The following is a 144,179-nucleotide window of genomic DNA, read 5'->3' on the forward strand; positions in this document are numbered from 1 at the left end:
TTTCCACTTCCTTTAAACAAACACCTGCCCAATAACCAACACAAAGCAGTATTAGATCTCAACCTTCCTTGTGCATAAGTACATCTTTCAACCTGACCTAATCAATGCTGAAAGCTAGGAAAACATAGGTCTCTGAGAAGACAGTGCGTGATCCTCACACGGAATCAGCTCGGGCTCGCTCAGGCGGGATGGCTGCACTGCGGAGTGACTTAGAGTTGGGCTCTGGGGTCGGACCAGCCCTGGCTCTTGCCTGGTTTTCCAGCAGGGTGACATTGAGCAACCCCTAGTCTGTGTAAGTCTCTGTCCTCATCTTTAAAATGGGGATAATGAAGTTTACCACAAACGTGAGTTGTTTTCACGTATAGAAAAACAAATGCTAGCATATTTTTACTCTAATTAGAGAACACTAAAATCACTTAGGTTGGAAAATTTCAGTTCTGATTAAGATAGAGTAGATGCTCTGTATTGTCTTTTTCACTGATTTCAACTAAAAGTCCTGAACACAATGTACAAAGACTCTTAAAAGTATGTAATAGCAAGTCAACTGGGGAAGAGAGTACAAAGCTCAAAGCAGCAGCTCTGGGAGGTGAGTTTCTTCCCTCCCATATTTCCTGGCTTAGATTTTGGGGCAGCCTGAATCTTGAAACTGTGAAATGGAAAAAACTGGAAGAAAAATCCTGTCTCTTGGGCTAGAGGGTTGGGAAAGGAGCCAATGGAAAAGAGCGATGTTACCCCTCTAAGCGCTATGTTAGGCATGCCCAAGGAAGTAGCATTCCCGTGGCCATGGCAACAGCAGCAACAGAGAAGGTGGCATCAGGTACAGCAGCTCCAGCAATTGGGCACTGTTTTTCTACTTTTCCCTGAGGTACACCCAGTTTCAGGAAGTTCATTATTGTGCATGGATGCTAAAACCATGGTCTTCCAGGCAAAGCTATGAAAAGCAGCCCATAGGAGTCAGAGAATGTGTGTGTGTGTGTGTGGGGGGGGGTTCACAGAGAAAGGTTAGCTGGAGAAAGGGATTCTTTCAATCTGTACATAAAGTGTTGGGCTCATCATGAACAATGATGCATAGAACTGGATCATAAGCAACATACTAAGGCATTGGGAACAAGCAGGATAGACCTTCACCCAGGTCTCAGACTGAGAGCCCTGGAGGTTGGAAGCACAGGGTAGGCCAGGTAGTACAGAAGGGCTGTGACAACTAAATTGACACTGTAACTATAGCCTTCAGGTGGGTCAGGAGTGTGGTCTGAACCTAACTTGGTTGACTGCCTACTAGAGCAAGCAAGCAAACAAACAAACAAACAAACAAACAGAAAATCAGTACTCCCTAGAAAACAACAGAACAAAGCATCTCATAGTATAATAAGAAAACATCAAGGATATGATCCCAAATTACTCAATATACAAAGAACCAGAAAAATATAACAACCTTTAAGGGGAAAAATAATTACCATATGAAAACTCCAAAATGACCCAAAGGTGGAAATTACCAGACAAAGCTTTTAACATACCTCTTATAATAACGATTCATGAAGTAAGAGTGAACACTGTTGAAATAAATGGAAAGATGGACACTTTCAGCAAAGAAAGAGAAGGTATACCAAAGATTTCCAGCAAAGAAATAGAAGATATACCAAAGAATCAAAGGGAACATTTTTTAACTGATAGATACAATAACAGAAATAAAAAGTCCACTGGAAGACTTGAAAAGCAAAATGGAGATGAGAAAGAAAAGGGTCAATGAGCTTGAAGGCAGATCAATAAAAATTATCCAATCTGGAAAGCAGAGAAAAAAAAAGGTTTAATAATAAAAAAAAAAAAAAAACAGAGCCTCAAACAACATCACAAGTTTTTATATCAGTGTCATTGCAGTTCAGGAAGGAGAGGAGAGAAAAACTGGTACAGAAATATATTTGAAAAAATAATGGATGATAATTTACCAAATTTGGTAAAGGATATATATATATATATTTGTAAATATAAGAAGTTTAGCAAACTTCAACTAGGATAAACTCAAAGAAAACCATGCTCTGACTCATCTTAAAGAACGGAAAACAAAACAAAGCAAAATATCTTGAAACAGAGAAAAACACTACATTACAGAGAAGGGACCAATGATTCAAATAATGGCAGATTTTTTATCGGAAACCACGGAGGCAAAACAAAAAACAAAAAGAAGGTGGAATAACGTTTTTAAAGTGTTGAAAGAAAAATACTGTCAATGCAGATTTCCATACCCAGTGAGAATGCCACTAAGTTTAGTCCTGTGATCAGCTTTGATATTTTAAAATATATTTTCTGCACCAAATGCCCCAACCATGTGCTAGTTTAGTGCTCAGTATGACTGATTCCAGGAAGATAAAGACTCAACTTCTGCCTTCAAGAAACTACACTGATGTCCAGGGAAAGGTGGAAATGTGAGCGATTATGTGCTATGTTGACATTGAAGTTAAGGACGGAGTCTATCTAGGATATACCGGAGACACAAAGGAAAACGCAGTTGTCTCTATTGAGGTAAAAAGAGGGAACTAGGTACAGTTTCAAGAGGAGATTGTGTGTGTCTTGAATATTCCAAGGTATATCCCACTGGGTAGAGAAGCGAATGCAGTAGACACTCCAGTAATAAGCAGAAATAGAAACACAACCTGCACCGGTTTACTGGTATAGTTGAGTAACTAACATTTTTAGTTATTATATCACATGCACCCCAATTTCCAACTGCCAGACCCTACAGTGCATCATTTGAGGGCTGGATCCAATTCTTCCTGCACACAGAGCTCTCTGATAATCCTGGGGAACTGATTAGTGCTCCTTGAGCCACTTTCAACCGATGACTGATTACTGATGAATAAATACCCCAGTCCCACATCTCTTGGATCAGTTAACTCTGAAGCATGTTTGCCACCGGGACTCAGATTTGCTAGGTGGACTTCAGTTCTGTTTTCCCGCTGTGGCTAACTTGCTTGATAATGTGCATGTTACTGATTTTCATCCCTTGCTTCTCCTACTTTACCATCACCTGACTTGTGTTTTGAGGGATCACGTCTCAAAACACTTCACCTTGTTCTTTGGTTTCACAGTCTGCTTCGGAGAAAACTCAAACTAAAATAGTTTCACAGATTAGGTGTCAGAGAATGTGGGGGGATTCACATATCTTTATAAAGAGAATGTTATAGGATGTAGTCACTATGACTTTTCATAGGTAGATGGAGATGTCTTCCTTTGAGCGTAAGTGAAGAGAAATCCCAGGACCTTATTTTATACAAAGCAAAGCAGTTCTCTTTATTTCAATAAGCCTATATGGAGAAAAGTCTACCGGCGAGATCCCAAAATCAGATGTTGTGAAAGATACAAGCGTGAATAAGATTGCACTGGAACTTCCTGCCAACTACAAGAAAGGAAACCTATTACCTTTTTAAATTTCAATGAACAATCCCTAGTTTTATGAAGAGTTTTCAGAGAGAGCAAATGCATGGCGCCTGGCTCTACATTCGTTCAGATTAAGTGGAAAGTAGGGAGCTGTTTTCTGAAACAAATATTTTTCAGAAAGAAGAAAACGCAGGACGGGAATTCTAAAGAGAGCTGGGAACTGGGGGTACAGATGCTAGGAGAGTGCGTGTGTGCTGAGGAAGATGGTGTGGAGAGAGAAAAAGGAAAGGACGCAGGGTGGAAGGGGGATATCCACACTCCGAGGAAGCAGTCAAGAGGAAACACCGGGACAGTCCGAGGGGTGGGAGGGCTCCACTGAAGCCATAGGTTTCCAAACGGCAAGGAGGACGAAGGATGGCAATGGGCTAGGAGGCCGTTCTCATAATGAGTCATTTCCAAAGGAATAGCTTCTTAGTTTCCTTGCGAGGCAGTGACCTCCACTTGCCCATCTATCTATCCAAATTAGAAACTTCCCTCAAGGCGTTACTTTTTCCATGAAGTTTCCCGACTATTCCGTTCTTCATTGATCCCTTATTCCTTAAGGTTCCTGTAGTATGATGGGAGGGCGAGTGCATTCAGAGAGTGTATGCACGTCCCCACGCTCAGTGTGTGCGTACACCTCCCCGCGCTCGGCCTGCGCGTACACGTCCCCGCGCTCGGCCTGCGCGTACACGTCCCCGCTCTCGGCCTGCGCGTACACCTCCCCGCGCTCGGCCTGCGCGTACACCTCCCCGCGCTCGGCCTGTGCGTACACGTCTTGGCACTCGGCCTGTGCATATACATCCCCGCGTTTAGCCTGTGTACATGTCCCTGCATTGCACCGGGCTGGGGCCTCATGAGCCTCCCCAGCTGGCTGGAAGCAAGAGGACAGCTCCGCCTTCCGCCACCAGCAGCCCAGCCACTGGGAAGCTGAAGACCCCAGCTGTGCCTTCTCCGCCAGGCAGTCAGCGGGACTTCCAAACAGAAGTCAGATCTCAGGACAACCTGCTTCACACCTGTAAAGGCTTTCCATTACTCGATGGTTTCCATGCGGAACAAGAGTCCTGGCTCTCGGCCTCCAACATCGGTGCAGCCTGGTGGCCCACCCCTTGGCCTTCCTGTCCCTCCTCTCCATCGCCTGCGCCCTCGGCATCCGTCACTTTCTTCCTCAGGGCCTCACGCTTCCCATTCCTTTGGCTTTAAGTACCCAGAGCCCACACAGCTTCCTCTTCCTACCCCCCCCCCCCCGACCCCCCCCCCAGAGCCCCCCCTAGCAAGGCCTCCCCGACCACCGTGCACACCCTTCACCCACTACAGCATCGTCACCCTGTCTCCGTCAGGGCGCCTGTCAGTGCTGAGATTTGTTTGTTGTGGTGGTTGTTGCTCACTCTCTCCAGCTCTCTGTGAGGAGGAGCCCTGTCTGCTCACAGCTCTGCCCCGGGCACTGGGAGAGGTCCGGGCACTGGGAGAGGTCCCGGCACTTGGCAGGTGTTCACCACTACTCCGGGCTGGCCAGCGGACTCGGCTTCTCAGAAAGGCTTCTGTGCCTGGCCCTTCTGTTGTCACTCCCTCAGCCAGGCCCTCCTGCTACGCTGGTCTAAGTCGGGCTCCCTGTTATGGTCGGTCTTTCAGAAAACCCTGTCATTTCCTTCAAAGCAGTTTCACACAGTTTTTACATTCGTATGTATTCATGTTTATTTTCTCCCCGGAGGACTGTAAGTTGGAGCAGGGCAAAGACTGAACACCGCAGAGACCTCGAGATACACAGCGGGTCCTCGAATAACATTCATTTTTTTCAAGGTCATTTCATTATGATGTTGACTAAATGCCATAGGAACTTAATTCTTGTTTATATCAATTAGCCTCTGGTAAAATTCATTTCATTATACTATGTTTTGCTCCAAGTCATAGAACCTATTGATGATGTGAAGTGAGGACTGACCGTCTGTCTGTTGGCCACCCTGTGTTCCCTGTGCCTGGCCCACAGTACCTGTTCACTTCTTCTGTACTGAATGAGAATGAACATAATCTGAGTTCCTCCCAGGTGCAGCCAAAGAGTGGGATACTTTTTAAAAATATAGCCGAGGAAAGGCTGATAGATACTTCTCCTTGGGGAAAATTTAGAGATCCGCTGGAAGGTGATGTTATATTTTGTAAGAAGGCCATCGAACCCGCTCCGACCTAGAGGAAGACGTCTGACTCCTTGTTTCCCACAGGACAGTTTGACAAGGGGGCTGGACCTAGCTCTTCCCGAGCTGGAGGAGATGTCCTGGTGTGGCTCTCCCAGGTGGAAGGAGAAAAGGCAGCCGGCTGGGTTATTCCTGGGTAGGGCACCCACCGGCCACCGCACCATCGGGAGGAGGGGCGGCCCCAGGGGTCGCGGCCGGGTGGGTCTGGGCACCTGAGATCTGGCTGTTTTCTCCTTCTGCCCAGTCGTATTGGTGCGGGGTTGTATAGGAGTTGGGTGGTTCTCCTGTGAGAAGCTCAAGCTGCTGAAAGGAAAACAAGAACAAGAGTGGACAACTTACCTTGTTCCCACCAAACAGCCGACTCCGATGGTGGGAAAGGCATTCACTAGTGGCAAGTTCTCTAGAGTGGGCTCGAGAGCTGGCCTCACAAGCTGGCTGGGACCTAGCCCCCACTCGGTCAAAAGCTGTGTTCCTTGTTCTCTCTGGAAAACGGGCTATTAATACTCCTCTCTTATTTACAGGGTGGGAAGAAAGACTGGCATGGGAGTCAGGTGACCCGCGTTCTAATCCTGAATCACCGCCAGCGAGCCACGTGGCCTTTAGCAAAGCAACATACTTCTCTGGACTTCAAGTTCTTTATGTTTAAAAGGAAGGGGCTGGCACACGATCCTGGAATCTGAAACAACTGCACCCTCAGGCTCTCTATTGAGTGCACCCCTCCTACGGTGGGCGAGACACAGGGCAGCTCCACCGCCCCTTCTCCGTACCAGCAGGATCCCTTCTCTGATGTGCTGAGCCCGGTCCCCTAACTGCAGCTCCAGCTCCTCCACCTGCCGCCTCAGGGCCTGGCGCAAGGTTTGCAGCTGCTCGGCCTCCTTCCTGCAGGTAAGTAACAGAAAATCAGATTTCACAGTCGCTGCCACCTGAGGGCCGTCTTCCGCTCTTCCTCTCAAGATGCAGATCACTCCTCTGATATTTCTTTTTTTTTTTTTTTCATTTTTCTGAAGCTGGAAACAGGGAGAGACAGTCAAGACAGACTCCCACATGCACCCGACCGGGATCCACCCGGCACGCCCACCAGGGGCGACGCTCTGCCCAGCAGGGGGCGATGCTCTGACCCTCCAGGGGGTCGCTCTGCCGCGACCAGAGCCACTCTAGCGCCTGGGGCAGAGGCCAAGGAGCCATCCCCAGCGCCCGGGCCATCTTTGCTCCAATGGAGCCTTGGCTGCGGGAGGGGAAGAGAGAGACAGAGAGGGAAAGCGCGGCGGAGGGGTGGAGAAACAAATGGGCGCTTCTCCTGTGTGCCCTGGCCGGGAATCGAACCCGGGTCCTCCGCACGCTAGGCCGACGCTCTACCGCTGAGCCAACTGGCCAGGGCTCCTCTGATATTTCTTACAAGAGAACGTCACCTTCTTTATCTGTGGCAGATGCAGGCATAGGGATATTATTACTAGAGTGGGTTTTCTTCTTTTTAAACAACTCCACGGCAGAATAATCTGCGTACCATGGCGTTTACCCATGTTAAAGAGTACAAGTCAGTGATTTTTAGTCAATTCGCTGAGCTGTGGAACCATCTCCATCCGGAATCCGACACACTTCCAGCCTCCCAATAAGAACCTTTGTGATCTTTTATAGTTAATCCTTAGTCCCACCCACAACTTCAGGCCACTACTTAATCTACTTTTGGATCAGACAGTTTTAATCTATGTGAAAATTATGCAGATTTTCAAAACTCTTAATAAGCCCCGACATTTGCATTCACACGAGCTCATTTGCATTGATTAAAGATGTCCAGGCCCCTCTTCCTGGATGCTGCCCGCCTTCTGACCTCAAAGAGCCCTGGCCTTCAAGAGTAAGTGTCGCTAGCTAGCCAGCGGCTCTCGGACTCCCACTGAGACGGCAAGAACCAGAACACGAAGGCCAAGTTCTCTGCAGCCCCGCTCCCAGTGAGCATCCGTCCTGCCCCTCGGGTGTGTGGGCTGGTACTGGCTCTTGTGACTCCCTTAGATAATTACCTTTCCTCTTCTGACATGTCCCTGGTAAAGAGCGCCTGCTGTCCTGAGAGGTGCTGTTCGATTTCCTCTAAATGCTCCCGGAAACTCCGGCACAGCGTCTTCATGGCCTCCATCTTGTGGACTGTGCACTGGGAACAATCAGAAAGAGCTCAGGGGGAAGTCCTTCCAGTTCACTGCCTGAGTTCCCAGGGGCGGAGCCTGCCGTCCCACCTGGGTTCACCCCCTGCCCTACTGCTAATGTGTGGGAGGAGAAGAGGGAAGGTCCAGCCTCGGGCTTCTCTGAGCAGCTCGAGGCCGCACGTGGCTGGGACAGGAGGGTAGATGATGCTGGATGGGCCTTGGGGACATTATGTCCTGGAGACGGGAAGGCGGCCTGGAGGACTAGGGGACGTAGGGATGGGAGACTGTAGATAGAGGAGAGGTGGGGGAGGGCCAGAGTGCAGGCTTGTGTTTATTTTTTTCATTTTTCCGAAATTAGAAATGGGGAGGCAGTCAGACAGACTCCCGCATACGCCCGACCGGGATCCACCCGGCACACCCACCAGGGGGTGATGCTCTGCCTCTCTGGAGCGTCGCTCTGTTGCATCCAGAGCCATTCTAGCGCCTGAGGCAGAGGCCACAGAGCCACGCTCAGTGCCCAGGCCAACTTTGCTCCAATGGAGCCTCGGCTGTGGGAGGGGAAGAGAGAGACAGAGAGGAAGGAGAGAGAGAGGGGTGGAGAAGCAGATGGGCGCTTCTCCTGTGTGCCCTGGCCGGGAATCAAACCCGGGACTCCTGCACACCAGGCCGACACTCTACCGCTGAGCCAAACAGCCAGGGCCAGGCTTGTGTTTAGAAAAGTTGAGTCTACCTTGATCAGCTTTGGTGCTGAGTACTGCCTCGCTCTGAATCTCAACAGCATTGAACACATCTGTCCAGATGGTCATGTTTAGAGGGAGTCTTCTAAGAATATATTTTTATTAGTCTTCAGTTGGCTTAACCACCGTGGCTGGTGGTTGAAGCCTGAGGATCATTTCCAGCGAACAAGGCCTTCCACAGCGGGCAGGACAGACAGGCATCCCGGCCCTCTGTGAACTGGAAACTAGTATCGGACTATCCTCCCGGTCCTGATCCTCGTGGCTCCTGGTGGGGGGATCATTCCTTACATCTTGCTTTCTCTGAATGCCTGTGCTTTTGCCTCCGTCTCGTTAATGGTCTTCTCCTGCAGCCACCACGCCCAGGCCATTTGTCAGCCACTCTGCTGCTGACTTGCTGAGGTCTTGTGTTCCAGCCCATGGTGGCCCGTGCTCTGAATGGATCCGTAATCCGAAACCCCAGCATCCCCATTCATCTGACTCGGAGCCAAATGCTCTCTCTGCCTGGCCCATGGATTTCGACCCTCCTTCCTGATCAGTACGGCAGAAGCTGCTAGTTTCCTAGTCACTGTCTTTTTCCCCTTTATCCTTATTAGCCATGTCCCATATCTTAGGGCAGTGGTCCCCAACCATTTTTGGGCCACGGACCGGTTTAATGTCAGAAAATATTTTCACAGACCGGCCTTTAGGGTGGGATGGATAAATGTATCACGTGACCGAGACAAGCGTCAAGACTGAGTCTTAGATGGATGTAACAGAAGTAATCTGGTCATTTTTTAAAAATAAAACATTGTTCAGACTTAAATATAAATAAAACAGAAATAATGTAAGTTATTTATTCTTTCTGTGTGGACCGGTACCAAATGGCCCACGGACTAGTACTGGTCCGCGGCCCGGGGGTTGGGGACCACTGTCTTAGGGGCAGCAATGCATCTAAGTAAAAAACTACATTTCCCAGCACCCCTTGCATGTAGTCTAGCAATAAGATGGAAGTGGAGAGCATGAAGCTGGGCTTCTGGGAAGCTCTTTGAAGGAAACTGATTTCTCAGGCGGGCCTCTTATAATAACTCTCTTCTTCCTTCCATGGAAACCAATCCTACAGCCATGTTAATTCCTCTCAACCCTGCTTCTATGGAATCCCAGACTTCTTACCCTTCTCAAAACCACATGACCAAGGTCCTGGCAGCCTGATGGCTCCTTTTTCCCCCCACCAAATTGTCATAAAATAGAAATATTTTCCTAAAAATGATGGTTTTATATTGAAAACTCTCCACCATTTTGCTTGGAGAGTTTTGTTTTGATGATATCTTTTAATTTTTATATCAAATAACATATCTTGTACAGCAAAACTCTCTGGTTCCTTTTGCTTTAGTGTGAATGCATTTCAGTTGGTTAGAAGAGTGTTTGAGGCATTACTGGTGTTCGCAAGAGTGTCTGAAAGGTGACAACAATTATGGCTTTTTTATACCAGAGAAGGTCTTAGAGACCAGGGAGGACTTCTTTTAGAGAGAAAGTGTTGTGACAGAATGTTCAACTTGTCCAAGGTCATAAAATGACAGATTTCAAACTCATCTCCCAGCTCATTTCTTTTTTTCTGAGTCCCAGCAGGGACCATGGGGTGGCTGGTCACATAGAGAAATTACTTGTCCCTTAGGAGTGACCTGATGAGTGGTCCTTGTAGATTCCTGTCAGGCGACCATGTTTTATGGACAGTGAGGCCAGGGACATGGAAATGTGGTGCTCAAGAAGGCTGAAGACTGTAGTCATTGAATTTTAAGTTTCATCTAGTCACTTTAGGTTTTGTGATTGGAAGGTATGGGGGCTGGGGATACATAGCCTATGGCTCCCTGCGAGGGGAATGACAAGGAAAATTCTGAAACACTGCCATCTTCTGGTCATTTGGAAACGCTAAAATACATTTCCGCTCTAGAATGAGTATTGAAGGAGTTTCAGCAAAAAGGAAGCTCGAAGCAAAAACAAAAAAAGGGGGGGGGGGGTAGGGGGCCTGTTTTGAATTCTTTTTTGCAATATAAGAACTTGGTTATAACCCAATACAGTATAATGCAAGGTTTTCTCTACTAACTCAAGCCCAGTAAAACAACTTCAATAGTAAGAGCAACACTACCCAAAAAAGAAAAAATAAACTTTTGAATTGGCTTGTATTACATTTTAAAGCATGTATGGTTTTCTTTCTTTCTTTTTTTTTTTAAAAAAGAAAAAACCTAAATCATAAACATTATAAAATAATTTTCTAATATACAAAAATCTAACTTCTGATACAACTGTTTTCTGGAAAATTTTTAAAAAATTAACAAGTCCCTGTGAAGAATTCATTTATATATAAGAATTTAATTATATCAGTAAACCACTATATATATCGGTAACCCTCAAGACCACAATAATGGCAGGTACTTGTCAGGTGTTTCTCTGCACTGTCACATACTGCCAGGTAAGGCAATGAGGTGGGGACATTTTTCTGAGTTTTTAACCTAAGATGCTGTTAATTTCAACATCTGCTTGGCACTCCCATTGCCATGTAAGAGACGGCATCTGTTTCTGCCTGTAATCTTCACTTGGTCCAAGACCCATTTTCTAGCTAATCTGTTCATTGATCGTGAATTCTTCCACCCCAGCCAGCACCTAGCATCTTAGAGCCGTTCTCCTCCAGGACACCGTTCAGGCCGTACAAACCTAACTGCTCACGGCAGATGCTTTTTCTCTTCGCCCTTGACTTTGCTCTTGAGTTGACTGAAGTAGCCTCTTCTCATAGGTGAACGAAATACCTTATTTCCACTTGCTTTTCTGTGTGTGTGTACACCTGCACTGGAGTACAAATACGCATGTGTATGTGTGTTTTGATTGTTTCCTTTGAGTGTCTGTTTGTGGTTCCTTGGATTTAAATAAAGAGAAACTACTTGTCGTCTAGTAAAACCCAATGCAGTATGCATTCCAGCAGGTGTATAATGCAAATCAATTTGATATAAAAGTACCATTTTGGGGGGTATAATTTCAAGTTCTAAGAGGAGAGAAGGCTAAGTCAATGTGAGACAAGGTATTAGGAGACATGGGATGTGATACATACACTCATCTAAACTGTTCATTGAAAACCTATACACAGGTCTGAAGTGGGCCACAGAACCCCGGTATTTTCTGCAGAAATCAGGAGGAATGTCTATTTCCAGAGGCCAGATCTCTCCACACCGCTGGGGCTACTCAGACCTAGGCTCACAGAGAGATTGTCTGGCCTGTGCAAGGTTACACAGCCAAGTGGATTTAAGATAGAGAATCGGTCAGTTAGACTGAACTGAAGTGAGGTTCAGATGCATTCACGTTTATAACCTTACATATGGATTTATGTGAAGTTCTACAGCTGTCTGTAAAATGGGAATTAATACTAAAATTTGCCCTCCTTAATTCACAAGGTAATGGGAAGTATCAAATAAGAAGAAATATGTGAGAAAATACCATAAACCATAGAGCACTCTGCCAACACTACTCGTGATTTGCAAAGGGAAGGTATGGCCCGCGAGCTTGCACTCAGAAACGAAGGCCAGCCATCATTCCCGAGGGGTGCGATGTCGCCTCATCTGCCTCCCCTCCCCGTCTTTGCAGAGGCAAAGACTTACGGAGCACAGCTCCCTCACCGCAGCGTCCTGGAGGACTTTCATGGTCTTCATGAACTGGGCTTCCAGAAGACTATGGGAGCACGGGCCATGCCTACAGGCTGAGGGCATAGGGCTTTGTCTCTCCAAGTGCCGGTGGGGCTGGTGACGGCAGCAGTCACAGCAGCAGGCAGGCACGGCACAGTAGATGTCACCTGGGCAGACACTGGGGCAGCCTGTGTCTAGAGGGACAGGTTTGGCGAGCGGCCAGGCCTTGTTACTTGGAGCTGAACAGCGATGCCAGGACCTGGGCTCACATAAATAAGTTTGAACAGAAACATCATTGAACTGTCTGGATTCTGTCCCCAGAACTGGTTCTGTTGTGATAGCAGGGTCGCCCACAGTGCATTCTAAGGTTGTTCTTCTAGAATAAGTCCCCAAGGCCACAGCACTCTGAGCAGCTGACACCAGCTTGGAGGTCACATGGTTTGTCACAGACCCGGAGCTAACAGCATCTGCATCAGCATTTGAAGGGAGGGCTCCTGTCTCAGCTTCTGCCCGATGTGGTACTGGACCCAAAGCACCACACCCAGGCTTTGCTTGAGGAGCAGTACATCCAGCTGGCTTATCCGGGTGGGGAACGGACTTTGCAGGTGTTTGCAGAAGGTCAGCTGTGTAGGACGCGATTTCACTGGGCTGGGGGACAGGCTGTGGTGGACTTTCTCGAGTCAGCAAGATGCCAGGACAGAGTTTACTGCCTTGCACTCCTCGTGGGGCCTCAGAGTCAACACGAAGGAACTTGTCATGAGCATGATCCGTTCCAGGTGGCCTTTGAGACTCACAGTGGTGGCTTTGCATGTATACTTCCCCAGCTCCCTCAGGCCTCAGAAACCTACTCTTCCCTTCTCTGATGTGGGTCACCCCAAACCCCAGAGGATGATCACATCTGCAGGCAATCGTGTTGCCGCTGGCCTCATGTTGAGTTTGGGGTCCGGGCAGGGGCTGCCCCAGATGGCTGTCTTTGCTTGGGTGTTCTCCCCCGGTGGGAGCCTTGTCCGGGGCCATATCTGAGGTCAACAGTTCTGGTTGTCCCTCTATGGCCTGGAGCTGAGACTCTTTCTCCACCACAGATGTTGAGGACTTTTCTTCTACGGCGCTCCAGTCTTGACTTGAAAAAGATGTGCTCACCAGGGTCTTGGAATCAGACTCGTCTGACTCTTGCTGGCTGTCCTGGGCTGACCCGAGGTGTTGGCTCGGACCTGTTGGCTTTCTACATCCATTCCCAGCAGGACTCTGGCTTCCGGGCAAGGCGGGCATCTGTGGAAGGAACCAGGATAAGGCAAAGGGGTCAGGAAGAGGTGGGGAGGCACTAGGGTTTAAGAAGTGCTTTCTTTCTGTCCTTCTCGTTACCATTGACTTAGGAGTCAGGAGCTAAGGGTTACGGACTCGGGTTCACATCAGTTTACTGGGGCCTTCTTTCTATGAGGCTCAGCTTCTTCGTTTAGTAAAATCAAAAGGCAGTAAAAGGGAAAGGAGCTGAGCATCCCGGCACCTTGTTTTCTGTCCCCGGCCCCCCAGGTGCCTGTGGCCTGTGTCTTCTTAGCACTGGCTGCCCTTCCCGGTGGTGGCAGCACACTTTGAAGTTATATTTCCTTCGCTCCCCGTCCAGCCCCTCAGAGGCCTGCTACCTGCAGGGGGGGTGGCTCTGGCGGCTCCTCCAGGAACCCGCTGCTGTCAGACTGGCAGCTGTTGGCCCTGGTCACTGTGGCGCCTGTGGAACGAACAGAGAGGCCAGGGTGAGTGAAGCGAGGAAGGCTGACAAGACTGGGCCTCCGTGTGCCCGACATGCTCGCTGCCTAGAAGTGTAAACGAGCGAGACAAGACCAAGGATTCTGTCCTCGATGTCAGAAGGTCCGTGTAAAACTATGTCACTGGTTTGCTAGCACAAGGAATCAAGCATGAAACCACCACACCTTAGGAAGGAGGATGAGGAACCAGCACACCTTAGAGCTAAATAAACAATGTGATCCTGAAGTATTAATACATCTTGACTCCGGGGAAGGAAACCCAGAAGGAAATGCATATGCCTCAAATGTCATGCCGACAAAACAATAAAACCCCGGCTTCTACATCTGTGTGCATATATGTTGCAGTGAACTGAAGAGTGGTGTCCCTCAATCCCCCAAAGTCACATGCTGAAATTCTAACCCCCAATGTGATAGTATCAGGAGGTGGGACCTTTGGGAAGTTATCTGGTAACGAGGTCGGAGCTCTTATTAATGGGATTCGTGCCCTTATAAAGGAGACCCCAGAGAGCTCCCTCGCCCCTCCCACCGTGTGCAGGAAAGGAGCATCTATGAATCAGAGTGGGTTCTCCCCAGACACCAAATCTTCTGGCGCCTTGATCTCGGACTTCTAGCCTCCAGAAAACTGTGAGAAATAAAATTTCTGTTGTTTATAAACCACCTAATATATGGTATACTGCTATAGCAGCCCCAATGGTTTAAGGTGTATGTGTGTGTGTGTGTGTGTGTGTGTGTGTGTGTCTGTGTGTGTGTATGCATTTTCTTTTGACTTAAATGTTGAATAGGGACCCCTTACGAGCCTCATCTGGACTTGATTTATGGGACTGAAAGTTCATGCTCATGTTTTAGAACATTGCTCTTGTCATTTTGAGAGCCTGGAAGAGGCAGAGAAAGAACAATGTTCCATGTGACCCATGGGCAGGTAACAATGGTGAGCGTGAGCATCTTGAAATTCTAACTCTGCCCAGCGTCTTATGTAAATATCAGGTGATAGGAGTGGGGGCGGGGGAAATGGGTGGTTGCTAGGCAGTCACTCTGCTAAAGGTTAAATTGTAGGATCTTTTTTCTCTTCTTTAATGGGAGATGCTTCTAGCTACGCTACAGTATGGGCTAGACTAGGCCATCTCTTCTTCCCAGAAGGAGAAGCTTTATTTGTCCTGCAAGAAAAGACTGAGTGTGGGTCAGGAAGTGGGTTACATGGAAAAAGCTGATTGTTGGCAGGTGTGGTGCTTGGATATCTTGTACCCAAGTGAGCAGCGGGGAATCTCCGTGGCTGGAACAGCTGGCTGCTCCACAGGAGTTCAAGGGGGAAAACAATCACTCCAGCCTCTGCACTGGTGTCCTAGGTCCAACCTTCGCTAACAGGGCTGGGGCGCCCCATCTCCTTGGAAAACTGCCTCCCACCAGCTGTCTGCCCAGGCGTCCGAGCAAAGGCAGCTGGCAAAGACATGGTTCCAGAGGTGGTCTACCAGCCCACATCCCAACTGCCTCACCCCGAGGTCAGCGTAAACTGAAAGAAGCTTGGGTTTGTAGAATTAAAACTTAGAGACTCTATATTCATGAATTCATTTCAAATAAGATGAAAGGCTAACAATCGGGGGATATAATGGCTGAATCCTAGAGAGATGAAGGAGATTTGAGCTAGGTTTGAAGAAACAATGTCTTTGATGTAGCTGTTACTTCTTTTTTTGTAATTAAGGGCAAAATGTAAAAAATATTTACTAGTCACAGACCTAAATAAGACCACTCCTTCTGACAAGTTGGAATAATAAAAACTAGATTTCCCTCCCACCTGAAACAACTAAAAACTGGACAAAGTATATAAAAATATGGTTTTAAGGAAAAAAAAACACATCAGGTCACTACAGATAACAGTCCCTGAAAGGCAGGAACGAATGGTGTGAACCCTACGATCACCCAGCTTTCTGCCATGAGAGAACTCATCGCCTATGCTGTAGGGAGAGTGGACCCAGGCAGAACCTGGCAGGCTCCCGGGTTGAGGAGACAGAACTGTGAGTCTGGAGAGATGGAGCCAGCTAGAGTTCACAGACTTGGGTGGGAGAGAGGAGAGAGCTTCACAAAGAACCCTGGACAGTGCCTCCTGAGTATTTCAGCCGAGCACTGATCAGCTCGTGCATATGAGAAAACTCAGAAGGCTGTGAAAATGAAAAGGAGCATTGGAAAGGATTAGAAGATGCAAGGCCCAGCACTCCCCTCCATGCCTGGAACAGTGCATGCGCCCACCAGCCAGACTCCAAAGCCTCGTAACTCACAGGGCTTTGGCAGGACAGAGTCCTCAGATGGGTCTCGCCTCAGGAGTGAGGAATTATTAGCCCTCAAATGAGCATTTCCCCACCTAACAGATCTTAAAATCAAGACCTGAAAGGATCAAACTGTTTCCAAATAACTCAACTGTGTCTCAGACCTAAGCTGAAGAATGGTTGTAGAATACAGTCATATCTAGCACCCACAAGGTAAAAGCCACAATAGCCGGCTTCTAATGAAAAATACTAGGCATGCAATGAAGCAGGAAAATATGATCCACAACAAGAAGAAAAATAAAAATCAATCAACTGAAACTGACCTAGAACTGACACAGAGGAGAGAATTAGCAAACACGAACACTAAAACACCCTATGGTCCATATGCACAAGAAACTAGACGAAAGATTAAATATGTTAAGTAGCGATCGCAAGATATTAAAATATACCCAAATTGAAGTTCTAGAGATGAAAACTACAACATCTCGGGTAAACTTTATACGGGGTGGGATTAACAGCATTTTAGAGATTGCAGAAGAAAAGATGACTAAAATTGAAGACATAGCTATAGAAACAATTCCAAATAAAAGACAGAGATTAAAAATATAACAGTTAAAAATAATCAAATGAGCACCAGTGGGCCTGGGACAATCCCAAGCAGCCAAGTACATAAGTAACTGGAATGTCCCAAAGAGGAGGGAGCCTACTGGATGAGATGTTTCAGAGAAACGTCTGCTTTTAGATGTTGAGCCAACCTCAAACACAAGAAATGTGAAGAAAACTGTAACAAGGCACATCAAAATAAAACTGCCCAACACCAATGATCAAGAGACAAAAATCTTAAAATAAGCCAGAGAACAAAAGACACCTGACACAGAAGAAATGGAAATAAGGAAGGCAGCAGACTTCTCATTAGAATAATTCAAGTAAGAAGACAGTGGAGTGACCTCTTTAAAGCACTGAAAGAAAAAGAAAACTGTGTGGGTGCAGCTTAAAGATTCATTATCTAAATCTTTTAAAAGATAATTGACCATTTAAATAAAAAAAAAAAGGCAGCATGGGGTTTATAGCAAAGACCTAGACTACTAAATTAAACATGTTATAAAATTGATGCATTTGTATGAAAGGAGCTGCCTGTGAAATTTTCCTTTAACTGTGATACGCACTCTTTACCCAGTCTTTAACCCTTAGTCATAGAATACTTGTTTTACTTGCTGTCAAAGCAACAGTGTGTATTTATTATAGACGATTATGTAACGATTTGTACAACGTTGTATAGTATTTAACATTCCACTGCTCTTGTCGCAATTAACTCAGCCAATATTAAAACTCTTCATATCTTTTTAGAGTTAGGAAAAAAAAAATCACCTTTTCCTATTCATATCAACCGTGGGTACAAAATAAATGATGATAATGATGAACACCTTTTCAAAGCTCAACGCAGAATTTCAAATATATCAGAACAAAAAAAGGGCTCTAGACACTTCGGCCTGTTACCCCTCAACTGAATATTTCTACAGAGTGGGCAGCCCGCCCTCAAGACTCTTCCACACAAAGCTCCCCTTGGGTATTTCAGGATCACCCCACAGCCCGTGTCTGCTCAGTCCCCAGAGACCCCTCTGCAGTCAACAGAGCATGTGGACAGAAGAGAGCAAGACAGCACTGACCTCCACCCCTACTGCCCATCGCCAGGATACATGAACAACAGGGGACCCAGACATATTCAACAGGATGCTTGAACCTTGCTGGAGGATGGACCAGACAGACTTTGGAACTTCTTGCTCTTTCTCTACGGTATGGTGCGAGGTTTGCACCATGAGCTGTGAAGGAGTCCTGGTCCATCATCATTCTTTAAACTTCCCAGATGATCTCTACACTTTGGAATAAAGGCTCCATGGAAAAAGTTCCCATTCTTACAACTGCTGTTCCCATTCTTACAACTCGAGGATGAAATGATATATTAGAGCACTAGAACAACATTAGATGTTAGAGCCCATTTGTCTACATGCTGGCTGGTCTATATCATCTGGTCCAAAGGCAAATAAACTAACCCAAAACGTAAAGGGTCTCTTAAAGGTGGAAAGAGTCCTTGCCTCTAGAAGGAGGAGATTTATTTTATAATTGCACTTGTGTAAAGCACAAATGCAAAAACAAATAAACAAAAATAACCCCTGGAACTCATTGAAGGGAATTTATGGAAACAATCTGATTTTGAGAGCCTCTCTTGATGGTGAGATCTAACGTTGAAACTGGGCATAGTTCTCTCAGGAGTAGAGACTTATTTATCTTCCGTTTTAGGAGTCAAATGCACACATTTGAATCACCTCTAGAAAGTCACCAAGCAATATGAGGGCCAATTTACTGGTGGTTTAGTTTCTTCAAGAGGCCAAACCTCTTTCCCGCCTGTAAACCACCTGCCCGGCAACTAGACCATACGCATCCCTAAATGGGGTTTGCAAATTCCAAATCTTCTCTTAGGGTTGTAGGAATGAAATGGTACAAAGGATGAGGAACCACCTGGCCCAGCAGGGCTGAGATACATGATTAAACAGACAAATACAAACATGCATCATTCATCACTCCCACTCCTTCACACCCGACATGTAACGGGAGGGAGCACATGACTTGAGGGGAGATGATACGACATCTGGCAAGAGTAATGCGAGTGGGACCAGCACCCCTTCTCCCCCCAGGCCAACCCAACCCAGTTCCTGAAACTAGCCCGAGACTGGGAGAGGTGTACAAGCCTCATCACCTCCAATGGGGTTTTCCCTGGACACTTCCTATGCCCAGGGAGCCGTGGCTCTTCCTTACTCCACTACCTTATGCCCGTCCTTCCCCGCTAGCTCGAACTTATTATTCAAACCCTCCACTACCGGCTGGATCCTGTTCCAAAGCACCACCAGCACCTGCATCCGTCTGTCTTGCCCCTTAACCTGCTGGCTCCCCTACACTGCCAAAGCTGGAGGGAGGGGGCTAACTCCTCCGCAGTGTGAATTACTGAGATCCAGTGAGACTTCATAGCTGAGTCGTTTAGATTAGAAAACTGGAGCCAGATCTGCTGGGTTCAGATTCGGAAGCTCCTACTTACTAGCTGGGCGGTCTTGGGCATGCCACTATGTTCTCTGAGTCTATTTCCTCACAGGGAAATGAATGAATGTGGTAATAATATATATTTTAGTTGTGGGGGTTGTGATAAGGATGATATCCAATAATACACTCATGAAGATTTATGCATATGTAAAAAATGATATAATTATACACATAAATTTTTGCTGTGGAGCATTGTCTTAATATAATCTATCAGACCTCAACCACTATATTAGTACCATTAAATTTCATTACTGAGTATAATTATTAGTATTAATATATATATATATTAGCGATTACCTTTTCTAGCACAGGACTCTTCCATAGTGTTAAATTTTACCCTCCCTAAATTGGTGGACCCTATCTGGGAAGGACCCGGGCACCTTTTGAAACATTCCTGCCTGGGAGGAGGCAGATGCCTCAGGCACTTTGTCCGAACAATCACAAGGTGGCAGCCTTACACCGACCACAGCTCAGAGGCGCCAGGGTCCAGCCCTGTCTCTTGGACGGCTAAGTCTTGTCTGAGCTGGGTTAGTAATAAAAGCTTCCGAATCCTGCCTGCGTGGCAAGGTTTACACTGAACTGAATCTGGGTCCCTAGAGGCTCAGAGGGAAAAGAATCTATGGGATTAGGGTATAAATAAATGAGGGCAGGGAGAATGGAATAGGAGAATGACCCTCTCTTTCTATGCATTTCAATCCGGGACATTTTTCTTGGTGCACATGTCTCTGCGTGTGTTTTATAAAATAATAACCATAGCACACACAGTCCATGTTCTACTCCATTTCACGTAATATATGGTGAATTTTTCTTTATAAACATTTCTTTAATTTGCTAGTATGTGTGTGTGTGTGAGCACATGGAACTTTTTTTAGATTTTTGTATCATGATTGTGCTTCTTTGGAAAAGAATAACTGGGTTCTCTCTTTTCTGCCTGGCTCTCGAACAGATTGGGAAGCTGAGTAAGCCTCACTTCCTTAAACTTTTACCAGAACTCCGCCCCAGAACCACTGGCCATGGTATATCTTCAAGGATAAAACTATGTGACAACTTTTAATTTCTTCAAGGTGTTGATATTTCAGGGTTCCTACTTGTTAATAGTGACACTTTTAAAAATGTATTTTCTAATGTCATCAGTCAAGTAATTCATTTATTTTCATCTTATATTCCCTAAAAAAAAAGAGAGAGAGAGAAAAGTCTATGTCTGTGCCTCTTGTCATAGCTTTGGGTTTATTTCATGCATTTTTATATGTACTTACTTTTTTTGGATTTTTATTCTGGCAGTAATTTTGTCATTCCTGTTTTCTTTTTGGTTGCATTAGCACACTTTCTGGTAACATTTCCCATTCATTTTGCTTTTCATTTTTCCTTGAATCTTTATTTTAAATGTGCATAATGTTTTAAAATAATCTTTTAGTCTTTTGCTTTGCTGGATGCCTTTACTCCATCTATAACCATTTTCATGAAACATGCCTTTGGCTTCGTTGCTTTTCATTGTATGCTATCTATTTTTGTAACTGGTGGATGTAGTTAATATGAGGCATCCTGATGGAAACCCTCCTTCTTGGTCTGAAAACGGGCATCACTGCAGGTCTATGACGGTCCCGTCTGCCGATCTGGGATTCAGCCTCACAATATTCAATCAGTTCCACATTACTAATGGCTAATATTGATCATTGATAACTGGGACACAGCTTACGGCATACACTTGCTGCTCTACTGCTGTATTAATAATGACCACAACTTTGCATATAAGCAGACCTGAATTTTGAACTCTGTCATAAAAAGAGCTATCTCAGAGACTTAGATAAGGATTAAAGAAAAGAATGTAAAAAAACACTTAGCATAGTGCCTGGTCTCAATATTTGGCAGTATATTGAATATAATTAATTTATGATGTTTATTCTTTTGCTAAGCAGACTATATTTTTAGATTGCATTTCCCCGAAGGCATAGAGTATGAGTTAAGCAAAGAAAAATACCTCGTAGACAGAGACAACAGTTTGGTGGTTACCAGAAGGAAAGGGGGTGGGGGAGGAAGGAGAGGATGAAGGTGGATAAATGGTGATGGAAGGAGACATGACAATATACAGGTGATGTGTTGTAGAATTGTACACCTAAAACCTGTATAATTTTATCAACCAATGTCACCCCCATATATTCAATAAAATTTTTTTTAAATAAAATAAAATAAATTAATTAGTGGTAACTTTAAAAAAATTTAAACATATTTCAAATGGCAATTATCCTCAAGAACTAAACAATAGCTTCTGCCTCCCCCCCCCATGAATCAGTATTTGTTGACAATTTTCTTTTCCTTTCCATTCAGTTTTCTATGGTGTGGTCTAGAATTTTAGATCCAGAATATTGTTACTAAGTTATTTCTCCATGTCTCTTCTCCTTTAGGAATTTTTATTGTATCTGTAGGATGCCTGTATAATGTACAATTCCTGAGATGTTGCCAGCCGGCCCTCTTCAACACCACATCCTCATTCAGTAGGCTGGTGTACGTCACTGGCATTTCTTTCTTGGGAAAGAAAGTGTGAGCGCTCTCCCGCCGGAGCCTCTGCTTCTCTGAAATGTTGCTTCACATGAATACGACAACCAGAAAGGGTATAAAATCATTGCGTTGCCCAGTTTATGCTTTCAAATGCAACCGGTGTGTCCCCACTATCTGCTGGCATCTAATTTACAGAGGAGGTTTGTTGAGAGGTAAACGAGAGTAAGGGATCTTCCCTATTGGTTCCATGGTCTGACTATTGTGCTTTAAAAATACATTGTTCACACGACTTCCTCTGGTATCGGTTCAATACCATTTTCTTAAAAATCGTCTTATGGACACACTACCTTAACAAACTGAAGGGGATACTTTGGAGGAAAATATTGAGAGGGAGTGACTTAGCGAGATCTCTCCCTGCCCCCACCCTCCCCAGGAGCTACGCTACTGCCCATTAGAAGCTTTTCCACAGGGCCTGGAGGGAGTGCCATAAAGTGGTCAGGCGTTTGGTCACGTAGAATCACGGGATGAGGCAAATTACAGTTTTAATCCAATTAAGTATTTCTGAGACAGAACATTTCTAGGACTCTGCAAAGACTGATTCTCCTTTGTCTACACAGAGGCATGGATTAGATATATTATTGAGACAAAAAAAGGGGGGGGCACAGATCCTGTGTTTAATAGCCAACCTGCATTCATTGTACTGGAAGAATGTAATGACAAATTTTCACTTAGACCCAGTGCCGATCTCACATTTAAAAATAGAAAAGTTTCTAGCACACAATGAACAATGTACCCATCACCATTTGAGACAACAGGTGGGTTACAAATTGTGTAATACCAATTTCTTTGAAGCTTTTAATGTCTGTGCTGATGCAACTACAGTCATTCTAGAGACAACCCGTCCAAATGTTTTTTCTCCTGTGAAGCTGTCGGGGAGCAAGCGTTTTTCTTGCCTGAGTTAGCTGGTTGATTGTCAGGTGACCATGTCAAATGCTCAGATAGCAAGAGGCAGGAGAAGTCCTTTCGTGGGACAGTTGATTTCATCAATACAGTAATCCAGGATGGAAAAGGAAAAAAAAAGTACTTGGAGTCTCTAAGCTGGAGAACTATGTATGATTTTCACCAAGAATCAGGATCCTGGCCCTGGCCGGTTGGCTCAGTGGTAGGGCGTCTCCCCAGCGTGTGGAAGTCTCAGGTTCGATCCCTAGTCAGGACACACAGGAGAAGTCCCCATCTGCTTCTCCACCCCTCCCCCTCTCCTTCCTCTCTGTCTCTCTCTTTCCTCCTGCAGCCGAGGCTCCATTGGAGCAAAGTTGGCCCGGGTGCTGAGGATGGCTCTGTGGCCTCTGCTTCAGGTGCTCGAATGGCTCCGGTTGCAGCAGATAATGCCCCAGGTGGGCAGAGCATTGCCCCCTGGTGGGCATGCCGCTGCCCCCTCCCCGCCCCACTTCTCACTTTGGAAAAAAAAAAAAAAAAAAAAAAAAAAAAAAAAAGAAGAAAAAAGGAAGAATCAGGCTCCCGGTTTTCATCTGGCTGCATTCCAGGGCCAGTGGGGGCTCGAGGCCGCACCAGGGACGGGGGACTCTCAGGGAGGACGTTGTGTGGGTTGCTCTCCTTTGCCCCTCCTCGCCACCCTTGTCCCCACTCCAGCCACTGTCTGCCCTGTCTGTGCCCCAGGCTTCCATGTGCGCTCAGTCCGCAGGCGGTGCCAGCAGGAGGAGGAGCCTGCCAGCAGGAGGAGGAGCCTGCCAGCAGAAGGAGGAGCCTGCCATCAGGAGGAGGAGCCTGCCAGCAGAAGGAGGAGCCTGCCAGCAGGAGGAGGAGCCTGCCAGCAGGAGGAGGAGCCTGCCAGCAGAAGCCAGAGCCCGGGGTACTTACTCGCCACCGCCTCCTTCAGGGGACTTTCCAGCTTGAAAACAGGTGCGTGACTGCACAGTAAGAGCTCCCAGTGAAGCGTTTCTCTTCTAAGGCTTCCACTCTATCAGGCTCCAGGAACACGAGTCCTCCCTCTGTTTTTTCAAACTAATGAGTGGTCATGTCTCTCTACTCCAGCTAGCCTTAGGCTGCTTCTCCATCTCCTATTAACTCTTATAATCCAGCCCGCCTCAGTAAACAATTCCTTCTCAAAAGTCTTTTCAGCTGACCAGGTGGTGGTGCAGTGGATAGAGCGTCGGACTGGGATGCGGAAGACCCAGGTTCGAGACCCCGAGATCGCCAGCTTGAGCGAGGGCTCATCTAGTTGAGCCCAATGTTGCTGGCTCAAGCAAGGGGTTACTTGGTCTGCTGAAGGCCCGCAGTCAAGGCACATTAAAAAAAAAAGTCTTTTCAGGTAAACCCTTTCAATATGTATCTCCTTCCTGCCTGAGTGCTGGACCCGCCCGCCCCCAGGACAGTCAACCAGTCTGTTCCAGATGCCTTCCTGTGGCCAGCCTAGTTCTCACCGAGCATTGTATCCTTTCATTTTATTTGATTGCTCTGCTTTTTAATAATAAAAAAAAAGGAGGTCTGTGTAACCTCAGTGCACTTTAGCTTGGAAGAAAGATGGACAGAGGGCCAGGCACTGCCCTCCATAACTGTTACATTGGATCACTTTCACTTCTTGGTCCTATTCATTGTAATGATTCTCTAATACTTTCAGCCCCTCCCCCCTCACCGTGACTGATAATTTCTTACAGTTTCCAAGTCATTTTAAATTCTGGGCCCTGGCCGGTTGGCTCAGCAGTAGAGCGTCGGCCTGGCGTGCGGGGGACCCGGGTTCCATTCCCAGCCAGGGCACATAGGAGAAGCGCCCATTTGCTTCTCCACCCCCCCTCCTTCCTCTCTGTCTCTCTCTTCCCCTCCCGCAGCCAGGGCTCCATTGGAGTAAAGATGGCCCGGGCGCTGGGGATGGCTCCTTGGCCTCTGCCCCAGGCGCTAGAGTGGCTCTGGTTGCGGCAGAGCGATGCCCCGGAGGGGCAGAGCATCGCCCCCTGGTGGGCAGAGCGTGGCCCCTGGTGGGCGTGCCGGGTGGATCCCGGTCGGGCGCATGTGGGAGTCTGTCTGACTGTCTCTCCCCGTTTCCAGCTTCAGAAAAATACAAAAAAAAAAAAAAAAATTCTGACAAAAATTCTTTTCTATGTATTGCCATTTGGTCATATAACAGCAACCATTTACTGACTGGCTGCCCTGCGCCCGACAGTGGATGTACAATGGGGAGAACTGACAGACACAGCCCAGCATTTGATGAGCTTGTCTGCGGACAGAGCCACAGATTAAGTGTAAAATATGTGATAGATCAAAATCCTAAGAATGCCCTTTCGTTTAATGCGATGACAGTGGAAAACACCCCAGAACATCTTCCCCAACATATTTGTTTTAGAAACACATAATTCACAAGGTATGCCTTCTAAGCAACCAAATAAAATAAAATAATCTTAAAACAGATGATTAGCCACTCTCTCAAAAGAAGCTTGCTATATTTATATATTCATTCTACAAACACTTGTCTATAGAGTGCTTACTGCGTGTTAGACAATGTGCTAGATGCTGAGAAAGACTATGTCGCTTCTCTCCCGAAGCGCAGGCTAACGTTCTGAGAATAAACTCTGAGAGTGTCATTAGCCCTTACGAGGAGTAAAATTGCCTTTATAACGAGAGTCTTTGGGCACACCTGAAACTAAGTCCCTTGATCCGGGGCTCCAGCAGCCCTGGTCCCTCGAGAGCAGGGGTTCTCAACCTGTGGGTCGCGACCCTGGCGGGGGTCGAATGACCAAAACACAGGGGTCGCCTAAAGCCATCGGAAAATACATAATGCATATATTACAGTTATGAAGTAGCCACCAAAATTATTTTTTGGTTTGGGGTCACCGCAACATGAGGAACTGTATTGCGGGGTCACGGCATTAGAAAGGTTGAGAACCACTGCTCTAGAGCAAGGCTTCATGGACAGGTGCAAACTGTTTGGAGTCAAATGCTCAAAGCCATTCAGAAGAGAAATACTGAATGAGTAGTACAGGCAAAAACAATCAAGTCAAACACGTATATCTATCTTTGCGACATTCGTGATAGCAAAGGGAAGCATGAAAACAGGAAAAGGACAATCATGGATCTATGGACAGTAAAATGCAAACAAAAATATATTAGGAATATTTTATTTCTACCATGCAGCACCAGATTACTGATGGCAACTTAGAATGTTATCAATGGCAATGCTCACAACATAAGGTCATACCTCCAAACTAAGACCATGATTTGTGGTCATTAGATGGCCTATAGCAAGCTGACTTTCAAAAGGAGTTCTCTATAGTTGGCCTAATTTCAAACAAGCAATGTTAATATCTGTAGTCACACAAAATACACTCCATCGCTGTAATGTGATTTTCTGATTCTTTTTTCTGGACTTTGCTCTTGCAGAAGGGAAACCGGAAGAAACATGCACAGGAACAGATTTTTGAGGCTGAATTCCTTTTTTCTTGGTAGAACATGTTTTTGCCAAGTTTACAACCCACTTGAACTTCTGTCTGTTCTTTGATTTTTTTGTAATCAACTTGGGCTCCTTTTAACATGGGGAAAATCACAGAGTTGCCATAGATAAAGAAGTCTTGACAAAGTTTTGAGAAGATATTTACCATCCCCAAATAGCTGTCCGAAGACTTTCTAATTAACATTCAGTGGCACGGAATCCGATACACGGTGTTTTTATTTTAGGAGAGATCATTTTATTTTGATTAAGCATGTATAACCTAACCCTACAAAGCAAAAGATTTTTTCAAAGACATCCTAAGAAAAGCTTACCCTAATTTTTATCTGTTTAAAGAATATGCTTTATTTAACACCTACTTGATCATCTGTTTCCTCCCCATATGCGTTTTTGAGTGTTTGCTGAACATTAGACAATAAGGTGAAGTCTGGAGGCTTGACCCTCCTCACAGTGGTGCCCAGAAGCAGCTGGTTAAAAAAGAAAGAAGGCCACTCAGAATCTAAGCAACAGGGGGTCTGAGGAAGAGAAGAGAGAACTAGACTAAACCACCACGAGGAGAACCACACCATGTATCAAACCACGTAGGTTAAAATCCTCCCTCTTATAAACGGAGTACCCAGGTTTGGAAAGGCAAAAAGCAGACAGGAGTTTTGGAAGTCTGACAATTAGTTGAAAGACAAGCTAATGTTTTATGCTGACAACATATGCATTTTAGAAGCCTTTCGGGGCTTTTCTTTTTTCTTTTTTTTCTTTTATCTCATTCACTTTTGCATCATCCTTGTGCTGTTTCTTGTTTGGGGCACAAAGGAAATCAGAAAAAAAAAGCCACTGAAAATGATTCCCCCAGCTACCTGGGGAGGCGACCCTGTGATGTAAGGTGGCAGCGATTCTCGAAGCTCAGATACCGGATCGTGTGGACGGAACCAACGAGACGAGACGATGAAGAAACTGGTTATCCCGGTGGGTGGAAGGATGTGTTGTAAAGCTATTATATTACCTCCTTCTCTCTGTGGTACACCTCTCCACTCCCCTCCTGATTCTCCTTGAGAACACTTCCTAAGAAATCACTTGAACACAAACTTTTCCCCCACGGTCCGCTCCTGGGAACCCAATCTAAGACAAAGGACAGAGCTGATTCACAACCGAACTCTAGAACCGGCATGTTAAAATAAATCTAATTTTTGAAAGCAAAAGGCTCCAATATATAAAGCATTCATCACCAGGGCTAACCATAAGTATGATAAATGGAAAAACAATAAATTAACCATAATTTATATTTAAAAAAGATTTTAAAAGCCACAATTAAAAATCATGATCAATTCAAGACAAGGTTATGAATATTGATAACAAACCATAATTCCTGAAAACCTCAAGAATTCCAACAATGCATATTTACATGTAAAGCAGGCATCTTGTAACAGCGTCAAAGCTTTGTATATCAGTCGAGCCTCTGAACAGAAAACTGAATTAGAATTCTCAGTAAATCTTAGCATACTGCTTGTATTAGTCCTTAATTAGTCACTTAATGTGTTACTAGTAATGATCTTGATCATATCCGAAAATTAAAGTCTATGTAATTACACATAACTTTGCTCATAAGAATCAAATAAAAAATTTCCATTTTTAAAAATCAGTTAAGGTCTCATCCTGCTTAAGAGAGTAATAAGAATAATACATGGATAATTATTAAGCATGTCTTCCTATCTTTTCCATAGAAATGAGAGAAGAGAGTCTGCTAATGACTTTCAAGATGAATTCGCAGTAATAACAATAGTCCTAATAGCTACCACTTACTTCTAGCCATTATTGTTTTTCATGTTCTGTACATGCTTCTAGATTTTACAACTTCCAAGTTGGGCAGATTTTAAAATGCCCATGATGAAAATGGAAACATTGAGGTTCATGGGCCTCAAATAACTTCCTGTAGGTCATATAAATAATACATGTGACCTGACCTTATACTCACGCCTTTTCCATTAAAGCACACATATGAAATCTTTGTGTTTGTTTTTTTGGGGTTTTTTTTGTATTTTTCTGAAGCTGGAAATGAGGAGAGACAGTCAGACAGACTCCCGCATGCGCCCGACCGGGATCCACCCGGCACGCCCACCAGGGGCAATGCTCTGCCCACCAGGGGGCGATGCTCTGCCCCTCCGGGGCGTTGCTTTGCCGCGACCAGAGCCACTCCAGCGCCTGGGGCAGAGGCCAAGGAACCATCCCCAGCGCCCAGGCCATCCTTGCTCCAATGGAGCCTTGGCTGCAGGAGGGGAAGAGAGAGACAGAGAGGAAGGAGGGGGGCGGGGTGGAGAAGCAAATGGGCGCTTCTCCTATGTGCCCTGGCCGGGAATCGAACCTGGGTCCCCCGCATGCAAGGCCGACGCTCTACCGCTGAGCCAACCGGCCAGGGCTGTGTTTTTTTTTAAAGTCAGTCCTATATCCACATCCAAGGAGAGATGAGAGTACATTGACAGTATGTGTTTAATGAACCTATTTTCACTTTTTTTTTTTTTTTTCATTTTTCTGAAGCTGGAAACAGGGAGAGACAGTCAAACAGACTCCCGCATGCGCCCGACCGGGATCCACCCGGCACGCCCACCATGGGGCGAAGCTCTGCCCACCAGGGGGCGATGCTTTGCCCATCCTGCCATCCTGGGCGTCACCATGTTGCGACCAGAGCCACTCTAGCGCCTGAGGCAGAGGCCACAGAGCCATCCCCAGCGCCCGGGCCATCTTTGCTCCAATGGAGCCTCGGCTGCGGGAGGGGAAGAGAGAGACAGAGAGGAAAGCGCGGCGAAGGGGTGGAGAAGCAAATGGGCGCTTCTCCTGTGTGCCCTGGCCGGGAATCGAACCCGGGTCCTCCGCACGCTAGGCTGACGCTCTACCGCTGTTCACTTTGTTTTCTAAGGGCTAAATTCTGGATTGCGAGAATTTTTTTACAGTTTTGCTGATCAATACATACCTTCTAGAAGCCACCCTTATTCTCCTTAAGAAAATATAAAATTAACCTTAGCTAAGTTACATTCTCAAGCCGAAAGCTTATAGCTTAAAAAGAAATAGCCACTTAATCCCTTGGCTGACGGTGATGGAAAACATCGGCCATGGACCAAAGGATGTTCCAGGATCCCTTGTGATCTGAAAGTTTCAATGAAGCTGCTGAGTCAAGAGTTTTTAAAAAATAAGCAATGACCTTTCTAAAATCAGATAGAAAAGGTGCTCAATACTGTTGTCTCAGAAAACCTTAATTATCCAAATATAATAGCTCTCTGTGCCAGGATGTTCTATGCTCCATTATCCCACCTTATCTTTTTATAAGAAATAAACCATTATACTTATATTCAATTGGTTGTCAGTAAGATTACTAAAAATAGTTTTTATCAACACATGGTGCTGGGACAAATACATATTCACATGTACAAATAAAGTTGGACCTCCTACCTCACACAGTTTATAAAAATTAACTCAAATGGTGAACATGTTAAGGACACTACTCTTTTATAGATTCTTGCTGTACTGGCCAAGAGTTTGTTTAAAGGCTTTAATCAGTGTAAAAAAAAAATAGAAGACTGGATAAAGAAGATGTGGCACATATACACCATGGTATACTATTCAGCCATAAGAAATGATGACATCAGATCACTTACAACAAAAGGGTAGGATCTTGATAACATTATATGGAGTGAAATAAGTAAATCAGAAAAAAACAAGAACTGCAGGATTCCACACATAGGTGGGACATAAAAACGAGAATAAGAGACATGGACAAGAGTGTGGTGGTTACAGGGGGCGGGGGGAGGGAAGGAGGGAGAAAGGGAGGGGGTGGGGGAGGGGCACAAAGAAAACTAGATAGAAGGTGACGGAGGACAATCTGACTTTGGGTGATGGGTATGCAACATAATTGAATGACAAAATAACCTGGACATGTTTTCTTTGAATATATGCACCCTGATATATGTACCCTGATTTATTGATGTCACCCCATTAAAATAAAAATTTATTTATAAAAAAAATTAACTCAAATGGATTGTAAACAATTTTGTAAGAGCTAAAGTTTAAATCTCTTGGAAGTAAACACAGGAGTAAATGTTGGTGGCCTTGTGTTATCCAATGGTTTCTAGATATGACACTAAGAGCATGAGCAACAAGAGAAAAATACAGACTTTGGAGTACATCCAAATTTAAAACTGAGTTTCAAATGATGCCACCAGAAAATAAAATGACAGCCCACCAACTAGGAGAACATATTTGAAAATTACGCCTGTGATGAGAAGCTTTTATGAAAAGTATGCAAATAACACAACTAAACAACAAGAAGATAAAGAACCCAATTTAAAAATTGTCAAATAATTTAAAAACATTTCTCCAAACAAGTGAAATAAATGGCTAGTAAAACCCTGAAAAGATGCTCAGCATCATTAGTCATTGGGAAAATGGAAACAAGATACTGCTAGGATGGCTAAAATAAAAAAGACAGATAATAACAAGTGTTGGCAAAGATGAGGAGAATTGGAACCCTCATGCATTGCTGGTAAGATGATAAAATGGTTTAGCTGCTTTGCAAAACAATTTGACAGTTGCTCAAAATGTTAAACAGAGAGCTACCATATGACCCAGCAATCCCACTCCTAAGTGTACACCCAAGACGAATAAGAATGTATGTCTGCACAAAAACTTACACGTAAGTGTTCAAAAGCAGCATTGTTCATGATAGCCAACATGCGGAAACTACTCAAACACTTATCAGCTAATGAATGGATTGATAAAATGTGGTATAGCCATAGATTAAAATACTCATCAATAAAAAGGAATAAAGTACTGGTAGATGCTACAACATGGATGAATCTTAAAATTATGAGAGTGAGAGAAGCCAGTTACAGAAGGCCACACACTGTCCAATTCCATTTATATAAAATGTCAAGACTAAAAAGTAGATTAGCAATCGCCATAGGCTAGGGAAGGAGCATCGGGATTAAAGAAATGATGCTAATGGGAACAGGATTTATTTTTGAGGTAATGGAAATCTAAAATGAGTGATAATGGTCACATAACTGTGAATAAAATAAAACCCACTGAATACTACACATTGAAAGGGGGAATTTTATAGTATATAAATTACATATCAATAGAGTTGTTATGAAAATAATGAAAGGGTGAACAAAAGTGTGCATAGGGAGGGGGTGGGAGGGGACGAAGCATTTAGTTTTAAGAGCTAGAAAGCATCAGAAGACAGTAACTGACTTAGCCAGAGAAAGCCGAATCACACACAATAACACTGAGAACTAGTTCTATTTATAACTCAGAAATAGCAAAAGATTCAAGACCCTTCCCACAACCAATGACTTCTAGAACTGGAGGTATAAGTGGACGTAAAAATAACAGGGATTGCATGGGAGCTGTTGGAGAAGTTAGACCCTAGATTTCCGTCCTCCCAAGCCCACAATATTGACTGGGTACCCACATGCACCCCAGAAAAATAATGGAAGCTTACTCAATGGATCTGGGAATACAGAGGATCCTTGAATCTAGCATTCACTGACCTTTTTCTGATGGTATAATGACCATATTATAAACATATATACATTAAATACAGAATGCCAAAACTTCTAAGCTCTTCTTGACTAGGTTCCCAGATTTCTGATTGCCTGATTGTTATTCTAGGCAGGAAATTAGAAAAATATTCTCTGCGGACCCTGACCAGTCCAAGAGAGATGATCTAAATATATCAATACGAGGGTTCCTCCCAAAATTGTCTATCCTACATCTACATACAGTTAAGCTCAAATTCAAAAAATTTCCTCTGCACATTCAGAACTTTGAGTAAACTTAAAAAGAATGTCTTTCACTCTTTTAAAAAAATTTTGTTTATTGATTTTTAGAAAGAGGAAGGAATAGAAAGAGAAGCATCGATTTGTTGTTCCACTTCTTTATGCATTCATTGGTTGATTTTTGTATGTGCCCTGACTGGGAATTGAACTTGAAACCTTAGTGTATCAGGATAAGACTCCAACCAACTGAGCTACCCAGCTAGAGCCTGTCTTTCATTCTTAATTATAAACACAATTTATAACACGAAAGATAGAGACCACAATAAGCCGTTGGAAAAAATCAACCAGAATGAGATAAGGACCTATGTGGTGAGAAAGACACTTCCCAGATAACCTATCCCTGCACAGACACAAACTATCATTGAGATCTTCCAAGAGACAAGAGAAAGCATTGCAGCTGCAAAGCAAAAATAGGATGCTACAAGGAAAAAGGCATTATGACAACATAAACCTCATATAAGTTAAATATGTAAAAACAGGAATGAATTCTATAGATATGTGGGAAAATAACACACAAAAAGTATTCCAAAAATCAGAGCTTAAAAATAAAGAAACAAAAAAATGAAAGAGCAAATTTGAGAAAATCAGAGCATCTGTTCATTAGTGCCAATATACACATTATAGAATTTCCGGAAAGAGAAAACCAACTAACTAATAATTTAGATCCGAAGGGCATGAATTTGTGATTGCCCGGGATCCTGACAATAGACAGAGATAGGCCAACACATATCATTATAGAATTTCAGAATAGTAGCGACAATGAGATAAATCTTTAAACTTCTGAAGGGAGAGAAAAATAAAACAGGGTTCACTGTGGCTTCAGACTCCTCAACAGTGTAACCTTGAAAGCAAGACCACGGAGCAAGGTCTGCAGAATTCTGAAGGAAGTGAAGATAAGATCTGAGGTTGAATCAACATACTAATCAGTGTGAGGGCAGGATAGAGACATTTTCAGATACACAAGGTCTTTAAAAAGTTACCCCTCTCTGCCTGACCAGGCGGTGGTGCAGTGGATAGAGTGTCGGAGTGGGATGCGGAAGGACCCAGGTTCAAGACCCCGAGGTCGCCAGCTTGAGTGTGGGCTCATCTGGTTTGAGCAAAAGCTCACTGGCTTGAGCCCAAGGTTGCTGGCTTAAGCAAGGGGTTACTCAGTCTGCTGAATGCCCGCGGTCAAAGGCATATATGAGAAAGCAATCCATGAACAGCTAAGGTGTTGCAACGCGCAACGAAAAACTAATGATTGATGCTTCTCAATTCTCCATTCCTGTCTGTCTGTCCCGTCCCTGTCTATCCCTCTCTCTGACTCTCTCTCTCTGTTTCTGTAAAAAAAAAAAAAAAAAAGTTACCCCTCTGCACACTTCTTAAGCAGCTACGGAAGATAGCTCTCCGTCAAAGTGAAGGCAGTGATGAAAGATATTGGAGTGTGCATGCCAGGATCTTCTCTGCTAGGAGATCACAATCTTTTCACTTTACAGTTAACAAAAAGCAGATACTTGTGTTTGAAGTAGTCTTAGTGCTCAGGAGGCAAGAATCTAGACTGTTAATGTTTTCTATTGATAGGGACAATAATGATACCACAATAACAGAAACAAAACTGTCTGTAGACCAATTCTACATATTTTTAAAAGAAAGTCATTTAATGAAAACAGCATATCTAAAGCTCATATATCACGCTCTATTTTATGAAAGAAATTTGAAATTGTATTGGTTAAAGCATCAGACTCTGATCAAGGTTAAACCTGTGCGAATGCCATGCAGGTGGGCAAATTGCACATGCTGAAGGAAACAGACCATGTCAGATACCATCGTGGATGTCTGTGTGGGCACCAGCAGCAGACCAGAGTTGGCAGCAGAAGAAACCAATCAAAATCTCAGCTGCTCTGGCTCGGAGCCCCTCTCTAACCTCTTTGCCCAGGAAGAAGAACCAGCCTCACCTCTGGCTCCAACTTTCCCAGGAAAGGCTAGGAGGGGGAAATGCCAACTCCCTCTCCAAAGCCAGAAGAACAGCCAGAATAAGGTCTTCGGGGCGGGAGGACCTTAAGAGTCCCAGCCTCTTCCAATATCAGTATCCTCGTTCGTTCAACCTTTCCTAGACCCTTACACCTACGCCTGCCATACAGAAGGGTGTCTGCTACGCAGGACAGGAACTGTCAACTCCCTTCTAACAGATCCTGAAAAAGAGAGGGGAAGGTGTGTGCTTCCCCTGGCTCTGCCCCAAACCCTTGATCTTCACATTATTGTCCTACTACCTGAGACTTTTGGCAAAACACAAATAACTTAATTAATGGCCTAATTTCTTAATGTGATATTCACCTTGAATGGTTTTCTACCAGCCATTGGCCAGTGTTAAAGGGAACTCGGAAGAGGTGCGGGAGTGGTGAGGCTGAGTTGGGGTAAGAATCAGAGGATCAAAGATGAGATAAGGAGCACCTGAAATGTATCTATCTACCTACCTTTCCTTCTTCTTTGGTGGCTTCTGTCACCTACCCTGGCCACACCTGCCTTTAAGCTCAAAAAGGCCTGGGAGAGATGGATTTTCCAATCTCCTTCTAAAACAACCTCTCAGGCCAAAACAAAATGAAGGGATCTTGGTTTCATGTGAGACAAAGGATCCTTTGCAAAAACTCCAAACACATCTCTTGTTAAACAAAAAAATTAATTTTTATAAGGGTCATAAAAAAGCATACTCCTGTTATTTTCATATTTAAGCATAGTTCTGTGGTTTTTTTTTTTAAATAACAATAATAATTGTTGTTGTCATTATTATTACTCCTAAATTTAAATCAACTCAACCCCTAGTGAAATCATTCATTTTGGTTTGCTCTCTTTTTTGATGTGGACAATTTCAACTGTATTAATACACTTTAATTTTAATATTCTCTTTAAAATACAGCAGGGTTTTTTTTTTCCTTCTGCTGAATCTATTTCTATTTACATATGTGAATTTGGGCAGTCTCTTGACTATTCTAACATAACATCATTAAATTTTTTGCTAGGGCAATAGAGGAGTCTGTGAGAAAGAATAAAATCTTTGGGCTCAGACAGATCAGTCACTCAATAGCTAGATTACCTTGATCTAGTAACTTAACCAATCTGACCCTCAGCTCCCATCTGTAAAATGGGAGTAAAAATCTACTTATTCCTATGGTGGTTTCGAGGATAAATTAAGAATATAAAGTAGCTTGTGTAGTTAGTGCCTGGCACCCAGAATTCTCAGTCCAGGTCTAGTCTCATTGCTTAAACACATTCCCCGTGCCCACCCCTCTGTGGACCTGGTGCCAACCCCTAGTCGAGAGATGGCTCCAAAGAGGTATGCAAAGAATCCTTCAAGGAGGGAACTCTTTAGTTAGGGACATATAGTTTTTGGGTTTTTTTTTTCTGTATTTTTCTGAAGCCGGAAACGGGGAGAGACAGTCAGACAGACTCCTGCATGCGCCCGACCGGGATCCACCCGGCACGCCCACCAGGGGTGACGCTCTGCCCACCAGGGGGCGATGCTCTGCCCCTCTGAGGCATCGCTCTGCCGTGACCAGAGCCACTCCAGCGCCTGGGGCAGAGGCCAAGGAGCCATCCCCAGCGCCCGGGCCATCTTTGCTCCAATGGAGCCTCGGCTGCGGGAGGGGAAGAGAGAGACAGAGAGGAAGGAGAGGGGGAGGGGGGGAGAAGCAGATGGGCGCCTCTCCTGTGTGCCCTGGCCGGGAATCGAACCCGGGACTTCCGCACGCCAGGCCGACGCTCTACCACTGAGCCAACCGGCCAGGGCCAGGGACATATGTTTTGTAACAGCTAATTATCATTCAAGGCAAGTTGTGTTAAAGCCTATGGCAAAGGCCTATCAAAATGTAATGGGATCACCAAAGGAGGAGTTAGGGGAACAGGGTCCTTGGAGGAGATGACAGAAGAGGTAATAGAACTGAGACCTGGAAGGATGGATGACTTTGGCATGCGGAATGGAGAGCAGCACCGGGAGCGTCGTAGTGACAGAGATGCAAAAGTGAGGAGTGTTGGGGGCGCCGGGCACCCCTATCCATGCAGAGTTCAGGCTGCGGGGGGGGGGGGGGATCAGGATGGACCGAGGCCCCAATGGCAAAGACCTTGAGTTCAAGCCTAAGGAGATTCATATTCATATAGAGACAATTTAGAGAAATATTTTTTTAAGAAAATATTATGAATGAACATTACCGCATCCTTACGGGATAAAAGCTCCCAAACAAGCGTAGGGGCTTGAAGCTCTAGGACTTAGCCTCAAGCAACTGCCCCTTCCATCTGATAGTGGATAGTACCCGGCTTCACGCTATTGGAACATACTCAGTCAATTAAAAGAAGTACCGATTGCCGGCTGCAAAACATCCCCACGGTGCCAAAATGTCTGTGGAGTGGGTGGGGAGAGGGAGGGAAGGTGTGATAATTAAAAGAATTGCTACTTGCGATGTCACAGGAGCCAACGTGTTAACTCCGCGTGCTGGGAAGGCAGAGTGCTCCCAGCTGCCACGGGGAGGGAGGGTGTGCTTTGATCCCTGGCACCACTCGTTGGGACAAGATGAATCACAAATGTGTTAATAGTGAGGTTCCATGTCATAATGTGCCAGATGGAGGTGGTTACATCGCTGATTGATTGCCTCCTGGCCAAGGCAGGGGTTTTCCAGAAGGCGAATGTCTCCAAATTGGCATTGGCGCTCTAGGGATGAGCAGGTCTTTATTTTGGTCAACACGGACCTGACATTCTCGACTTTATGAAGTGTGGCTCTAGCCCCAAGACCCAGGCAGCCAGAAACAGCGGGCGGACAGGGAAGCTGTGATGAGCAGGTGATAGATGGAAGAAACAGAGCTCCCCGGCCTGAGTGTGGCTGTTCACCCATCTCTGGAGGCCCCGGAAATAAAGGGGTCACGTGGGGGTGAGGAAGTGCGGTAGAACCTCGCCTGTGAACATATTAAATAACTAGAGAGGGAGAGAAAGAAAGGAAAAGGAGAGAAAGAGCAGAAAGGAAATGCTTCCCCGCTTCAGACACCAAGTCCCCGCAGCAGATGAGTCCTGACGCCACAGGCTGAGGCCACCGGGCAGAACCACAGAGTGGAGCATTGCGCGGTGACCTTCCCGCCTGTTCCGTTCCACTCGGCTCAGCCGCCCTACCCACCCAGCCCTTTGTTGCAGTCGTCTCTTTCCCTCCCCAGTGCAAGCTTCCGACTCTAAACTGCCAACGACAAGGGCAATAACTGTGGCGTCCTACTGGGAGCTACCGCAGCCTCTGGTGCCGGCGCGGGGTCCTAGTACAGGACAGTGAATAAAGCTTCATTACAGAACAATGGAGTTAGCTGCCAGAGCCTACAGATTTGAATAAACAACAAATAAGCAACATCTGCTCCAGCATATGTGTATGGTAAAAAAAAAAAAAAAGTCACAAAATAAAAGAATTTGTAAATGCCAAAAGCAACCCTAAACTGCCAGTGCTACTGCGGAGTGAATTTTTAATTGCACATGCAAAGAGGCAGGCTGTGGGTATTAGTCTCACATATGTCTTGTTGCTGCCAACCTGGGAGTATAGATGAATTTAATTAAATAAGGATTATCCCTTCTCCCCAGTACAATTACTTATTTATAACAATGATAAAATTGCCTAATAAAAAAAAATTGTAGTATTTCAAAACCAGCCTAGAAAACACCCTGGTTTCTGTGTAAGTTGTTCAGGGCTATTTGAGTTTGAGTGTCTCTCTTTGCCTACTGCCAAAGAAGAAGAAGAAAAAAAAAACCCACAAAAAACAAACAACAACCCTTATCATAAAGCCTGCCGCAGTTAAACAGCCAGGGACGGCATTATGGAGAAATATAAAGATGACACAGAGCAGCCTGGGAATTGGCTTTCATGGGCTGTGCAGAAAATTAAGCAATTGGACTCAAATTGAGCCCAGGCAACTGAGCCAAGGGACAGGGCCGCTGAGACTTGTGTTCTGCCGGGCGTCCTGGTCCTAAGCTATCCGGCAAACAGGCAGTCAAGAGCGACCAGTCCCTCTCACTTTGGCTCGCCCTCTTCTCCACGTGCTAATTCCCTGAAAGCAAGTGACACTTCCCAAACCGAACAACAAAAGAGATGGGCGCAAAGGCCCGTCTTCTTGGTGCCAGTGCAGTCCAGCTGTACCCAAGGGAGCCACCCATTTCATCAGGGAGGCCAGTGGCCCTAACCCAAGTGTGAAACCGGAGATGGCCGCGTCTATTCATGGGCAGGAAGTTACTACAGAAATCAGGAGCTTCTGAGTCTCATGATCTAAGTTTGTTTCGTTTTTTGAGCAATTTTGTGGTTTTAATAGCTTTTCTGTCCTAGAAGTCAAGGCCAGCGCTTATGACCAGGGGCATTCTCTCAAGGTGGGTTCAGAAGGCCACCGGAGCAGATAATCACAGTTCCTCCATAGGAGCCCCGGAGAAGTGTCACGGACCAAGAATAGTAATAGCATGGGGCAGAGGTAGAGAAAATAAAGGAGGAAGAGACCAGAGACTGCGGACTTTGCTTAAGAAAGGAGAAGGGGCCATTTTTTATGTTCTTCTAAATTAGTATACCACTCCCTTTGAAATAATGGAGAAAGAGAAGAGAGAGAGAGAGAGAGAGAGAGAGAGAGAGAATAAATAAAATCAGTTCAGCAGTAGCTGATGAGGAAGAATACCACCAGGAGATGGGATATAAAGGTATGTCTTCAAAGTTACCTTTTCCAAATCTGCTTTGGAGCAAAAACCCTATTAACAAAGTCTTAATAATTTAGTTGTCACTACATCCCCAAATACACTCAAACTGCAAAAATTACCAATTAGGTTTATCTTTGTCAAATGATTGTTCTGTTGGACAAATAAGAAAACAGAGACAATCAAAAGAAAGAAAAATCAGATATAATTCTATCATCTAGAAACTGCCATTGTTGACATTGATCTCTCTCTCTCTCTCTTTTAATCAATTAATTGATCTAGATTTTTGTGGAGGGTAAGGGTTAGAAACTTGTTTTAAATTTTTACAATATAAAAAGTATAAAGGAGAAGGAAAATAATATTAGCTGTAACTCATCACCATGAGATGGTCACCAAACTAATAACTGAAGCTTCTCTCATATGCAATTTTATGTGTATTATACAGATTATATATGCAATTTTGAGTCTAAGTGAATGATCTTATTTTTCTGTAGGAACATACATTTTATTTTATGACTTGTTTTTATTTCTTAACTCTAAGTTTTTAACCACTGTGGCAGAAAATACCAGTTGTGTTCCCATTTTTTATTTTAATGACCACATAATATTCCAATTTACATAGCATTATTTATTTTAACACTCCTCTATATTGGGTATTTTGGCTAGCTAGTTTATACACCTCTGTAATTGCCTTAGGATAACTTTCTAGAGGGTATACATAGGTCAGAAAGTAAGCACATATGCAAGGTTTCTGATGCCCATTATTAGAAAACAATGTGTATCCTTCTCAACATTAGAGACTCTCATCTTTTAAACCTCCATCAATTTAATAACTTGTCTTAGTATAATTTAAACTTGTATTTTTTGTTGAATTTATTGGGGTGACATTGGTTAATAAAATTGTATAGGTTTCAGGTATACACTTTCTTTTTTTTTTTGTATTTTTCTGAAGCTAGAAACCGGGAGAGACAGTCAGACAGACTCCCGCATGCGCCCGACCGGGATACACCCGCATGCCCACCAGGGGGCGATGCTCTGCCCACCAGGGGGCGATGCAACGGGGCGTCGCTCTGCCGGGACCAGAGCCATCCCCAGCGCCCGGGCAATCTTTGCTCCAGTGGAGCCTTGGCTGCGGGAGGGGAAGAGAGAGACAGAGAGGAAGGAGAGGGGGAGGGGTGGAGAAGCAGATGGGCGCCTCTCCTGTGTGCCCTGGCTGGGAATCGAACCCGGGACTTCTACACGCCAGGCCGACGCTCTACCACTGAGCCAACCGGCCAGGGCCCAGGTATACACTTTTATCATATAACATCTATTTTGTATTGTATGTTCATCAACTCAAGTCAAGTCTCTTTCCATCACCATTTCTTCCTCCTTTACCCGTCCCTCCCTCCCCCACCCCCTTTCCTCTGGTAATCATCAAACTGTTGTCGACCAGTAACTTTGTATTTCTTAGATTACTACTGAGGTTGAAAATTGCTTCATTTACATTATCTTATTGAGGAAAATTCCTACTTATAACTTGGTTTATTCCTAAACTTTCTCACATTGGGAGATATTTCAAAACACATAAAAAGTATAGAAAATAGCACAAGAAATATCTATTCCTTGTAACCACCTACCAGCTCTAGTAAAATGTAACATTTTACTGTACTTCAGATTTTTTTTAATCCTCCCAGAATTAATCAGGATCCTGAATTTGTGTTAATATTTTCCCTTGCATATTTCTGTGCTTTTACTTTGTATATGCATTACTAATATATAAATGTTGCTAAAGTTACTATATATTTTATATATTATGTGAATGTAAACTGTGTTTACACTCACCTTTATTTGTGATATATTTGACTGCATTTAAACCACCATTATTTTACTGAAAAATTTTGCATCTATATTTGTAAGCGCAATTTATCAATTTTATGACCTATTTTAGTCATATTTAATGTCAAGTTTTTAAAAAAACTAAATGGAACTGGAAATATTTTACAAATGTTTACATTATCTGGAAGACTTATAGAGAAGAGCAATTATCTCTTGAAAAGGTTTTAAAATTTGGTCACATAACAATTTATCATAGTTGCTACTGCTTATTGTTGTTCATAGAGGAAGTTTTTGATAAAGTAAATTTTTGTTTGTTTCTTTCCCTGTGGTGTTAATTTGATTACTTTTTATGTTATTTTGTTAACTTTTGGTTTTTAATATATATAAATACATAAATATTGGTAATATACCAATATGAAATTTGGTAACATAAATATAGTTTTTTCTAAAATGTCGTCCATATGAATTATCTCTGGCTTTAATCACATTCGTTGTACTGGTGTTCCTTTATCATTTAAAAATGGATTTTGAATATTATATAATTTATTTTCTATATCAGTGGTTACATGGCTTTTTTCTAATTTTTTTTTTTTGTATTTTTTTTTTTCTGAAGCTGGAAACGGGGAGAGACAGACAGACTCCCGCATGCGCCCGACCGGGATCCACCCGGCATGCCCACCAGGGGGCGACGCTCTGCCCACCAGGGGGCGATGCTCTGCCCCTCCGGGGCGTCGCTCTGCCGTGACCAGAGCCACTCTAGCGCCTGGGGCAGAGGCCAAGGAGCCATCCCCAGCGCCCGGGCCATCTTTGCTCCAATGGAGCCTTGGCTGCGGGAGGGGAAGAGAGAGACAGAGAGGAAGGAGGGGGCGGTGGAGAAGCAAATGGGCGCCTCTCCTATGTGCCCTGGCCGGGAATCGAACCCTGTTCCCCTGCACGCCAGGCCGACACTCTACCGCTGAGCCAACTGGCCAGGGACGGCTTTTTTCTAATTTTATTTAAATTATTTAATTTTGTACTCACTTTTACTTTTATTGACAGCTTTTATTCTTACACACACACAAAAAATCAGATCTAGTCCTTAGATTTTACTTATCAAATCATGTTTTCTACTTCCCATATAATTAATTTTCATTTATTTACTGATCTTTATCTTCTAATTATATTTATTATATTGTTTTAATGATTATTTCTTGAGTCAGATACTTAGTTTATTGGGTTTTTTCTTGTTTGAAAATAAAAGCAATTAATACTATGAATTTGCCTCAGATAACTGCTTCTGTTCCAATTCTTTAATTTTAAGTGTAATGTTTATTATTATTTAAATGATCCTCATTTATAGTTTTAACAGCATTTTCTGCACCTCAAGGACTTGGTCCTCAAGTCCTAGATGATATTTTGTTTTGTTTGGAGGACAGTATTGCTTATATTTTTATTATTGAATTTAAATATTAGTGTACTTATATCTGTGGCAAAGTGGTCCATACATTATGTATAAGAGACAGTGTGTGTGTAAGAAATCAATGAAATAATCTTTGCATTTAAAAATTGTTAGATATTTTAATAAACATTTCAAGAACACTGGCAAAGAATACGTATTTCAGTATTCCTCTATTAAGTTCATAGTATCAATTATAATATTCATATTTTTTTCTACCACCTTTTATTATTTCCTGTTTAACTTGTAAAAGAAGACAGGAATATTAAATTGTTCCAATTTGGGAGGAAGAGGTTGGTCAAAGGGTACAAAGTTGCATTTATGGAGTATGAGTCAATCTAGAGATACAAAGTACAGCATAATGACTATAGTTAATAATACTGTATTAAATACTGAAAATTTGCTAAGAGAGAGGTTAGGTTCACCCATCACATACACAAAATGGTAATGATGTGATGAGACAATATGTTAATTAGCTTGGTTATAGTATATATTATTTCACTGCATATATGTACATTAAATCATCATCATATTGTGCACCTTAAATATATATTTTTATTTTTTAAAAAGTTTAAAAAATTAAACAACAAAAGGAGCACAACAGTTTGGACTAGTTAGTACAGGGAATGGAGGAGTAAATTAACAAGAACACAATCTTCCATTTTTATCATGTTAATTTCCTATAGTACTGCCAGAAGATTTTGCTAAGTAGTGTTATGAAAATAACATATGCACATGGTAACAAAAGAAAAGTAAGAGATGACAATTAATTTAAAATATTTTAGTTTCCCTTCTGTTAAGGTACAACCATTAACGATTCTTTGTATATTCTTCCAGAAGCATTCTGTGCCCACTTTCCTCCCTATAGAAATAGGTACACCTTTTTAATTCAGAGAGGTAGAGTCTGTGGCACATACCCCTCCCCAATTAACACTGCATATCTCTGAGACCTTTCCATATCAACTTGTAAATATCTGCCCTATTTTTCAAAATAATGTCTCAATAGATTTCAATGTAAGGTTGTACAACAATTGTTTAGAGCAGTGGTCCCCAACGTTTTTTGGGCCACAGACCAGTTTAATGTCAGAAAATATTTTCACGGACCGGCCTTTAGGGTGGGATGGATAAATGTATCACGTGACCGAGACAAGCATCAATCAAGAGTGAGTCTTAGATGGATGGGACAGAGGGAATCTGGTCATTTTTTAAAAATAAAACATCGTTCAGACTTAAATATAAATAAAACGGAAATAATGTAAGTTATTTATTCTTTCTCTGTGGACCAGTACCAAATGGCCCACAGACCAGTACCGGTCTGTAGCCCAGGGGTTGGGGACCACTGGTTTAGAGTAAACATATTTTTGGGCACTTAGATTGCCTCTAGTTGTTTGTTCCTATAAATATTATTGCAGTAAAAATCATTGTGTGCATGTTTGAGTCTATTGGTAGGCCCCGTTCCAAAAATGTAATAGTTGCATCAAAATTGCAGATATTTAAAATTGTGTTTATTATATTATAAACCTGATTGGTTGTCTTTTTTTTTTTTTGTATTTTTCTGAATTTGGAAAGGGGGAGGCAGTCAGACTCCCGCATGTGCCCGACCGGGATCCCCCCTGGCATGCCCACCAGGGGGCAATGCTCTGCCCATCTGGGGCATTGCTCTGTTGCAACCAGAGCCATTTAGCGCCTGAGGCAGAGGCCATGGAGCCATCCTCAGCACCCGCGGCCAACTTTGCTCCAATGGAGCCTTGGCTGCGGGAGGGGAAGAGAGAGACAGAGAGGAAGGAGAGGGAGAAGAGTGGAGAAGCAGATGGGCACCTCTCCTGTGTGCCCTGGCCGGGAATCGAACCCAGGACTCCCGCACGCCAGGCCAACACTCTACCACTGAGCCAACTGGCCAGGGCCTGGATTAGCTGTCTTTATATCTCTTTTATTCTATGTCTAACATTTTACAGTAGTTTGTTAATAAGTTAGAATTTAAGCAAATTATAATTGTGAATTTTATTATTTAATCATTTTATTTTATAATATTTTATTTCTTTTCAAAAGTTTTAATAACTTGAACTATTTTTTTTTAACCTGAGTTACTTCTTCCATACCCTATTTTAATTATTCTATGCTACTTTATTTTGCGTAACATCTTAACCAATCAGGACATTATCTTGGAAGAGCAGTGAAGAATATACTCCATGAGTCCTCTGTTGAGAATGACTCGATGCTGCCCTTGCATGCAAAGAGTATGGATGCTTACGGAGTCATTGGTTCACATTTTCCCACTTCTAAATTATATGTAGACTAGTCTATTTCCGTCTGCCATTTAGTGTTGCTGATGAGATATCTGAATTCTTTCACTTTGTAAATAATCTTGAGTTAAAAGCTAGCACCCCAATCCTCTTCCAAATGGTGGAAGAGGAACACAGATGGGCATTAGCTTCTCCAATGAAATAGCTTCTCCAATCTTTTCTCTTTCTCTGCATTGTAACTCCAGCTTTATATACACCATATATTCCATGCAAATTCCTCAAGGTTTCTGGAATACAGATGATTGAATCATGCCCCACTCCATTCTTTTAATAGCACTGTCCTATATTTCTTCCTTATATTTACATTCCTTTTTGTCATCTCTTTCAGTGATAATTTTTTTGAGGGTTGAAGGGGGAGATGTTATATTTGTGGCCTAGGGCACCTATCTTTAATAGGAAGGTATTTTGCTCTAATTCATTTAGGGAAATGCTTAAATACACTTTTTTCCACTAATATTCAGAGTATTCTGCATGAGTAGATAAAATGCAGTTTTTATTACCTTTTAACTAAGTTTTAAAGGTATTGGAAGAGCCCATCACATGCCTTCATCTGTTTGTTATATATGTGGCTTAAAACCACAATGGATTATCTCTCATGGGTCTGTGGGTTGACTCAGCTTGGTTATGTGGTTGTCACTTGAATTTTCTCATGCAATTCAAGTCAGAAGGCATCTGGACTGAAGTCATCTGAATGTCTGACTGAACTGGACATCCAAGATGGCTTATTCACACGGGAGAGCATTTGAGGTTGCCCACCAGAGTGCCCACATGTGGCACTGCACGCGGTATCTCAAGACCCCGGAAATGGCCATGTAGGTTGAGGGCTGTGCTCTGGTAGTGGCACAGTGTCACTTCGGCCATGTCCTATCAGTGAAAACGGTCCACGCACCTACATTTTTGGAATACAGTCATTTTTTTTTAACTTTGAGTCAAAAATTAATTCAGATAGAGGAGTTAAAATTCATTCATGTCAATCTATAGTTATAGCTATGTAATTCGTTCCCATATATATCAAAGTAATAAATTTCCCCTTTCTCCACTAATTGAACTAGTTTTAGTTATTATTTTCTCCATCCTATTTTTTTCTTGGGTGAACACTGATTGTGAAAATCGTGAAATCACATTTGCTCTTCACTGTAATTTAGATTTTCTCCACTAGGCTAACCTTCACCCATATTACTTTGCTCTCTAAGTTTGAGATTAAATGTAGATTAGTGCTTTTGCCTAACTACCCAGATCATTTCTTGGAATGACTGGAGTGACTTACATGATATCAGCAGACCTCTTAATTGAATGTCAAGGAAGGCAGCTCCTATTGGCAAGAGCACCTCTAGCTTCCCTGAGAAGCATTCAATTAGATGGAAAACAGATGCTTATTTTCATCTTATAAACCTCAGTGCAGGTTATGTGGTAATTACTTCGAAGAGCAGGATCACAATTTATGTAATCAGCAGGACCCTATAATTACTAATGCATTATTTCTAAACAGCATTTAGCAAAATGAGGCCCATGCATACACTTTGTAATGAAAAAGATGTGGTTGACACTACACTAAATTAAATAAAAAATGAGCATATCTTCTTCTAGGAAGTACACTAGCTTAGTCTGCTTTATTTTGTTTCACTAATCCCTGTCTACTTTCAGCTCTGTTACAGGATTATGGAAACGCTGAATCACAATGACGGCTGAACGAGGGCATAAGAACCAGAAATAGAGAACGATTTCCTTCGCTATGGTCTAGGATAACACAAGATCATTCTAAGAGATGATTTGGAAACTTACATCTATGCACCTACCTGGCTTGCCCTGAGAGTTCCACATAAAGATCATCCACTCACTTAACTTAGGGTATAAGTGCTGGCAGAGAACTTAAAAATGATCTGTACTTATATCTCTTTATAACAGGTAACAAACTGAGGTCCATGACTTGTATAGCATCAAGCAGTTGGCAGTAGAAGTAAGAAAACATTCACCCAGTTAGTCCCAGTCCTATGTGAAATCCATTCCACTCTCCTGGTCGGCTCATGGAGAGTTAATGGTAGACCAACCACAAACTACATTAGCTCCACTGATGTCAAACATCTCTGTAGTAAGTTTCTTTGACATTTACATGTACATTTGCCTGGCTAGTAAGTTTTTAAGAGTAGTAGGTAAAACGTGCAATAGTAATAGACAGTAGTCGTAATGGGTATGGCATCTCCTGGCAATAATTTAAGTTCTCCATTCTAAGAAACTTGAGTAGCTGTTACTTACACTCTCTTTCTGAAAGACCACGGAAGAAACGGCACGCACCCCTTGGTGAATTCTTACCTAGAGTTCCGGAAGTCGGGTCAGGAGGATTGCCAATCTCCTCTTCAAAGCTCTGGACCTGAAACACCAAAACACATCAATCTCATTAGTAATGCTTTCCCCATAAAGTCACTCCATTTATTTACTCGACATCTAATAAGCACCTACTGGCTACCGCTACGAGGACTACACACGATTTCTGAGCTCAAATAGCTTCCAGTCGGTGAAGTCAGGTGGCAGGTGCAAGGCACTCAGTATAAGGGTTCAAGAACGAAAGGATTCAGGAGACGGGAAGAGAAAGATCTCTCCTGGGTGTGAGGAACAAAGGTCCTGCTTGAAACTGGCGCTATGTGAACTAAACTTCAGTAATAACATTATTCTAATTATTTCCCTCCCAAATAGCTTTAAATATATTTGGAGAAAACCACTTATTTCCCATATTTAATTGTAGTTCTCTTAAGAGATTTATTACAACTCGGTAAATTTATGGAAAGCAGTTCAGAAAATTCATAACGGAGTTGCTCTATAAAGCTTAGAGAGCTCAAAGAAAATTTGATTTCCAAATTTATGGAGCAAAATTTATTTTTAATGTTCTTTTAAGAAATTAATGACTACTACTCCAGCAATGAGAATAAAATTAGTGTTAAAACAAAGAGGATATTTCGTTGTGTTTTTTTTTTGTGTGTGTGTGTATTTTTCTGAAGTTGGAAATGCGGAGGCAGTCTGACAGACTGCCGCATGCACCTGACTGGGATTCACCCGGCATGCCCACCAGGGGGCGATGCTCTGCTCATCCGTGCTGTCGCTCTGTTGCAACCAGAGCAATTCTAGTGCTTGAGGCAGAGGCCATGGAGCCATCCTCAGTGCCCAGGCCAACTTTGCTCCAGTGGAGCCTTGGCTGCAGGAGGGTAAGAGAGAGATAGAGAGAAAGGAGAGGGGGAGGGGTGGAGAAGCAGATGAGCACTTCTCCTGTGTGCCCTGGCTGGGAATCGAACCAGGGACTCCTGTATGCCAGGCTGACGCTCTACCACTGAGCTATCCGGCCAGGGCCACAAAGAAGGTATTTCTTTAAGAAGAATAATAATGTTGCTTGCTATAGAATCTTTAGAAACATAGGAAGTTAAAGAATATACCAAAACAGTTACTGTGAATATTTTAGACTGTGTCTGAGCAGGTTTTCCTTTTACATTTATTATGGATATGGTTATGTAGACAATATTTTTCACTCAAAATTTGAAGGAGGAACTTCTGAAGTCTTAAAATTTCTTTGAAAACACAAATCTTTAATGACTTCACAATAAGCCATATTTTAAAAAGTACATTAAGTTATTTAATGATTTTCTAAATTTTGCGAACAGAAATAATGTTGAGTAGAATCTATTTTCACATGTCATATTATTTATTTGGGGTATTTGTATTGAAAGTTGAGTCAGAGGACATAAGCTTTTTAAACATTATGGTAAATTTTGCCAAAAACGACCTTTAAGTCAGGAATAAACAGATGATCATGAGTGTATACCTCAGCAACATAAGAAAAAATATATATCCCTCATTTAAATTGTTTATTCAGTTTTACTAAGTAAAATTAAATTTAAAATATGTTGATTTTGGCCCTGGCTGGTTGGCTCAGTGGTAGAGTGTCGGCCTGGTGTGAGGAAGTCCCGGGTTTGATTCCCGGCCAGGGCACACAGGAGAAGCGCCCATCTGCTTCTCCACCCCTCCCCCTCTCCTTCCTCACTGTCTCTCTCTTCCCCTCCCGCAGCCAAGGCTCCATTGGAGCAAAGTTTGCCCCGGTGCTGAGGATGGCTCTGTGGCCTCTGCCTCAGGCACTAGAATGGCTCTGATGGGCAGAGCATCACCCCCTGGTGGGCATGCCAGGTGGATCCCGGTCGGGCGCATGTGGGAGTCTGTCTGACTGCCTCCCCGTTTCCAACTTCAGAAAAAAAAAATGTTGATTTTTACATTAAAAATTACTGTGCAATTTAGTTGAAACCATACTTTTGGGGAAGTAAACTAAATATTGACGAATTCGGCCTTTAGTAGGACTTCAGGGAAAACATCACAGACTGATCTGAAGGCAAAATGTGGCCAATCATAGCTGAAATTCTGACTGTTATTTAATAAGTACACTGGCTGTTTTAAATGACATGAAAATCTGCTAAGGTCATGTGTATTTTTTCATTTCCTCTAACTGCATTTTCAACTTTGCCACTGGAAACTGACTCGGAAACCTAGCATTAGCTCGTAATTAAGATGCAGCCTACCCCAGCTTCGCTGACTCATCCACTGGGATTGTGTGAAACAAATATTTTTTCTCCAGGCTGTGTGATGAGGATGTAGTATTTTAAATATATATTTTTAGAAAAAACAAAATGCGAGCAGTGCGTCTCTTGTATATTATTACGAGGGCTCTCTCTGCGTTGCATGTACATATAGCCTCTCTTGCACACAGATCTGCGCAAACACTGAAGAAACGCCATAAACCAAGCCAGTCAGGAAGTTCAACAGAATATTCTGTTTTCTATGGAAGCCACCCATCCACTAGACTAGATGAATATTATCAAGTACTTTCAATTTACTCATTCACAGATATTCACTGCCTACTCACTATGTGGCAGAGCCCACGGGAGTTTGTGTTCTTTATTTCAGGGTCTGAGCGTGTTCTCCCTTCCCGCCCTTATATTTACCGATACACAACAGTTCCTTGAATAACGGTCACTATACGAATATTTGACGATGTAGCACCCAAGGACTGACCTTCTTTTACTAGTTCTTGATGCTGAATGTGGTATTTATCCCTCCCTGTACTCTAACATATAGATGCCATCCAATCAACATGACTTTCCTCTAACTCCGTCCAGTTTGAAGCAGAAGAAACTATTAGTACGGGGACAGGAGAGTCTAACTAGGCTTGCCAATGCGCTGGAGTTTGGTAAAATCTCTTGTTTGGATCTTAGCTAAGAGAGCAGACTGACTTGATATTCTTTACAGTGATTTAACTATTAGCTTGATAATTAAATAATCTTTGCAAGATTAAATTAAAAGAAAATACTTTTTTTTTTTTTTTTTTTTTTTAGTGCCATCTGTTTATCTTCGAATCAGGGCACTTGACCAAAAGTCTGGTTGTTTTTTTTTCCCTCCGTTTATAATTTTTGTTCATTTTTAGGCTACTGCTTGAAATTCAGATGGATATTTTAAGGTTCTAAAAATAATTTTTATATAAACATATGTATACATAAACATACATGAACAGACATTAGGATAGTAACAGCTATATACATTTTGAGGTAATTTTTACCAATAAGCATATTCACATAAACCTTATTCTTCCTTTAAGGCTACGTACGGTTTAAGCCTTCCTTCCTCGAATTCCTTGATCCACTCAGCTCGCTGGCTGGTTAAGAACCTCTTATCTTGCTCCCCAGACACCCCAAACATGTCTCTATAGTGACGTAAACTTTTATCTGTAGGCCTGTCACTGTCTCTCCCACGTTCTTGGTTTCTGTGCCTATCCCTGCCACTGCACTGGGGTTCTCTCTGGGGCAGGCTGAGGCCCAGAGCCTACCTGAGGGCCTCTCGGTAGAGGGCTCCAGGGACAGGGGGCCTGACCTTGGGGTTTGCGTGTAAGTATCCTGCCCACTTCTGGATAATTTACCATGAAAGGAGAACTTGCTCTTCCGTACTTTCTTTGTAATTATATTAAAGAATAGAGAAATTAGTGAAAATGTGTACGTGTGTGTGTGTGTGTGTGTGTGTGTGTGTGTTTTAAAGACCAAGAAGTGCAGGTGGGGATGTCATCTAAATGAGGGTAAAAAGCAGCATGACTGTGTGAAGGTGGGGACGTCATCTAAATGAGGGTGAAAAGCAGCATGACTGTGTGAAGGTGGGGACGTCATCTAAATGAGGGTGAAAAGCAGCATGACTGTGTGAAGGTGGGGACGTCATCTAAATGAGGGTGAAAAGCAGCATGACTGTGTAAAGGTGGGGACGTCATATAAATGAGGGTGAAAAGCAGCATGACTGTGTGAAGGTGGGGACGTCATCTAAATGAGGGTGAAAAGCAGCATGACTGTGTGAAGGTGGGGACGTCATCTAAATGAGGGTGAAAAGCAGCATGACTGTGTGAAGGTGGGACATCATGTAAATGAGGGTGAAAAGTAGCATGACTGTGTGAAGGTGGGGACGTCATCTAAATGAGGGTGAAAAGCAGCATGACTGTGTGAAGGTGGGGATGTAAGAGTATGTGAATATCAACAAGTCCCAAAGCAAACTAACAAAATATTGGTTCCATAAAGACAAAACCCATCCTGCTTCTGTGCCCAAGGCCCTACATTAATCACTGTGGGGGGCACAGTCCCAAGACACGTCCCCTCAATGACAAAGCCTGGTGGGGGGAGAGGGCATTCACACACACACACACACACACACACACACACACACACACACACAACCCAAATCTCTATCACGGCAAGTTCTCTCTGCCTAGGCTATGAGAATACAGAGGAGGAATTCCAGTGAGTGGGAAGTAGTTGAACTGATCGAAGAAGGTGAAATGTTGAAAGTCAGAGTAAATAAAAGCATCCCGAGATGCATTGTGAACCAGTGAGCAACGGCCAAGTCAGAAATAATCTGTGGCTTCAGCTGTGAGCAAGGACCAGAGAAGGAATGCGCAAAGCTGGGTTCATACTCATTTGGTTCTGACTAAAGCCACTGGGATGACCTTCAATGTCCTATGAGTTTGGGACAATAAGAACTAATGCCAAGGGCTTCACAGAGGAAGGGGTTAAGAGAGAGCCGAAAGGCAAAGGATGCCTCGATGAGGCTGTCTCCCTCAGGAGAGGAGCACAAGGTACAGCACTGACCTCTTCCATTTCAAAGGAGTCCACTGCTTTGCTCACGTCAGATAAGCTCCTTAGATTGTTCATCTGAGTCGAGTTTTCTTTTCGAGCTCCGTCCTTGCCCGACCCCTCAGACACACAGGAAGGAGCTGCTTGCTTGGCTAGCGCAGGTAAGTAAGGCCAGCGCCTTCTCAGAGGAGCCCGGGGAGGGTGACAAGGTGTCCAGTCATCACAGGCTGGGAGAGACCCATGCTCTGCCGAGGGAGACGGAGGACTCTGGTGGGGGTTGTTGGCCATGGCTGCTAACTGTGCTTCACGCTCCCCGGGTTTTGCAAAGGTGACCGAACATTCTTCCCTCTTCTTCAGTGACTCTGACACTTCGGAACTGCAGTCTCCCCTAGTGCTCTGCTTCGAGGCTCTCCGGAGAAGCTCACCCACTCTTCTTCGATATGTTTCGGCTCCCCTCCCTGAGGTGCTGTGCACACCATCCTCTCCACCCTCCTCTGTGGCTCTGCTCTCCAGGGCGTCAGCCTCACTCAGCAAAGACGAGAAGACACCGGCCACGTGACGCAGGACTTCCAGCTGTTGGAAGCGGCCTGAGCAATATACAAAAACACAATTTTTAGATGGGGTCTTTTTAACAGAACTGCGTTAAGGTAGTCAAAACTGAAGAGAATGGTCAACATGCGATTTTCAAGATGGAAAGGGCTTTAAGCTCCTGAAACTCACTTTTTTCTCTGTACATGTTATTACTATGCAGGTGACTCCCCTACATTATGAGATGTCCCTGTGTTATGGGGAAAGTGAATCCCTTTTATACTTAGTTGTACCTGCATAACTATATACATAGATTCATATATGCCAATAGGTAAGTGTTTGTTAATCCATAAAACTGACAAAGTTGTATCTTGAGTTTCGTCTTGTGAATTAAATAAACGACATGTCAGAGTGAACCCAACTCTTTCATACAAGGTAGACAAGAATATTCTTCCACCAGTTCTGGTAGCAGGTACCTTCATTGTCACCTCCGTCCTCTCTGTCAGCTGTCACCTGAGAGTGTGGGAAAATCATGGCATATGGTATCAGAAGAGCTGAGCCCCAGTTCCAGGTCCACCAGTCACTGACAGTGTGACCACAAAGTAAGTGAAGTAGTAGATATGCTGCTTGGTCCCCTTGCTGGTTGACCTCGCAATTAAGTGTTTTCTTTTCTTAGAAGCCAGTGTCACAGGATCTCTTTCCGTGCACATAGGGCAGCAAGGGCTAACAATTGTCACAGCTAAGATTCTGATGCCATGTGGTCCTCACCTACCATACAAGTTAGGGTTCTCGATGTCCATTCGCTGCTTCTGAGCCTCAAGAAAGACACGGATGCTGATTCCTCTGGCGGCTGAGCCACAGCCCAGGAACCTGGCTGGAACTTGTGTGCAGGTGTCTGGCTCGTCAGCACCAAACCCCAGATCCAACAGGATCTCCACTGGATCTTCTTCCCAGAGTTCCAGCCATTCAGGAATGCTGCAGGAAGAAATAGGAATAGCTTTATCCAGGAACAGTTCATTACCAATCAACTGCCATTTTTACCCTGTCACCTCAACCACCCAATCAGATGAACGAGACATCTGACTAGACAGACAGTGCCTTTCCTAGAGTTCAGTTGTACTTACTTGAAGGACCGTCCATCACCCCACTCAGGGACTGCTTGCCTGTACCTTACATGTGATACCAATGGCTACTTATCTGGCTTACCATTGCACAATAGGCAAATGCTAAATTAGACAGGGCAGGGAGGTTGTGGGACAGAAGCCAGGGGCAGTGCACTGTGAAATGGTAGTTGACAGAAATACAGTGCAGGAAAAGAAACTAAACAGTAGACTCAAAGAATAATATTTTAAAGAGTATCACAGTCTGGGTGTCCTCAGCTGCACCAACTTACTAAGGATATGCAGACAGGCTACAAGGAGTGATATAGACAAACAATAATTTTAAGTCCACAGGTTGTGTTGAAATACGTTCTGTATGTTTTTTGGACTTGACTGAGAAACAGGAGTGCTTTCATCAAATCGTTTTATTCAGCTTTGACACTTAAAATGATAACCTTTAGTTACCTGGAAATTGCATTTATGAATACAAGCTCACTTCCTAATTACTGCACTTCTCGGTGATTGCACGATTGAACTTGTAAAACTCATGGACTCTACTGGCATCAGAACTTTTCAAGAGATTTTTTTCTAGGTTGGCTATGTTCTTTTGTTGAAATTTGTTGGCTTTCACTGGACATGCAACACTAAGGGGCTTGTTTGAGATAGTTGGGATAATGTTACTTTCATGGCTCCATTATTTAAACCGGATGAATTACAATTCATTGAGTCAGCCTTTCACACCTTCAGCAACAGTTCACCTCCAGGCCCACCTACCAGACACCACCCAACGTCCCTCTGACTCTTCCTAATGAGACACAGGGATCCAGTGCTTTGTCTCCTGATTATATCAAAGAAGAAAGGATCAGCCATGAACTGTGGGCCTTCAATGGCTCAGCTTGAGTGTCTTAATCATGGAAAAGAATTGGAGAACTGGGGGTGGCAATCACTTGATACCTTGATATAAAAGAGGGTCGAGGGAAAGAAAATTCTTGCAACAAAATCTAAGTTGTGCATGAAAGATTTAATCTGCCGTCTTTTTTTTACCACATTCTACAAGTTTTTATCCTACCCATTTAGACAAATAAACCGCTCACAAAAGTTAGAAGATATTTTATCACTTCATATTCATTTTGAAATATCCCCTAATGTTTGTGAGCAGTATATTTATTGAACATCTACCATGATCTAGGCTCCATGCTCGGCCCCCAGGGCACACAAAGGAACAGACACATAGTCCTGTCTTCCAGAGCCTCCCTGTCTCATGGCCAAGAATGTAATGATCGATTGCTTTGTCATTCAACATGTTTTCAGGGCCATTGGCTATTTTTATTTATATTTAGTTTTGCAAGAAAATGTGCATATGTTTATCCACTCACAATTCACTTAACCAAAAGCCATTGTTTCCCTAGTCACCTCGACATAAAATACACTCTCTCTGTTAAAAAGTTACACCTAAGGACCTCTCTCCCCTTGGCCATTACCCCACCAATTCTACCCCCTTCCCTGCTAAATTTACATGTAATTTTACAGGCATTTTTCTGGGCAGTTACATACATGCTTTACAGTTTCCATATTTGCTTTATAAATAGTAACACACTCCACGTACCTTTTGGCATCTTGCTTTTTTCTCCTAAAAGTATGACTTGAAGATCGTAAGTTAAGGTAGATACATATATATACTCTTTTTGTTGTTGTATAGAATTCCATAAATTGGGAGCCAATAATATATATGACCATTTCCCCACTGACAGATATTTAGCCTGTCTCACTGACCATTTTATAATTTTCTCTCCAGTTGGAGCTTAGAAATCCCTATTCATTGTCTCATCTGTCCATTCCCGAATTTCTCAAGAGCCTACTTGTAACATCAGGAAATCCGCTGTTGCACAGAATGAGCCTCCCGGATGCAGAGCGCCTGGAAACCACATACCTTTGTGGCACACTTGCAGCAGAATGGCACGAGTTGAAACTGGTCCCTCTGGATAGGGTGGGGGTTTCCGGAAACTGATGCAGAGATCTATAGCACAGGGGTGGGGGGGGTGGGAGGGGGGCACCAACAGTGAGATGAGTCCAGTCCACGCAGGGGTAGGCAACCTTTTTATACCTACCGCCCACTTTTGTATCTCTGTTAGTAGTAAAATTTTCTAACCGCCCACCAGTTCCACAGTAATGGTGATTTTTAAAGTAAGGAAATTACTTTATAAAATTTATAAAGCAGAGTTACAGCAAGTTAAAGCATATGATAATAATTACTTACCAAGTACTTTATGTCGGATTTTCGCTAAGTTTGGCAGAAATAAATCTTTATAAAACAACTTACTATAGTTAAATCTATCTTTTTATTTATGCTTTGGTTGCTCCGCTACTGCCCACCATGAAAGCTGGAACGCCCACTAGGGGGCGGTAGGGACCAGGTTGACTACCAACTTAGTCCTCTAGGGGGTCACTGTCAGTCTTTTCCTTCCAGAGCAAGACCTGCACTTCCCGTCATTTCTAATAATCTGGCCACCGCCGGCCACACCCCTGAAGAAGAGAGAGTGCCGGGGCGGAGCTGCGCCCCCCCCCCCAGTGTTGTGCCACAGAAGGTGTGAGAATTTCGGTGTTAGGTGCCCGCCAGTGCTCATTATGAAAGTGACAGAACGTCTCACTTTTGACAGATGGCGAACCATTGGGGAACCTTTCAGGAATAATCTTTGCGAAGCACTGACTTTGGGGACGAAGTTAAAATTAGGTGATGGAAGAGGGACAGGGAGCAGCCACGGGGGCGGCCCCGCGTGAATTCTCATCCCGAAGGACTTCAGCGCGCATGACCAGCGATCTCTGAGTGCCGTCTCGGGGCTCCTGTGCCGGCCACGGGCGGCAGCTGCGGCGAAAACCGGCGTCACCCTAACCCGAGACACCTGCGCTGCAAGCCATTTGAAAGCTTTTCCAAAAGAGCGGAACCAACCCCGCTGTAATTGAGTTGACTTGTCAACCGCTCAGCGATGCCGTAGCTGCCTCTAGCCTCACCCCATATAACAGCTAGTTGGCACAAAACTGGAATTTATCAAATGCAATGTAGATACTAGTTATCCCCCAGGAGACCAAGGCACCCGACATGGGCAGTGCATTTGCCTTAGTCCTGTCCACTATCAGTAAGAACAGTGGGGCCACGCCTGTTTGTTCAATTGTTTCTGTGCATTAAGGACAGGAGTGTGCACATCACTGAATTACAAAAACTGTTTTAATAGACAGTTGAGCTTGCCGGGAGCCTTAAAGACAGGCAGGAGCTAGCCTGCCACTTACTACTCCACCCCTGTTGGTAACGGGCCTGCCCTCACTTCTGTTTTAGTCAGGGTTTGAGGGTCGTACCTTGTCTGGTCACGTTCAGCAGAGCTGCTGGCCGGCATGCTCATGGCTCTAATCATGCCACGGGGGCACGAGTGACTCACTAACCTTAGCTCCCAGTTTGCTCTACAACAAAATGGCTGCCCAGGTTAATTTCTGTAGTCCCTACGACTCTACGATTTTGTGAGCATCAAAAACAGTCCTTTAAGCGAGGAAAGCTAAAACGAAGTAGCATTGTTGGTATGAGTCGGTAGGAGTCGGGGGAAACAGTGTTGATTGACTATGTGGTTTTCAGCTACTTGGAATTATCCTGAGAATGTGGCTGAAGGGCTGGAAGCAGGGTTTCCGACCTCCAAAAGCTCCCGGTCTAGTTCACTGGGCTTTAAGTTAGAGTGCGCCCAGAACCATCCGAAGACCTTGCCAAAACCCTGATTTCTGAACTCTACCCCTAGATTTTTCAATTCCATGTGTCTGAGGTGGGGATCAAAAATTTGTTCTGGCCCTGGCCGGTTGGCTCAGTGGTAGAGCGTTGGCCCAGTATGTGAAAGTCCCAGGTTCGATTCCCGGTCAGGACACAGAAGTACCCATCTCTTTTTCCACCCCACCCCCACCCCCATATCTCTTCCTCTCTTCCCCTCCCACAGCCATGGCTTAAATGGTTTGAGTAAAGTTGGCCCCGGGTGCAGAAGATGGCTCTATGGCTTCAGCCTCAGGCACTATAATAGCTCAGTTGCAAAGAAATGGAGCATCAGCCCAGCTGGGCAGAGCATCGCTCAGTAGGGGGCTTGCCGGGTGGATCCTGGTCGGAGCACATGCAGGAGTCTGTCTCTGCCTCCCCATCTCTCACTTAATAAAAAAAGTTTGTTCTTTTATGTTCTCAGGCAAGATGGATGCTGCTGTTTGGGGCCACTTTGACATTAGTCTATCCTTATTTTAAGTGACTGTTTTCCATCTAACATTGGAAATTATATGTATTATGGTCTAGCAAATAGCATGATGGTTAATAATATTGGCAGTATGAAAATATGAGTACAACTGTTTTATGAACAGGTCCTTATGAATAATTGAGTTATAGTAGAATGCCATTTATAGATGTTCTAATTAAATCTACTCCCCCAAGTAAGTATTTGTTGACTTAGTTTGCTCACTCCTTTATGACATTTTAAGAACGTCTCTTTCTCCCAAGGCCAGTGAAAACGTCCTAAGCCCTGCGGCTAAATCAGTGACAAGATCCCAAGGTCGGTGCCGTTATGAAGAAACCTCCTCTCAGACTGAACCTGCTACTTTGTTTATGGAAGATACAGCCGTAACATCCCAGAGTGAAGTGACAGTCTCTGCCACCTACCTCATGTAGTCCTTCACCGTCATTTGAACCATCCCTTGTTCCTGTACAAAAACTGCAACAAAAAAAGGGGAGGAGGGGAGATGAACTTAATTTCCTTTTATCTCGTGGAAGATTTTCTCATCCTCAAATGAACCAACAGCGACTGAGTGCCATGCCTGAGACTGTACAGGGACGAAATGCACGGCCTCTCTGCGGTGAGCCAGGCAGAATGTAACTAATGGCTGCACGGTGCGACAAGCGCTTGAAGGAGGGTGGCTCTTGCTCAGCGAGAGGGAGCCCAGTGGCAAGCGAAGGAGTCAGCAGTGACCTCACAGAGAAAGCAGTACTTGTCCTGGGCTTTTAAGAATAAGGCGAATTTGATTGATGGAGAAGAGGTGTGGCCATGAAAGAAAGGGGTCTACAGCAAGGGCCAAGCTCAGTGACAGGGTGGTCAGGCTGGATCACATGACATCGTGGAATTCTGTCTCCTGGTACGACAGGGTGAGAAGCACAGGTGGGGACAGGCAAAAAAAACACATGGAGGACTCAGCAATTATTGAGCATCTTTTGTTCATTTGTACCATCTAATCCTTACAGCAGCCTTAGACGTTCGTTAGGACCTGTCCTGAGTTTTCAGATAAGGAACATGACACGCCCAAGTGGAGTAATGAGCCCAGATCGCCAGTCGAAAGAAGCAGGTCTAGGAATTTCTCACTACCTTTATTTTTCATCATAGCAACACTGTTACCACTTACTTAGCACGGACTCTGGGTCAGGCAGAAGGGCGACACATGGTACATGCACGATCTCTTTTCTTTCTCACAGCAAATCCATGAAATAGGTGTTAGTAATCCCCACTTAACAGAGGCAGACTGGGGCTCAGAGAGAGTAAGTACATTTCGATGGCCTGCAGGATGCCACAGCTTGCTTCTGCTGTTGCTGTTGTTGCTGTTTTCAAAATACCATAGTGTCACCAGAATGTCTCACGACTTATTTGAAAGCCAGAAGAATAGTGTACGTGTATGTGTCAGGATATGGAAAACCATCCATCAGAGGTTTTGAGCAAACCAGTAAATGTGAGAAAGGTAATGCAGAAGGTCCGCTGGCCTGATGTGTGGTGTGGAGGACAGGACAGAACAGCAAAATCCTGGGGCCGGCGCGGCCCCATCGGGGGCCACTGCGGTGTTCAGGACCCGAGTCGTGACGTAACACAGCACAGTCATCTGCGGAAGGAACCATCCAGAACAGGGGTCCCCAAACTTTTTACACAGGGGGCCAGTTCACTGTCCCTCAGACCATTGGAGGGCCAGACTATAAAAAAAAACTATGAACAAATCCCTATGCACACTGCACATATCTCATTTTAAAGTAAGAAAACAAAACGGGAACAAATACAATATTTAAAATAAAGAACAAGTAAATTTAAATCAAGAAACTGACCAGTATTTCAATGGGAACTATGGGCCTGCTTTTGGCTAATGAGATGGTCAATGTGCTCCTTTTATTGACCACCAATGAAAGAGGTGCCCCTTCCGGAAGTGCAGCAGGGGCCGGATAAATGGCCTCAGGGGGCCGCATGTGGCCCGCGGGATATAGTTTGGGGACCCCTGATCCAGAATATGGACAAGCTCCTCAGAAGGTTCACCAGGCTTCCACGCCCTCTCACGTGTGGCTCTCCTCGGTGCAAATGGGCGACGCGCATAAAACTGGGAACTGTTGCCACCCTGCATGTCTGCGCAAATGTGAAGTCTTTCACCATAAGACAGATAATACATTTTGGGAGAAATCTTGGAAAAATAAACCTGAATGACTGAAACACACAAAAGAAGGCTGAAAATAATAAAAGGCCCTCGGTCTGGAGCTGGAATTCTTGTTTGGGGAGGGGTCTATGAACAGATCTCCAGACATCTGTAAACATGTCTCTGAATGCTAAGTTTTGGGGGTAGAGATAAAAAACACCCATAGTTTACAGCTGTTTCTTTTCCCTCAAGACTTAATAACCTTGCTAAATGGAAAAGGAACTCTAATCTAGAAAGATGAAGACTAGAGGTATTATCACAGAGACGTAAGCAAATAGCAGATTCTTAGCTAAGCCCAGAACGCACAACTACACTTTAAGAGGCAGTGAGAGATTATAAAATAAATGTTTGCCTTACAAAATGAATAGGACTCCATCAGCACATGAATTATATGGGGTGGAAAGTATAAATCCATGATAAAGTTTCAAAAATAGAGCAGGGATCTGTATGGCTTCTGGGCTACCCCTCCCAAACCTGCTCCCCAGCAGACATCACTAATCAACTGCATCCCTTTCTCAAAGAGCCCAAATAATCTCTCAAAATTGCCAGGAGAGCCGTCAACAACCGACTGAATGAAATGAAGCTTATTTGCCATCCCTTGCTTAGAATAAACTTCATTACTGGGTTTTTGAGAAAAACAGTCATTGGGGAGGGGGTATATGTCTAAACTTTGAAAACTGCTAACTTGAAGAAAGTACATCATTGTTCATAAAACATTCTAGGGAGGCACTGCCAAGGATGGAGTATTAAGGCGAATGATCTTTATTATGATACAAATGTGACATTTTTCAAACATCCTCCTATGTGACATCTGGTGACAGATATTCTTGTAAGTCAAAATATCTGACTCAAGCCCATGTGCCAAGTTAGAAATGAACTTGGAACCAAAATCCCAGTCTTTTTTTTTACCCAAGTACGTCAGCGGGTTTTTAACACTTTGGGCTTTAGCAGAGAAATTCGTTTGCAAGATTCTAATTATTTGACAAAGATAACAAGGGGGCTGTTCTGAGGGGTTGTCCCCTTTGCCCTTCCTTCACGCTGTGAGGCACCTCCCAGATCCAGAGTTCGAAAAAATATCATTGGTTCGGTACCGGCTCCCTCGCCTCGGCAGGCATTGCTAATCCACAGTCGCACTCTCACTCTCTGAACTCAACTCAGTCTCAGAGCTTCTCAAACCACGGAGCCATTACCAAGTGACTGAAGCCGGCACACGAGAGAAAGCCTATTTGCCACTTTATTAACTATGTTATAGATGCAAGCTCAGAATAATTTTTGACAGTCACATTGTAATGACTTGATGTCAAAATAAATTAAGGAAGTTGCCCAAAGTGGAAGGTAGAATAATTATTTATCAGTTTTAAGGAGTTTTCCCCCTATGTCTCCCTGCTCTCCTCCCTCACACTACCACCCCCAGCTACTGCTCTGTGTGTAGGTCACAAAGGTAGGCTCGCCTTGTGCCTGGCTAGCTCGTCCAGAGAACGCGGGAGCTCCCGAGCACCTGCGCCTTCCCCGCAACGTTGCGCGGTTCGGTTCGGCACGTCCCGCCAGGACCGCCCCTCTTGCCGCTGCCTCGGTCTTTTCCGCTTGTCTGCCATTGCTCCGCACTTCCTCGCACGTGGGTGTGAACACGGACCTCCAGGCCAAGGGGGGGTCTGGCACTGAGGCCACTGTGAGTTGCTCAAATTATCACGAGAGGAAGCGAGCTATGTCCAGATACCAACGAGAAGCGTTAGCTCAGCTTTGTTGCAATTTCAAAACCCCGTAGTCCTGTAGAAAACGCGAGCCACCCAGGGAAATTTGCAGCCCTACTCCCAGGGCAGCCCCGTGAGGTCCAGCTATGGAGCCACAGTCCACGGACCACACCCGGCAGCCCTGCCACTGATGTTCAGAAGCAATCTGGTTGCCAGGAAACCAAGGTTGTGCCCGGAAGAGGAAAAGAAGCCCCTAAAGGCAACATGTTTTCCAGGGAATGTGCAGAGAGGAGGTGGTGAGGTCATGGGGCGGGGGGATGGGAGGCAGACAGTTTTCACACCTGATGACACATAGGAAAGCCTCACCCTATTTGAACGCCCGCAGGGAAGAGGGCCTCTTACCTTCCACCTTACAGCTTCTCATAAGGCCCCGCCATCCCTGACCAAGACCGTCAGGGTGTCTGTAGCCCCTCACCTGGATCCCACCCTCATGGCTGTGCAGATGCAACTTCTGTGTCCTTTGTTAGACTTGGACGCTCCCCCCCCCCCCATCCTGTTTAAAATGATACAGATGTCTCCCTCCATCAAATGCAGTCAGACACATAAGCCTTCTCTGCGGCCAGGCGTAGATTTTTCAGAAAACCGAGCCAGGGAAAAGCAACACAATGATTTTTAAATTCACAAAATAAGCCTGTTTTAAAAATTGCAATAGAATCATTATAAAATTAGTTTTGTTCATCGCTTCATTTCCTTTTCGACGTCCCAGGCTCCCTGGGTCCTGGGAAGTAGTGACTGGCCTTTCTAACTCGTCCACCCGGCAACTGAGAGTCTTGCAAAGAAAGGGAAGCATGGAGTTATTATCCCTTGACTATTGGCTGTTGGTTTACTGTTTTTGTTGTGGTTATTTTATTTAATTTGTAAGGTACACGTCCTGGAACACGAGGATGGGCGTGTCCGGGTCAGGTCATCTGTTTTCAGTAATGAACCTGAACCCAGAGGCACAAGCTGGTGGCCCCCTTCACACTGGCACTGGGATTCCTAGAATTTCCTTAAAACTCAGAAAGCCCAGCCGCTCAGGCCCAGGGTGCCTGAGGCAGCAGGCATTGGAGGCATCGCGCTCTGTCCCGCCTGCTGGGTTTGTCAGTGGTCACCTGTCCGGGTCCTGGAAGGTCACCTGTCTACCGCCCGGATCAGAGCAAGAATTTGTCACCCAAGGAACGCTGCAGCAAAACAAGCAGACTGCCCCCCTGACCCCAGATTCTCTCAAGCATCTGCAGGGACCAGGCTCGCCTCAGGTAGAACATGGACCCTTCCGGACGTGCCTGCGTTCACCGTGAAGGCCCGGTCGCTGGGAGGCCCTCCTTCAGTCCCTGCTCACCTCCCTCCCTGGCTTGGTTTTGAGATCTTCTCCAACTTCACTCCCTTCCAAGATACCCTTATTGGGTTTATGAAACCAGATTTTACTTTCTAAAAGAATTAGGGGGCGGGGGGGACAAAGAAAGTAAAAAATAATTATGGTCTTACTCTTCCCAAGTTTTGTAAGGGTTGGAGAATTAAGGCGAGAAAAAAATAATGTGCCCTGCCCCACCCCATGCACGGGTTATAATGCCAGTTTTGAGTCCCTTTTAGGGACCCGGGTCTGCAGCCCCCGCCGATTGTGCGGTGGACTCCTGCCATCTGAAGGCGCAGACACCACACTTAACCCCGCAGAACGCGTCGCTGAAGGCGGAGGGGGAGCTGCAGAAGGCACTAATTAGCACCTTTATTGGCTTAGAAAGCATTTTTTATTTTGGTTTTCCTAAGCGTTTCTGACTGATTCATGGAAGACATTTGGTTCTTTGGAATATCGTCCAATAGACTAATCAAATTACATTTTCACAGGCCTCTAAAATAATAGCATTCTGCAGCTTTCAGTATACTTAACTCCTGCACGACCGAGACATTGAGAGGAGGCAGCCAGCAGGGCTTGTCTCATTGGATGAATTACTAATCTACACTCTTACCAAAAAGAAGAAAGAATGAAAAGAAAAGAAGACGAAGAGACTCCTCACTCTCCCCAATGCTCGTGCTCAAAACCTGAAAGCCAAATGCGATGACCGGCGGTCCCCCCCCCCCCCCATGTCTGCTGGTTTTCCGGACGCTGTTGACTCATCCTCCCTGTTCCACGGCTGACCCAGCCCCAGCGTGAGGTCACACAGCCTCCTTCCAAGGTATGCACCTTCCTCCCACGGCCAGGATAAACACCAGAGTCTGTCGTTTCTCTTCACAGAAACCATTCACAGAGACGGTCAGCACGTAACAGGCCACGTCCATTTCCCGGTGCTGGCCCCGCAGCATCGTCACTGACCACGTATGACCATGGGTCTATTCAGCTGAACAAAGGCAGGGCTTCCAAATCTGACTCGATATAGACTTCAGTGGCAACTCATGACTCATGACCTTTTGTTCAGGTGAACAAAGATAGAGCTTCAAAGTCTGCTCAGCAAAGACCCCAGTTACGGCAGCCTAGCCTCTGACTGGAACCCAAGGTGACACGTCTTTGCCTCCCCTCTCCTAAGACATCAAGTGGGATTCCCTTTGTCTGGATTTTAAGGCATGTCGAACCGGACACCCCCCTATTTGACAGAAACATTTCTACCTTTGCTCCCTAGCCTGAGATCATCTCTCTAGTCTGACCACCTTCTGTAAGCATTCCTATACACATTTCATTTTCTTCTCATGCTACGACTCTGTTCAAGTTCCCCTGGCTTCCGGTCAGTGACACTGTCTTGCTCTGCCTCTTCGTTTTTGTTTTTCAAAACCATACCTCTCTTTGATTGACCAGCTCAAGTCTCCCCTCTCCTTCCCAATCGGACCATATCATCTTCATCATGCGCCAGTTTTCCTAAGATCCTTTTGTTGACTTAGCTTTTGGAGAAGTCAGACATGGTGGAGGAGACTCCTGCCTCAGTGGCGTTTACGGTTCTGTTAGTGAGGACAGTCACATCCCTGATCGTTTCAGACAGCGCAGACCAAGCGCCACATGAAGAGAAGCCATGATAGATGTGACCGACGTTCAGAAAAGGGACTGAGTCTCTTAGTGCAGATGTCAGGAAGGGCCTTACCGAGAATGCACAACTTGAGTCAGGACTCAAAGGAAGGGCAGGAGGTGAGCAGAACAGGAAAGATGTTAAAGCAGCAGGCGTTGGATGAAGAAAAAAAAACTTGGGACGTAATGTCGGGGGTGGGAGCCAGGTTGAGACCAGAAGGTATTTTAGAAAATTGGTATAGGTTACAAGTTGAAATGGTCCTGGCAAGTCAGAGTGACATTCTTGAGAGCAGGAGACACAATCCACGTCTTTGCGCCCACCACTAAGCACAGTTCTTTGCTCTGAATGCTTTCTTTTGATAAGCATTAAGGGAACATCTACTATGTTTAATTGGATTTACTTTGACCTTTGCTTATGATAGAGATCACAAAATTTAGAATGTATTTGTAGGCTCTCTTTGTTTAATCAATTCCTTCTGGAAAGAGATGAGTTTACTCATCAGGGACCTCCTTGGGGATAGAATAAGAAATATCTAAACATTAAAAAGGACGAATGAATTAACCACCCATCAAATAATCAATGGCACCGAGCAGATCATCGGCAGACACTGTCTTCCTGCTGCGGGACTTAATTCTAGGGTTTCTATTCATAATCACGCTCAGATGTGTTAGTAAACATGTACACATGGCGCAAGCCTAACGTCACACCTGCATTCAGTGTGCACACATCTGTCCTTGCAGCATCCTGACGATGCCATCTCAGCGTCAGCGCTGGTGTTCGCCTTGTGTTCTAGTGGTGGGGCTGGGTTTGCCACCAACCAGCTCCTCTCTCCAGGCTGGCTTATACACAGCTCTAATCTGGAATCTGGGATTAAGAGTGAGTTGGCAGCACAAGAAGAGAAACCCTACCAAACAGGAGCATGGTCCATTTAGCATCACAGTTGACCCCAAAGACCCTCTGAATGTCCTCTGTCCTATGTGGTTATAGCAGGGGTCAGGAACCTATGGCTTGCGAGCCAGATGTGGCTCTTTTGATGGCTGCATCTGGCTCACAGACAAATCTTTAATAAAAAAAATAACGTTAAAAATATAAAACAGTCTCATGTATTACAATCCATTCATTTCCTACCGCTCATGTTCATGGTTGCAGGTGGCTGGAGCCAATCACAGCTGTCCTCCCGGACAACACCAAATTTTTATTGGATAATGAGTAACATACATGGGTCGTTGTAAGGCTCTCACGGAATTACATTTTAAAATATGTGGTGTTCATGGCTCTCTCAGCCAGAAAGGTTCCCAACCCCTGGGTTATAGGAAGGTTCTTGGATTCAAACCGAGAATCCAACTTGTTTGCTCGGCCCGTTGGTGAGCACTAAGAGGAGTGAACCTGCACTCAGAGTGCTGCTTCTCGGAGAGGAAAAGGAGTGAGAAATGGAAGGATGCCCGTGGGGCTCTTCCCTGTAAGTCACCCCTGTGCCCTGAGCAGACGACGTCCCGGAGACACTTAAAAAAGAGACTGTCGGACTGCTTAGCTAAGATGCCCTGATATTTGTCACAAGACGGGGCAGACGGCAAGACACCACCCTCTGTGAAGGGCACCAGTGAGACTCGAGATGCCAGCATCATTGGCGGCTCACAAAGGAGCGAAGGAAGGTATTTCTCATAAAGGAGAAGCCCAAATGATTCCTCTCAGTTAACGAGCTTGGATGAGCGATGCTGCAGTGGAAGGGATGTCGACGCCCCAAGAGAGAAGGTCCTAGAGGGGAGGTCCAGGCTTCAGGGACCGCTCCCGGGAAGCCAGGGAAGGCGCCACACCCACCTCAGAACATCTTGAGCCACGTGGTCATTCCCATCAGCTAACCTCCTAAAACAGCTCTGATCCCCTGAAAAAACAAAATTTCCTCTGTTCCCATTCTTTCTCCCAGCTATCATTTTAATTAACTGCTCCCTTTTACCAAATACTTTCTATATTAACTCCAATAACTGCAAGCGGGTGGGCAGTCTCCCGTGACCCGTGCACCCTGGAAGACCACCAGCTGCTTCCTCGGGGAGGTGCTGGCTCACCCGGAAGACGGACAGGCACCTGCATCTTGTCGCTGCTTCAATGTAGCCAGTCTCAGACATGACCAAGGAGGAGGAACACCAGCCTGCTTCCTCCAAGAGGTGCTGGCTCACCCGGAAGACGGACAGGCACCTGCGTCTTGTCGCTGCTTCAATGTAGCCAGTCTCAGACATGACCAAGGAGGAGGAACACCAGCCTGCTTCCTCCGGGAGGTGCTGGCTCACCCGGAAGACGGACAGGCACCTGCGTCTTGTCGCTGCTTCAATGTAGCCAGTCTCAGACATGACCGAGGAGGAACCCCAGCTGCTTCCTCAGGGAGGTGCTGGCTCACCCAGAACACGGACAGGCACCTGCGTCTTGTCGCTGCTTCAATGTAGCCAGTCTCAGACATGACCGAGGAGGACCACCAGCCTGCTTCCTCTGGGAGGTGCTGGCTCACCCGGAAGACAGACAGGCACCTGCGTCTTGTCGCTGCTTCAATGTAGCCAGTCTCAGACATGACCGAGGAGGAACACCAGCCTCAGGATGATTTCCACTTGCAGTGGGACGAATAATATCACCCCCCGGTTTTATTTCTGTATCTGAAATTTCATTTCAGGACGTGTCCTTTACTAGGAAATAGGGTCTCTGCGGATATAACGAGCAAAGGCGAGGCCATACTGGATTAGGGCCCTCTCTGAGACTCAATGACTGGTGTCCTTACAAGACAAGAAGAGCCACAGGGAAAAGACGGCCCTGTGAAAACGTGGGGAGGGAGGAGAGGGACACAGCTACTGCCCAGGCCTGCCGAGGTGGACAGAAGCCACATGAAGCCAGAAAGAGGCAAGGGAGGGTTCTTCCCCAAACCTTCAGAGGGCGAGTGACCTGGCCTGACACCGAGACGTCAGACTTGCAGCCTTCGGAACTGGGAGAGGACGCATTTCTTTCTAAGCCACCAAGTGTGCAGTCATTTGTTGTCTGCCCTGGGAACCAGTCCCCTCCGCCTCGTCCTAGGACTGCAGGAGTTCTGACAGGCTCCTCCCTGCAGGAGCCGGAAAGAGAAAACTTCTCTTTCTCCTCTTCGGTGCCTTGTCACTGTCCCGCGGTTTTATCACCGCCACACTGCGCACGACCCTCGGGTCCCCCGTTCCTGGTACCGTCCCAGGTTCCACACTCCCCCGTGCCGCCCCTGGCCTCCCTCAACTCAGGGCGTCTCCATCTCCCCACGGCTCACACGGGCTCGCAGAGGGGCTAACAATGCCGGGCCTCGAGCTGCTCCACCTGCCACTAACCAGCCGTGACCAGAAATCCTGGCCCCTGACCGCCCCATGCCCCGACGTTCCACCTGGGACGCGCAGATGGACCCCAGCCCTGCCACCCACCACCTGGGCCACCGAGTTTAAAACATGATCGATGAGAAAGGGGCCGGTACAAGGGGAGGCTCCATTAAACCTGTTAAGAAGCCGTTCCATTATTATTAGAAAGCCCGCGGAAGATGAAGGACCCAGCCAGGGGAAGTGGGGTGTTTCTGAGCTCAGAGCCCCTCCGAGAGCCGCCCCCCACTTCCTCCCGGTCTTCACCTCGTGTCCGAGCCGCTGCCGGTCATCAACTGGATTCAGACGAGGAAGGGCCCTGAGGTGTGTTTAGTTTTTTGGAAAGTGAAGCTTTTAATACAGTTACTGACAACCTCAGTGGGGGGGGGGGGAGAGGCTGGCTACATTCCTCACGTTCTTGCCTTTGCTCGAGTCTGAACGAGGATGAACAGAGGTACTTTCAATGTATTGGCAAACATCTCCAGGGGTTTTGGCATCGGGGAACTTTTACATTGGTGGTGGTGGTGGTGGGGGCCCAACTTGGCAAAGGAGAAAATTTCAATGATATACCTAGTTTTTTAAGTTAAAAAAAAAAAAATCCCAATTTTAAACTGATTTGTTACCCAATGGTCATCTTAATTTAAAAGGCAGTGGAAAAGGTGAAATAATTAAAACCCTCCAAATAAGGAACAATTAGACTAATGATTTTTTTTCCGCCAATCATTAAACCCCTAATTTATGTCATTTTTACATACATTGTTTATGGCATCTCATCAATATTAAAAAGATGCTTTTTTTTTTCCCCTTCACATTTTAACATATAGAGCATCAGACGGTGCCATATTGCCTTTCATTTATAATTGCCAGGGCTTGTTATTTTATTTTCCTATCTGAATGGGACTTAAAGTGTGAACACATTTTATGATCAAGTGGTCTTAGATTCTATGAAATACGATATTTCATTTAATGAAGATGGACACCATGAGGCTTGTAATTAAATTTCTTTTTCTTTCTACAATGTTCTTTTCAAATCTCAGGGTCACAAGTGTGAGACACGTTCTGCCTCAGAAACACACACTGGCATCGTCTGCTCTAGAATCGGTCATTTGTTCTTCTGCTGAACAAATGCATCGTTAGAAAGCGAGGATGTAATTTCGAGACCAAAGAATAGAAAGTAACTAGATTTAGAAACAAAACTACAATATCCTCTGAGGGGGGTAAAAACGTGAAACAATTTCATTTCCATAATTACATTCTTGCAAAATGTCTTCATAGAACCCCCGTGAGTTTTCTGCTAGAGTCTGAGTTAATATGGTATTATGTCAGAAGTCCTGATGTCCGGCCCCAGACTTGCTGCTGGGTAATCCCCTATCCTTGCTAAGCCTCTGTTCTACGTATCACACAAAGCGACATTGCTGGGTGGGTTTTTGAGACCTGTCCTAGGAACAGGTCTGATACTGCTCATTTCAAGAAAAATGTATTGCCACAGACATGTTAATACATCTCCTACCTAGTTCCCCAAAGCATAATACTCCTGGGTTCTATTGTCTTACCAGTGTGGTCGATGACTTGCTGAAAGTTTCCGTTTACAGAGACACTGTAGAGAAACAAAAGGACTGTGAATCAAACAATGTGTGTAAATAAATCATACTCAGTTGCGTTTTAATGAAATCCACGAGAGTAAATGCACGGTTAGGCTTTATTACGGGGACTTCTGGAAACCAATGAGAAGCCAGGGACTGAAATAGCAGTCCATTCTGCACTAATAAACCGATAGATAACTTTTGAAATAATAATCTGTCTGGCACCCAGATAAAATGAAAATCTCGAAGTGTCACATCTTGCCCCAGCAGGGTCATCCGCACTGTTTGCACGGATCTTTGTGGGAGGGATTGGATGTATCAAGGCACAAAGAAACACTTACAAGAAGCCGGAGTCCAGCCACTGCTGAATACTTTCTTGTTTGGAATCCTCTGCAAATGAGAAAGAAACAGAACAGCCAGTCAAAGGAAGAAACAGAACAGCTCCATTTCCTACATAGTTACATGTTTCCATAAGCAGATCCATGTTTTCTGTAGTAGGGCTCCCCTGAAGATGAAGTATACACTTGCCAAGAGACCGTACATAAAAAGGAAGAAACCACCCAAGAGCAAGGGACATTGGTATAATTTTTTTTAAATTATCTGGCGTGAACGCAGAGGGTGAACACGCGCAGGAGACCTTTGTCTTTCTCTCGTTGGATGGAACTCACCCTGGAGCCCTCCTGATGAATCATGACATTCACCTGCGGCAGCCAGCCAGGGCTGTTTATTTGCGAGGAGTTCTCTGCCAGGTTAGAAACCAAATTTGCATTCATTCCAGGGACAAATCACACTAAACTCCCAGGACTGCCACGGGCATCCTGCCTTAAAAAGACATCGGTCTTTTAAGGTGGAGCTTTATCATGGGCACCACAAAGAGCCACCAGGCAAAAAAAAAAAAGAGAGGATATAAAGGCAGCACTTCCTGTTAATTCTCTCTTTCCCTTCTGCTTGGTTACAGGATCCTCCGGGCTGACTTGCTTTGACTGTGTCCTAGCAAACAGTGAGGTGGCTGAATCACCCCTCACCCGGTGTCTGGTGAGCCCAAAGGGCCAGCTGGGCATGGCGGTGCTTATTCTTTGAGGTAATGAGAAGGCACAGAGTGAACTGGGTCGCGGACAAAGAAGGAAAACCATCACGCCGTTACATCATGGTGGACGGAGAACTGTTTTGCTCAGGTCTTCCAGGGGTCCCCAAACTTTTTACACAGAGGGCCAGTTCACTGTCCCTCAGACCGTTGGAGGGCTGCCACATACAGTGCTCCTCTCACTGACCACCAATGAAAGAGGTGGCCCTTCCGGAAGTGCGGTGGGGGCAGATAAATGGCCTCAGGGGGCTGCATGCAGCCCGAGGGCCGTAGTTTGGAGATGCCTGCAAGTTTAAGCTGTTCAATGATTATTGAGCCCTCACATAAGACCCAGCAAATAAAAGCCTTTCCATAAAATGTTAGGAGCCTCATGTCTCTGCCACAGACTCTGCACAGCTTTGGCATCCATGGGGCAGAGGATAGGGGTCCTGTGGAGTATAAAGGAAACAGTTTATTCTCCAGCTGGTCCGTTTCCATCAAGGAGGTCTGTGCTTTGAGTGTCTCTAGAAGTCAGAACTGAACTGCCCATGTCACAGAAGTTCCTGGCATCATGCAAGAAACCCTGGGATCTTCAAAGCCAAGTCCTTGTTCCAAAGTCATCTGCCCCCAGCCCAAAGCCCCGCATCCCTCTCTACCCACAGTGGGACAGTTTCCGGTCACCCCGGGGCCGTGCTCACCCAGCCTGGGGGCGCTGGGACTCTGCCTTTCCTTTGCAGAGCCAGGAGGCAGCCGCTCATCCAGGGGGACCCATGCCTTCTTGGTGGACCTCAGGACGTCTCTCCTACTCCTTTCCTGGCCTCCTCGAGGGCTGTCAGAGCCACGTGACTTCTTCTCCGCCATCATCAGGGAGTGATTCAGCACACTAATAGTAAACAAGCACAAATCAGGCACAGCGAGTCAGCTTCCGGGCTTGGCTCAGGGAGAGGGCCAAGGTCAGGGTGCTCACGGTCCAAGGGGTGGGCCCAGGTTCACATTCTTCGGTAGCCTGGCTCCCCCCACCCCAGCTGCGTCCCCTGTCTCAATGCAGAGAAATGGTCCCCTCTCAATGGACAGGCGGCTAGAGACCAGGAACTAATGTGGCCTCACCTGTCACCAGGACATATCCACACCTGAGTGTGTTCACGCTGGAGGTTGGGGATGTGGTCAGAGAGAAAAGAAGCTGGACGAGTAGACACATCCAGCCAAGGAGACACTGATCAACACAGTAGGTAGCCTTCAAATTTATCCAACAGTTACATCTATTAACTATTTTAGAGACCCAAAAATATAAAAAATGAAGGCTTTGGTAACACAATAACCTGGCTGAGCCTCATCTCTGCAACTTACTGCATGGCCTTGTATACATTATATAATTTCTCTTCATTCCGTTATTTTTTTAACGGGGAATAATAACTTGTACTAAATTTTAAGAACTGTTATCCTCAGTGCAACACTTAGTATGTGCTGGACTCCATGCTGAATTCCACACAATGAAGGAAGTAATCTAAGTGCCACAATTTTATAGTAAAATGAAGAGCAGAGGGTTAAGTTACAAACCCAGGGCCACACAGACACCAGGATTCCAAACCCAGGGCCGGAACTCCAAGCATGTTCCGATGACTATGCAGGTGTACTAACTACCTTAGAGGGTTGTTGGGGCAATTAGCATAATTAGAAATATATTATGCACATGGCACAAGAAATATATGTTGCCCCAATAATCTTGCTTGACATTTACTAACATCCTTATGAGTCTCGAACATAAGGAGACAGAAGAGGAGGGCAGCTGTGGAAGTTTAAACTCCCTAGACTCTCAGCACGTTGAGAGCGATGGCCTCCATGTTAGTCATGGAGGTGTCTCCAGTATATGGTTGAATTCTGAGCACACAGCAGGTGCTAAATAAACACGTACAAAGTCAAATGGAAAAGCCAGGGTTCAAAATCACACTTTCTGACTAAGTTCTTTCCATGTCATCTACTTGAATTTGCCTTAGTTTATTCTTTAAGAATAGAGAAAGGACCACGTAGTCAAAGACCATATTGAGCAACACATCTTGCATCTCTAAATTTATGCGTAACCCCTGATCATATGACATGTCACCACCATTTCTAATTGGTGTTTCAGCAAGGCGAGCCATTCAGATGTATTGTAAACATATGGATATTCTAAGTATATGTGAGCACTCTATGTGCAACCGTCAGTAAGAGAGTCAGTCCCCTTAGATGCTTTATATATGGAAAGTCTATCATTCATCGGAAGTATAGATATACATTTATTGTTGCAATAGTAAATTATTGTAAAAATTAGTAACAGTTGTTCTGATGATTAATTATGTAAAAATAGAAATCACTAGAAAAAAATTTTAATTTCATTTAGAAAATTAAATTTACTAGGGTGACATTGATTAATAGAGTACATGGGTTTCGGGTAAATATTTATATAACATTTGAACTGCTGATTGTGTTGTGTGCCCATCACCCAAAGTCAATGCATTTTAACTTCATCACCATATATTTGTTAAAATTTGGGCAAAAAGCAGACGGTTAATATTTATATTAACAGTAAGCGTTTTAGCCAGTAAACTTCAGAAAGTTAACTAGGAATATCCTCTAGGACAGGGGTTGGGAAGCTTTTCGGCTGAGAGCCATGAATGCCACATATTTTAAAATGTAATTCCGTGAGAGCCATACAATGACCCATGTACGTTACACATTATCCAATAAAAATTTGGTGTTGTCCCAGAGGACAGCTGTGATTGGCTCCAGCCACCCACAACCATGAACATGAGCGGTAGGAAATGAATGAATTATAATACATGAGAATGTTTTATATTTTTAACATTATTTTTTTATTAAAGATTTGTCTGCAAGCCAGATGCAGCCATCAAAAGAGCCATGTCTGGCTCGCGAGCCATAGGTTCCCAACCCCTGCTCTAGGAGAAGACAAATGTTTACAATAATTTCAATGTCTATGAAAGGCAAAAATAATACAGATTAGATTATATGTCTAACATTTATAGAATTGCATGGTAGACTAGAATTCGTAACAGAAGACAAAAATAGCTTTTAGCAGCTGCATTTAAATCTTATTTAATTTTACATAAGCTTTGGGTCTTTGGACTAAAACAAGCTCTCTTTGGCAATGTCTTACACCTTGTGCACGTGAATTATAATCAGAGCATCAACTCTGTGCAAAATTTATATATGAAAAGCCATAACAAAATGTCACTGCAAGGAAAACTCTCCAATCACGCTAAACAGCGTTCATGAAATATCGGATCCAATAAAGGATCAGGGTCTGAATCAAGGGATAACATTATTATGGAAAATAAAATGTCCAGAAATAATCCTGCTCCTTTCTTGACCTTGGCTGAGAATCCATCCCTATTCAGCAGGAGAGATTCTACTCTGTTGTGGGAGCGGGGGCTGTCGGGCAACCCACAGTCCTCACATCGTTGCTTCCGGACCATCCTGTCGCATTTTACCCTAGCTGCCACTTCTTCAAATACAACACTAGGCCCTGGCCGGTTGGCTCAGCGGTAGAGCGTCGGCCTGGTGTGCGGGGGACCCGGGTTCGATTCCCGGCCAGGGCACATAGGAGAAGCCCCCATTTGCTTCTCCACCCCCCCTCCTTCCTCTCTGTCTCTCTCTTCCCCTCCCACAGCCAAGGCTCCATTGGAGCAAAAGATGGCCCGGGCGCTGGGGATGGCTCCTTGGCCTCTGCCCCAGGTGCTAGAGTGGCTCTGGTCGCGGCAGAGCAACGCCCCTGGTGGGCAGAGCATCGCCCCTGGTGGGCGTGCCGGGTGGATCCCGGTCGGGCGCATGCGGGAGTCTGTCTGACTGTCTCTCCCCGTTTCCAGCTTCAGAAAAATACAAAAACAAACAAACAAATAAACAAAAAACAAATACAACACTAAAAATCATCAGAGTTCCAGATGAAAGGGCTGCTTTATCGGTATGTGCCCAGACTTTTCCGTCCTATGACGGCGTCTTTGACCTCGGCCGCAGGCCTTGTGCAGTCAGGGAGGAGAGCTCCCTGCCTGTTTGGCCGCAGTTGCTTTGGAGCAGGAAGACGCCTGCTGGAGAAAGGAGGAACCGCTGCTAAAGGCCAGGCTCAGGGGCCAGTTGCCTCTGTTTCGGTGGATGCCTTCCCAGTTAGTAAGCAAGCCTGCCTCTAGAGTCGCTTCTCCCAGGCTGGAATGCCCTCCCTTTGGCCTCCGCTGGCCTGACCCCCATCCCCCCCACCCTCGTCACACACACGCAGAAGTCCTTTGGAAAGGTACACAGGTCAGGTGCAGCCCTGCAATGCCCAGTGAACTCACAGGGTAGAAGTTATGACCCATGGCCCTGACGAGCCCTCTAACCCCTCTGTCCTGAGGACATTTGGAGCCTAATTCTTGCCATCTGTGACTTGGCCAAAGGAATTCTCATCTTGGACTGCCGTGTCCCCTGTGTGGTCCCTTCTCTCTTCAGATTAATTCTATTCTGATTATGATTAATCATTAATCCCTATGTCTATCAAGAACTCCCACTAATGTGAGAAATTTCTTATATTTAATTTTAAAAAGGACGCAAAACTGTATATACAACAAGAACTCAATTTTGTAGAAAACAAAACAAAAAAATCAATGTCCTGAAAAGACAAAACAAGAAATATATTAAAATGTTATCAAGGCTTCAAAAATTATAAAAATAATCAAAATGAGGAAAAATGGCTGTTACATTAACTTTATATCATCTATTCATTCACTTGAGAAAAACGGAGCCACCTTCGTTTCTTTTGGCTAGAAAGCCTTCAGCCCACAGTGAAATCCCAGAATTTGACACCTTGATACTTAAAGCAGTGGCGATGATTACATTCTTGTCCTCCGGGGTTCACTTTTCGCACCGCTGTGCACACAGGGTGCCAATCAGGTTGTTCATCCTGGAAAATCGGGGCTGTGCTCTATCTGTCCCGTGCTCTCCACAGATCCCAGCCCAGCGCTCTGCCCAGGGGGAAGCGTCTGTAATGACTACTTGCTTGCTTGACGACCTGGGAAGGAAGCATGTAGGTGTCTCAGCCAGGACTCTTGGCTTCTACGAGGTTAAAGGAGCAGGTCCGATAGCTTCAGATTTTAATCTCAGCTCTGCTGCTCCCCTGGCATCTCCTTGGGGAAATTTTCAAACATCTCTGATCATCTACTTCATCTCTGTAATGAGTATGAAATAACCATCCCATAGGGTTTTTTGGGGGGGGGATTGATGAAAAATGTATATAAAACAATCAATACCCATATTGGTCACTTATTATAAATATTTTCCTTTTCTGTAATGCCAAGAACTGTCGAGAAAAAAAGAATCACACCAATGAATGCAGTAGTTTTTCTCATAGGAGCTACATTGGACACTCTTAGTTTGTGGATAACCTTTGTGTCTTGAGATTACTTAGTTTAGGTAATTGAGAAGTTGAGGCCCTGGCCGGTTGGCTCAGTGGTAGAGCGTCGGCCTGGCGTGCAGGAGTCCCGGGTTTGATTCCCGGCCAGGGTACACAGGAGAGGAGCTCATCTGCTTCTCCACCCATCCCCCTCTCCTTCCTCTCTGTCTCTCTCTTCCCCTCCTGCAGCCGAGGCTCCATTGGAGCAAAAGATGGCCCAGGCGCTGGAGATGGCTCCTTGGCCTCTGCCCCAGGCGCTAGAGTGGCTCTGGTTGCGACAGAGCGAGGCCTCGGATGGGCAGAGCATCGCCCCCTGGTGGGCATGCTGGGTGGATCCCGGTCGGGCGCATGCAGGAGTCTGACTGCCTCCCCGTTTCCAGCTTCAGAAAAATACAAAAAAAAAAAAAAAAAAAAAATAATAAGTTGATCTATTTGGGGAGTGTGATAATAAAATATTTCTGCGACCATGAGAATACCAATTCCCCTGAGACTTTTAGCGGCTCATATCAAAGTCTGGAAATTCTTTTGAACTAAATTTCATGGGTATTATCATAGGCAGAGACCTTGCCCTCCTCTATCCTCCACATATGGTGACTTCCCCAGTAAACGGGTTTAAGAGAAGTCTACATAGAGCCACATGCTCCAGATGACCTGCCCTTTCCCCAGTGGTAACATCACTTACTGTAAGTTTAAAAAGGAAGTCCTCACTCTCTTGAATATGATCACCATGAGCCCATTACCATTCACCTCCCTCCTCACACTGAGAGACCAGCCCTAAGGAACTGATTCACACTTCTTAACCATGGGAGACAATAGGATTAACCCCATCATGCCCCTATCTGAGTGTGGCTTTCATTTCTCCTCTGTAATCCCGTGGTTCTATATAAACCACTATTTAAGTAGTCTCCCATTGTTTTGCAAAGCTGTGTTTACACTTCTGTTGAACCCTGAGATTTTATTCAGGACCGAGGTCCTAGCTCTCACAGAGCAGTTGTATGGAAAAGGTACTCAATGTGTGTTTGTTAAATGAATGACTGTTTAAATGAATGCCAGTAGGAATCCAGAAATACCAAAGCAGATGTGGTTATGAAATCATTAAGCATTTCATACATATACATACACACCTAGGTGACTGTATCATATATGTACGTATACATCTTTTTCTACCTCCATTTTGAAGCAAGGTTTTCTGAGAAATCGCTTGATGCCCACTTCCGCAAATTTCAACCAAAACTATCTGAATAAATACCTTTATTTACCTTCTTTCATGTGCCTTCTGACAGCTAACAAACAAATAAAGATCTTAATTCATTACCAGGGAAACAAAAAATAATCAACCAATAGTTCATTGGTTGCATGGCATTGAACATGTAGTCTTTGGTTGTCTTGGAATGTAATTTCCTCTAGCATTATGTGAGAAAACTTATAGAGATGAGATAACTCTCTAAGTTGATTATTTTATCTCTAGCCTCCACACAGACTGTTTGTTTAATATCTGACCAATGGAGGTCCCATTTAAAAAAAATTTTTTTAAGCTATGTTCATCAAAACTATTAAAGTAAGAAGAACAAAACGCTACTCCTGTTACTCATAGATTTGGAAGATCACTCAGAGACTCAAGCAACAAAGCCAAGCCAGGACGCCCTTCTGCTCTTCCTCCCTATCCAAGTATCCAAGTCCCACCAACACTTGTAAAGATTTCCAAATGATTCAGTGAAGTAGAGGCAGCTCCCGGGAAGAGAGTGTTCTGTCAACACTCTGCGGGGAGGAACAAGCAGTCTGTGATGACTTGCTCTGTGGGTGGCTTCCTCCCACCATGAAATATGTGAAGGGTGCTCACTCCTGCCATTTAGGAGCAAGCTGGATTGAAAGACAAGGCATTTGTGCCCAAGTTGGAACCCAAAGTCAGTTCTCTTGGACCTGGAGTTTTCATCTTCTGCTGGTGAAAATAAGTAGAAGATTATTAATTCAAGAACCACAACGCAGCTTCTTGGAAGCTTTAAATGCCTTCCAAAGTTGGATCAACTGATTTATCTACTGCTAGCCCTGTTCTAATCCCTTTCCAACTTTAAAGTGGTTTTTCCTTCTCAATGAATCCCTCTTGTCTCCTCATTTCTACTCTTGTCTTCTCAGAACTTGCCTTGCCTCCCCCCGGGGAGGGAGAATGAAAGGACGTGGAGATGTCTAGGATCTGCCTCTGGTCCCCCCACTCCCACATTATTCCAACCCAGCTTCTTCACGCCCCACATTCCCGATACACAGAACTACTTGTTCTCAAATGTGCCCTCCTCGCTGACCCCTCCGGGTGCAGATTTCCCTACCAGCACCACCCTTATCTTGACCGAATATCATCCCACTGAGTTCAAATAGAACTTACTCTGCAGAACTTTCCCTCTTTATCCCCCTCTGCTCCCACCCAGCCTTCTCTGGCCCTCACAGCAACCTGTCCAACCCCTATGGAGTCAGGTAGTTTGTCTATACGCCTGCCTTTCCCACTCAACTAAATGGACTCTTTGGGGACAAGGATCATGACTTCTGTAGCGTTGTATCTGTATTCCTTAGTGTAGGAACATAGATAATAATAGGTGATGAGCAAACCTGTTTAATGACTGAATGATTACTTTGCTCTCAGTAGCTGGGAACTGACACGTTGACGACCTCTGTAGTTTCCATCACGGCAGGCACAGTACCGTGTACGAGTAGTTGCTCACAAAAGCGGATTGTGTAGATCAGTGATAGTCAACCTGGTCCCTACCGTCCACTAGTGGGCGTTACAGCTTTCATGGTGGGCGGTAGCAGAGCAACCAAAGTATAAATAAAAAGATAGATTTAACTATAGTAAGTTGTTTTATAAAGATTTATTCTGCCAAACTTAGCGAAAATCCGACATCAAGTACTTGGTAAGTAATTATTATTATATGCTTTAACTTGCTGTAACTCAGCTTTATAAATTTTATAAAGTTACTTCTCTACTTTATAAATCACCATTACTGTGGAACTGGTGGGCGGTTAGAAAATGTTACTACTAACAGAGATACAAAAGTGGGCGGTAGGTATAAAAAGGTTGACTTTACCCCTGGTGTAGATGAACTATTAGATACATGTATTCAATAATGATATTCACTAATTTAGTTTTAATTAAATGGTTTCCTGTCTACTGTGTACAAAGAAACTTTGAGGCGCTCACAGTTGATTACAAAAAAAATAGTACTTATTAAATATACATGCTGAAGCAGAATACAACACTCATTTCGAGAGAAGTACAAAACAACTGTTCTCACTCTATACAGGAGAAAAATGTTCATCCAGGGGCATAAAAAAAGGGCTTCTAAGGGGAAGTATTGGCTCTGGCTTTTAATGATGAGATAATCAATAGGCAAACATTCCAGACAAGGGGATTAAAAACATGCCAGCAATTATGGCATTAATTTCACCAAAGGGCTATTAAGCAGTGGCTTTGCAACAATGAAACAGATGTTCTTCAAGATTAGCTTACAGAAATCACAAGTCATCTTAACTGATGGTACAATGATTAATTTTGTATATCCACTTGGCTGGTCCAGGGGGTGCCCAGATATCTGGCTCATTGCTACTTCTGGGTATGTCTATGATGATGCTTCCAGAAGAGATTAGCATTTGACCTAATAGACTGAGTAAAAGAGATTGTTCACCCCAACGTGGATGGGCATCATCTGTCTGTTGAGGTCCTGAATGGAGGAACAAGGGGAAGGGAACATTCTCTTTTCTCCGCCTCACTGAGTGAGTTGGGACGTCAATCACTCCCTGCTCTGAAACTGGGATTTATGTCACTGATACTCCTGGTTCTCAGCTTTGGACTCAAACTGGAATACACCACCAGCTTTCCTGGGTCTCCAGCCTGCATACGGCAGGTCATGGAACTTCTCATGTCCCATAATTATGTGAACCAATTCCTTATAATAAATCTATAGACAGATAAATAGATGTAGATACAGATATTTCTTTCTCTGCCTCTGTCTTCCTCTTGCTCTCTTTCTCTCTCTATCTAGATATATATATATATAATAGATATAGATATATTCTATTTCATTTCTCTGGAGAAGCCTGACCAATGTAGATAGTGATTTCTCTTAAGAATTCTTTTAGCTGAACTCCTATACACCTCCCTTCCATACACTTTTCCTAATGCCTTTCAAAAATGACTGGTCAGGAAAGGTGGGTTGGGGATCAGGGTGAAAAAAAGTGAAGGGATTAAGCAAAGAAGAAAAGAACTCGTAGACACAGAGAACAGTGTCATATACATCATTATATAATAAAAACAGTGTCATGTTTTAATTTAATAGGAAAGGACCATGATGGTAAAATTCTTAATTAGACAAACAAGAAAGTATTCTGGCCAAGAACAGGAGGAACTATCTGGTAGTGAGGAGAAGAAAACAAGACAGAAGCCAGCTCCTGTGTCTGAATCCCCGTTGCAACTGCACAACTTCTTACTCCTCTGACAACAGAGATGTCGCCCACCTTCCCTTCCCACCATGATAATATGATAATAACAATAAAATCTCAGAGAACGTGGAGAAGGGAACAGATACTATTTCTGGGTAAGTGGTTACAAGAAACTGTTATGATATTACCACTTTGTCTCGATTGATTATGTCGGGAAGACAAAGCTCGTCCTGGATAAAAATCCACGTATGCAGGAATACGTGATTGATGCATTGTTGAAAAGTTTCCTTCCTTAAGGCAGGTAGACTTTGCATTATTTCCTACAATTGTATGTGAACCTACAATTATTCCTAAATTTAAAAAATAATTTAAGAAAACAAAATACAAAACAAGAGTTGTAAATAATTCATCACAATAAATTTTAATAGTATTAAGGACTGAACATGAAAAAATGAAACAGGTCCTGGCTGGTTGGTTGGCTCAGTGGTAGAGCGTTGGCCTGGAGTGTAAATGTCCTGGGTTTGATTCTTAGTCAGGGCACACAGGAGAAGCACCCATCTGCTTCTTCCCCCTTCCCCCTTCTCTCTCTCTCTTCCCCTCCTGCAGCCATATCTTGATTGGAGCAAGTTGGCCCTGGGCACTGAGGATAGCTCCATGGCCTCCCACTCAGGTGCTAAGAAGAGCTCGATCATTGAGCAATGGAGCAATGACCCAGATGGGCAAAGCATCGCCCCCTAGTGGGCTCGCTGGGTGGATCCCCGTTGGGGCACATGTGGGAGTCTGTCTCTGCATCCCCTCCTCTCAGTGAATAAAAAAAAAGAAAAAGAAAAAAATGAAATAAAAATAATCCTAGAATAAAATATTGATGAACACCTCTCTAATCTTGAGGAGGTAAATGCCTGTAGAGAAAGGACACTTGAAGGCAAAGAAGAAAAATCACAATGACTTTAACCAGACCAGATCAAATTCACTGTGGCAAGATGACATGTCAAAAAATTAAAAATAAAAATAAATGCAGAAATATTTGTGGTCTATGGAACAGTAATCTTCATACCCTGAATGTATGACATGCAGTTACAAATGAGTAAGAAAAAGATGCCTAGAAGTAGAAGCAATGTACTGATCAGGAAATTCAAAAATAGGAAATCTATGAAGAACTAAAAAATGTAAATGTAATGAACCTGATTAATATTCAAGGAATGAAAATTAAAAAAAAAAACCCAAAACAATAAATTACCGTGTTCTGTTTCTGACAGAAATTCATTACAGTGCAAACACCTAGAAGGTGAAAGATCGACACTAATCAGTGTTTGCAGAAATATTAATTAGTGAAATCTTCCCGGGAAGAAGAGGTAATGGTTACTAATGTCTAAAAGGTACAGACTATGGGGAGAAGAAAAGTTATTTTTTTTTTACTTTTTATTTTTTTACTTCTTATTTACTGATTTGAGAGAGAGGAAGGGAGAAAGAAGAGAGAAACATCAACCTGTTGTTCCACTTATTCACAAATCCATTCATTTATTTTTTTTTAATTATTTTTCTTTTTTTTCGTTTTTTTTTTTTAATTTTATTTATTCATTTTAGAGAGGAGAGAGAGAGAGACAGAGAGAGAAGGTGGGGAGGAGCTGGAAGCATCAACTCCCATATATGCCTTGACCAGACAAGCCCAGGGTTTTGAACCAGGGACCTCAGCATTTCCAGGTCGATGCTTTATCCACTGCGCCACCACAGGTCAGGCCATTTATTTTTTTATGTGCCCTGACCAGGGGCCAAAACTGCAACCTTGGCATATTAGGACAAGGTTCTAACCAACTGAGCTACCCAGCCAGGTCAGGAAAAATATTTTTTTTTTAGAGGAGAATGTCATGAATAGTGGTAAAAGGAAGGATGAAGTTGGAAAGTTATCAACTGAAATATATCATAGTAATAAACAATTTCAGTAATTAGTTTCAAAAATGAGTTGATGAAAGTTGTCTGAGGAACAGGAAATTTAGATTTTCTCAAAATATCGCCTTAAGAACTACAAAGGGAAAAATAGTAACCTCTCAGTGGCTAGACTCAGCAGACACTGTACTAACCAAGCGGCCCGTGTTCACATCTCGGGTAACGGGGCATAGCAACATCATGCTCCTCCTCATCTGCTACAGATTCTCAACAGGCCTGGACCACGCGCTGAGAAGATGGGCAGTGCTTGCCAGCTTTTTGGACACTCAGAGCACCTCTGCACCCAACTCCCCGAGGGCTCCCTCTAGAGTCCTGGAAGAGCCTGCTCTGGGAGATGACCAGCCCTGGGGTTCCCTTAGCCTAGCTCTATGGACCAGCCCCCAAGAGACAAGGGCATCAATTTCTCCCAGCGCACAGGAAACCCACATGGGCACACTGGAAGAGAAGCTATGAGCAAGGCTAGTCAGGCAGCAATCTCTTGTCAAAGCTACCAAACAGGCATAATTCCATCATAAAATCATGATCATCATCGATTTCAGTATCTGGTTGGGAAACGAATACAAAGTCTCACGTTAACACGATGAGGCAGGTCTCACTGAATTCTGAACGCGTTCATTATTTTGACTCTCCTTCCTTCTTTTAATAAAGGTTTTAGCCCCAGTATTAAATCATCCCCTAATATGGTATGTAAGACAGTAATAATTAGGTGGTTTATCAATGGAAAATTATCGTGCAAGGTTTATAGTGAGAAAAGTGGATGCTCTTTTATTCTTTTAAAACCTTCTCCAGTTTTCATCCCTCAACCCAGTTGCCTGGTCCAGCAACTAAAAATACAGAACATGGAGTTGCATTTGAATTTCAGATCAGAGGCAAATAATTTTTAGCATAAGTATGGCCCATTATTTGGAACATCTGTTTGGCAAAAAAAATATTGATGCTCAACTCACATTCAAATGTAAGTGGCAGGCCTACCTCTGAGTCCACTGCTCCACTCTTCAACAGGAGTCCTCACCTCGAGGGCAGGTTCCACTTGTACCAAAAAATTCTCCCGTGGCCCCAGCACCTGGAGCTCAGTTTTCATATTTAGTAAATTCACTGATTAGTTCAAAACCACCATGTTGAACTGTTCCGCTTCATTTTAATGATGAGACCTCGTCAGAGGGTAAGGAAAAAAGCCATCAGTGGACACGACACAAAAGCCCCATGCTACAAAGACTAGCGACAAAAGGCAGCGAAATGTAATTCCTGCATCTCGCTCCAGAAACCTGCTTGAAGTAGTAGTACTCACAGTGCAGGGGAATTAAGCAGACAATTCCAAGCCCAGAGCGTCCCCATTTCCTGTATGTTAGACCTTTCCAATTTAATGGCAGCCACCCTGGGAGTCGCGGGGCATCTGAAATCATCCAGGCCAGAATCCACACAATTAGATGCTTACCTTATTGCTAATAGTCTTTCTTTCTAGGAACCACCCGGTCACACAACAGCAGGTAAAAAAAAAAAAAAAAGTTTCAGAACATACCAGAGCTACCCTTTCATTCCAATTGAGAGAAAATGAGAACAGAGACCCGATATCCGCTCCCTCCACAGGCTGGGAACAAGCAAATGATAAGAGTTGCTACCCTGGAGCGGAGGTGTCTCAGCAGAGAAGTGGCCCTTGGAGCTGGTGCTCACAATCTGTCTGCAGAGGTCCTGGATGCCTTCCGGTTCCCTGGAAGCTAACACACCCAAAAAGTCCTTGTGACCACAGGGCTGTGACCCAGGCTTCCATCTGCTCTTACTTAAAAGTTAGTCATAGAAAGCCAGGCCAGTCTGCTCGCCAGAATCCACGGTCAAGGTGAGGATAAAGACACACAGCGATTCTCTCCACAGGCCTTCTAAAGAAAGCAAGCCAGCAGCAGTGAGGAAGCAGCGAGAGACGGCGGAAGTCATGAGGAACCAGACCTGGACTCAGAGGAAGAGGCTGTGGGAACTAATACAATGGTTCCGGTGGTGTTTTTATCCCTGTGAACCCTTCTGCTTTTTCTTGAATGCCCTTTGACCTAGTGGCTATGGCCTCAGCTCTGGAGGCGGGACTGAGAGGTACTCTGCTGGAGGAAGTGGAGCCAACTTGTCCACTGTTCGGTTACCATGGTTACGATACTGCGCCGTTACCAGCCCCGACGATTTGCATTGCAAACCATTCCTGGAACCGAGGACAGTAGAACCTGATATTCTCAGTGGAGAGATTCAGTTCTCAGGAACTTCTGGAAAGTTCACAGGGAGCAAAACAAAAAAACACATACACATTCTCCCAAACACGCACAGAAGGGGGCTAGACGGCAGGGGCCGTCCTTCAGTCCTGCCCTCCGTGAAGTTTCCGTGTCAGTGAAATATTCGAGTCGAAAGATTCAGACAATTTCACTTCAGACAGGTAAAGAAGCACACTGCCAACCTCATTTTTATTTTTAAAGCATTAATCTTCACAGTCACATTCAGCACGTGTCCTTGTACAGGACATGACACTACATCACCACCTGATGACTGTGATATCCTTGAGTCACATGTGAAAGCAGTACCCTTCACTTTGACACACTGCATTACCAGAACTTCAAGTGATGGAAAAGACCCTGTTGCATTTTGAATTATATTTAAAGCAAAACAAACAGGAAGCCCAATACATAAAAGGGAAGTGCTGAGCTTGCCTTCAAGGGGAGTGGGAGACACGGGCCTGACCAGATCTTCCCTCTCCCTCTGTGACAGTTGCTGAGGGTCCTGTGCAGGACCCCTGGGCTCAGTAAGCAGGGACCAGGGCTGACCCTATCCTGGGGTATTCCCTGCTTGGCAGGATTTCTCCTACCTCCGCCACCAGTATCTGAGACCTGTACTCTCAGAAGCCTGGGAGCGGCCGCAGCCCTGAGAACACCCAGCCTCCTCTTCCTCCTGCGGCATCCACGGCCCGCTGAGCCCCGAGAAGACCAGAACCTCTGCACCGGCTGTCAGGCTGTGTGGTCTTAGACAAAGGCTAATTGACAAGGCATAGTTTAATTGAACTATGAGGTCCAGAACTACACTTGGAAAAACAAAGTTTCTGTTTTAACAGTTTTCATTTCAAAAGATTTTAATAAAAGAGATTTTTAATAAAAATAGAAATACAACTGTATCCACAAAGAAACCCTCCATGACCCATATTTTAATTACTTATTAGTTATATAAATGTTTGTTTATGTATAGTTCATTTATTGGGAAGTTGTAGAACACGATGCCTTGAAATTTGCATTAGCAATTGGGAGAACAGGAATATATATATATATATATATATATATATATATATATATATGACTGTTTCTCAGTCTTTTGGATAAGATTAAGGATAGATAGGACCCTATATAAACCCAGTTTGTACTAGAATGGTTTAGAGAAAATCAAGTCTTTAGAGGTATAGTTAATTTAGAAAAATGTGTACAATACTAAATTTTTTTTTAAAAAAAAAGCTTTCTGCACGAATATTAAAGAAGATATCATATATCTCAAAGTCTGTGAAAACAGTGGGCAATTGAGAGCCAATGTCCTGTTATGCTAAGAACAATTTTCCATATAGAACAAGACCATATAAACAGACCCTTGCAAGTCTATGCCTCCAGCATACAGAAAAATATTCTCCTTAGTGACAAAGAGGTACTTAAAGAAAGTTAAAGTAGTTCACTGGCTGAGGAAGAAGGCAATAAAGCAAAGCAAAATGACAACAGAGTTGCTAAGGTTTTTTTTTTGGGGGGGGGAGAGGGCAGGGTGGAAGGAGAAGGTTCTATGGGATCTCACAGGTCGAGCTCTCAATCTGGTTTGAAGGATTTGGATGAAGCATCCTGGAAAATGCATAGCCTGAGCTGGGTCTGAAAGGAGAACAGCATCAGTCTAGAGGAGGGAGAAGGGAATAACTTGGAGGGAGTGGTGTGGTGCGCCCATAAGTAGAGAGGTAAGGGTAGGACACAGTGAGATCGGAAAAGCGATGCCCCTCATTTTCCATATTTTCAATATGGAAACCATTCCCAACACCTGGACCGGTCGGGATCTATTCCGGAATCCCTACGATAGGATGGCAGGGAGAAAGAAAGTGAGGCGCAGAAAAGCTAAGCGACTTGACAGCGTCACCAAATGAATCTTCCGTATGCTAGGCTAGAACGAAGGTCTCGGGAACCCCTGCGTACCGCTGCTACTATTAAAAGGGCATCCTGGGAACATCGGCTAAAGGAAGAGGCACAGCTGCTACTATTAAAAGGGCATCCTGGGAACATCGGCTAAAGGAAGAGGCACAGCTTCAGTGTCTTCCCGGTCAATGGGCAACTGGGTTCGCTTGCAGCCCCCTCTGTCTGCAACAACCTTCTTCAGGGGTAAAGGTAAGCCCTCTCTTCTGGTTGGGGTGGGGAGAAGAAGGCTGATTCGGGCAGAGGGAACAGCATATACAAAGGTCTGGGGGCAAGAGAGAGAACGGTCCACTTGAAGAACGGCAAGGATCTAACTCAGGGGTCTCCAGACTTTTCACACAGGGGGCCAGTTCACTGTCCCTCAGACTGTCGGAGGGCTGGACTATAAAAAAAAAAGTATGAACAGATCTCTATGCACACTGCACATATCTTATTTTAAAGTAAAAAAACAAAATAGGAACAAATACAATATTTAAAATAAAGAACAAGTAAATTTAAATCAACAAACTGACCAGTATTTCAATGGGAACTATGCTCCTCTCACTGACCACCAATGAAAGAGGTGCCCCTTCCGGAAGTGCGGCGGGGGGCTGGATAAATGGCCTCAGGGGGCCGCGTGCGGCCCGCGGGCCATAGTTTGGGGACCCCTGATCTAACTAAGCATGGCTGCTATGTAACATATGAGGTGTCAATGTCAAGTGATGTAGCTGGAGAGAGAAGGGGTGACCAGATGGCCAAGGACTTCACAGGCCATCAAGAAATTTGAGCTTTATTCTGAGTGTAGCGGGAAGTGACATGATCAGAGTTACAGTTTAAAATGTTTCTCTTTCTTCAATATGGAGAATGGAATGAGTGGAAGACACAAGACTGAAGACAGGAGGCTGGGGGCCACGTAGATAACGGTGAGTGCAAGGTTAGAAATAAAGATGAACTATGTGGGAGACAAAAGATCGGGTTTTATGGATGAATGCACTCTACGGAGTGGTTAAAGGTTGTTCTCAGGTTCCCAACTTGGGCTAGTGGTCAATACCATTTCCTTTATTGAGCAGACATCACAGAAAGAGCTGTCAAGCTAATTGGTGGGATCTGGTGTGGTTTGATGTTTTTTAGTTGAATTTATTGGGGTGGCACCGGTTAACAAAATTTATAGGTTTCAGGTGCACCATTCTACAACCACGTCATCTGTATATTGTACTGTGTGGTCACCACCCCAAGACAGGTCTGCTTTTATCCTGTCAAACCCTTTACCCTCCTCAAACTCTTCCACCCTCTCCCGCCCCAGCAATCTCCACACTGCTGTCCACGACTCTATTCTCTCTTTTTTGCGCTTTCTTGCTCAATCGCTGCATCCCAGCCCCACATCCCAGGCCTGGATCTGGTGTGTTTTGTTTCACGAATACAGAGTTTGGGTTCCTGTGGAAATAGTATGGAGAAGTGTCAGTACACAGTCTGGATAGACAAGTCTGGAGTGCAGTAATAAAGTCTAGGTTAACAGGCATGTCCACAATGACAGGTGAGTTCACTGCAGGAAGGAGTCCAGACCAGGAAGGAGAGCAAGGTACAGGGAAGGACCGAGCGCCCAAAGCAGAAGCCGGCATGTGAGCTCCGGAGCACTGAAACCTCTGACCCACCGGAGAAGCCAAGTTAAAATCATCAGGTTGCCGGATAAGTCGAGAGTAGAGTCAGCTGCATTGTTGGAACGTTCAATATGTTCAAATAGTCGTAGAAAGAGAGAGAGAGAGAGAGAACAGACAGTTGAGACTTATGGTTCAAGGGTTCCCAAACCTGAAAGTGAGGAGAGTCTTAGAGGTTTCAGTCAGTAGGCCGGGGGTGGGATAAGAAAGCCTGCACCGGTATCAAGCTCTCTAAGATGAAGTGAGTATTTCAGAGCCACTGTCTCTGGTCAGGGCATCCCTTCCGTCTCTGGTCAGGGTATCCCTTCTCCTGATGGAACTCGGTCCATTTTTTCAAACTTAAAACTTTGCAATTACAGTTTACATTCAGTATTCTTTTGTATTGGTTTCAGGTACAGCAGAGAGGTTAGACAATTGCATCATTTACAAGTGTCCCCCCTGATATTCCCAGTGCCCACCTGTCACCATACATCGTTATTACAATATTAGTGACTCTATTTCCTATGCTGTACTTTACATCCCTGGACTATTTTATTTTATTTTTTTAATTATTGATTTTAGTGAGAGAGGAAGAGAGAGAGAGAGAAAGAGAGAGACACACACACACACACACACACACACACACACACACACACACACACAAGGGCATCAATCTTTCCTGTATGTGCCCTGACCAGGGATCAAACTGGTGACTTCTGTACTTTGGAATGATGCTCTAACCAACCGAGCTATCTGGCCAGGGCTCCCTGTGGCTATTCTGTAACTACCAATTTGTACTGCTTAATCTCTTCACCTTTGTGACCCATCCCCCTAAAACCCTTCCCCTCCGGCAGCCATCAGCCTGTTCTCTATATCTATGAGTCTATTTCTGTTTTGTTTGTTCATTTATTTTATTCTTTAGATTCTATGTATAAGTGAAGTCATATGGTATTTGTCTTTCTCTGACTGACTTATTTCACTCAGCACAATACCCTCTAAGTGCATCTCGAATTTTGTTTCTTAACATTGTTGTTCTATACACACACACACACACACACACCTCTTATTATTAAACATGTTAAAGATATACTGATTCATGTAGAAGAGTTGTGCTACTCTTCCCACTTCCACCCTTACAGAGAAGATGTGAATCAAGATGGCAGTGATAAGTTTTATTATCAGGGTAGAGCCTGGAGTAGGCAGTGAGAGCTTCAGCCTCCCTAAAATCTCCATCAGACCCGCATTCTTTACTAAAACTAATTGACATGTTTCCTAGCTTATAACAAGGATTATTTCAGCACAACTTTAAATGTATACCCCCTCTCATTTCAACTGAATTCTCCCCATACAGGAATTCTGTGCTTAACAGATGTGACAAAAATAAGATGATGATGACAGCCATCATTCATTATGGACTTGTGACAAACAAGTCATACTTTCTTACTTGATTCTACGAATAAACTTAGATGGGAGTTTGTTTTATGCCCACTTTATAGATGAGAAAACTAAGGTTCACAGATATTAAACAAGTCACACAAGTCTTGATGAATAGAGCCATAACTCAAGCAAGACTAGGCCTATCCAAATCCATATTCCTAACAATAGTATGTATTCTCAGTGTTAAAAAAAAAAAAAGTATACCAACAGCTCCTGGACACTTTCCAAATGGTTAGTTCAGGGAGGAGAGCTTATTTTTCAGAGATGTCAGAATTCCTGTCAGTTTTCCAATGATTCTGAGTAAAAGCAGGTTTAGCCCAGTTGTTCTGGCCCACCAAGTTAAGTCAGAGATTTGGTTCTCATTTGCTGAGAGAGTTTCTAAGTAGGTCCAAGAGCCCTGACCAAACAGAGACCAGAGCTAAAGGTGGGCTTTCCTTCCTTTCATATTCATGCCAAACAATCAAACTCAGCATTTTCTGAACTTTCCAACAAGCTAGAAGCTGACTAGAAAATGCCAACTCTGTATACAGTACAGATAAATAATAATTGGGGCTGACTGATAGGTTAGCAAGCTACAGAAATAATTGGAAGGCAATTCTTTCCTAAGTAATCTTCAGTAGATAATATGATGCTGAGTGCATATCATGAGATTAAGTGACCTCAAATAACTCTATGTTCCACTTGATGGATGTTAAGATGGTGTTTCACTTTAGGAAAGCACTTAACGATGCTTATTATATTTTATACCTTAGAGTTAAACTGGATACATCACACATGCTCAACAAAGATTTAGTATTCACTCATCACAATAAAGCTTGCTCAGTCAACTCAACCTTTCTACAATAAAGATCCAAATCAAATTCTACTTTCACTATGAAGCCCTCCCCCAATTTTACCCTTATTTTGGGTATGCTTGTTACACAGCACTTACCACACTGTGCCTGCTATTAGCTCAGTGATTTTCAACTAGAACTGATTTTGCCCCCTTGGGGGACTTCTGGCAATGTCTGGAGACATTTTTTGCTTATCATAGCAGGGTAGAGAATGCTACCAGTATTTAATGGGTTGGGGTGAAGAATACTGTTAAACATGCTGTAATACACAGAGTGGCCACCCCTCTCCCCCAATAAACAAAGAATGTCTCAGTCCCAAGTGTCAAGAGTGTTGAGACTGAAAAATCCCGTTTTTCAATGGATTGCTTAGGACTTAGAACCATAAGTGCTTAGTTCCAGGTCTGGCTCCAACACTTAACTACTATGAGACACTGGGCAGGTCTCAACTCCTGAGACTCAACAGTCACGAGTAAAATGCTAATATGTACTTCACAGAGGCTCCCCTCAGAGAATTATTGTAGGAATCATGGCAACCTTGCACAAAAAATGACCTGTCAACTTAGAACGATCATTGTTCAATGTACTGTGATTGTACATACAATGGTGACAATAATAATAATCGTGCATGCAGTCTGGATACGGAGGCCTAGAGCTCACTAAGACAATCTAGGCTGGTGTTTCAATCTGATCTCAAACCTATTCGTTTAAATTTCATCTCAACAAGGGTTTATTGAGCATCATCTTTGGCCTTGGATTCTTAGAGGTACCATAGAAATAAAAATAAGATAGTCTCCCTGAATTAAGGAGCTCTTCTTTTTTGGATAGAGTCAAAAACAAAACGTTGTAACACTGTGTAAAATAACAAAGGCTAGGTGAATAAAGTTTTTTGAGAGAGAGCAATTCGAGATAATTTTAAAAGTTTACGGTCTGTATTATTACATGCAATAAGAACAACAAAAAACCCCTTTCTTTACAACCTCACTGTACCGATCCCCTGGGGGATAATGTACAGTCTTACGACTCAGTTTACCCACTTGACAGAAGAGATCAAAGTCGAGAAGAAAACTGAAATCACCCTTTAACAATGACTCTGTTAAACCTGACCACATAGGAAAGCAATAACATGGAGGCAGCTCTCTGGTCTTGAGTCTTGAAACGGGTTAAACAGCCGTGACTCAAGGCCCTGGCCGGTTGGCTCAGTGGTAGAGCGTCGGCCTGGCGTGCAGAAGTCCTGGGTTCGATTCCCGGCCAGGGCACACAGGAGAAGCGCCCATCTGCTTCTCCACCCCTCCCCCTCTCCTTCCTCTCTGTCTCTCTCTTCCCTTCCCGCAGCCGAGGCTCCATTGGAGCAAAGATGGCCCAGGCGCTGGGGATGGCTCCTTGGCCTCTGCCCCAGGCGCTGGAGTGGCTTTGGTTGCAACAGAGCGACGCCCTGGAGGGGCAGAGCACCGCCCCCTGGTGGGCAGAGCATCACCCCTGGTGGGCGTGCCGGGTGGATCCCGGTCGGGCGCATGCAGGAGTCTGTCTGACTGTCTCTCCCGGTTTTCAGCTTCAGAAAAATACAAAAAACAAAACAAAACAAAAAAACAGCCGTGACTCAAAACAGCCGTGCGTGGGGTGAATGACTCACTGCTGTAACTGAGGTCCAGAATGCAAATGAATGGTATTGGGGGGATGTGTCCTAGGACACTCCAGGGAGCTGAACCCTGGTCCCATTTACTCTGCTCACAGGAAGTGAACGTGGGATAAAGTGACGTGCACTGTACCCCATGTCTGGTTGGGAGGGAAGAGTGAAGGAAGAATGATAAAAGAGCACAATTCACCCGCTACGCCTCTCCAAGCCAGCCTCTGAGGCCCCTCCAACACCAGTGATTCTTCCGTCTCTCAATCAGCGCTGCCCTCCGGCTATCCCATTCCTAACTGCAACTGACACTGGGGGCTGGAACCATCACGTTCGCGTACAAGAGCCCATTATAGTGTTTTTCCCCCTATTGGGCTGCAACAAATCACCACAAGCTTAGTAGCTCAGACAGCACAAATTTATTATCTTACAGTTCTTGAGGTCAGACGTCCAAAATGGGTCGCACTGGGCTACAATCAAGGTGTCAGCTGGGCTGTATTTCTTTCTGGGGGCTCCAGGGGACAATCCGCTGCCTAGCTTTTTCCAGCTTTTAGCGGCTGCTCACATCCCTGGGCTCATGGCCCCTTCCTCATCTTAAAAGCCAGCAGGGAAGCATCTCCAAGTCTCTGGCCCTGATTCTCCGCTTTCGTCATCATATCCATCCCCTTCGCTGACTCTGACCTTCTTGCCTCTCTCTAATAAGGACCCTGAGGATCACCTTGGGCACCTCCAGGTAATCCAGGATAATCTCCTCTTCTCAAGATCCTTAATTTAATCTTACCGATCAAAAGTCCCTTTTGATAGGTAAGGTAACACATCAAACATGTTTGACGTCTCGGGAATGGGGCCAGTATTCTGTCTACTACGTAACCATTTTCTCCCATTGTCAACAAGTATGTATTGAGCAGCGCTGACATTGAGTGGACACCTGCTGTGTGGAACCCTATTTCTGCAGCAACCTCTGAGTTAGGCACCATTGGTACCTGTCACATGTGGCCACAGAGGAGTCACTACTTCATCAATTCTACGAAATTGTGCTTTTAGAAAATGTAAATAGGTATGTGAGGCTGTACTTACAGCTATATGAGCATGTAATTTCCTTATTCAGATACAATTTGATTTTTTTTTTTCTTAAGAATAAATATAGCTTTGGTGAGACAGACTTATATTTAAATCTAGGCCAGGGTATCTTAAATTATATAGTAAGAGTCATAATTGAACTTTACAGACTTCACAGAAACAAAGTAGAAAAATAATAAGATTATATAATTTCTGTGGATTTCTTATGTAAAAAGGCTTATAAGGTTTAACATTAATTCTCTTCTCTGACAATGTTTATTTTATAGGACTCATAAACATATATCAGAAAACCTTTGATAAATGACCCAAGTGTCCCATAAGACACTAAGGTGATGAAATGCTATGCACATTATTATAAAATACAATGTCTATATAAAAGCTTTTATTGTTAATCTCCTGGCCCCTCTCTCTTCCTGCCCAACCTTTGTGATTCTTGGAAACTTGTTGCAACCGTCCTGTGTGCCCTGTGTTTCTGGGAGTCCAACTCTTTCTTCCTTTTTTTTTTTTTTAAATTAAAATAGGTTCCCAAATGTACTCCCTTTCTTTCTCCAATGCCCCTTTTTAGTTAATATTATATTAAATTTGCTAAAAGTTTAATAGAAACTTAGTACATTATTAGTAACATAACTTATTAAGGATGATTCAAAACACACAATTATTTCTTTTCTTAATGCATTCTTTGGCATCTCATAATATGCAGTAGAAAATCATTAGTCCCACCCACAAAAAGGGTTCACACTTGAATCATATCCTTTGAAATCTGTGCCCTGATTCCTTCCTTCTCTTCTCATTCTCTCATTCACATTCCCTCCTTCAGTCATTCTTTCTTTCTATGAGAAATGTATCCATTTGGCTAACTGCAAATACTTTAAACAATACAATACGTAGAAAACGAAGCGATAATATTTCCCCACCTTCTCAATCTTGTGACATCATTATTATAAAAAGTGTTGACAATCCAGGGTTCTTACAAACACCTGCTGGTTATCAGGTCATGTCCCAGCACCCAGATCTGACTTACTGTTCAGTGGCCGATCAGTAGTTCGTTGTATGGACATACCATAACAGGTCTGCCTCTAGTTAGTTCTCTCTGCACTGCTGCTGCAGAAGGAAGGCAGAGTTTCCTCTCATTGCATCTATCTCTCCATGCAGTTCCGAGTGGGGAAGTCCCGGGAAGGAGTGAAAAGGCTGCCCTATAACACTTTCCGGGAAAAACCCTTCTCGCAAACTCCCTCACAGCGTGATCTTTGTTTTGGAAGAGTTGGGGAATTGGTCTGGTAAATTTGTTACTTCGCTGCATGTTTTCAAACAGGATTAGAGAATTACTAGAGTACCATTTCCTTCTCCCTGACAGGTCCCCAGTGATGGTGATGAAAACGGGCCAGCCTCGCATCAGAACCAGGAGAAGTGAGAGGCCAGCCTCGCATCAGAACCAGGAGAAGTGAGAGGGAGCCCTGGCTGACTTAAGAAAAGTAGCTGCTGGAAATACCACTGCTCTTATAATATAGGAGGGCAGCAAGACACAAATACATATGTTTGTATGTATGTATGTATACATATAGATGTATCTCTATATATTTAAAGCAATTATATAAACATGTCCTCTAGTCTGATTGGAACATTCAATTTCATTAGTATTTGGCATATTTCATTACTGACAATTTATATCTGTTAAAAATGAAATATCAAAATACCACCATAATATGGCATTCTGAACATCGTTCAAAATGACATCCTCACACACACAAAAGAAATCACCATCTGGAAACCCTAAATGAAACACCATACTTATAAGAAGTTCTTACCTCCTGGACGTTTCTCTCTCTCTCTGTCTCTCTCTTCTCTGTCTCTGTCTCTGTCTCTTTCTCACACACCTGCTCTTTCCCTCTCCCTAGAATCAGCTAGCTCTCACACCACATCCTTATTTATTTGTCTATTCTTAGCTACAACATTAGATTATTATTTTTGACCCGCCCCTATCCACACAGAGACTTGGACATAATTCCCCTTCTGTCTCTTCCTCAGTGAACCTTCCAACCCTTCATCACCCACAGCGTTCAACACCATTCTGCTTCAAAAGCTGATGTATCACCACTTTCTCCTGCATTCAACCCAAACCTGTTAGCTTAGTTATGGTCAAAAGACTTTTACAAACAGAAAGAGGGAGAAAGGAAGCTGCCTTTCAGCAATAAGGAAGAACACTGAGCTTGCTGTGGTACAAAGAAAAGTTCTTTATAAACAGCCTTACCTCCCCCAGTTGGCGTGGAGCTCAGGGAACAAGCTAAGTCTGTCCCCTAAAGAAGCTGACCATCATGGCACCCTCCACGGGCCCCATCCACCTGTACCCAGAGCTCTGTCCCCGCACTGAGGGCGCCTGTGAACCCGGACAGTTCCTGAAGGAAACAGTGCATGCAGCATTTGATTAATCTTGCATAATATTTTCCTAATCCACGCCCACTTGTCCCAAGGAAAAAAAAACAACAACCAGTTTTCCTGATCTTTTTGTATCAGGAAATACTCAAAACAGGGGACTGAGACTTCCTGCCTTCATGGGCCCCCCAAGATCTTTGGAGATCTACCTTGTGCCGGCTGGGAAAAGGAGACGCGAAGGGGATCGGGTCACTCTCCTCTCCCCCAAGGGGCTCGCAGCCTCTGGGGGCCACAACCGGTAACACCCATGGAGGGGTACTGAGGCCGCGGAGGGAGACGGGACTATCGCCTGGCGGGGATTAGGGAAGGCTTGGCCAAGGAGATGATGCCTGCTATGAGTTCAGAAGCACAGACAGGCGCTTTGTCCATGAAGGAGAGCTGAGCGAGGCTGCAGGCCGGGGAGGATGCGGCGGCGTGCACAAGGCGCGGACTCGCAGAACAGGACGGTACACGCGGGGGACCGCAAGGCCGTCACGTGGCTGAAACGCGGAGGATGTGGAAGCCCAGGGAGCGATGAGGCTGAAGAAGTAGAAGCCTCAGTGGGTGGGCTGACTCATGTCTTAGAAACAGTACTTGGGAACGCGGGTGCTATAACGAGGCCACACTTTAACACCAGAATCTGGAACATCATTTGCAATTGTGAGAGAGACGCGCTGAAGGGAAGAGTTCAGTGTCTATTCACCTACTCTGTGTGCTCAGAAAATGGTGGCCTGACGGGTCAGATGACCTAGTCTGAATCAGAACACTGAATTCACCAAATTGGTGACATGGCATTAAGGAGAGGTTTATAAAGGAGATCATCTGCAAGCCAAGCCCTGACCAGTGCTTAGGTCAGTGGTTCTCAACCTGTGGGCCGCGACCCCGGTGGGGGACAAACGACCAAAACACAGGGGTCGCGGCCCACAGGTTGAGAACCGCTGGCTTAGGTGGTTTTTAAGTGGGCCAACCAGGGACACGTCACACAGAAGGGAAAGGATGTGTGCAAAGTTTCATGCGGGCAAGACAGAGCAGAAGACCCGGGAAGACTGGACTCGCTCCATGCGCCTGGAGGGCACTGCTTCCGTCCGGTGTTAGAGGTGTCTAATTTCCAAGTGATTAGAGTAATTGGAGTACACTAAGCAGTAAAGTCAGGAGTATACACGACTATTCCTTTGACACTTCAGAAGAGTCATGAAGACGTGAGCAAGGGTCAGGACTATGATCAGCATGAACACCACTCTATGCTGCCCACGGTGACTGCCTGCCGACAAGGTCTGCATGTGGGGGGCTGCGGGGGAGGGGGTGAGCACATCGTTCTCCTGTTTTAAAAATCACTCTCTTTCGAGTGTTGTTACACTTTGATGTGTAAAACTCCTGACAGACTGAGTTTGGGCCGGCACAGTGAAGGAAGGACCACACAAAGAATGTTCATACAAAACAAACAATCAGAATAAACCACATTTCCCCACGTGATCCGGCAAACATATGGTCTTGTGGCTGAAACTTGGCAAGTGGCTTGTCATCGGAACCCTGAAAGGAAGATGGAATGAGCTGGTAATTTTATCCAGAGGTCAGACCTCCATTTCCCCGTTCCCACAGACTGGCAAACCCTTGAAATAGCAAGTACACTCTTAGCATCTCTCCCCCCACCCCCCCGGGAAATCACATTAATGATTCTAATTTGCTCCGTTAGTACTGACTTAACAGCCTCATTAAGAGTTTTCACCCCGGAGTTTTGCTTTGCCTCTAAAGACCTGTTGGGCCTGTCGGATACCCAGGGCAGGGAAGTTGTTTATTTTCCCTCCTTCATTTAACATGTAAGAAGCTAAGACTCAGAAAGGTGACTTACTCTGTCCAAGGTTACATGACCATAACTACAACGTCTGCTTCTGTCTCCAGGTCTGACTACTCTTGGGGCAACATTATACTGCCTTGAGGAAATTTTCTTAACAAGGGAGTTGTCCACAGCCGGTAAATTGTACCGCTGGGATGGTCCCCGGGAACTCCCGACCGTTCCCCATAGTGCCCAGGTGACTTTAGATGGCCCAGCGTCCATCTTCCCTAGCTTTCTCCGATGTCCTGGCCAGGTCATCGCCTCATAAACAGTGGCTCCTTCCCTCCCACCTCGACCTTGACCTCTCCTGCACTCACCTGGTTTCCCCGGGTGCTGTCTCCTGCTGCTGCTCAGACTCGTCTTCTCTGCTCAGCATCCTAGTTTCATGTGGCTTTTAAATGGCCTGTCTATCCTCAATTTATTTTTTCTTTCATCATACTGATTTTCTGATTGGTCCTAGGGAGACCATGGACTGCAGATGATGAAACAAGTGACTTCTCAGTCTCAGGTCTGGTGCAGTCCCATGCTCAGCCTATCAGGAGTTCAGTGACTGTCAGAGAGGAGGAGTCACGGGCAGGGGGCGGTCAGAGGGATGAACTTAACTGCCCCCAAAGAACAAGGGTAGTTAGGGTGGAGGGCTCTTCTGTTTCATGCCAGAGCCAAGACAGGCATTCTGGGACAGGTGTCCAAAAGGGTTCATTACCCCGGGTAGACTTGGTGAATGGAATAAGAATATAAATATGTGGCCCTGGCCAGTTGGCTCAGCGGTAGAGCGTCGGCCTGGCGTGCGGGGGACCCAGGTTCGATTCCCGGCCAGGGCACATAGGAGAAGCGCCCATTTGCTTCTCCATCCCCCTCCTTCCTCTCTGTCTCTCTCTTCCCCTCCTGCAGCCAAGGCTCCATTGGAGCAAGGATGGCCCGGGCACTGGGGATGGCTCCTTGGCCTCTGCCCCAGGCACTAGAGTGGCTCTGGTCGCGGCAGAGCGACGCCCCGGAGGGGCAGAGCGTCGCCCCTGGTGGGCGTGCCGGGTGGATCCCGGTCGGGCGCATGCGGGAGTCTGTCTGACTGTCTCTTCCCGTTTCCAGCTTCAGAAAGAAAAAAGAAAAAAAAAAGAATATAAATATGGTCAAGAGGAAACCAAGGCTGTCGGTAGGAACATCATGCAGAATGCCAAGATGAAGGATGGACGAGTTTCCAACAGCAGGGTCCTGAGCAATATGGGGTCCAATATGGCGGTGAGGGGGGAAAGACTTGTTCTGCAAGACTCAGAAAGGGCTGGACAAGAGCTGCTTCAGCAATAAGGAATAACTTGCTGTTGGTTTGGGGGTTAAAGGGTGCAAGCGGGACTGTAGAAGGGCAGAGTCTTAGCCAAACACACAGGTCCATGAACAGGCAGCAGCAAGACCAAGCCAGAAGGCAGGAGGAGGAAAGGAAGTGCTGGAGAGAGGAGTCGGTAACTGCAGAAAGGAGGAAGACAAAGAGGAGCAGAGAACATACTAGAACAAACCAGGGCTCCATCGGGCTCCAGCACCACCCACCTCTAATACCGGACGGAAGCAGGACCCTCCAGGCGCACGGAGCGAGTCCAGTCTCCCCGGGTCCTCTGCTCTATCTTGCCCGCATGAAACTTTGCACACGTCCTTTCCCTTCTGTGTGACGTGTCCCTGGTTGGCCCACTTAAATACCACCTAAGGCCTGGTCAGGGCTTGGCTTGCAGATGATCTCCTTTATAAATCTCTCCTTGATGCCCTGTTACCAATTTCATGAAGCACTGTCCATGCTCCCAACGCTGTTCTAATTAAAACCTCCCATCAACTCGATGGTACAGGTGCTGCCGTGACTCCCGTTTTGCAAACAAAGAACCTGAAGCACAGAAAGGCTAAAAACACAATCCCTGTCCCACGAATGCTCAGAAAGGAAAAGGTTTCTCAAATCTTTGCGAGTTGGCCAACAGCTCTTACGAGATTCGGCAGAGACAAAACGGACTGCCCTGAACATCGGGCTGGAGAAAGTGCAGGGCCAGGACTGAGCTCAGAGAGCCCAAGGAACAGTCAAAGCGTGTCCTTTGGTGGAGAACATGTCGTATCTGCCTGACTCAGAGGGTGGCATTGAGGTACAAAAAAATTAATAGATATTCATTTGATTTAAAAATAGTCCGAATGCGGCCCTGGCTGGTGGGCTCAGCGGTAGAGTGTTGGCCCAGTGTGTGAAAGTCCTGGGTTTGATTCCCAGTTGGGGCACACAGGAGAAGCAACCATCTGCTTCTCCCCCCCCCATGCTCACCTCCTCTCTTCTCTCTTCTCTTCTCCTCCCGCAGCCATGGCTCAAACAGTTTGAGCAAGTTGGCTCTGGGTGCTGCAGATGGCTCAGTGGCCTTACCTCAGGTGCTAAAATTGCTTGGTTGCCGAGCAACAGAGCAATGACCCCAGATGGGCAGAGCATTGCCCAGTATGAGGTTTGTCAGGTGGATCCTGGTCAGAGTGCTTGTGGGAGTCTCTCTGCCTCCCTACCTCTTGCTTAATAATAATAATAATAATAATAATAATAATAATAATAATAAATAGTCCAAATGCATTGAATTGATAGCTTAGCCTCAGTATTACAAGGATTTTACTGTGAAAAGACCCATGGGAGTGTTGTAAACAAGCTTAGGGTATCTATAAATCCTAAACATGGTCAGACTGCATAACTGAATCTGGTACTTTGTTTTTTAATTACTGATAAGTCACTGGGTTCAAGTTCATTTGCTAATTTCTTTTTCAGGGCTGAAAACAAGTGCTTTAACTATTACAACCTCTGTCCCACCACCACCACCACCACCCTGCCAAAGGGAGCTCTGCTTACTCCGGGTTTGGAGGTAAATTAATCATACCAGTTACTCACAGTCTAGTTTCCACCTGCTGGAGCCAAGTATTTTAGGCCACTGGCCAAACATTGTGGGGAGAGAACGGCACAGGTGGAATGCAGCTAGGATGCTGTCATCCCAGCCCAGGGAGGGAGGGAGCAGCCCCTGAGGATAGAGCGCATTATATTTCCACCAGAGAAAGGAAGAGGGTCGGTTAGCCTGGTCAGATCAAGAGCTAGCCCCACGCTTTCATAGCATAGGACCAGACTTATGAAAGATGTTCCCATATGCAACAGTCTTTCCTTATCTCCTTTCTTGCTCCCAGAAAACCGGAATGAATCTACCAACTTTGCACGGAGTAGTGATATGAAATAAAGCATTTCTTTATGGCTTAGGGACCACAGACCACTCTGCAAATATCCCCTTGGTCTGTAGAACGAGCACGGATGGCAGTCAACAAGCTATAGCTAGAAGGTACTGCGGCATTCCTGAATCCCCTTCTCCCTCCTAGTAGTTTTGGGAAGACACGTCTTAGACAGCTGGCCCTGTAGAGCTGGGACTCAGAGCTGACTCTGAAGACAATGTGCGCAGTGTTAGGGGAACAGGGCTTTCTAAATGACAGTCCCAGGGAACAGGACCTGACATCCTCCCTGTCCACTCCCCCGATTCCTTCCATGATGGTGGTCACGGGAACACCCATTCTTCCCACACATGTAACCTGATGGTGTAACAGTCTCTCCCAGGGCCGTACATGTAAGACATCATGAAGTGGGGGTGCAAACCCAGGTCGGTGGCTCCGGAGCCGAGGGGCTCCCCATGATGTCACTGTGGCAGGTGCACACACCCTGCTTCACCCGGGCCCACACCATGTCCAGCGCTTCTCTTCCTTTAATTACCTGAAGCCCAGGCCAAAGGGACCGTGTTTCTTCCATCAGTCATCCAGACAAGATTACACCTCTATGCAAAATGAGGCAGAATGCTCAACATGAAGAAGGTTCTGGAAACGCCTAGTAAGCGTGGTCACCACATACCTTCCTTTTGGGCTTCCATAATTTCAATAAATATCTAACTAAATATCTGTTATCTCTCTTAGTCTACATCAGGAGATTTATAAATTCAAAATATGAGCACTCAGGGCCAGTCGTAGGCAAAAACGGTGGTTTTTCCTCCCGGCTTTGGGAGTCCCAGCACCCATCCGACTGAGTCCTAGCAAAGGGGGCCGGAAACAGGACCGGCGCTGTAATCCAAGCGCAACTTAAAATGTTCTTCACCAGGATATGAACCACTAAACACCACGGTCCAACAAAGCCGGGCTGCGTCAGCATGGGAAGAGCAGGGGGGAGGTAAGAGCGGTTTAAGAACCAAATCCATCGTGGCCCTGGCCGGTTGGCTCAGTGGTAGAGCGTCGGCCTGGCGTGCAGAAGTCCCGGGTTCGATTTCCGGCCAGGGCACACAGGAGAAGCGCCCATCTGCTTCTCCACCCCTCCCCCTCTCCTTCCTCTCTGTCTCTCTCTTCCCCTCCCACAGCCTAGGCTCCATGGGAGCAAAGATGGCCCGGGCGCTGGGGATGGCTCCTTGGCCTCTGCCCCAGGCGCTAGAGTGGCTCTGGTTGCAACAGAGCGAGGCCCCGGAGGGGCAGAGCATCGCCCCCTGGTGGGCAGAGCTTCTCCCCTGGTGGGCGTGCCGGGTGGATCCCGGTCGGGTGCATGAAGGAGTCTGTCTGACTGTCTCTCCCCGTTTCCAGCTTCAGAAAAATACAAAAAAAAACAAACAAAAAACAAAAAACAAAAACAAATCCATCTCTCCGCCTTGCAACACTCTGGAATTACTCCCTTTCGGTGTGTAAGCTGTCAGGCAGCACACCAAGACCACAGCACAAAGCTGACGGACACCTGACCAAGGAACAGAACTAAGCCCCCCCAAACCATTGGCCTGAGCCCAGCCAAGCAGCCCTGCCTGGCACTATCAGGCCCCACAGGCCTGGGACCCTCACCGCAGCCAGCTCCACTGTGAAGGGTTTGGAAGAAGAGCCAGAAGTCAGGGCCTGGACTTCCGGCAAGATGCTCCAGTCCTCAAGAAACTGGTTTGTCCATTTACACAAGGAACAATGGGCAGTTCAGACAACTCTGTTACAGGCAGGCCAAGGAGAAGGCAGAGAGTGGGGTGTGGAGAAATCTATTTCTCTTATTAGCAAAGGCTCGCCCTCCGGGGGCAGGAAAGGAATGGTTATGAGGTAGGTGGCAGGTGACTGGGCACGCACCCAGTTTGGCAAATATTTCTCTCATTCTCCATAGGACACTTTCGGCTCATCTGGAGTCACAATTCCTCTCAGGGTTGTAAAATAGTTTACATTCATCACAAAAGTAATTTGATCAGAAGGGTGACGCACCACGTGGTATATGAGAGCTAGTGAGAAAATATTCCATCTTCTCCAAATTTCACAACTGGCTTTTCCTTAAGCTGGAGACGTGGCATCCTCTTCACCAACTGCCTACATCTAAGCCTAAAACCGATAAGGTGGACCTCTTTCACAGACTTCCCATCCGATAAGGCGGACCTCTTTCACAGACTTCCCGCACTGAGCCCTTGCACTGAGAAACAAAGTCCCCACAGCCTGATTTATTTGAAAACTTTGTTTTTTATTTACAGATACTTTCATAGATGAACCTTGTATTACTCAATTCTAGTATAATTGCATTAGGCCCAGGACCGGGACCCTGAGGTCTGAAATATTGTATCTTTGGAATTTTTGATACCATTTCCATGAGTTAACATATGATTGATTTTTGTACCTTTTTACAGTTATTGGGTTTTAGATTCTAAGCTTGTAAGGCTGTAAATGTGACATATATTTTGTATCGCCTATATTAATTATATTATTTATAGATTCACATCATCTATAATCTTGTCTGTAATTGTATATACAGCTACTGATTTTTATATATGTACTTATCTGTATCTGTATCAATACATCTATCTAGCATATGTTCTGACAAGGAATTGTTAAAAAGGCCAGCTGTCCTCAAACTCACTCCTTTTATGACTTCTTCATTCTTGAGTGCTTGAACTCCAAATTTTGCTTCACTTCTTGGTTAAATTGGAATGGATCTTCAAATAAATTTATTAGGTAAGATATCTATGTGGTCGATGTATTTCCTGAACTTCTGTTTGTCAGAAAATCTATTTCTATTGCCTTCTCATAATTGACTGAGTCTAAAATTCTTGGGTCTAAAAAAAAACCCCTCTTCATAGAGAGAGAAAAAAACATTACTTTATGTCTACTGGCATTTAAGGTTATAACTGAGAAAGTAAGCTAAATTAATGTGTGTTTCTTTGCAGAAAACCTGTTTTTCTTATTTGGATCATAATTGATTTTTATCTTATTTATTTGTCTTTATGCAAATGTCTAGGGAGGTATATCTGTTGTTTCTTCAACGTTACAAGGAATTTTCAGGAAATGATCTTTAATTATAATTCTACGTCTCTTCCACTTTTTGCAGGGTTTCATTCAGAAACAATAATTATTTGCAATTGTGCACTGCAGATCTTTAACGTTTCTCATCCTTTTTGCTTGGTGCTCCTCTCCTCTCTCTGTATATATTGCTTCAGCATTCCAGAAAAAGTTTACAAATCTGTCTTTCACATAATGATAATTCTTTTTAACACCCAAGTCCCATTCCCTTTCAATCTACTTTAAGGCTGCGGCAGTTTTTCAAGGTTCTTTGAAATTCTGTGTTATCTCATTGACGTCTATTTGAATTCCCCAGGCCAACCTTTCGCTCTCCATCTGTTCTCTCTCCGTGGCTCTGGCTCCGTTTCCCACAGACCACGCCTTCCTGCTTAGTGCTGAAATGTACCAAACTGCTCCCTCAAATCTTCTTTGGGGATCATGAATGGGCGATTTGTAGAAACAACTTCCTTTACTTATTTTCTCCACTGATAAGTCAAATGTCCTATTTGGGGGTTATTCTCTCTCATAGACCTCGTGCTGTTTTCTTTGTCACTGTCCATCCTTAAAGGAAAATGAGGCCCAGTACTTTGCCAAGATTCTTTTCAGACAGGGTAAGAGGAGCCCTTTCCCTGCTCTGTTCCTACTGGTTGATTTCCCTTCTCAAATCTCAAGTCCAAGGGCAGGTTTTGTGCGCATCTCTCCCAGATCCATGCGCCGTCTCGAGTAAGCTTGTAACTCGTGTGCCCTGTTCCCGCCGCGTTCCCGACTCAACTTCTCTCCTGCCCAGAGTCCAAGGATACAGGAAATTCGATCGCGCTGAGCTTGCGGCGTTCTGTAAACCTTTTCCTTCTCAGCCTTGGGCTTCGCTGTTTTCTTTACAGGATGGAGCTTCCCAGAATGCACGCTGCCCAGGCCCTGCCCCCCGCATCTCCTAGTTGCGTTCTAAGAGGGAAAGTCTCCGCTAAGAGTTAAAGCGGGAGGTGAAGGACGGGGGATAACACGCTGCTAATTTTGTGGGTATAGGTCCTTGCTCTTAAGTCTAAGGGGATGATGTAGGAGGAAGAAAACATCTATTATTTCCTTAGTGATTCGGTTTCATGACATTAAACCAGGTCATGACGCAAACTGGTACTTCTTTTTCTTTCTTACAACGATTCCATTGCGTTTTAAGTGACAAGACATTCCAAATCCTGATAATAAGCGGTCTGTAACGCTCAGTTTCTAAGGCTCTGGGTTTCCTCTTATTCCACATCTTCATGTGTATTTTAGCAAGAAGCTTGGAAGACCTGCACTTACCAGACAGAATTCGGAAGAATTCCACCACGATTAATTTTCAGTAGAGCTTTGTGTGAGGATGGTTTCAATCATCAAGTCTTTGGGCACAATCTGCTAGAAACCTTAGACATCACCCAGGCCAGCCTCAGCGAGCCGAGACGGGGCACTGCAGTAGACTGTGTGCCCAGGCGGACTCCAGAAACTGCTCCATCAGAGGAGACCTCAGATTTTCCCATCGTCCTCTCTCTCCCGCTGGCTCTAGGTCAGGGCCATCGGCAATGGCTCGGAGAAGCTGGGTCCTAACCCCCCCTGCCAGCTTGCCTAGGAGGAGCTAGTATACCGGGTCACATCCCAGACCCCCGCACACCCGTCCACACCTGAAGTGGCCCCACCTTCTTTTCCTTCTCTCTCTACCGCCCACAATACCAGCAAAACATCCTTGAAAAGATCATTTCCCACCAAAGTGCCATTTGCAGTATTCATGTAATGAAGGGTAAGGAGGCAAGCTGGAGCAATCTCTGAGCTCAACTGTAGGGAAAGGAAGTGAAGAGACAGCATCTGTCTGTCTGGAGTCACCTGTGCCTTCTCCCCGGTCAGGTGTGCTGACAGGGTTCAGGTTCTCAAGCACACTCTGTTTCTCTCATGAACACACGCACACAAATACACACACTCACACACACATGCATGTGTGTGCGCGCGCACACACGTATACAAAGAGAGTATTGATGACTGTCTGCCTTGCTATGACCTTGATTTACTCATAAGAAAACTGGGGTCTCATAAATTATAATTCAAGGTCCATGGAATGCTCATGTATATTATTACTGCAGAGAAACAAAGAACACTCCCCTGAACAGCAACCAGAACAACAGGCGGGGGGAGGGGCTTGGTGGTCACAAATATTTGGAAGGTGCTGATTAAGCACAAATAGTCCTCATAGCAGGGATTTGTAGGATCTTCCCCGAACACAGGCACTGAGAATCCCCCAAAGCGGGGTGGGGTAAGCAGTGTTTCCCACCTTTTCGGAGCGTGCATAGCACACAGGGCCTGGAACTTTTACCCACAGCAAGTTTTAGAAGCAGCGGGCTAGACACCTTCCCAGGTCTCCCCCAAACCTTTCCAGATCTGGGAACATTCGAATGATAAAGACCTGCATTTAAAAACAGATTCTGCTGCTTGCTGTGTGACCTCTGTCAAGTTGGGAAACCACTCTGAGCTTCAGTTTCCTCTCCTACAAAACTAAATAATAATACATATTTCACTCTGCCATTATGAGGATTAAATGATTATCCCACTCAAGTGCCTAGCAGAATGCCTGTCTCCTTTTCCCTGAAGACTCACTTCTGGTGAAACATTTTCAAACAGGCCATGGAACTTGGCTGACCCTCTTAACTGCACAGATCTCCAACAAATGGCTAGTAGCTGAAGAAAATCTCTCCTGCTCCCCTGAACCTCCATGAGGTTCCCAAACACTTCATCTGTTGAACACTTGCGCTAAAGCACTGAAGACATTGCTAGAATGTAGAGGCCCCCACAGTAGCACTTAGCACCACTGTATAAGTTCACTTCTCAGATGAACATCTCTTGACCAACAAGCCCCCTAAACAGAACAGTGGCTGAAGATATTGTGCACACGGCCAACATCAGGTGGACAGGTTTTTGTATCCCTACTCAACCTTTAGGGGCTAGGACTTTAATGACATGCAAATTTCCTAGCACAACACCTAACACACTGTAGGTAATGGATTTAGGAAGTATGTGCATGTATTGTTATGCAGTCATTAATTGAGCAACTACTCTGTGCCAGGCAGTGGGGTACAAGCCTCACCCTCCTTATGTGGAGGTGTTCACTGCACAGTGTAAACATATTAGATCATCCAAGCCTGGGAGGTCACTCTAACCCACTCCCTACCATCCCGTGGTTTGAATCCACCCCACGTATTCCCCTAATGGTCCTCCGTGTGTTCCTATTCTGTGAGCACATGATGGAAATGAGAATCTCTCTATTTGCCAAGAGAGCCGAGTTCCATCTCAGAGGCGCCGATGGTGGGAACACCTCTCTCAGCGTGAATCGGGCCTTCTACACGGCCAATACTGCCTCACAAGAATACCTGTTATGCACGTTTCAAATAACCTTGACCCACGTTAAAAAATCACAACCAGCATATTTTCAGTTTAAAGTGAAAAACAAAACAAAACCAGTAATGTCGCTGAAACATCTTTCTAGCTGCCATTCCTTTTGCCTGGTACCATTGGTAACCTCTGCCCTCCTTTTGTTTCCAATAGAGCTGATGCCACAACACCTGACGTGATTAACTACGATGCCCACACGGCGGCTTGATTAACTGCAAAGTTCGCTTGCCCTCCTCAGCACCAAGAACTCCCTTCTCAAAGTCACCACGGGAGGCAAGCCGGGCAGTTTCTGCTCCATCAGCGGTGAGGGCCACCTCCCTCGGGGACGGGCGGCTGTTTGCTGCTGTTGAGCAGGAGCAGCAGAAGGAGGCCTCCTGTCCTTTGCTTCATGTGGGTCCCCAAGGCTGGCATCAAAGGGACCCACAGGATTTCTAGTCCCCCTTAGTGAGAGCACAGACAAGTGAAGGGAAGGGAGATGGAACAGGCAAGCTAAGGATTTTGGAATCGTCTTTCTCTTTTATCTGGAAGGGGCAGACTCAGGTCCTGGGTTATTCCAGATAAATATCCTATCAAGAGGAACACGGGTGGGCGCTCTGCCTCTGTTCCCATCTCCTGCTCCCTCTGCTTCCTCTCTGCTGGAGGTCAAGGACACAGTATAGCGAGTCCCATTGCCAGCCCTCGCTCCTCACTTCTTGTGACAATGGGTGGAAGAATCACTGAAGCTGGCCGAGAGGGCAGTGAGATTTAGGAGACTGGGGAGCTTCCAGTTTCATGGTCAAAGCGATTATCTCACAGGGAAAACCCAAGCATCGCTGCCAGGCTGTGCCCTCTGCTCACGGTGCGACTCGGGGCAAGTGAATTCTCACAGGACTCTGGAAGACAGGCGGTTCACCCGCTCAGGAGACAAGAAGACTGTGACTCAGAGAGAAGCGACTTACTTGAAGTCAAAAAGCAGGATGTGTTCCAAGGTGAGGTCTTAAATTTAGGGCTTTGTTACTTGACCAAGCTTCCCGATCAACTAACAGATGCTGAATCAACCCACGCCAATCGCTTCATCAGTCAATTCCAGGTATTCCATTCCCGGGCTTTCCTTGTCAGTGACAGGTTTTGCCTGTCCAGTTCTATGTTCTTTCCAATGATATTGACATAGAAAACAGCTCTCCAGGGGACTGAGTTGGGGACTAAGCTCCACCTTTCCCCGATGGCAACTTGTCCAACCTCTCTGAGTCTCAACTTCCTTATCTAAGTAACAAAAAAGTAACGTCTCTCTTATAGATAGTGTCGGGATGAAAAGGTGATGATTATAAAAGTACTTTTTATGTACTTGAATCTATGTAAGCCCAATAAATTAAAATCAATTAATAAAAAAGAAAAAAAAAGGACTTTTTCATCGCGAAAGCAGCTGACATAAGTGTAAGGGATTTCTAGTTTTGTTGCCATCACCCCAGCGCGGGCAGGACTCGGGGGGGCGGGCGCTTCTGCACAACATGCACGATAAGGAATGTGGAGAGGAAATGGTGGAGACTGCACTCCCAGATGCAAATAGAAAATGAGAGGCTTGATCATGAAAAAACAACCTATTGCACTGGGCAAAGAACACCGAGGGAATAGAACAGTCTTTGAGGGAAGGAGGTCAATGACCACACCTCAGCCCCGGGCGGAAGTGGGCAGCCTGAGTTCTTTAGAATGGGAAGATTTGACCGGTGATTCAACCAGCGTTCAGAACACACATCATTTCTGCCGATACAGTTACCGTGATGGCATCTTTGGTCGTGTCACCTCTTCCTGAATGACCCTGCCATCATTACTCACTCAGTAAATGCCAGACACACACGTCTTATGTTCTCAGTTCTAGAGTTAGAGCAGTCAACAAAACCAACCGGGACCCACCCCTCAGGGAAAGGACCATCTAGCAGGAGGAGACAGACAATAAATAACCAGGCAAATAAATGGTAAAATGATTCCCAGTGGTTTCTAAGTGTTCGGAAGACAATACAACAAGCGGACGAAGCCGGGAAGGACCGGTGCAAAGCCCTTCATGTCGGGCGGTAAGGAAAGGCACTCTGAAGAGGTGAGAATCAGACACAAACTGAGAAGGAATCAGCCAGGTGCCGGGAAGGACCGGTGCAAAGCCCTTCGCTTCGGGCGGTAAGGAAAGGCACTCCGAAGAGGTGAGAATCAGACACAAACCGAGAAGGAATCAGCAGGTGAACGGGCGACTCTCCACCTGCCCTTGTCCATCACTCCACTCTTCCTTACGCTGACTCCTTCCCCACTGACTGCCAGTGGGCTGCGGCCACGGGGAGTCTCGGCAGGAGGAGGGAGAGTTGGGGCATTGTTTCTCCTGCTCTTTCCGCACTTAGGGATGGAACCTTTGCAGACTGGTGGGGACCGAGGGCATCTCTGACCGCAGGTCCCGTGGGGTGGCCCCCCTCATGGTCCAGCTCCCAGCCCCAGTCCCTCCGGGATGACAGGTAGCAATGGCCTGAACCACTGTCACTCTCTAGGTGCCCAGTCCCTCTGGGATGACAGGTAGCAATGGCCTGAACTGCTGTCACTCTCTAGGTGGCTCCCCTTTCCTGGCCATCGCCCTAAGCCTACTCCTTCCTCTGCTTTTTTCTCAGAGACAGAGAGAGAGTCAGAGAGAGGGACAGACAGACAGGAACGGAGAGATGAGAAGCATCAGTCATTAGTTTTTTGTTGCGCATTGCAACACCTTAATTGTTCATTGATTGCCCCCTCATACGTGCCTCAACCGTGGGCCTCCAGCAGACCGAGTAACCCCCTGCTTGAGCCAGAGACCCTGGGCTCAAGCTGGTGAGCTTTTGCTCAAACCAGATGAGCCCTCGCTCAAGCTGGCGACCTCGAGGTCTCGAACCTGGGTCTTCCACATCCCAGTTCGACACTCTATCCACTGCGCCACCACCCGGTCAGGCTCCTCTGCTTCTTCACTAGAGTAGTCTGCATTAAAAAAACTGGGTATGAATTCTGCTTCTTGCTGGAATCTGAACCAACACACCTTGTGACAATGCAGGGATGGAGCGACCCTGGCAGAGGGATCGCCGTGATTTCACCAAACAAAGCGAAGAGGATAATAACAAACCTTTGTGTGATTTTTTTAAAGGTAGATTAGACAGCATTTCCACATGTACAATCTCATTTAAATCCCATGACAACATCGAGAGTTTGGGCAGGGATTATTCTCATGGGAAAACAAGGAACCTCAAGTCTAAGAAATAAATGACTTGCCAAAGGGTGATATGGATGGTCAATACCAGAGCCTAACCTCAAATGCTCAAATGCAGGTGTCTGGCCCCAAATCTGGGCTTCCTCCCCCCCCCCCAACCCCTGTCACCTAGCAGGCAGGTGGTAAAGAGAATCCAGGGACATGTCTCAGGAACCACATTTCTCATCAGCTTCAGCCACTGCTCACAGGACCTGCCACACTAGCTGCCAGCTAGAATCTTCATTTCAGTCCTAGAGCCTCAGGAACCTGTGAAGTGCAACCCCCTCCCCCCCCCCCCCCCCAAGATGAACAGTGACCAAGTCAGTCTTTAAATCTTCCTGCCGGAAAGCTGAGTGACTAAGCCAAGAGAGTCGAGCCTGGGGTTTCAGAGTACAGGCATTCTCTACCTGACTCAAAACACTTCTTTCTACTAAACACATCTAAGAAGTCACAAATACTCCGTTTAAAAAGAACTGGAGACGCTGTGTATTCATAAAAATCATTTGATAAGAAAAAATGCATTGAGAGGATTTTTTTGAAATTCAAATAACGAGTGCATACGTAACGTGTTTCAAAGTTGAGACATTGGTCATACACGGTTCTCTTCAAGTGGGCATGGCTTCGTATTTCTGATGATGCCTTTATGAGCACGACAGCATGCATTTAGGAAAATTTATCCTTAAAATTGAGGTGAGCCACAGAGAAGTCCAATTTCTGGCAGCAGATCGTTCCTCCCAAGACTTCCCCAGGCCACTGTCCCGTGCACTTACCACTTGCAGTTTAAAACATCTATGTGCCCCTCTGCAATATACCAACAGTCAGTCCTCCAAGAACTTTCAAGCCAGAACGAACATCTGGATTTTACAACGAATCCTAAAGGTCAGCGGATTCCGAGCGGTAGAAGTAGATGGATAGATGGGTGTGTGACGATACGCAGTCACCAAGACACACTGCTCCTGCTGGTGCTGGTGGCCACGGAGAGCTTAGAGGCGTTAAGACCACGGGGACAGCTGCTGAAGGACGGACTGCTCTGTGACTCTGGAAGACGTCCACACCGCCCCGAGCACCTATCAGAATGCACTCCGGCTTTTACACCCTCATGTATCTAGGAAGAGATGAGCTCTATAGGACCTCTTTCTCTCTCAGGGGCCTCACAGAATTCGTAGAGAATGCTGACTTAGGAGGTTACAATCCACTAAATGCCACTACGATAAAGGGCATCTCAAAAAAAAACAAAACAAAACTGAGAGAGAGGCCGATTCGGTTTCCCAACGGGAGAAAGTTCCTGACAGACTCACTCTGAGACACATGGGCTTTTCCTCACTGCATTTAAAATATAACTATGGAGATGAAGTTCTGGGCTATGTGGAAATGGGGGGAAGGACAAGCTCCGGGGGTGGCGAGGAACCGAGGAGGCCGCAGTTGTCATGTCTTCTTAGTTACAATCATGGAAACTGTACTCAAGCAAGCTTGGCCAAAAAAACTAAGTAAAAAGGGCTTATTAGAAGGTTTCTGGGGAAGGAAGGAACCAGGGCAGTGTGGAAGGTTCAGGGTCTGGGACCCCTGACTCAGACCACCCCGACTCTCTCTCTCTGTCCCTCTTCCCCTTAAATCAGCCCATCTGTTTGGGACTTCATAGGCTCCCAGCACGCACAAGTTTTCTCCTAGAGGCAGACAATGTGGTCACAGGTAGCAGCGGTCCGATCACAAGAGTCACATAGTGGCTTCCTGTGGGTTCCAGAGAGAATCAACTTCGGAGAGGTCGCCTGATGAGTTCAGCGCCGTGAACTTCCCATGACCATCCACTAGGTGCCGACAGGTACTTCCTGCCCGGCCTGGTTCCCAGGGTCAGAGTCTGTACAAAAATAAGTGACGGGCACGGGGAGGAGCAGCCACGGAAGGCAGTGGAGGAGGCACCCTGCCCAGGCGAAAACAATGCCCAGCACCGCAGCCACCGGAGGCCTGGCAGGTGCAGCTGGCTTGTGTCCATTCTGCTTAAAGCCCAAATAACACACAATTCAAAGATAGGGCACACGGTTTAAAGTTGGGACAGATGTCACTGCATTCGAGTGGAGAGCAAGCAGCTCACTGTGGCCCGCAGATGCTGCATGAGGGGCCTGCCACCTCCCATACTCACCTGGTGGCCCCTCTCGGTGGAGTCACACTGCCCTCCTTTCCCGGGCCGGGAGCTGGGCAGGCCCTTTCCCTCCTTGGGCCGAATGTGTCTTATTCCTTCTGCTTTACAGGTTTCTTCTCGGCCATCTGCACAGTAAAGACCTCGTCATTCCAGGGTTTCTGTCCTCAGATAGGGCTTCACCGAGCCCCCTGTTTAAGGAAGCTTGGCTCTCTCCCTTACCAGAGTATTTTGCTTAGTTTTTATGGTACTTCCCCTTGTTTTTAATTGCTAGATTTGTTGGTGTTCTTGTTCACCTGGCCTCCCTACGAGACTGTAAACTCAGTAAGGGTAGATCTCATGTCTGATTCTTTCACACTATACTCCCAGCATCTGTGAGTGTGTCTCACCCAGAGTAGGGGATCACAAGCATTTGCTGGATGAACGGATAGACAGATGGATACACTGTCCGGATAAATGGAGCAGCAAGCAGTGGATCAAAAGCAAAAGTGAAATCCAACCTGAAAGGTAAGGAAGGGGATTCAAAGAGTGCATCCCAGTGGGCTGTGCAGGACCCACACAGCCTGCTATGCTCAAACCACCAGGGGGCGCCATTTGCATGGACTACAATAATAATACCAGGACCCCCCCCACCACCACCACCACCAAAGTTGGTACTGTCTGGACCACATCCTCCCACAGTTTGATTCATCTCCATGTCAGGAACAATTGAATCAATTCCAGAAAACCACAGACCTTTTGAGCTGCCCTAGACTCCAGATAAGCGCTTCTTAAATCATCTGCGACGAAAGACCAGTTTTATACAATTACTTCCCAACCACTGCTCACCAAAAACATTTGTAAGCTACAACAAAAATAAATTGCTAAATAAGAAAAACAAGAACAACAGAAGACATACAAAACAAAAGGCCAAATCGGTAAATAGATTGAATAGACATAAAATCACTCTGTCCAATTATCATAAAAATATATGTATAAACACTCATAACTTCTATATCTACTAAATCTCCTTGCAGACCGACAGTGATTTATACAATAGGTCAACACTGGTCTGTGAGCCACGCTCAGGGCACCACGGTTTTAGAAAAACACGGTCAGGGTGAAAGGCCAGGCATTAGGCCAGGTGGAGGCCACCCTACACAGAGTGCACATGGTAAGCTTATGACCAGAAAGCAGGATGGAGAGAAGGAGGTGAGCTGTGTACGTTCAGGGTCAAATATTATTGTCATTAAATTTTGAAATCATGTCCTTTGTGATTTTTATGCATTCATATATTTTTTTAAAAGAATGTTATGTCAAAATAACGTTTTTGATTACCGAGGTGTTTGGTCCCCCTGAAATTTTACATGCAAGGTGACTCCCTCATTCACCCCTCCCTCGCCCTGGCCCTCAGGAAGAGTTACTGTTATCCACACAGTTAGGCTAGGAGAGGTGAATTACTCAACAGGCGAGTAAGTGGCTGCGACCCAAGCGGAGGCCTAACCCGAAGTCCATCCCCTTTTCACTGCACCACACTGCTGCCCATGTGGAGCGTCCACCACTCCTCCGTCCGTCCGTCCATCTGTCCATCCATCCACCCACCCAGTCACCAATCATTCATACACTAGCACCGCCATCGGAGATCAACATGAAGCGCACGCTGCACAGACGGCTGGAAATGGGTAAGTTAGGAGCAGTCAGTAGGGGACAGGGGACAGACAACCTTGAAGGTGAAGTTGTGCAATATGGATTTCAGCCGGAGGTACTGGGGCCTTCCAGAAGCAACATGGCGGCTTTAGTATTTAGATAGTCCCCTCTGAGCGCAGTGGGTGGCCTGGTAGGGTGGAGTGGGGTGAACCGGAGACAGGTGCCCGGTGAAGGAACGGAAGGATGCCCCAACCCAGGAAAAAGACGAAAAAGAAAGAGAAGATGCTGGTCACCTTGGGGAGAGGCTTCTTCTCATCACTGGTATTTTGAGGGTTCAAGAGAAGAATGAAATCACCCCTGGGCCCCACCAAGGGACGAAGGAAAGAGAGAGCAGAGGTCTGTTGGAGAAACTGAACACAACACAGCCGAGAGCAGGGGCTGGGGAGGGCTGGAGAGAGGTTGAGAATCTGGAGTGAGGAAGACAGGGACGAGGAGCCTTGGAAATGGAAGAAACCGGGAGAGGAGGGAGCAGAAGGCAGGCAGCAGCTGCGTGCCCAAGGACAGGAGGAAGGGGGAAGGCGGGTGTGGGCGGAAACAGCAGTCAGATTCTCAGCAGCACTAAAATTGTCCCTGCCACTTGGCAGGAGTCGGTTCAGATGTCCCAGATCCAAGAGCCAGGTCCTTTTCCTCATTCATAGAACTGCGCAAATTGGTGAGATTCGTGGACCCAAGGATCCCTTGGCAAATATCAGTTCTATTCTCAGGGGTGTTTTAAGCCCTCAAAGCTGTGTTTATTGAAGTGATGACAATGATGAGTTATTTCTGCCAGAGAAAAGAAATTTCTGTAAGAAGTTTAGTCTGGCTGAGGAAAAAAAAAAAAAAGTTCATAAAGCATGTTCAGTTGAACATGTACAATGCCTTTTAGGAAAAACTAATTTAGGATCTAAATTAATACATAATAGATGCTCCTATGACTCAAAGTTCAGAGACGCCAAACAGTCCTCTTTTCATTCTTAACCATCTTAATAATAGAGAAGAGAGAGAGCCCTGAAACTATGGACTTTACAATACTCTGAAATTTTTTTACCCACATGATGCATTTGTTTTTCATACGCATTATGCCAACTGTTGATTCAAAAATTCTATAAACTAGAAGGAGCAGAAGTTATTATTCCCATTTTGCAGAACTGAAGACTAAGGCCCCGAGTGGTGCAGAGATTAGATCACGGTCACAGAATGCAAGGTGTCAGAGCTGACCCTGGGACGCAGCTCTCTTGACTAACGCTCTTCTTCCCACAGATGTCCACCATTCCCCCGCAGCAGCCTGTGTTGGGGGGCTTCCCCGGAACTGCAGCCTGGTGAGCGAGCATTCTATCGTCCTCTCCCGAAGATCTGCTGAAGGACGACTGTGCAGGAAGATCACAGACTCCCTACAGGAGGCGGCTGCAAAGCAGTGGACTTGGAGTCCAAAGGCTTAGACACTCCCACACGGTGTCTTAGGAACACTGTGCCCTTGGGCAAGACTCCCTGAGAATCTCAGCCTTCTTAGCTGACAGCTGGTGGCATTTGTGCCTATCTGATTAGACTGCTGTACAGTATCATTACACAGCAGAAAGGGACGGGACATAGGGTCCAGCAAGTGTGATTGGAGAGACATCCTCGTGAAGAGAGACAGGTGCAGTGGCCCCAGAGGCTCACCGATTTCCTTTCGATGGCTTAGCAAGGGGAGGGAACTCACTGGGACAGGGACCAAAGCAGACGGTCATAGGGCTCTGAGGCACCGCCTTGCTAATGAGGACACTTCCCTGCCAGAAAGTTTCTACAGTTATACGGTCACTCCCACCTCACCCTTCTGGACGCTTTCTCTCCACCAGAGCTGTTTTATGGTACACCTGACCTTGGCACCTTTCCCTGGGATAAGGAACTTTGGTAAATCCTGAACATTCTACTCACCTGCTGCCTGTACTATTTCACAGTCCCCCAGGTTATATCTGTACCACAGGGCATTAGTCTCGTGTGTGTCTACGCCTTGGTTGCAGAGCACAAAGACATTATTATCACGAAGCTAACATTCCTGTGGACGAGGCAGACAAGGAACGAGTGAGGAAAATGCACTTTGCCACTGCCTCCTGCCATTGGGGCTGAGACTGTCCCAGGCTTGAATCCGGGCGGGTGACCTGCGACTGTCATCCGGCTATGTCCGAGTCCTCACCTGGCTGCTCTCAGCTACAGAACGGCCTCACCTGACATCGACAGGCTTGGTGACTCCCCTAAACCTCTCTCCCTAGCTCAGGTCTCCCTTCGGACCACCGGACTCATCCTTTCCGTTGATTCCCGGACGTCTCCCATGTACTCCTGCGGCACGACTCCTCTGCCTATAGAGTCACTATCGATTCTGCTGCTCGGGCGAAGGACCAGCAACCAATCAGTCTTGATCTTTCCCTCGCGCTTCCTCCCTACAACCGAGCGGTCGGTCATCAGGCCCTGTCGAGTCCTGCATATCTGGCCTCCTCGTCTCTCTGCCTCCACACCCCCTCTGCTTTAGATCCAGCCCCTACATCTGGGCGCATGCTCACTGCAGTGTGCCGCCAGCTCCCTGCGGTGGCCCGATCCTCCGTTCTCCCTCACCCTGCGCCACTGTGGTCTTCCTAAAGCCTGCGTTTAAGAGGTTACTCTCCAGTTGCTGAAAGCTCATGGAAAAGGACCCGCCTCCCAAGAACGGTCTGTCTCCCCCCCACCCCCCATCTCTCCTCTGACGTCTCTCTCCGGAAGTGGCCTGGGCTCTGCCCCACTAAACTCCTCACCATCCTCCAAATTTAACTTGCCATTCTGAGACCTGTCGATCTGCTAACCCTTCCTGGAGTGCCCCGCCCTCTCGTCAGCCTGAAGAACCCAACTCTACCAAAAGCCAGCTTCCTGCTGCCGCTAAGTGTGCTTAGTGTAAAAAGTATGTCTTAAAATATAGAAAAATATATCTTAATGTATCTTCTTTACATGCCTATTTCCCCACTAGACAGTGAAATCCTTAAAGAGCTCCCTGTATCCTTAGGGCCTAGAAATGGACAGTTAATAAAAATAACAACGAATACCATTGCATAGTGCCTACTCTGCTCCCAGCACAGCAAGTTTGTGCATGCGGCTGTGTGCACTCATATACGGATATATTTAAGTAATCTTCACGAGCATCCTGTGAGGTGGATGCTCTCATTATTCCCATTCTACAGATTTAAAAACGAAGGCAAATATCTTAACTGACAAGGCAGGTATCACACAGGTAGCACGTGGCAAAGCTGAGTTTCGAACTCAGAACCCGAACCCTTGCTCTGTAGTGCTCGGCTTTAGTGCACCGACCGCCCAGGGCGTTCTGCAAACTCTGAGTGTGGCTGGCTGACCGAGGCAGCAACCACAAGGCAGAAGGGGAAGAGGACGACGAGGACGGTTCAAACCGAGAGGCCAAGAGCTGGGATGCAGCTTCACAAAGGCACAGCGGCAGGCGACACCAGAGCGTCTGTCAGGTAGAAACGATGGTGTAGACCAGGGGTCCCCAAACTTTTTACACAGGGGGCCAGTTCACTGTCCCTCAGACCGTTGGAGGGCCAGACTATAAAAAAAAACTATGAACAAATCCCTATGCACACTGCACATATCTTATTTTAAAGTAAAAAAACAAAACGGGAATAAATACAATATTTAAAATAAAGAACAAGTAAATTTAAATCAACAAACCGACCAGTATTTCAATGGGCACTATGCTCCTCTCACTGACCACCAATGAAAAAGGTGCCCCTCCGGAAGTGCAGTGGGGGCGGATAAATGGCCTCAGGGGCCACATGTGGCCTGCGGGCCGTAGTTTGGGGACCCCTGGTGTAGACTGAGGAAGTGGTGTAGATGGCAGGAGCAGCGTGAGCCGACCAGGCTCCGGTAAGACCGCAGCACTTTTAAGGGAACAGCGCGGAGTCAAGCAAGCATGCTGCAGAACCACAGGGCAGTATTTAACCCGAGTGAGGGAAGGGCCCCCTGGGAAGCTAAACGTCTTCTTGTCACTTGGGGTTTTTCTCAGGCCTGTGTTAGGGGGACGTTGGCCTTTCTTGCCCCCCCCTTTCAAAAACAGTGTTAAAAATTATACTTTGCAACTGCATTAGCATAAAGATGAATGCATTAATATTCTATATGAGAATATTTATTCAACCTAAAGTTCACTTTTCTCTCCTGACATTTCAAGAAATGTAACACGGGCCCTGGAAGTCTTGTGGGTCCTAAAACAAAAAACACTGGTGTAGTGGACGCTGTCCTTGGTTCGGAGTCAGAGGCACTGGTTCTGGTCTCGGCTTTACCGTTCCATAGCATGTGCCCTTGGGCGTGGTGTTGAACCACGCCGGACATCAATCACTTCTTGTATCCGTCAGCATGGGCGGCCATGACAAAATACCGTAGACTGGGGATTTAAACAGAAGAAACTTCTTTCTCATAGTTCTGGATGCTACAAGTCCTAGATCAAAGTGTCAGCTGATTCCTTCCCTGATAAGAACTCTCTTCCTGGCTTGTAGGTGACCGCCATCTTGCTGTGTCCTCACCTGGCCTTTTCTTGGAGCATACGCAAGGAGAGAAAGAGGTTTCCCTCTTCCTCTTCTTATAAGGCCACTAATCTCATCATGAGGGCCTCACCCTCATAAACTTATCTAACCCTAATGACCTCCCAAAGGCCCCGTCCCCAAATACCATCACATTGCAGGGGAGGGCTTTAACATTTTCAATTTGTGATGACACAGTTCAGCCCATAATACCTCTCTAATCCAAGAAGTGGGCACAATAGAATATTTTGAGAATAAACTATAATTTAATAAGTACATATATATAAATATAAAATCTTAAGACACTTTTATAAAGAGTGGATAATATCTGGCTTTAAATGGATCCGTTTCTTAGATTTTGGCTTTGTTCCTGCTTCTGTGGCCTGTCTACTAGCATGTGACAAACTGAGCTCAGATATCTGACTTCTCATCTGGTCTTTCTCCAGACCAAGCGCAGAGCTGGCCTGTGGGAGGGGTCCAGCCTGCCTGTTCACCAGGCTGGACCCAAGCAGGGCAGGAGAAGGAGACAAAGGCACGAGGCCACACACCAGCACCGGTGTCCAGCCTAACGGTGCTGAGTCTGAATGGAATGTAGGTTTGGTAAAAAGAAAATGGCCAAAATAAATAGGCCTCTAGGAGCCAGAGCAGAACAAGGAGGTGGAGAGGGCGGCCAAGGAGAGCCAGAGATCTTCCCTCCTTTCCCAGAGCTGGTTTGCTCCTCCTCTCCTGCTTCCACATACCACAAACACAGAAATTGGAAAAAAACTACCTAAGAGGCAAGAAGAGATTTGTTTGTACAATTTCCTAATAAAGCTGTAAAAGTCGGCCTGATCCTAGTCAGCTGAGCATCTCCCTCCACCACTGTTGGGCAGGGTAGGACGAAAAGTATTGTGGTGAGGAAGTTTGGGCATGGATTTCATCACTCCCCGAACAGTTCTGAGCAATAGGAGGGGAGGAATTACGACGGAGTTTGAAAACTCACACACCACTCTGAAACGATCACGCAGGGACGGTCACAGGGGAAGGCAGCAACGCTGTGATTCCTCCTTGTTTTACACTACAGGACTGCAAAGGGAGTTGAAGGAGATTAATTACATTCCCGGCTAATCAATGCGAAGACATATTTTTCTGCTTCTCCATCTCATAATTTTTATTTCATCTAGTTTGGGCGTTTTTTTTTAAGGTTGCCAGATGTCCCCGTTTCAGTGGGACAATCCTGCCTTTCGAAGGTATGTCCCATCTGCTCTTGAAAATATTTCTGTTCACTGCTCTCTCGTGGACCGTAGGGTTTTTAGAGCTGCCAGCCAGAGTGTGTGGCTGCCGGAGAGAAGATGATAAATTATTGTAACAGCATAAAAAAAAAAAAAACCACTCACATCCACCACTGCCCTACCTTCGCGATGCTGTGAATTAATTTTGCAAGAATCTCCGCCATGAAAGGTGAATCACCAAATCTCCATCTGGGGATCTGAGGCCCCTTCCACAATGGCTTTGCGAAGACAGAAGACGTAGGCAGGGCAGGAAAGAATGTGTGAAACGATTCCTGGACTTGCTGTCGGAACAGCTGGCTCGACCGTTTTCCAGAAGGGCAACTTTGGGCCGGCGAGTTAAGAGAAGAAACTGGTTTTGGAGCACATACTGTCTGTCTATCTGACTTGATGTTAGGAACTTTCAATAAGTATCTGACTAACTACTACAATAACATTGGGGTTTATTCCCATTTTATAGACAAGGACGGTAAGGCTCAGGTGCACTGAACCCAGAACTCCACGGTGCCCTGCCCCATGCTCTCTGTCCTACAGGTGACTCACTTTCTTCCTCCAGTAAGCAGAAATAATAGTAATCTGTCCCTTGCAAGACTGGAATCAGAAGCTGGTCACGAAGTTATCTACAGGCCACCTCCGGGGCTCGTACCACGGAGGTGGGGGAACTTGTCAGTTAAAGTCCTCTCTGTGGGAGGTTTTATTTATCTATTTGTTTATTTATTTATTTACAGGGACAGAGAGAGAGTCAGAGAGAGGGACAGACAGGGTCAGACAGGCAGGAATGGAGAGAATGAGAAGCATCAATCAGTTTTTCGTTGCGACACTTTAGTTGTTCATTGATTGCTTTCTCATATGTGCCTTGACCACGGGCCTTCAGCAGACCGAGTTACCCCTTGCTTGACCCAGCAACCTTGGGTCCAAGCTGGTGAGCTTTTTGCTCAAGCCAGATGAGCCCACGCTCAAGCTGGTGACCTCGGGGTCTCAAACCTGGGTCTTCCGCATCCCAGTCCGATGCTCTATCCACTGCGCCACCTCCTGGTCAGGCTCTGTGGGAGGTTTTAAAAGCACCAGTTCCACGGAGCAAATGTTCTTAGTGCTGGTCTAAGTACTGTATTTTTCGCTCCACAAGACACAGATTTTTCCCCCAAAAGTGGAGGGAAATGCCCATGCGTCTTATGGAGTGAAAATTACGATATTTTATTAAATATTTTAACACACTATTAGGTTCAGATTTTTTTTTCTTATTTTCCTCCTTAAAACCCTAGGTGTGTCTAATGGTCAGGTGCGTCTTATGGAGCAAAAAATATGGTACTTTTAAACTTGACCTCAGCCTAGGTGTGAAGGCCAGCACTGTCCGAGAGAAGCTAGGTGAACTCAGGTCCCTGGCAGCAAAGGATCTTCATCCTTTGTATCCCTACCCTCCTCACGTCTCCTAACTGAGGCATCGAAGCTGCTGCTTCCGCCCGTCTGTCACCAGAGCAGCTGCACGCACCACATTACGAACAGCGGCCGTACCTTACTGAGAGTGAGTCGACCCTATTTATTCGAACAGAACAAACCCAGGACAGCAGAGGCCAGCCTGGGCAAACACTGACGGTGACTGACGTCCCAGGCGAGGGGGACAGGTCTGGGAGAGAGACACTGCAAGGGGCACTGTGTCACAAGCGGTGAAGGAGAATGCCCCGGAACCCTGTGGGAAAGTCACCGAGTGGTTCTTTACTCGAGATGGCAGCGTTTCCAGCACACCAATAGCCCGCTGTTTCCTCCAGGCCCACGGCCTCGTTGACAGAAAGGCCTCAGTGGAAGGTGAGCGGCCAGCCTCCACCCCACCGTGGGCCTGTGTCCGTGAGTCTAAGTAACAAACGCGCACGTGGGGCAGAGATCCTGAAGTCCTGCTCGCTCGCCCGCCGTCATCGCTGTGGACGCCGGCTGGCAGTGAGCGCGCCACACCGCCCACGCAGCTTGTCGCCTTCCTCCTGCGCGTCCCGAAGGCATCCTCTCCCAGCGACGGGGGAAATGCCGCTCTCAGAGCTCAGTTCTCTGTACACATCCCCTTCCCCACTTCTCTCTGTCGCTTACTCGGGGTGAGGGGATTTTAACCTTAGGAACTAACTGTAGGAGTGCTTCCGGGGTCGGTAAACCTTTGCAATCTTTTCAAAAGTTTATGTACATATGTATTGATGTGTCGCATCAGACTCTCAAAGAGATCCGTGATATCAAAATAATTAAAAACTAACCCTTTCTCTGGTGCCACGGGGTCAAACATAGCACTCTGGGTGGGAAGTAGGAACGCCAGCACATGGTCGTGGAGAAAGGAGTCATTTCTGAGCCGAATTCCCTATAGGGCCACACGCATATTGCCTTAGCTCCAAATTTCTCTGTTTTTTTCAGCTGTATAATGGGCCCAGTCTGTCTCTCAAAGCCTCTGCAGCCCCTCGTTTGTCTTGCGACTGGTGCCCCAGGCACAGAGGTTTCCTACCGGTTCCCAGTATTCCACAGCTTGTCACGTCCTAGTTTCTCTACCTCTGACCTCTCATCCTCCTCCTAGCGCAGTACTGGCATGCCAGCACCCCCTCCCCCCACGTAGCCCAGGGAGCAATGGCTTCCCCATCCACCACGGGTGACGGGCAGCAGGAGTGAAGGAAGGTAGGAGTCCATGAAGATTCAGCTCTGTCTGAATCCCCACACACCTGGCCCCCTTGCTATAAAAAGAAGAAATGAGCTCAGCAGACATGGGTCTCTAAGGGAATAGAGAGGGTAGGGGTGTGATGCTGCCCTACAGCCTCCCAGTTTTTCGTGTGTGGAGCGCCACGTGGGCAGTTTATTGTCACGGGGATGTAAAGGACAGCACAGGGAATACAGTCAATAATATTGCAACTACTCCCTATGGTGCCAGGTAGGCACGACTAGACTTATTGGGGGGGGGGGATCACCTTGTAAATTATATAAATGTTTAACTTGAAACTAATATAAAATAATATTGCATGTCAACTATAATTGACAAGTAAAAATAAATAATTAAAAGTTCTTGGTTTAGGGGGAAAAATAGATTTCTAGGTACTACCCACAGAGATTCTCATCCCGTCTGAGATGGGGCAGTGGGAAGTGCACTTTTCAGATGTTCCCAGGTGGTCCTGCAAGGCTTGGTTTGGTCAGGGTGGGTGGGGACCAGACTTCACTGGTCTAAAACACAAGGACAGCCTCTCTTTCCTGAGACTGGAAACAGACCGAACAACTAAGAACCGTTGGATTTCCTTGAATGTCCTCTGGGTGGCGTTGTACAGAAACTTCAGAGAAACATAAGGTGGTCCATCTCTGGACTCCCGAAAACTCAGGCCTGGCCCCCAGGTGGGTTCAGGATTGCCAACACCAGGAATTTATACAAGGTCATGTCTAGCAAGTATGAGGTTCTCATCCAGGTTTCTCTGCTCATCCTCCTGATTTGGAGGAGAGAGCACTGTTTCAATGTGGGGAAGACGTATCTGGTCCCCACAGAACTTGTCCACTTCTCACACAAAACAGAAAGATGAAAATGGCTGGGGATCCAGGTACTTGCCTAGTTACTTTCCTCCTTGACTGCTATTTTTAACTATAGAACTAATGCACGTTTTGGTGGATGATTTTTTAAAAAAAGCATATAAGCAAAAATAATTTTTTAAAGTCACCTAAAATCACACCACCCACAAATAACCACTGTTAACATTTAGCGCATATCCTTAAAAGAATACTCTTTGGTAGAATGCTTTTTCTGACTTGACAGTATGACAAGAATGTTTTCCAGGCTAATAACCATCTTTAAATCATTATCACGTTGAAAAGTTACATAGTATCATAGTATTTCATTTATAGATGAACCATAGTTTACTTACCCAATTCTATGTTGTGGGACATTCAAGTTCTCTTTTTCTCACTCTCCTTCCTCCCTCCCTTTTTTAAGTGTCTTTGACTTTTATGACCAACTCCATCATCAATATACTTATAGATAGATACCCAGTGGTCCCTTTATACACTTGCCCAATAGTTCCCTATCACATAAATTCCTAGAAACAGAATATCTGGGAAAAGTATTATATACAGAAAAGGCATTGGAAGGTAATACACCAATATTTTGATGCAGGGAGAAATTCTAAACTTTGATCTACCCCCCAACCTCCCCACCATCTGTGATAAGAACGGGGTGGAGCCCAGGCGGGAGCTTTACGGGTACTCCGGAAATGAAAGACTAGCCCTCCCTTCCCCTCCCCCGCACCCAGCAAAATCACAGCCTTAGCTGTGGACTGATGAGAGCTACTGGCTGTCTCTGTAGCTTCTTCTTGGTTTTGAAATATTGCTCCCTCTGCTTTCCTCCATAATGAATATTTGTAACTTGTTAAACTGTTTGTGCCCTTTCATAACTAAGGTAAGTATCAATTAATGAACTGGTTACAATGAGGCAGGCATAGCAAACACTGTCAGCAGGAAGGCACTGATTACACAGGTGCATTAGGAATAAAGGGCAGACAGTTCTTACCCCACGATGCAGAGCCAGCTGTCTGCGTGTAAGCTGTGTTTGCCGTTCACTGGTTAAAAAACACCTGTAAGTAGCATTAGAAATACCTATCTAAACTGGGGGAGGCCAACTGTGTGATGAGAGTCAGCTTGCACGAAGCAGAATGGTCGTGCATGATGAGGAATGATATGGGATTTGATCCCAGCACACCTCCACCCCGCCACACTGCCGGCTGTGTGACCTGGGATAAGTCAAACACACTCTCTGAGCTTTGGTTCTTTAGTTTGTTAAATGGTGATGTTAATACTTATCCTCTTGGTAAATAAAATTCATTAAAAAATGAGTGCTAGAGGACCCAGCACCAAGAAGAGAGTTGCCATTCCCCTGCCCGGTATGTCCTCAATCCTCAACCCAGGTTAATGCAGAACACAGTTAAAACTGTTCCTAAAATGATGCTCTCTGTCAAAGTGGAGCTCCCTAGCCCGCAGCCTCGAAACTGAGCCATCCTGCCTTCTTTCACCGCCTCTACCAGCACCTGGGTCCAGAGTTCTCTCCATGGAATTCACTGGGAACTAGACTTCCCCCCCTCCCAGCCTGTAGCTTTAGCTCTGCTAAGTATCACATTGGTTCCCTTATTTGTCCAGGGTGGGTGCCAACACAGTCATATGTTTTAGAGTGCCTTTTAGAAGTAATTAATTGGTGTTCAGAAATACCATCACTTTATGTAAATGTCTTCTTTACTTGACAATAGTAAAAAGCAACAAAGTCGTTGCTCTTAAAATATATATTCCATGAACTCTGAATTTCCAAAGACTAATTCACTTGGTTTGAATAATAACCATGTCCAATACTTAATCTTTTCTTTTAGCAAGTCTCTTTCTCTATGAAAAGTAAAAATTTGTTGCCTGACCCTTAAGCTAGATCAGACAAGCTTTTCTTTTTCCTTTGTTTTTTTCCCCTAGAGACTCCAGCCTCCAGAAAGCCCTAAGTCTATTTTATAAGCACCTGAAACTTTAATATCTCTTGTAAGCTGCAGGTCCATAAGTTAATTGTTAATATAACAATTTACAACACTCAGGAAGTTTTGTTTGCTTACAGACTGCTAAAAGCTGGTCTTGCCGACAGGGTCTGATATCTGAAGACAGCTTTACAACTAGAACTGGCCACTGAATAACAATGACACTGAGAGCAGGGGCAGTAACAGTCACTTAGCACCACCTCAAATACCTCAAGAACCACAGAGGCTAAGCAATCAAGTATGTCTTACAATCATGAAGACAGAGTCTCTCATGACCACTTTCTCCGACATTCTATTTCCACATGCAATTCCTCTTTAATAGTAGAGAGGCCCAATAGTTTTTAAATTGTTGACATTTAGATTGTGGCCTAATCTATGCTTTACCCTAGAAAATTTTCCGTCATTTCCCTTGGTGTCTGTTTGTAGTGCACTGCGGGTTCTCCTCCCTCCGCTGTGGCCCCTTCTCACACACACAAGCACGCCTGTCCATTCTGCAGGGACCGGCCACTGGCCTCTTCTCTCTCCCATGTCTCTCTGCCAAGTCCATGGCCAAGACTCCAACCACCAATCATGCACAAGGGACTTTCAACTTCACATCTCCAGACCACAGCTTTCCTTTGATCTCCAAATGTATGTATGTAACCCAAAGATTACTTATTGCAGCTCCTTTTAGATATTTCAAGGAAACTTGGGTTTCAACTTTTCTTGTGCTTCTGAAATCAAACTTAGGATCTTCTCACCATGATCTTTTATCAGTGTTTCCTTTGTCGGTGAGTGGCCAGAACTCACCATGCTTGGCACATGACGCTCCCTCTTACATATTAACACGTGTTATACAGATCTGTTCATGCATAAATATATGTGTGCATGTATCCAAAATGGCGCCTATGTCAAAATGAATCCTTTTTTTATCACTTGCTAAATGTCAGGGTCTTGATGAGCATTTTCATTTATGTACTGAGGTAAATAAAATCACTTATTTAAAAAACAAACTTGGTCTTCAATTCTGCACAAGTAAAATATTTAACTCAGCACACACTGCAATTCCTGCCATCATAATTACTGTAATTATAGCCTGGGTTGTCATCCGTCATTACAAACTGGTTGAGCTTTCTTTTTAGACTTCTTCTTTTCTTACTCAGTGGACAGCTGCTACACTGATGTTTTTCTGATGGAGTCACACCCTTAATTTTACTGCTACCGCAGGTCAGCTATCGGACTATGTCCTAGTCTAAAAACAAGGATAAGAAGGGACTATATCTACTGTTTTACTTGTTTAAGTAGAAGTAAACAAGGGGGGCAGGTGTGTGGGGATTCAGACGAGCAGGTGATAAAAACATTCCAAGTACCCCGTTTCTCACTGTCATCCAGATGTAACCCTCAAGGGCAACTTCATCTTTCCAAACATTCTCTAAATATGTAATTTCCCATTTACCTCCAGCACCCATACCCAAGATCAGCTCCATAATTTGTGAGGTCCAGTGAAAAAGGAAAAATCTCAAAACAGCGACAACCAAGCATTAAATTAAATTTGGGGCCCTTCTAAGCATGGGGCACAAGTCACACACCCATGGAACAGATTGTGCCTCTAGCTTTTTTGGGGGGGGGCAAGAGAAACAGAGAGAGGAACAGATAGGGATAGACAGATAGGAAGGGAGATAGATAAGAAACATCAATTCTTTATTATGGTACCTTAGTTGTTCATTGATTGCTTTCTCATATGTGCCTTGATCTGGGGGTTTTAGCCAAGCGAGCGACCCCTTGCTCAAGTCAGTGACTTCGGACTCAAGCCAGCAACCTTTGGGCTCAAGCCAGCGACCTTGGGGTCATGTCTATGATTCCATGCTTAAGCCAGTGATCCCCACACTCAAGCTGGTGAGCCCGTGCTCAAGCCAGCGACCTCAGGGTTTCTAACTCGGGTCCTCTGGGTCCCAGATCGATGCTCTATCCACTGCACCACCACTTGGTCAGGTATGCCTATAGCTTTTATAGAGTTTTCTTTCAATTCGTTATACCCCAAACAACCTGCCTCCAATTCTTCTAAATCTAAAATTTTCATACTTTCTTTAGCTTTTTCTTTTTTTTTTTTTCTTTTTTTTTCATTTTTCTGAAGCTGGAAACAGGGAGAGACAGTCAGACAGACTCCTGCATGCGCCCGACTGGGATCCACCCGGCACACCCACCAGGGGCGGTGCTCTGCCCCCCAGGGGGCGATGCTCTGCCCATCCTGGGCGTCGCCATATTGCGACCAGAGCCACTCTAGCGCCTGAGGCAGAGGCCACAGAGCCATGCCCAGCGCCCGGGCCATCTTTGCTCCAATGGAGCCTTGGCTTCTTTAGCTTTTTCTATTATAATCACCTGTTATTCACTCATTCAACAAACTCTAAAGCAACGGCTCCCATATACCAAAATCTTGGCTAAATGTTGGAGATGAAGAGATAAAAAGGTAATGAATCTTACCCTCAGGGGCCCAAAATTATTCTCCAGAGGACTGCAAATACTAACCTTCGAGCTGCAGTTCCTTCATGAGATAACTAACTTCATCTAGTTGTGGTTGAAGAAGATATATTCTATGATATGTATCTTTTAAAATTATTGACATTTAGTTTGTGGCCATACAGAAGTTCTATCCTGGAAAATATGCCATCACATAAGAAGAATATGTATGATGTTGTTGTTAGGTAGACTGTGTATGTCTATGTCTGTTAGATCTAGTTGGTTCATTGTGTTGTAAAACTTCTCTGTGTCCTTACTTATCTTTTGTCTGGTTGTTCTTTCCATTATTGAGAGTGAGTTTTGAAGTCTCCAACTATTATTTCAAACTTGTGTTTCTCCATTCCATTCTGCCTGCTTTTGCTTTATGTGTTCTGATGGTTTGTTATTCAGTATATAAATGTTTATAACTGTTATATCTTCTTGCTGTATTGAATCTTTTATTAATATATAGTATCTCTTTGTCTCTTGTAAATTTTAAAATTTAAAGTCTATTTTGTCTGATATTAGCATAGACACTTTTGCTCTTTGTTAACTATTTGCATGAAATATTTCTTCCATCTGTCCACTTTCAATCTATTTGTGTCTCCTGTAGACAGGATATAATTGAATCACTCCTTTTTTTTTTATCCATTCTGCCAATCTCTGCCTCTTGATGGAAGAGTTTAATCTATTTACATTTAATGTGATTACTGATAAGAAGAGACTTCTGCCATTTTACAATTTGTATTCTGTAGGCTTTATCTTTCCTTTCCCCTCATTTCCTTCTTTTGTGTGCATATTGTCTTCTTTTGTGTTTAGTTGATTTTTTTTGGTAGTGAAATATTTAAATATTTTTCCTTATTTCCTTTTGTGTATATTCAATAGCTATTCTCTTTATAATTTCCATAGGGGTTACCTTTAACATCCTAACGTTATAATACTCTAATTAGAACTTGTACCAACTTAATTTCAAAAACAAAAACTCCTTTACAGCCACATCCCCATCTCTTAGTTTTTGAAATCACAAAATTATATCCCTATATATTATCGTGTGCCCTAAAACATAAAAATAATACTTATTTTAAATGTATTAGTTTCTTTAATTATGTTTTAAAAAGTAGAGTTACAAACCATTGCTACAATAATACTAGCTTCTATAATTGCCCATTATTTTACCTTTATTGATATCTCTATTTTCTCATACAGCTCTGAGTTATTGTCTGATGTCCTTCCACTTTATCCTGATCTCTTGGGCATTTCTTGCCAGGCAGGTCTAGTGGTAATGGACTTCTTCCACTTTTCTTTCTTTTTTTTTAATCTGGGAACTCTTACTTTCTTCCTCCCTTTTGCAGGTCAGTTTTACTAGATATAGTATTCTTGGTTAATAGGTTTTACTTTTAGCCCCTTGAATACATTTACCTATGGTCTTCCAGTTTCCAAAATGTCGATGAGAAACCTACTTAAAATCTTAATGAGGAGCCCTTACATGTGACAAATTATTTCTTGCTTCTTTCAAGATTAATTTTTGACCATTTGATTATACTATGTCTCAGTGTGAGTCTGAGTTCATCTTACTTGGAGTTCACAGAGCCATTTGGATATTTATATTCATACATTTCATCAAATATGGGGAGTTTTGAGCCATTATTTCTTCAAATATTCTCTCTTGCTCTCATTTTCTCTCTCTTCTACACCTTAGACTCCCACAATGCATATGTTGGTACTTCCTACTCCTCCAGCTTTCCAAAATGCTCTTTTTAGCCCTAGTTCTTTAAAATTTATGTTAACTTTTGATAAAAGTCCGCATACCAGCTTTTACAAAGGTAATAAAGGAGATATAAAAATGTCCTGAAGAGGCAACAGAGTCCAGTGGAAGGAGCAAGAAACTAGATTTTCCGTCCTTTTTGTCGAGAGTAGCCTACCCAATAGAATGTAAACTGTGTACGTAATTAATATTTTAGCTGCCACATTAAAAAAAAAGTGCAAAGAAGTGGGTAAAGTTAATTTAATATCTTTAAAATTCAATATATCTAAAATATTATTTAACATATTGATATATAATTTACTGTCAAAATATTTACATTATTTATACTAAGTCTTTGAATCCGATATGTATTTATGCTTACAGCACATCTCAATATAGATGCTAAATTTTTCTCAGAAGCAACTGGTCTGTAGATTTCGTCAAGTTTACACTTATGAAAGCAGATTAACATAGCCAAGTTGCTCTAGACACACTTAAAATTTTCCAATAACTGGCCAAGTATCAGTTTTTAAATTTAAATTAATTAAAATGAAAGAAGATGAAATAGGACTGTATGTATAAATTTAGAGTCTGACCTTGGAAGAGGTCAGTTACCATGTTGAAAATCAGGTTCTCCAGGTAAATCATGAGATGAGTACATTAGTTTATCTCTTATGTCACTTGAGGTTCTATCACTTAACAATTCAAAATGACAAAAACAAAACACACACACACACACACACACACACACACAAAAAAAAAACCCCACAATCCTTCATGACTGCAGAGCGTCTCAGAATCTCCCCTCACATCCTTGAGTAATCTCTGGGCTGATTTCCACATCAGTGCGTGTTAGACATTTCTGAAAGTGTTTCAAAACCTTAGTACACTAATCATAAGTTAAACAGACTCCCCATAGATTCTAAAAATATATATATATTTTGTTATATTAACCTTGACGTTAACGTATTTGTCAAATACCTTTGCTTTTTGTGTTATATACTGAAGTGTGTGCCCCTAAATTTTTGGAAATGTGCAAGGAGACTGTGCCAGCATCAGCGAGACCTGGGAATACAACCCAACCCGAAGCCAACTGCTTCCCGCCACCATTCCTCATCTGCTCGAGGACGGAAGCTTTCCACCTCCACGGGAGCTTGTTTTCCACTTCACCTACCTGCCCGTACGAGTTAAAATTAACTTCCGATTTTCTACATTGTCTAAGAAGCCAAGGAAGTCAGTTGAGAGAGACAGGCTGCTTCCATTTCATATAACTACGCACAAGAACAACCTATAAACGGACCACGCTCTATCAATTCCAAAAATTCTTATATAAACCATCTCACTTGAATATCCAACACTCTTGTCAATATGAATGACAGTGAAAGAGGATTTTAAAACCATGTAGCCAGCAAATCTAAGCACCTGTATGATAAAAAAAACAGTTTTCTCAATCTTAGTCCAGTGCTCCAATAGCATCTCTCTGACTCTCTCTCCCATTTCAGGTTTCTTCTGCAGCTAGCACGAAAGTAATTCCACTTAGTATGAAATCAACCCTCAGCTTAGGCACTTTTCCTACATGTTTGGGATTTTCTACGATTCAAAGAGCGGCCTCATGGAAAAGGAGAACTTTGTTTCATTTTTTTCAGAGATTGGTCCTCTGGCAAGTTCTCTGGATTCTCTAGAACACAGTCCTGAATTCTAAATCACGAAGAAATAAAGCAAAAAACAAAACAAAACAAAAAAATTTCCACTCCTCAATACTGCGCAATAAGTGATGAAGTGGGTTGTCAGACACCACTGTTTTCAGAAGATGTTATTTGAGAGTTTCCGCAGTGCAGAGCAATGGGGGTTCGTTCTCTAACTCGGATTCCAAATAGGAAGGTCACTCTTCCCTCCCAGTGGATGCTTCTCCCACAAGAAAACAACATGGGAAGGAACAGGGCACAGAGGGACAGGCAAGGACAACAAATGGTCCTTTATGGCGCAAGGAAGAGGACGAGAGGAGGTTCACCAGGGGTCAGGCGTGATTCCACGACTGGGGAGACGGACCCTTCCGGCCAGGCTTTCTGCATTCCTACAAAAAGGCGACACAGTCAGTCAATGTAGTGATGGCAGTGACAATGTCATCTCATTGCCACCGCAGCTCGAGGGAATGCGGGACTTAGACAATTCAGATTAATAAGATAGAAAGCCACAGCTTCTCCCAGTCACTTCGGGCAACGAGCCACACACACTCATGTTAATGACTGCCCTGACACAAGAGAGTGGTATTACAGTTCTTGGAGACCTGGGGCCAGGCTGAGTCAGGGAGGCCTGGGAACATGAGTCAACACTTGGCTGGGCACACGCCTTTCATATGCAAACCAACTAGTACGGCAGTCAGGAGTCTTCGGAGGTTCTCACAGTCCAGGCTACCATTCCCTGCCCTGACATCCGCGGCCAGGTACCGACCACTAGGTGCAATACCAGCTGAAAGGATTCAGACTAACCGATCCTAACCCTGCCTACCCTGCAACACCTCTTCCTCTCAACAGAACCCACAACAGACTCGTACCCACATTGCTACACCCTCTACCTGCTCCCTCTGCTTCTTGTCCTACCCAGTGTCTCCACATGGCCCCGCAGAGCACGGTGGGCTCCTTGCTTCTAAGGAACTACCTAAACTTCTTAGCCTCGGGGCGGTCATTTCTGTGTCTGCATGTCTTAGCATATGGGGTCCCCAAACTTTTTACACAGGGGCCCAGTTCATTGTCCTTCAGACCGTTGGCGGGCTGGACTATAAAAAAAACTATGAACAAATCCCTATGCACACTGCACATACCTTATTTTAAAGTAAAAAAAACAAAATGGGAATACAATATTTAAGATAAAGAACAAATAAATTCAAATCAACAAACTGACCAGTATTTCAATGGGAACTATGCTCCTCTCACTGACCACCAATGAAAGAGGTACCCCTTCCGGAAGTGTGGCGGGGGCTGGATAAATGGCCTCAGGGGGCTGCATGTGGCCTGTGGGCCATAGCTTGGGGACCCCTGGCATTCACAATTAGAACAAAGCTCCACTACCCGGAAACATAAAGCGCAGCTCTAACCCGGTGAGCAGTGTCCCAGGTAGAGTAGGCAGGAACTGGTAGTAGCACAATAGGAACGTGTTAGGATGAGAAAAGCTCACCTAGGAACGTTTCTGTGAGTGACTTCCGGCAGCTGGGGCGGGGGGGGGGGGGCTTATTTCTAGCCCCAGGGCAGGCTCCCCTCCACACCAGCCCACCAGCCTCAGGGCTGGGATGTGGAGCTTTGGCCCTTTTGGATGAAAGTGTCAGACTCGGTATGTGGCCTAGTGCAAGCTAGTGTCAGCTACTTCTCCTTTCCTCTGTCACTTGGCCAGGATCAAACAGCTGATGTGCTCCTTTAGAAATACAGAATCAAGTACTGTGACAGCAGGATGCTGTACTGTGGCAGAATGGGTGTTCCTGTCACACTGATGTTAGAGGGTTACCCAAGGCGAGGGAATTCAAACACAGCCCAGAAGAAGTTTGAGGACAGGCTAAACGACAAAGGACAGAACATTGCACTGCTGTTCCTCCTCTGGGTTCTCCTTCCCCTTAGAATTAGAGGCTGAGCCACGGACAGAGAGGGTGAGGACCAACAATGCCGATGCTGCATTTCTGGGCCATGGCGCCCTTGATGCACAATATAACTGATTCCAATTCAAACTGGAAACAAAATGTGGCTGACTTCTTAGATCCAGCTACTGTAACTGATTTGGTGTGAATTTTGTTACTATCCAGTAAAAACCCATTTTGGTGCTGGAAGCAGCATCTACTAAAACATTAAGAAAGGCTTTGGGAGTCGAGCCCTCTACCCACTAGGCCCTTCGGGATACTGGGAATCAAGGTGAGGACTCCGAAGGGAAGCAGGCTTTGTAAGGCTGTCTGTCCAGTAGATTTCCTCTCCTCGGGAGGACAGCTGCATCTCTCTTTGGCCACAGGCCTGAGAAATAAGGTCCTTGAGAGTGAGAGAAGACTAAGAAGTAGAAAACCGCTGTCTTCTATAGAGCTCCCAGGCTCCCCGTGGCCCCATCCTGTCCCCTCCGACTCCATCGCTGGAAGAGTGAGGCGGAACTAGAAGGCAGGGCTCTTCATTAGATCGCAGTTCTGGGGGTAGAAACTTTCACTGGGATGAGCAGAAGGAGTAAAGGTCTGATCCACCCAAGAACTGAACCCTGGTCACTGGCCTCAGTGCCATCGTTTGTCAGCCCTCCCCTCCCCTAAGTCAGCCTGGGTCAGAGCCCAGACTCTCTGTGCCCTGGATGTCACTAAAACCCAACTCTCTCTTGCTCCACCTCGTTGCCTTGGCTGCCTTTCCTCCCCCAGGACTCTCCTCGCCAGGGGATGATGGATCCATTAGCTCTGTTTTGGGTGTAAATGACTCAGACTGAACTTATACAAACTCAGCATGAAAGAGTGTGCAAATCTCATGGAGGGAAACCACAGGTCTTTGGGCAGACAGCACCAGATGCTCAAATGCCACCAGAAGTTTGCTCCATGTGCTCTCTGCCCTTTAACATGACTCTCTTAAGAGAAGGACAAGCTCTCGTTGGTGACATGGCCACCAACAGCTCCCGGGCTCAGGATGTCCGGATTTGCTACCGGAAGGAAGTGAGCGCCTCCCTGGTCCAATGACAGCACTGAGGCAGTGCTCTGACTGCAGCAGCTCAAACCAGGGGTCCCTCCTTGGAAACATTTTGGCCAAGAAGAGGAAGGGGATTGCATGAGGCCCAGAGCCCCCATCGAAGTCACCCTGTGACATCGGAGAAGAAAAATGAGCAAATATCAGAAGTGTATTTGTGTTTGAGCTGGGGCAAGGGTTCTCAACAGGGAATGATTTAGCCCCCACGCCCACCCCTAAAGGACATCTGGCAATGTCTAGAGACATTTTTAATTGTCATGATGGGCATGTATGGGGGAGGTGCTAGCAGCATCACCTGTGTGGTCAGGATGCTGAGAAACATCCTACAATGTAGAGAACAGTCCCCTACAATAGAGAAATATCTAGTCCAAAATGTCAATAGTAGCGAGGCTGGAAAACCCTAGGCTAGAGCATAGAGAAATGGCCGGGAGATTCTTGTATTTAGCAAAATAGGACAGAAATGTGGGGCTGATTGATGTGCAGAAGTCCCTACAAGTAATAAGTTATGGAGGCTGGAGTTCAAGCCTGGGCCCGAAGGCCAAGGGTCCCGGGGCGCCGAACCAGTTCTGCTCCTCCTATTTCACCTGCCTGAGTCTGGGCGGGAGGCTTCTGCATGGTGCAGCCCAGCTAGAAGGTACTTCATTCTTTCAAGGGGACAAAAGCCTCACGTTATTAAAGGCTTTGTCTTAGCTGTGTTCTGGCACCTACAGCTCCCGGAACCACATCAGGTGGCTGGGGATGCTGGGAACAGGGCTGCCTCAGTTGCGCAGACTGCCCACCCACTTCCCTCCCCTGCCCTCGCCCACAGGGAACTGTGCACCTCACTGCGGCTGCGCAGACTGCCCACCCGCTTCGCTTCCCTGCCCTCGCCCACAGGGAACTGTGCACCTCACTGCGGCTGCGCAGACTGCCCGCCCGCTTTCTCCCCTGCCCTCCCCCGCAGGAAACTGTGCACCTCACTGCGGCTGCGCAGACTGCCCGCCCGCTTTCTCCCCTGCCCTCCCCCGCAGGAAACTGTGTGAGCCTCTCCCATCGCTGCATGGGGTAGCCCCTTTTCCTCTGGCTGGCCTGCCGCCCTGTACCCTTCAAACGCTTGTCTCATGGGTCACACCTCCAGGAAACCTTCCATGAACACATGGGACACGTGCACACGCATGCAAACACACACACACACACACACACACACACACACACACACCCTCCCAGTGGAGATGCCCCACTCCTGTGCCCCTGTGGCATTGCAGGCTCACCTCCACTAGAGCGAGCCTCAGTACACAATACCAGAGTGACGTTTTTGGTCTCCTATTTCTAAACCCCAGCCACCTCCTTGAGCAAAGTGACCCCTTGAGTCCCTTTTTGCATCTACGGCAGCTAGGACAGTGCCTACTCCACCGGCCAGCGCGATTTCGTCTTCTCGAAGGCAGGAGATGGGATGAAGTGACCTCTGAAAGGTTCCTGCAGTTACTCCCTCGAGATTTTTGACAACATAACGTAATGGAACGGTCAGAGGTTAGAGCAGGGCTTTAGTCTATTTCTGTGAATGCCAACGACAGGTTCCCCTCTACAAGGAGAGGCAGAACGGCAGTGAGGGCAGGACAGCCCTGTCTCTGTCCTGCTAGAGGGGGCGCCATCCAGAACGCCAGCCGGAAAGCCTTTCTTCCTGAGGACGTGCAAAGAGCTCTCGTTTCCAGCCTGGAACCAACACAGTTAAAGCTGCGCCATTTGCCGTGTGAGGCTTTGATTCTGCTGACTTTATTTCAAGCAATCAAAAATATCTAATTTGCATTCACATTCACATCAGTGGCCCATATGTTAGCCCTGCTTAAAAGCTATAGGCGTGCATTCATTATGAAAGACTTGGCTCCCTTTCTTATCTTTTTCACTTGAGAAATTTTTGAGAGACTGTCTCTACCAAGGGTTATATTTAGCGAAGACACAGCGTTTCCGGGTGCGTATGTGTCCCTGCCGAGGTCTGTGTGTCTGGAAGGGAGCTGATGATATTTGCATCTTCCTCCGAAATATCTGATAACTTTCGAAGTTGGGAAAGGAAGAGCCGTCTCTTTCTCTAGACATTTCGTAAGGGACAGCATTGCCTCCTACCTGAGGCATCATGGAAATACGTGTTGCAGTGTGTCGGTGCACAGGACTCTAGAACGCACACTGAGCCCCGACAAGCAGGCCCCTCTGCAGAGCTGCGGAGAGGAATTCAATTTCTGGAGAAGAAGCCCAGCTGGGGTCTGCTTCTGGGATTCAATCACAACTCAATTAGATTCTGTTCTCTAGCAAGAAGGGCTTGTCTGTGTCTTCTTCCACTTATCAAAAATGCACTGGGCCCCAACAACGTGATCATCAAATGCCAATCACGAAAATCTGCGAGGAAGGGTTTCCGCTATCAGGGAATTTACAGGGAACAAGCACAGAGGAGGATTTTGACAATTGTGACCGTTGGGAAAAATGCTAGAGTCTGGTATGTGAAAGTGTTTGGGGGCTTTCGAAGGGGATGAGCCGCAGGCGGCATGAGGTGGGAAGGGGGGTCGGCACAGGCCTGGGCTCATCTGGCCGGCACGTTTCTGCAGAAACTCACGACGGTAGAAGCAGAGAAGGGATTGAATGGCAGGGACCAGATTTGGGCCTGAGTCCAGAGAGCACCTTTGTTCCACTCCCGAAGCTTCGGATGCCGTGAGCAACCCCACCCCTGATTTGTGGTCTAGATAGAAGGTTCCGTGGCCGGGGTGTGTGCAACCAACTAGAATAGTTCCTTTGTTCCCTACAGGGATATACAAGAGACTTGCCAAGCGGTTGCGTAATGGGGAGAAGACCAGGGGACCGAAGTCAGAGGTCAGGAGAAGTCTACACCCTTTTGACCGCGTGGGTGTTTTCTCCTGCTCTGCGTAGGCATTGCTATTTAAAGAAAATTAGAAAGCTATTTTGAATTGCTGACTTCTCTAAATAACACTCCATTTCTAAAGTTTGGTCATTAGAGGAGCGAATCAGAGAAGCTGCATCATGACCTAGCTTGATGTTAAAAGATGAAATAACGTGAAGGGTGGCCATAGCATGTATGTATAGTTAGCAATTTCATTCCTAGTAGTAACAACTCCCTCCCGACAACTCTGGATGGATACAGACTCCCCAGAGCACTTGGTTGAGAAGCCCAGGGCTGGAAGGCATGGCTCACAGGAGGGTGTGATTCAGGGAACAGTGACAGATGAGAATGAACAGCGGGCAAGGGGACAGCAGCTTGGTTCCACTGTGACCACGGTAGGTCATCCAGTAAAAATCTATTATTTCTTCAATGTCCTTAAAAATAAAAATCCCGTTTCCTTTCCTTGTCTCATCCGGTAAGCTGACAAGGGCCAGGCAGCTTGTACACTAGGTGGCTTGCTGTAAGGTTGCCATTAGGAGGCCAATGTAACCCACAGGCCACTAAGTGAAGAATGTGGCTGGCATGTTTCCTCTATTTCCTTCCACTTACATCATCTCAAACCCAGGATCCCATCAGGGTTTCTTTCTTTCTTTCTTTTTTTATTATCTAAGAGGCAGGGAGGCAGGGAGACAGACTCTCACATGCACCCTGACTGGGATCCACCCAGCAAGTCCTGCCTGGGGACAATGCTCTGCCCATCTTGGGCCATGCTTGCAACTGAGCTATTTTTAGCACCTGAGGTGGAGGCTCCATGGAGCCATCCTCAGCGTCCAGGGCCAAAGTGCTCAAACCATTTGAGCCATGGCTGCGGGATGAGAAGGAGGAGAGAGAGGGGGGGGTGGTGGAGAGAAGGGGCAGCGGAAGGGGTAGAGATGGGCGCTTCTCCTGTGTGCCTTGGCCGGGAATCGAACCTGGGACTTCCACACACAGGGCTGATGCTCTACCACAGAGCCAACCAGCCAGGGACCCATCAGGGTTTCTGAACTCACTTTGCTATCCTCCCGCCTTTGTGCCCAGCCTTCTCCGCTGTCAGAAACATGCGTCCTTCATGCTCATTTAGAGGAGTGCCCTTCCTGCGCCTGCACTTTGCATCTGGATGACAACACCCTGCTCTGGCTGAAGTGAAAAGCAAGAAATGCCACTCAATTTGCCAGCTACTCTCAGACAGCCTAAGAATCCTGGTTTTATCTCTCACAGCATGACACTGGGTAAATAACTTAGCTTCTCCTGCCTCAATTCTCTCATCTGAAAATTGGGGATAATAGTATTATTGCCTAGGGTTGCTACATTGAAGCGAATGAGACGACATATATAAAGTGCTTGGTACAATCTTTGACACAGCAAGCATCCAATAAGTGTTAACTATCAGTATCAGTAGAAATAGCAGTATGAGGTGGTATCTCCCACAGCCCCCGCTCAGGGAAATGGCCTGGGTTGCTATCTGCATTGGGATGGGCACTGTCAGAGATGAGGTATGGGAGGTGGCCTACCCATGGACTTGATGTGCATGTAAGACCAGTGTAATCTGGCTCAAAATGATGATGTGCGTGAATCACATACTCTCGTTTTCAATCTGAACAGAATTACAAATGAAAGCTGCCAGCGGTAGAAGAGAAAGTCACCCTACCTCCTATAGACGATCAGAGGAGTCGGGAAGGAGAGAGCACAGAGTAAAGCAGAGAAGCAGACGTCCACAGAAAATCGGAGAGAGAGAGCGAGTGCAACCTTGAAGCCTCTGTGAAAGGTAGCCCGGGTTCCTGGCTATGCTCCAGTTCCCAGTCTCAGTCCCCAGGAGTCCTGGCTGTCCTTTGATTTCTGTCCTTTGATTTCAGTAAGTGTCCTTTCTGTGACTCTATAAGTAAATGTCCCCATTTTGAAGCTGGCTCTGTTCTAGTCATCAAAAATGTTCCAAATACACTGCACCTCTCAACTTGTAGACTGGACATCTTTAAGTAAAAGACTAAATAATTTTTTTTACTTGTAAAATATTTCAAACATACAGAAAAAATAAGAAATAATGAATGTGCATTTGTGAATCCAATCATTAGTCTTCATAATTATTAAATAACTTTGTCATGTTAGTCTCACAATTTTTTACAAAAATACTGCATTCTGTATAGATAAAACCACTCATATACTCCTCCTCAATCATATTCTCTATCCTTTGCTAAAGTAGACACTAACTTGAACTTGGTATTTATCATTCACATATGAGATAGATAGATGTTATATTATTAAAACTTTACAAAATGATATGATTCTACAAATTCAATAAATTCTTCTTCAAAATTATCCTGGTAGGTGTATAAGACTCAATCTATTGTATGACTAAATCATATTTTTTCTGTTTTTTCCATTATTTATGTGATTGCTAGATTTATTTCTATTATAGCCAACGTTTCAATGAATATCCTTGTACATGTTTTCTCATAGATATATTGGAACTTTTTCTAGGACAACTGCTTAAGGTAGCTATTGAGTCCTCCCATTCATGAACATGGTATACATCTCCATTTCTGTGTTTTACATTTTTTATATCCTTCAGAAGTATTTTATTATTGTATAAGTATTTTACATTGTGATAGTACATGGATAGGCTACTGAAAATTATTCAAACCTTGCTCCTTCCTTCTTTTTCTGTGTCTTGGAGGATGGAAAACAAAAATACTGAATGACCCAGTATCCCTTATGCATGAAAACCAAAGACACAGTTCTGGTCTTTCAGATAAGAAGCCTTTTGGAAGTTTTGAAAACAGGAATGACAGCTCTGACTTGAATTTTCAAAGGGTTATTCTGGTTATTCTGGAAGCTGTGTTGAGAGTACACTGTATATAGGGGACAAGGTATTAAAGAAAGAGGATATGTCAAAGGCTTTAGCAATACTCTAGATCAGAGTCCATGGTGACAGGGATCAGGGTGATAATAATACAGGTGGTGAGAAGTCATCAGATTATCAGTATATTTTGAAGATAACCCTGACAGGATTGGCTTATTGGCTCACTGGTTGTGGAGTGTAAGTGTACTGACAGGAGTCAGTGCCAGATGCCAAGGCTTATGTCTTGATAACTGGATGTTCCCATCCTAGTACATGTGGAGCATGTACTAGGATGGGGAACACTGTAAGGGGAGCCAATTCAGAAGTTCTGTTATGAACCCTGAAATTTGAGTTTCATATATTCTTCTTTTTATTTTTTCCTCAACTATTTAAACAATTCTTAGCTCACAGGCTATACAAAAAGAGTCAGTGAACGGGATTTGGTACATGGATCATAATTTTCCAATTCCTCTCCCAGAAGGCTTAAATCAAGTCTTTTTAGCTTTGCAAGTCTATTAGCCCAGCCTCGTGCCTGATACAGTATAGACTCATGAAACTTTATTTGAATAAATGAATGAAGAGATAAAAGAGAAAGGGCTATAGAGATAAATAAGTATGTCTGTTCTCTCCATGCACGTGGGTTTAGGGCTCAGGACTTTGAACCTTCGGAGTTATCAGATTATGAACAGAACACACACAAAGCCAGCATCTGCTAGGGTTCTCTTCTCAGCACGGCGGGTCAACAGTTCAGAGTCAGGTTAGCATTCTCAAAAGAGTTAAAACAAGAAGGCAATGCCAAGTTGTGGAGCTGGTCTAAATGGAGAAAGAAGGGAGCCCACGACAGCTGGACAGGAGTGGACTCCACGTGACCCAATGTAAGGTTCAGCCTGGGAGGTTTACCTGCTACATCAGCAGTTGCTACAGCTTTTAGTTCCTTCCTACCGCTACAGGGAATGGTGTCCTGAGTCCTTGAGAGAACAGCTTGGGAGATGAGGCTTATGTTAGGTGACAGGAAGAGTCATGGTAACACAGGGATCAGACAGAGTAGGAAGAAAATGTGAGACACCTGACATAGTGCCAGCCTGACAGGAGTTTTATAAACCAGGCAGAGGTGTCAGACATAAAATACGATCGGAGAATCAGAGCCACGGAAGGTATTCTTTTTAATTGGGCTGAAGATAGAATTTAAGAAAGTTTTGTTGCCTTTTATAGGATTTTATAGGGAGAGTCAGAAGTAAAAATATTGAGAGTGTCTTGAATCAGTTCGGGTGTGACATGATGAAGGTTGGCAAGAAAAATGAGGGAAAATGATGGTTTTTAGAGAAAGTTATAAAATAACCATTAGGGACTGCATAGTCTCAGTGGGCAGAAAGAGATCAAATAAAGAAAATATATTATGCAAAGCTGATGGAAAATAGGTAGTCCCTTTGTCAAAAGAGACAAGGGGTAGAGAAGAGGAAGGGGAGAAATTTGAGACTCAGGTTTCAGGTTTTGCCAGCAGAGCTTGAGATGGCCATGATAAATCCAAATAGTGACATCTGTCAGGCTGAAAGGGGTGTCGTGGTATAATGATAAATCTTTAACAATTGGCTCTCCAGGAATACAAACGCTCTGATTTGTTGTACTTACCAGTCTGTGTACTGTAGATGCTCCTGGAATGGCTGACGTTAAGCAGCCAGCCTGACATCACTGAATGCGGAGCTGGGAAGAGCTGTCAGGGCAGACAACAGGGAGCTGACTCAGCACGCTGGATGGAGACTTGAAAATCAGAGAAAAAATAGAGCTGGGTGAGCTCTTAGAGATCTTGGACTGAGGCTTTAATTTATGAAGATGAAACTAGAAATAGGACACAGAGGAAAAACTGAACTCTTGGAAGCAGTAGGACGGTTTGGAGCAAAGTATCATGGGTTTAGACTTTATCTACAAGGGGAGAACACACTTTATTTGACAATTTTAAAAATTATGACATCTACATCAAGAGAAATATCATTCCCGATGATTACTGGTAGACAGGAAAAGGATAAAGCTCAAAGGATTGTCTGCTGTTTTCTATTCTAAGTCCCGATTTGCCTATTGTTGTTTTACTAAACTACTCAGGTGCTAAGACTGTAGGTTTGCACGCTTGTTCAGTTTGACTTATCCCTACAATAAATCAAAAGAAGAAAGTGGTCCGTGTGAGCGTTTACGTGGGCATCCTAAGAGAAGGCTACCAACCCACTACCTCTCAAAGCCCGCCAAGAGCACTGTGACATCAAGGACAGTGAAAGCTCATCTATGGTCTTTGGGATGGCGGGGGTCATCTTCTTACCTCCTTACATGACTCCGAAAACCTTACTTTTAAGGAGACTGCCCTAGGAACATTGATGTCACACACAGCACTTTATCTGGCCTAGCTTTATCTGCTGAGAGAAATAAGGAGACTCTTAGGCGTGCAGAGGGTGACAGGTCTCATCAAACCCTCACGTTCAAGGAAAGCTTAATACATATTTTTCTTTTGATATGACAGGTCTCAATAATCTCAACTCATTGAGTGTGGTCCTAGGGACACAAGCTCACTCAACTTCATGGTGTGTTGCTAAATCTTCCCAAAAAAGTCTCATTAAAAGTTACTTCATTTTCCTTCTTATTTATGTTTTTTTTTTTAATCAGTTGATGTGCTGTGAGAACTTAATTTTATGAAGGTAGAGAACCTCTTATCTATAAATATTCTATAGGTTTATTTTAATTTTGTAGGAAAAAAAAAAAAAAGAAAATCCTATTTCTTCTTAGAACTTTGACCTAGGTGAGATCAGGCCCTCTAATCCACTGGTAGAGCTCTTGGCCAATAATGATATTGCCTTTAGAAACTTATAAGGCCATTTAAAATTTTTAAATAGATAAAGACCACATGGTTGACCAGGACATCTTTGATCTTGCTGAGAATTGTTTACAGGGAAACATTTGCAGTCTTGCATGCAAATGCTTACAAGTGCAAATCAGATCTTTGTAACTCACTTGTAACTCACTCCTTCTTCCTATTGGGTGACCATCTCAATTGCTCAATCAGCAAAAGAGTCAACTTATTAGCTGAAGCTACTGTTTCATTTCACTTCTGTAACCCAAATGAAACTGGCCCTTTGCTGTGGCTTCAAGGCTCATTTCTTTTTTTTTTTTTTTTTTTTTTTTGTATTTTTCTGAAGCTGGAAATGGGGAGAGACAGTCAGACAGACTCCCACATGCGCCCGACTGGGATCCACCCGGCACGCCCATCAGGGACGACGCTCTGCCCACCAGGGGGCGATGCTCTGCCCCTCCGGGGCGTCGCTCTGCTGCGACCAGAGCCACTCTAGCGCCTGGGGCAGAGGCCAAGGAGCCATCCCCAGTGCCCGGGCCATCTTTGCTCCAATGGAGCCTTGGCTGCGGGAGGGGAAGAGAGAGACAGAGAGGAAGGAGGGGGGTGGTGGAGAAGCAAATGGGCACTTCTCCTATGTGTCCTGGCCGGGAATCAAACCCAGGTCCCCCGCACGCCAGGCTGACGCTCTACCGCTGAGCCAACCGGCCAGGGCCTAGGCTCATTTCTTTACACACAAGATACACACATACACACCCTTCTACGGACAAGTCAAAGGGTAATACAAGTCTTTTCTAAAGGTTTTCTTAGAGTTGGGTAGTATGTCAAGCAAGGACTCCTACTAGATTTGATACATCTGAATTCTGTAAGAACCGTAATGATACAGCAGTTTTCTCAAGTCCCTTTTCTTTCTTAACGTTCTCTGCCCACTCTTTCTCCTCTCCTGGGTCCCATTTCAGTCCTCCTGGCCTCATTTCTGGTCACTTCCCTCCCTGCCTGTCAGGCTCTGAGTGTTTGTGTCCCCCACAGTTCACAGTGGAATCCTAAAGCCCGATATGATGGTGTTAGGAGGTGGGGTCGTTGGGAGGCACTTAGGTCACAAGGGTGGAGCCCTCAGGAATGAAGAGCATTGTGCCTGGTCCTCTTTTTCCTCCTCCTTGGGGAGGGATTTGGGGAGAAGTGTGTGTTTCCCATGCCACATTTATGACTGTTGTTCTAATTAGTACTACTAGGTTGAATGTCTTATTCAGCTGTTTCTTATGCCATTGTTTTCAATATGAACTCATACACACACACACACGCACACACAAACATTTTAACATTTCTGAAACCTGGATGTCCTGCCAGGTGGTATGCTTAAAACGGCTGTGATTGCCTGCACATGAGAGACATATTAGTACTGGTGGGGTTATCCAACAACTTCAATTCTTAGACCTTTCAGTCAACAAAGTATTTGAGGGAAGGTAGTGAGTTCTAGTAGTTGCCCGAATACCACCAGTTGACACACTCTGGTTTAGACTGAGAAACTTCCAGTGTCAAAACTTGCAGAACGGACATCAGTCACTTTGAATGCAAAGACCAGGAGCAGAAGTGACACGCTCTTTCAAAGAGATGCACCCTACCAGCATTCTGGGTGATGCGGACAAAGATGCAAAGGGAAAAGCATGGCACCCACACCCCTAAGCTGAGAACTCCGAAGCCTCACCTGAGG

The 144,179-nt window shown here is 45.2% G+C and overlaps 1 protein-coding gene and 1 non-coding gene across 2 annotated transcripts; both read right to left on the bottom strand.

Moving 5' to 3' along the window:
• Positions 1 to 4,718: 4,718 nt before the first annotated feature.
• Positions 4,719 to 83,578, bottom strand: ITPRID1 (ITPR interacting domain containing 1). Its single transcript, XM_066353858.1, is given in 15 exon segments — positions 4,719 to 5,736; positions 5,739 to 5,903; positions 6,368 to 6,479; positions 7,616 to 7,743; positions 12,096 to 13,388; positions 13,760 to 13,842; positions 46,544 to 46,601; positions 51,385 to 51,956; positions 52,670 to 52,872; positions 54,928 to 55,014; positions 57,670 to 57,721; positions 69,074 to 69,117; positions 69,445 to 69,493; positions 70,865 to 71,049; positions 83,477 to 83,578. Coding segments are annotated over 15 exon segments (3,183 nt in total). The 5' UTR covers positions 83,485 to 83,578; the 3' UTR covers positions 4,719 to 5,592.
• On the bottom strand, positions 28,518 to 28,593 carry TRNAA-UGC (transfer RNA alanine (anticodon UGC)). The gene has a single exon. It is a non-coding gene; the product is annotated as a tRNA-Ala (tRNA).
• Positions 83,579 to 144,179: the final 60,601 nt, after the last annotated feature.

The sequence above is a fragment of the Saccopteryx leptura genome, chromosome 12 (genome assembly GCF_036850995.1).
Source record: "Saccopteryx leptura isolate mSacLep1 chromosome 12, mSacLep1_pri_phased_curated, whole genome shotgun sequence".
NCBI lineage: Eukaryota > Metazoa > Chordata > Mammalia > Chiroptera > Emballonuridae > Saccopteryx > Saccopteryx leptura.